Here is a 117,247-nt window from a genome sequence, read left to right on the forward strand (position 1 = left end):
CCGAGTAGGAAATTAGCTCATCCCACCTTCGAGGCTGGTTTTCCAGTTCAGGTTGTAACGAGTGGTTGTATCCCGAGTGCCCCATGAACAGATGCTAATTGCTGCAGAGGTTCAGGGGTAATGAGAGATTTCTAGCTTTGGGGACAGACAAAGCCCATGGAAGCTGTGCCTGCATGAGGGAGCTTCTTGAGGCAGGGCAGGGGACAGGGCCACCGGAGAAACCCCAGTGCGGTACGGACATGCCCAGCAGAGATTTAATTCACAGCAAGCAGAGATTTAATTAGCACCTTGTGATATGGCATACCCACACCACCAGAGGGAGAGCTGTCCAGCATTTCTCCTCTGGAGCTGTGCTAATTAAAGATCTTCATCACATAACATCGTTGTACAGCATATACCATGCATGATGCTCCAGTCAGGCTCTCAGCTCACCAGCGTGCATTGCCCAAGAGCCATGCCAAGACTGTGCCTGGATGGCCTGTAATTATTTGAAATATAGAGGTAAATCTCTATTTCTAGCTGAATGGTGCATGATTCTCGGTGCAAATCCCCTCTGTGCTGCTGAAATGGCACAGCGATCCTGCTCCTTGAACCCACAGGGGAGGGAAGGTGTTTAAATTGGGTCTCACTGGCTCTGCAGGCAGCCGGCACTGAGGAGCTGCGACCATTCAGTTTCCCTGTCATTGAACAGGCAGCTGCTCTACACAGCCATCTCACAACAGGCAAGAAAGCTCTGGGGTGCAGGCAGGAGAGAGGCAACACAGGGGTCAGGCAGCAAGGACCAGCAGGGGTGATTTTTGCAGGCAGGGAGCACAAATAACCACCCAACATCCATGAAGAGGAAGGCGTTTGGGGGGTGTGGGGAAAGCAGGAGCACATGGAGGACAAACCACGGGCAGCTCACAGCTGTAGAAGCACTTTAAAATTACACACACACACAAATTCCCGTAAAATTCTGGGATTTTGCAGAGTTGCCTCAATCTTTTAAACTGCAGGCAAGGAGTGTTTTTAAGACCAGGTGTATGGATGCATCTGTGAGGAGTGGTCCAGCTGTGGCTGCTCCTGCCAGGAAGGCAGGGATTGAATTAGATCAGTATTCTTCACCCATTTTAAAATTGGCACACTGAGAAGAGCCAAGCCTCATGCATAAGAGCAAATTCACTCCCCCTTCACACTCTCCCCATTGTCTCCCACAGCTCAGGCATCTGGAGGCAGCTGGGTAAAGACCCCCTTCCTCCCTCTCCCCCAGCTCCCTCCTGATCAGCATCATCCTTCCCTCTGGTCACCATGGGCCTGTGAAGCGAAGAGTTAATTTCCTCAGATCTGAGGAAATGGGAAGGGTCAACAGTATTTAAATCAATCATTTATTAAACAAAGTCACACATATTTAGTTCTTGGTCAGGTAAACCCCACCCTCAAACACTGTATGACAGAGAGCACTGAGGATGGTTGAAAATTCAGTTCAGCCGCACATTTCCTTGCTAAAGGAGAATGTCTCCCTGGTATCCCCAAATACTGTCCCTGTTCTGTTTAAACCACTCACATTTTAACCACACTTCCATCATCTCCTGCCTTCCCAGATTTCTTGTACTTCAAACCACCACAACATTTACAAGACACTATTAATAAAGAAAGAAAAGTTACCTTTTGTCATCCCCTCCTTCACAATTCATTACAGCCTTCCTGCCGTCTCAAATTCGAGCATTATTCCCTTCTTGCTGAAGGCCAGGGCATGGCTTTGCCTCTGGCAACACATTGATGCTTTCAGCTCCCACCTTCCCAGCCTGCTCCCACAATAAACCAGTTTCAGGTTCAATCTTCCCCTCTTTCACCAGCAGTCGGCTTCGTCCTCCAAAGCTGCCCCCTCCTTTTCCCCTTCCCTGCTTTGCGTACAAACGCACCCATAAAACACACCTTGCTGCTTAACTTACCAATACACATTATTCAGGACACAGAGCAGGAAAATTTAGGTGGCAACAATACAGAGAAATTAAATGTGTAACCATGAGGGGGACCCAACGCTAGAGTGTGCTGTGCATAGGAAATAACCTCGCACTGCAGATGATGGGGTTGATAACGCAGCGGGATCTCTATCTCTAGACACTGTCAGAAATGCTGAGCTGGATGAGTCATTTTTTGGCTCCTGGAAAAGCATGAAGCTTCCTCAGAAATGGTTGATGAAGGCGGAGAGCTAAGCAGCAAACACTGAGTTCTGAAGAAAGCAAAAAACGGGTCAAGGACAAGGAAATTTAGAAAGCAGGAGAAAAACAGCAAGGAGAGAATAGCATCAGATGTTCCTCTGTATGGCTTAGTGGAGTGTCAGAAAAGAAGAGCTTCACAAGGACAGGATATAAAGCAAACCCGCTTCATTCTCATCCTGGATTTGTTTATTTGAAGCATCACAGTAATTAGGTTGTGCATTTCACCTGCAAGCCCAGCTGGGCTGGAAAGGCAGCAGATAAATGCTCAGGACAAAGCAATACCAAACCGTCCCCCCAGCTGTCGGTGACTTCAAGACACCACTAAGAGAAGCAAGGGAGGCACAGACCTTCAGGGACTCTGTCCAAAACCCCAGGCAAGTCAGCACCCAGGCCAGAATCACAGCTCAAGGTATTTCTGCCTTTTGACTCAGCATCTGATGGACAGGCTTGGCTTAGAGAAGGAAATAAGATGCATTTTAAATAAAATCTCTGTGCTTTTTTAAAAAAAAAGTTATTTTTTAATTTTGACAATAAGAATAAAATCTATAAACATCAACATACAGAAGTCAAAAAAACCACACCCCAATAAATCACCTAGTTAATTTACTAGAGGGGAAAAATACAGTATCTACAAGACTCAAACATCCCGTAAGTTTATACAAAAGCCAGACAGTAATAAATTGCATTAAAAATATATCAAGCATTACCTGATTGATTTGGTGTTGGCACCTGCCCCGTTATTAAAAGGCACAAAACACTGAGCAATGAAAGTGTTCAGCATCACATCCATTATTGTCAGTAAATTGATAGAGATTAGCATAAAAAAATTATTAAACACATTTAATATTCACCATGTAGATCAGTAAGAAATCTTTTTTGGAAGGAGTAAGAAAATAAAGTTGGAAAGGACAAACATTTAAATACGGCATCCCAAGACTCAAAGGCTCTTCCTAGAAATCTACCTTCAAATCTTCCCAGGATAGCTGTCATAGCTGCGTATCACTCAGTAATCATTCAAAAAAAGATTTAATTAGCCACAAGCCCACCTTCCAGCAGCATCGCGACACCGCAGCAGCATCGTCGGCAGCGCAGAGCCCTTCTGGTACGTCTCTGGTTGCAGACACACCGAGAGCGATGAGGCTAGGGCGGTATCGGCCCACTGCCCACCCGCCGCCAGCCTGCTGGCTGATTCATTGCACCCGCAGTCTGTAATAGCTGCAAAAGCCAGCACAAGCCAGAGCAGGTGGATTTGATTTTTTAAAAAAACTATATTCGAGGTTTCCAAAGTCACCCCGGGTAACACATGCAGCAGCCGGCTCCAGCAAACTCGGGGGCACATCTCTCCTGCGCGTCTTCAAACAGTCTTTCACTCAGCTTGTGCTCTGTGATGATATCTTCCACCCGAGTGATGTAAAGCAAGGATAGCAACACTCCCAGGAACTGCGAAAGGAAGGAGCATCTCTGGTCAGAGATCAGATGCTGCTTACCCACCGCTTCTCGCGGCTGTTGTTACAAATCACGCATACGTACATCAGATATATGGGCACCGATGCGGTACAGAGAATCTCACATCGTTATTCTTTGCATATAGGGGTATAAACGGATCATTTTTGTGAAGAGCTAATGTAGCTAATTACCAGCCCTGTGCCTTGAGCATTAGAAAGTCTTAGTGGACGCAGCTGGGGGAGGAGAGGACTCCAAAAAAAACCCAAGTGAACCAAATTAACCAGCCAAACCCTGCAAAATATCACTGAAATGCTACTAAATTACTGGAAGGCCACCTCAGCTTATCAGTTACCTTAAATTTAAGTAAAGAATTATAACTAAATACAGCCAAATGGGATATTGCATGCCACCGCAACAAATCAGATACTCCCTTTAATGGGTAATGCACTGGCCCCTTCTTACCTGGGGTAGCAATATGCCGAGCAGCACGCCGGCCATGATGCTGTAGTTGTCCAAAAACCAAATAAGCACTGCATTTGTGCACCCACGGACATATATAACATGCTGAACACTCAAGCGCTGCAAAATAACAGAGCAGACATTGAAAGAGGCAGCTGAACTGGCGTACGATACAGTAACGCATGATAATTTCAATTTCAGGGAGGCAAATCTGCTCCTCCTTCGCATCTCTTTAAACCCACTGAGTTCGACACAGATCTCATCACTAATTCTTCTGCCCGTTTTTTCGTTGTTCCACCCCTGAAGAAGTTATTTCATTTTATTTTTTTCAAATCTTGGCTCGCAACTACTTTTCTAAATGAAACACATCCGATTCTCATTTTAGACCACTTGGAAAGTAGAGAAGTCTCTCCTTCGCTTTTATCTCTGCTTCCAGGTTGAAAGTACAGCAGTAGAAAAACATAAATTGCAGACCAAGTGCTTTGCAATAGACTCTAAAAAGGGCAGGAACAAGAGGATTTCGGATTCAGTCCTGCAAGCTGCACTGCACCGTGACCCCAACCCATAATATAGAAAGCACTTGAGGCTGCAAAGAGTCCTAAGCAGATGAATGGGGTAAAGTTAAGCATATGCTTAAGTGCTTTGGGCATTAGAGCCAGGCTGGAGCGTTTAGGTGATTAAGCCATAAACCAATGAATCTAAATGAAGACAGGTCATATGTAAAGATAACTGGTAATCCCCAAAACTAACAACTGAAGCTGGCATTGTGTGCCAAGTGCCACAAATGAGCTGGGGAAAGGGTTTTTTTCAGACCAACCCCCCCTCACCAGCACTCCAAAGCTAGGAGTGGAGAACTCACAGCAGATCCAATTACTGATTTCCCTTCTTAATCACTCTGCAATTAGTGCCTTGAGCTGGCAGTCTCTACTCTGGAGTCACTGGGGCTGTTCCCGAGGGGGAAGACTGAAGGAGGAGGAGGCCCCATCCCACTCCTGGAGGGAGGAGCGGGCTGACAACACGACTTGGGAAGTCCCACTCCTCTTCCAGGAACAACCATTACAGGCTTAAAAATAAAACACCCGCTACTGGGATATAAAATACTTAGAAACAGCTAAGTTGGCTTTACTGAAACCAATTTTATTCAGTAAAAAGCTTTGGGTTTTAAGTATTCAAAGCTTTCCCAAACTCAAATACTACTGAAAAGTAGGAAAGCAGTTGTCTTCACATTAATTGTGCAGTTAGTGTAAGGGGAATGAGCTTTGGGAAGACGAGCTTCATGCACATCAAACAAGGAATCATGGAAGATACCACAATCAAACAAGATTAGGGTTTTTTTTTTAATATTTGAACGCTTTTCCAGATAAAATAATTTTAATTGCCGACATAACTGTTTGGTAGATTGAAGTATGCAGACGACAATTTGATAGCTGACCAAAAAAATGCAGAGAAGTACCACCCTTTGCCATGACAGGGTGGACACTGGTTACATTACCTCTTTGTCAATGGTTTTGTATCCACACATAGTGTTGATAATGTCTGTCTGAAAATAAAACAACAAATATAAATGGTAGCAGAAAACAAAAATCACAAAAAAAATTATTTTTACTCTTTTGGTGTTCACCCAGCTCATATAAAAGCAACAAGATGGTTACTTACCGGTCCAACACCAATTTCTTCCAGCAGCCCCAGGGTCAGATTTAGATAGAGCTCTACATGATTTTAGAGAAATCAGTATTGCCAGTGTGTCACAACACAAGACGTTTGAACCGTATCTGTCCAGCAAAACCAGTGTGGCATCAGCAACCAAAGATTGCCAGGACAGAGCTGTAAGGCCACAGCTGCTTCCACGGAACAAATGGCTGGTTTTAATTTTAAGGCCGTAATAACTTAACACATCTTACTAAGAAAACCAGGGGTTAACATGGGCATCATGGCATCACGATGACAAATTTAAGCTCAGAAATATCTAAACCCCAAATAATGTCCAATACTATGAACACTTACGAACATTTTACAAGACCAAATTTATTATAATGTATTTTTACGTATCATATATATTAATATAACATTCATATATTTAAAAAAAAAGACTGAGCATTTGCATTCACCACAGATTAACAACACATTTTCTGTAGCCATTCAGTACTTCGCTTGCATCCTGAAGTTCTACCTGGCCTGGCAAAGCTAACATGAAAATACTGTCCTTCACTTACAAATCAACCAACGTAAAACCCACCAGCATCAAAGGAAGGTATGTACTAAGCCAAAGACATGGAAGAAAATGAGAATAGACAAATGAGGGAGATAAGGCAGAGCAAGCTCTACTGTACTGATATGCCCTCCCTCAAAATTAAGGCAAGATGTAGACACGAGATTTCTAAATGCCAGTGGCCTCTGAGTGGTGACTGGGGTTCCCGGGTCACCTCCCAGGCAGGAAGAGGGATGTTTGCAAGAGGCAGAAGGAAGATGGATGTTACAAAATGACAGAAACACCAGCCAGGGTCAAGATTTTTTTAAGATCCCAAAAAGCCAGGCTCTCACCTTGAACCTGCAACTGTCTGACAGACAAGGTTCAGCGCGTTCCCCCCCCCCCAAAAGCACTCTATTTCACAGGTCTGTTGCAAACAGGTGAGCAGTACCCATCTGTTATCACAGGTAATAAATACTCTTGGAGGTCAAGGTTTGCAATAATAGGTAGGCATCAGCATCTTGCTGTGTCTGCTGTGAGTGGTTTCCCATTTACAAAATGCTTAAGCCTAACAGACAAACACATGGACCTCCGCAAGACTTGTGACAGCAATAACACAGCATATGCTAACAGGACATCACAGCACGAGAAAAGGTAGGCAACAGATAAATGCATTGGAAACAGAGGTTTATAGGCATTTGGGGCCTAATTTTTATCTGCTATACTAGTGTAAGTCTTTAATAAATACTTTACTTGAAAACAGTCTCTTCAGAGCCCCCCCAGTATACGCCTGGCTCATCTTAGCACGGGGCTTTCTAAGAGGATCAGAATCCAACCTCTGACATTAACAGGAGTTTTCCATGACTACGAAGTGAATGAGTAATCACAAACCATATCTGTATTTTTCCAGGACAGAAACCAGCCTGTATTTAGAAGCATTTGTCAAACACAGAAGATTTACGCATCTTCTGGTTGGTTTTTTGTTGTTGTTTTGGTTTTTTTCCCCTCAAGGCAGCTGGCCATACAGCCGCAGGGTTAGTGTCATCCTGCCCAATATGTGTCCGTGCCGCTTGGACTTCACGCAGCACATCGATGGCATCCCAGGGTGGCAAAGCCCTAACGTACCGCAGCATCTTGCTGAACAGCCTACCCTTAAATAAGAAGCTAGCTTGGTGTTTTGGGGCTTCTCCCCACCTTTCAATTCGTTTCACTGAGCTTAACACTTCACAGGCTACCTTTAGGCTGCGAGTAGCCTCATCCCCACCTCCCCAGCTGCCAATGAAGCATATTAAGAATATATTCCCCCATCTTCCTCAGAGAAGTTCTTATTCTAGTGCTTCCCTGCCTGGCAGGTCGCATTTGACATCCTCAACGTGTTTGATTATTTGTGCCATGGCTGAAAAAACACCTAGCATTTTTAGTCACTGGTTAACACGGCGCTTCACCTTCACAGTACTGCTGCATTCCCACACACATGGACTAACCTTTAAAAGCAAGACTTTAACAGAGAAATGAGAATTACAGAAAAACAAGCAGTATTTTGAATAACCCATAAAAAGCCAGATTGCTCTTTACTAGTCAGCTCGATTTTCCTTTGCCATCAGCCGAGGGCAAAATCCTGAGCTCCTCTGCTCCGTGCTGCTGTGGATCAGCACATATTCTTTTCATATACACAACTTTCTTATTCTCAAACACCTAAGACTTAAAACATAACTGTTTAGCTTTGATTTCTGAGAATAAATCAAAGCTCAGTGCAGCTTTAAACAGACTCCTTGTCATACATGAAAAATGTGTAAGCATACATAAACACTTCTATATTATACACATTTCTCAGCAACACCTATCAGGATCACTAACAATTACTGCATTTTTTAAACATAATTACTGCATTTTTTCCTTTTTTTTTTTTCTTTTTTAAATTAAACACCCATCCTTAAGGCAGACCTTGAAAGGGTAGCACGTAACAGACACTGGTAGGCTATCATGGGCTCTACTCCGTCCGCTCTTACACATACTCAATTTCTCTGTCTCGTGTTCAGACCAAAGATCAAAACCCACAAAACCAGCATGGGCAAGCCCTGGCTTAAAGTTGATGAATAGTTCTTTATCAAAACCAGCATTACATCCATCCCTAAAATGAAGGGTGATGAATTAAAACTGCTAAAATGTATATAAAATACAAGGTCCGTTTATATGGAACTTAATGCCTGCTCCTAGTACTGCCAACACCAGTTAATACCAGTTCATCATAGACTTGAGACCAGCTGGTCCAGACTCCAGCTGACAGGGTGTCCCTTCCAGGGAGGATTTTACACAGTGGCAAGGCGGGCAGTTTTCAAGGACGGGTCAGGGTACAGCAGGAACTCCATTCTAGACCCGCACCCACAAGGAGGCACTGACCCTCAGGTCATTTGCCCGCACTTCTGGCTTTCTTTGGATGACGGGGTTGTTCTGTTTGGTTTTTAATTCATGCAGCAGCTGGTGCACGTCACTCCAACCCCCACCCACAGAAGCAATTGGGGCCCAGGCTTCCTGGCAAAGCTGGAGCAGCAAACCCTGGGGAAAACACCAGCACGACTTAATCTCTGGCAGCCCTGGTCCAGGCATGCCATAACGTTAGGGGAGTTCCCAAGATCCCCCCTGCTTTTCTAGGAGTGTGCAGCAGGGCAGGAACGCAGACCGGAGCCAATACATCTCAGCCATTACTTTCCTCTTTTCAAGCTGTCAAGACCCACGCATCCATAGCTGTCATTTTCAGGAGGGACCCATTTTCCTTCGCTTCTTCCCCCAGACTTTAAAGTAAGGCACCGTTTTTAGCAAACGCTGTCGAGCCGGCAGAGAGCAGCGATGCCGCAAAGCCGGGACTTGACCTTACCTTATTTGTGACACAGCAAGTGTAGGGCACCCCGCAGGCTAGCGGTCCCGGCGCCGCACAGTTGTGGTACACGTTTTGTGACCAGTCCTTATAATCTTCCCCACCGCAGCACTTAAACTGGAAAAAATGACACAAAAGGCAAAAGAAAGAAAATTCATATCTTAACAGAAACTCTTCTAATGACCAGAAAACAAAGGAATAATGCAGCAGTTAAGAGCACCAAGCTATCCAGCGATCCTGCCATTTCATCAGCAAGGCATATAGGAATGTATATGATAGATACAACTGAAAAGAATTAAAGATATAGGTAGTGTTCTTCTGTCACACATCATGCTATTGCCTGAGGTGCCAGAGAAAAGGATGTCCTGCTCAGCTCCATCTCCCAGCTGTTCTGAGTTGAAAAACTATCTTTTCAGGTCTGGACATCATTAAGCAGTGTTTTTACATTCACTCCATCTTGAGCTCTAATGTACCGCTTCAATTATTTAAGGATTTTGACTACGTTTCTAAGTGAGTCTAAAAGACAAAAGTGTTGCTACAAGACATTAAAAAAATCTCACCAAAACATTTTCGATGTAATTTAGTAGAACTGAGATTTGGCAAACACGTACTGTAATACAAATATTCGCTTTATATTTTAAACAAATGGAAAAGGAACAGTTTATTTAATCACTAAAATGTATATTCACCCTACATATACATAATTTTGGGCAGTGCATGGAAACTTTAAAGCATTATGAAGTCTAATGACAAAATTTCCTCAGGATGGTTGGCTTTTGACAGACTTTCCATACTAACTCTGTTTTTCAAAGCAGGCTGCCATCTCCATAACGATGTCATAAAATATACATATCACTTCCTAAGTTAACTTTTTCTTTTTTAATCATTATTTGGCATGGTCATTGACATCACATGGGCCCCGACATCACATTTCTGAACATTTTCTGCTTCTTCTACAGTCTCTGAACTGCATGGCAGAACTCTTCAATAATCCAATAAACTTTTCAACACACCAGCCTTAAAAAACCAAAAAGGCTGTGAGTCAACTATATGTGCCATTAAGTAATGCTCAGCTGGGCTCAACACAGTTTCTTAATTTTAATTACAGGTATATACGCTTCCACAGGCATTTCTTTTGAATAACTACCTTGTTAAAGAGCTCGGTATATGCCCTCAAGTGAAAATACAACAGCCTAATTGCCACCTAATTTCTCCTTATCCAGTGCCTTCTGTTAACAAGATGCTTTTGAATGTCTCAGATCAGCCGGCAGAAACGCCTAGCATAAGAACTTGGATGAAATTTAGGCTGAATTTTTCGGAACCCAGCTGTAGGGCTCAAATAAGCCTAAATGTTTGCAGGACCTGGCCTTGAGCACCTGAATCATGCCTACACCAAGGCAAAAGCTGCATTTTGCCCCTGCTCCTTGCAGTGACTGAGGGGGCTTCAAATGCCAGCTGGGATGCTGGAGGAGCCCTGCCCACAGTGACGCTGTAACAGATGACGCCCGAGATCTCATCCCCCTTCTCAGTAAGAACGTGATTATCACATCATTGGAAAAACTAAAGCCCAGGACCTACCACATCTTGGCACTAAATTAGTCCCAGGAAGAAAAAAAGAACAAACCTGCTTTTGAACAGAATCCATGATGTTCTTGAAGTCTAAATCATCATAGTAATTCTCAATTCCTCTCCTTATATTATCATTCAAAAAGTTGATTGTCTAGGAGGCAGAAGTAAAACAAGATTCATGGGTTACACACCCCGAAACTAAATTAAAAGAACAAGTTAAAGTGACAAGTGTAACTGACGAGCACAAGGGGAAAGCCTTTTTTAAGAAAAAACAAATACCAGTTTAAAATCAATCACAGCACAGTCCTGCAGGGACTGGCCATCCGTCCCCTTTCAAGGAAGCAACCTCACTGCTGGGTTTGGACGGAGAAGTGCTAACAGTGCGACACCTCTCCAGCGAGGTGCTGCTGCTCTGAGACTCTCCAAGCGTCTCCCAGAGACGGTCCCGTTGTGCCCCAGGCTGAGAATGGGAAGGCAGGATCCCTCCCACTGGGCACTAGGAATCCCCACATCTTTTGGGTGATAGAATGGCAGGTTTGGGTCTTGGCACCGTGGTCTGCACCACTCCCTGGGCGACAAGAGCTGACTGTCTCCCTGCTCACCATCTTCCATCAACTTTATTTTCCATTAATTTTATTTTCACCATTTATTGTCCAAGGAATCCACAATTGCCAGATAATGAGCTTTATTCCACCTTAAGCAGAAAAAAGTAGAAAAAAAAATCTCGTATTGGCATGTTTTACAGTCATGATTCTGAGAAATACGGCAGTGGAGTGGTGGCAGGCATCAAACAGTATCTCCTCAGCTTGGCATATTAGAAATCAAATCAACAAAACACTTTTAAAGTTCAGAAGATGAAGGGGAAAAAAAATATTTATTTTCAACATCCAGCACCATCATAGCATAGCAAAAATTGAGATTAAACATAGCCAGAATGTAACCACTTTCCTTTCAGCCCAGCTGCTAAAATGATCAAATCCTTGCAGGTCAGAAAGCAACCTGAAATACATGCACTCGTTTTCTCAGTATTACAAACTGTGACACTTAAAAAGAAAACAGAACAAAAACTATTATCACGGCAATGATTAGAAATAAGAAGGAATTTTGCAGAACTATCCTAACTGGCCAAGAGCAGCTGCAAATACCAAGACTACCCTTGCGCTGCCTGTATCGCCCCACTTGACAGATTTGAGAAGGAAACAGAGAAAGAAATAGGAAAAAATCAATGACATATGCAAACCAATGAGCATTTAAATAAAGGCTATTACCCTAAGCTTTTATTAAGTAATTCCTTCTCCTCCCCACCCTAACTCCAACTTCTCCATTAACCTCGTACAACAAGGAAAGAAACCTGTCCTTGAGCATTGCCGTCCTGCTCAGACACGCAACGCATGTGACAGGAAAACTTCCTACACAAAAACCCCAACAATACATTTTCTTTGTCCGAAAGTCAACAGCAATTCTTCCTAGTCCTCTCAGCAAATACCATCTTTGGCATTTACTTAATTTGCTGCCAACCAAATTCTCTGCACCCCGTGGTGCCCACACTCCTACACAGGGCAGGCTGATCTGCTCCCTCCGGACGAGCCCGGTGCTCCCACCACAATTCAGAATAAATCCTTGCGTGGGGCCAAGGCCCAGTGCTACAGCACAGCTAATGACAGCTCTCAGAATCAAAGATAACATCCTCTGCTCTCACAAGACAAGCTCACGACTCCAGTCCAGCATGGAGTACAAAGAAAACACTAGCTAGGGAACCATAATACTACTTCAAAATAGAAATGAGTTGATTTTTTTTTTTTTAATAATCTTTAAGGCTTTTTTTTTTTGGTGGAAATTAGATGGGTAGGATTGGAGTGGGGAGGGAAGAGGTCTTATTATTCAGACTCTCCTTTTAACGGCTGTATTTTGCCAGATTAGAAAAAAAATAATCAAAGCATAGAAATCTAGTCCTTGGCATAGTGAAGACATTTATGTTTTAAAACATTTCTAATGAAAAAAATAGTCTGCTGCTCTCAGTTCAGAAAAATTAATGTTTTTATATAATGATAGCATACTTGTAAATGATGGGGTCTCCTACAGAAATCAGTTACCTTGCTTATGGGTGTGGGGAGGGAAGAGCTGCCCTTCAGGTAGGGTAATACATTTTGAGCATTAAAAAATAACAAAGTCTCCGAATGCAGCTGGAAACTTCCCAGATCAGCAGTCTGAGACCCAGATGGCAAATGAGAAGAAAGCACTCTGTAATATATGAAGAGCTGGAAACTTGTTTTGCCTGTCTTGCACATTCTTAGTTACCAGATTTTCTCCAAATTCCTTCATCTGGAATTCATCTCCCGAACGGGTGGCCTATCCCACCCATCCCCAGAGCTGAAAGGCCCTGAGAAGCCTGCACCTGCCTTCAGGCCTCCATCAGTTAGGGCTCAGGTGAGAATTTTAATGCCTTATATTTGCTCCACAGCATAGCTGTAACATCATGGATTGTGAGTAATGTTCTGGATGATGAAAACCTAAATGAAAGCAGCCCACCTGGTTTCTGAAGATCAGGGCCACCACTCCACCCGTCAGCTCAATCAGCAAGCAGATACCAAGAATGTACATGAACTGCGGAAAAACAATTGCGAGTTCTTAAACAGAACAAACCCCAATCGCTCTTTCAGTTAGTGTCCTTAAGCCCGTGGCATTCAATTGCCAACATATTTCGCTTTCTGCATATGAGATGTCATTTTAAAGAAAGATATAAAATTATGGTTTTGTTCTTATAAGACTGTTCATGTCACAAGAAAGCTTTTATCCCTCATTTGAGTCTTTCTGGGTTTTGCCCAATTGGCAAACACATTGTTTTTCTGCTTTGAATGGACTCAAAAGCAACAGATGCATTTATCATGCCAAGATACTTCTCTCCATAACAGCATCCCAGAGAAGCATATTAATGGACTGCTACAAACCACACAGAACTTTATGTTTTTACGCTTCCTACAAAAACGGTACTTACCTGTTAGCTTTCATTTCTTGGGTAAAGCGGTGCTTTAAGATAATCCAAGTCACCTACTACATCACCAGTGTTAAATCGAAGTAAAATTCTGGTCTTTGTACCTTTGAGTGTGTTGCTTCAGAAGCGGGAACTGAGCAGTACCGCATTACCGAGCCAGCTGAGCACAGAGGCTGCACCACGGGCACTAACAGGGCTAACTATGCTCAGTGGTAAGAAAAACTATACCTGCTACCTCTCTATTTATTTATTCATGTGTGTATACATATATACGTGCTCACTCGCTCACGACCGCAGCACATGCATCTGTGACTACTTAAAGTGCATGCAAAATCTGAATAACATGAAGAAACCCCTAGCAACACCGTGACATAGCTGTGACATGCCAATACTTGAAATGTTTTTCCAACCCAAAGGATTGTTTGGGTATAAAAGATGCCTGTTACACGAATTTAGGTCCTCACCATTATGAAGCACTTTGTCAGGAAAGAAGTTTTCGGTTCTCTCATCTGAAAATAGTCACTAAAGTTCTGCCCTGAAAGCTGGTTTAATATCTATGCTCTCAATACCCAGTATCAGTGTCAGCACTCCCCGGACAGATATCTTTTCTCCTGCTAAATCTGGAATCCGCCTGAGAAGCAGACATTAGGGACTTTCTTCATTTAAATACTCTACCAGGTTTGCTACCACAACAGGAACAGAAAACGTCCTTGGCATCAGGCAAGGACACGCCACCACGCTCAAAGCGAAAGAAGCCACCACCACCTAAGGGCAGACCCTCAGTAAAATTCCAGCCTAATCTCAAAATCCACAGTTACCCTTGCTTTGGCCTACACAACATACCACTTCTTTACAACGAACCGATGTGAGGGTGAAAATTACATTTTCGCGCTTTACTTTTCATTAGTGGATGTGCAACTTCCATCTGCAACCACAGCATTACACAGGAGTCTCCCTAAAATTTCCCCTTTTCAAAGGCACTGGAGAGAAAACCCGTGCCCCTCTCGTTTCCCCCTCAGGGCCCCTCTCTCGAAGCCCCGCGGCGCTCACGCGGCCTGCGCGCAGCAGGCACCTCTCCGTGTCCCCCCGCACTCCACGCCCCAGCCAGAGGCAGGCAGCCGCCGCCGGCCCGAGGGACGTCACTCTGACCTGGGGTTTCTTTCTCTAGCAGCTTCCTCCAGGTTGAAACAAGAAGCGTCTGGAGAACCGTCAGAAACCGCGGCTCTTCTCTGCGCTGAGTGACGACGGGGGAAGCGGCAGCCAGACCTTGCCTTGACCTTCGGCCAAGGGGCAGCAGTTTCCTCCTCTCCAGAGCAGTTCCCCTAAGCAGGGCGAGGGCCTACGGTATGGCCTGACCGGAGCGAGAGCGGGCACTGCCGTGCCAGGCTAGCGTCAAATGGTACGTCAACAGCTGAGTTTGCACAAGATCCACACCAGCTGATAATAATTCACATTCCTCATTGTTTTCCGTAAAGCCCTTAACTACTGGAAAGCTGGTTTTCTCAGCGCTGGGCTCTGACCCTCGCGCGTCCTGCCACGGGCAGGAGAAAACACTGCCGCTCCCTGACGGAGGGACATGCACAGGCCACAGTTAGGGGACCACTGCCATAAAGCAGGTTTAGATTTAATTAAAATAAAAAAAAAAAAGCTACTTTATTAAAACATTTTTCAGTGCAGACATAGAAAGAGTTACGGGTTTGAATTCAGGTGACGCTGAAAAGCAAAAGCAATGAGCTCTATGAATTAAGAATAAAAAACCCCAACACTTACTGCTTGAAGAAGGCATAAATTGTCTCTTAAAGAAGCCAGTACACCCACAAAAGATACAAGGAACATTATAATGCCCAAAAGTATTAAAATAATTGCTGGGGCTAGAAAGGCACTTTCTAGAGTTTTGTACTTCTGTCTTTCAACTTCGGCATAAATCCCAACCGCGAGGACAAGGGCTCCGATCACCTGAAACAGGAGAAGAGAAGAGCACAGACGTTACTCTTTTTCCCAGTAAACACAGAGATGACATTTTGTGAGTACACACGAACCTGCGACTACTCACTTCAGAATTAATTATTAACAACGAAACACTCAAATCACAAGTATGGATAAACAAACCGCCTCAAAGACTAAAGCAGAAAAATGCTGAGTTCAAAAAGGCTGAGATTTGTTCATCCCAAAAATATATTCAATAATGTTTTAACATTCTGGAAGTTAAACAAATTGAAACATCTGTCACTGGTTGAAATGTAATTTATTACTCATCTGAGATCATATATACTGCATACACTAGCAAATGCCTTGGCATTAATAGTCCTCCTCTGCACATCTCTCCATCCTTCCCGCTGTGCGTGTGTACATATATATGCCTCTAACACATCAATTTCTAAACCAGTCTGCAACCAGCAGCTTATATGTCCCTTCCTATCAGCTCCTGCTGTATTTAGGCTCAGTAAATATGGCCAGGTGTATCCTATACCTCCAGTCCTCCTGCCATCAGGGGAAATGCACCGGATTTAAAAAACACACCAAACCAAAAACCAAACAGACAAAACCAAAACACCAAAAAAAACCCAACCCCCCCTAAAAAAAAAAACAACAAAACAAACCAAAACCCCCTGCAAGTTTGAAATTACACCACTTTCTTGAGCACTACCAGATAAAGCTGGCAAGTGGAGCAAGTAGTAGCGCATTTCATTTAACAAGGTAAAGACACTTCAATCACAACAACTACAGCTAAGTCAAAATCATTTAATATTAAAGCCATGGCGTGCTGCAAGTCGCTTAAAAATAGCCCTCAACACTTAATCATGAAAATTGCGTTGGAAAAACTTTACTGACAACTCCACCAGCGCGGCAATCCCTCAGGGACGAGCCCAGATTCAAATCAATCATTTTGGCAATCCGGCAAACAGCATTTCCCTCTCCTGACCCGATATTTCAGCAGCAACCCCGAGTCTGCTCCCTGCACACCAACAGCAAGGAGGGCACGCTCCTTAAATATAAGCAGCTTTTTGATCTCACACGGTATACCCCAGACAAAGGTGTAGCAAAACACACGACATACGTAGTTGGAAGATCATAAACCCAACAGTTGAAATATTTTAATTGTGGGATATCTTAAAATAAATACCAACTTGCTGGAAATTCTTGATTTTCCACAGGTAAGAATAAAAACCCAAAGGATGTTATGCGAGGAATACCACCAAGTTGCGATTTAAAAAAGAAAAATCTCTGAAGGTTCATCCTTAAAAACAAACACACCGAAGCTATTTAAAAAACAACTTCAAATTTTACATCACCAAATTCAGCATAACTCTCCCTCTGACAAATTCAGAAATTGTACTGATTATAGAAGGCAGAAGAGAAAATATGGTGGACAAATAACAGGTACGCAAATTTACCATTTATATGCTTCTACAGTAAAACTGTAATTAGGGTTTTTTACTCCTAAATGGTCGATTTGTAGCGTTAGCTTTATTCTTAAAAAAATTTCAGTAAGAAAGTACTTTTCAAGCAGAAGACAACATAAATCAGTTTGACATTTTTAAACACAGATGTAACAATCAAGAGAAGAGTCTCAGAAGCATACAAACCATTACGGAACATAAAATTGGTGACGGCACAGGTACATGTGACGCAGGAGTTCTAATCTTTTTTAATAAAAGTAATAATAAAAAAAAAACCACCACACTAAAAACCTGATATCTTTGGGTCCAGATTGTGTTTACGCTGCTCGGAAAGCAGCAGATAATACAACTTAAAGACAGACTATCCTGCAAACACTCAAGCAGTGTTAACAAGCTCAACATTTGCCTGGTAGGTATTTTGTTTACTAAAAAAATAATAAATAAATAAAAAAATCATGAAAACAGGGAAAAAAGCTTGATGGGGATTATCTGAATTTCAGAAGCCTGTTGTTTCGAGGCTAGAACATTTACTGACATGTCTCTTAGCCATAGTTTTCTCATCAAAACATTCCGTTTCAGTTAGTCCTTAGTTTTAAGGATTCAAAGGTGCCTGTAAGTAGAAATACAAGACACATTCCCACTTTACCAGCTTAAGATTTGGAGACGTATGTAGAGATACTTATATATGTTTGTATCTTCATCCCCTTCCACCTGCATTTTGCTCACGCACCCTCCAAGACCACTTCTAGCATTTTCAGCGTACAAAAAGCTTCAGTCCTGCCTTTTGTTTTTCAAAAGCAGCTTGGCCCAAAAAACACAACCCCAAAACTGCCTCCCCCACAAATTCCCACCCATTCCAGCTTTTACCGCCCCAAGGGCCAGGGTGGCCGATATCTCACCCCAGACAAATTACAGGAATAAAGCTATCTCACGATAAACGGGGAGCTTCTCACCACTCCTCTGCTCTCTTCTAGGCGCGCACCAAGCCACCTGCTCCGGAAGGCTTCAGGATACCAGCATTAAAATTATGACACTGCCCAAGAAGAGGACAGCAAAATACCCCTGTGATAACACTCCCGGGAGCCATCCTACGTTAACAGCTCTGCACACCGTGGATGCAGAGGGCACGTGCCGCAGGGAGGCGGGAAGGCTTCACGCTGCATTTAGCAGTACCGCGGCGACGCCAGGGGAAACGCATTTGCTGAAAAATACAAAAAACTCAGATCGACCTATCGTATAGTAGACACACACATGCATTCCAATATTTATAGAGATTTTTGAAGCATTAAAAAAAACACTTTTACGGGGGGAAAAGCCAACTTAAGTACGCAATTAAAATCCTCCTTCCTTACAGGTAGTTTTTATGCTTTTATTATCTTCGATTTTTAGAGCATTTAATAAAAATAATTAAAATAGCAGCTATTATTTAGGCCAAGCAGATGTGCTAACTTAACAATCATCCCACCCACGTCTCTTCTCCAGGACTGTGCTCTCCCTTCCTGTGACAAGGGGCAGAAATAAACTTTTACGTAGGTATCCTGCAAACACACGCGCTGTTTACATCCTGCATCCTTCACAACAGCTCCCGACTTGGCAATTCACGCTGTGTCTGCAGGAAAAACCTACTGGCCATGATTTGCATTAAATGAGGATCCACCATCAAATAGCAGGGACTTTCTCTGGGTCTTTTGCATGCACAAAAGTTGCTTTCCCAAAAGAACGGGAAAGCATTTATTTCTAAGTAGTGGTTTTAACCCTGTATTTACAATACTTATTCTGAAATACAGTGCCCACTCAACAGCAGCACCTTCTGTTTAAAATGCTGGATGTTGTTTCAGCCAGGCAAGAAAAATCACATTACAGCCTCATCCACCAGCAAAGCAGTTGCCTGAACAAGTTACAGTGATGACTAGTTTTTTTAAAAAGCCCCAGGCGACATGGGAAGACACAGCAGCAGCAGGGCCTGTAGCAAACGTCCCCTCCAGTACTCCCGGAGACGCTTTCATTTCCTTTCTGCTAAGGCTGATATTTTGTTCCTGGTGGTTTTAAGCAATCCTGGGGCCTCGAATCCGGGTGTTCATCACTCGCAAATGTACTGGAGAAACAGGAACAGCAGGGAGGAAACCGTATGGCCTCAGCATCCCAATATGTCAAAGCCCCAAAAAACAGCAAAAGAACACAAATCACCCAAAATTTCAGCAAGCCAACGCTCCACAGCCAAACTTTACACCCATTTACACCAACCAAAAGAAAAAAAAAAGTCAGTAAGACTCACACAGCTGAAAAAATAACCAGCCCGATGATATTTACAGCTAGTAAGATCCGCTTCGCTAAGCCGAAATAAAAGAAAATTTCAAGCGAGAAACCCACGCGCCCTACCTCACACAACTCAGTGCACGCTCGGCCCGAACGCCGGGAGCACGCTGCCCAGCGCCAGCCTTCCCGAGAACAAGCGCTGCCAGCCCCCATCCTTCCCCTTCCCGCAGCCCCCACCACGCCTGCCGCCCCCTCTCCCTCCCAGAGCAAACCATCTCCCCGGCAGAGCTGACAAATGGAAGCTCTTGGTTATAAACAAGGGCAGAGTGTTGAAAATCCAGAGCAAGCAACTACAAAGAGTGAATAAAATCCTCCAGCAGCTTGAAAGAGGCTTTGTCCTCCACGGACACGCAGAGAAACGTTTCAGAAGGACCCTTTTTCTGCTACCGGATTAATTTTTACATCCCACCAGCGACAGCCCTTGTTGCCAATGGAAAACACGGAGCAGACGGCGTGCAGGGTCCTTCACAAAGGACACGGTGCAAAAAAAGGGTTCGAAAAATAACACAGAAAAACCTCCTTTTCCCAAAAATCGCATCTGCTGAGTAACTGCTGTGGGGTAACGCAGGCGACTTCGGGAGTCTAAACCCAAGGGTTTTCCGTGGTTGGTTTGTTTGCTAAGAAAAGACAAAAGATATCCAGGATCCCAAAAAGCCTGAATTACACCCGAACAATGTCCGTTTCAATATTTGTTCGTCCTTAAATCATAGCTTTAATCAAACACCTACTATCAGGCCCAGTGGATCTAAACCTTTTCTCCCACACAACACGCCAAAAGCTTCGTGTTCCCACCTCGTAAATACTGCATCGACTAGGACAGAAACGCAGAGCAGCAAAACAAGAGCGTAAGCAGTGTTTAAACTGAACGAGCCAGACAGAAACCCCGCCTAAGCATCTCGTACATCAGCGCGGCCTGGAACCAGCGCAGCCAGACAGCATCGCCCCGGTATCCCAGAGCCTGAAAAACCACCTTTTGAAATTTTCGGTCCCTACAATGAGCCCTGACAGCTCCTTCCAGCCCAGAGGGTGACAGTTTGGGGTGAATTTGCCACATTTGAGAAGTCAGTGGTAATAGTCTGGACCCATCAACTGGGACTTGATCCCTTTTAGAGACAGCACGTGGGTTTTATCTGACACCTGGCTGAGGACAGAAACACGCCTTTGGTTTACAGCGTCACGGTATTGCCCAGCCCAGGCTCGGAAAGGGAATTATCAGATGCACCGATGACTGAGTTTGTAGGGCAAAGGCTTCACTTACCCAGCCCCCCCGAGGGGAAAAAGCGGTATTTTAATCCATGCATAAATGATTTTATCTGCCAAACTTCCAACCCCTGCAGGTCCCCATCCACCAAAACCAGTTTGCCACTCGCTAGGGAAGGCCAGGGAGCTACACCCACAGCCACAGGTGCGCCAGCCGCCGCCTCGGCATCGCAAGCGTTCATTATTGCAAAACCCCTCTTCCCCGGGAGGCCGCGGCCCCCCGCACCCCCCGCCCGGGACCCCCCGCACCCCCCGCCCGGGACCCCCGGCCCCGCACCCCCCAGCCCACGCGCGGGCAGCCCCCGCCCTCACCCAGAAGGTGGTGGAGTAGATGATGAGGCTGAGCTTGAGGCAGAGGTAGGAGAGCCGCCCGCAGTACCGCACTCGCTCCGCGTCCCCCGCCGCCATCCTCCCGCCCCGCAGCACCTGCCGCCGCCCGGCCGGCCCCCCCCGCCCTGCCCGGCCCTGCCTCCCCTCCCCTCCCCTCCCCTCCCCTCCCCGGGGGAGGGAGCGGCCGCCCCACCGGGCGGGACCGGGGGCGGGACCGGCCCCGGCCCCGGGGCGGGGGGAGAGGTGCACGAGTGGGTGCCCGGGGGTGCCACACGGGGGGGGAACCACAACACGGGGGGGGGGGGGAAGCTCTGAAACGCTCCCAGCTCCGGCTTCTTCCTTCTTTTTTTTTTGTTGTTTTTAAGTGTTGTGGTTTTTTTGATCAATTTCCTTTGCACATGCCTGGCTGCGGGGGGATAGCTCGTTCAGGAGTAACCCCACAGCTGGAAACGTCAGGAAAAAATAATATATCGCTGCTCAAACCGGCATCGAACGCTGCTGCCGGAGCCCGGAGCGACGCACGCATCCGCAGACCTCTGCCACGGGCGTTTAAGACAGCGTGGACCAAAAAAACCAAACACCAATGCGAAGCTGCTGCTTGGGTGCTGACTGCTTTGGCTGAGCGTACGCAAACATCGCAAAGCAGAATCCCTACGCTTCACAGCAGCATAATTAAGCAATACCAGAGGATTTAGGTTTCACCGTAACCAGGCAATTGCACGTGCAAAGAGGGTCCCGTCCTGCCAATAACAGTGCTCAAGTGCAACGGTGAGCCGGCTTATTGCACAGCCAGCACTTTCTGCCTACGCTGACATTTATGCACCTCCTGCTGCCGTGACAGTGGGTCAGTGTTGGGCCCTACGCAGCAATCATGAACTGCAAGCAGCATTCATGCCTGCGAGATGAAATAAGCCCTTTCAAGCTCGCAGTTCTGCACTCGTGTCCCACAAAGGACTATTTTCCTCTGGGGGAAAAAAAAAGTCTCATTCAAAGTGGCAGACAACTGTCACAGAGTGGTTGTTGCATCCTGGCCCGGAGCAGGGACAGACAGCATTGAAAATCAGCATCTGGTATCAGAGAAGATGAGGTGCAGCAGCATTTATTCTGAAGTTATCTAGCAAAGAGCCCATGGAAAACCTCCGAGCTGTGTATGTAAAACTGTGTAAGTGGTTGGTCGCACATCATTTTGGTAGGTATGTATGATAAACCAGTGGTTGCTACCAAAACCTCTTCTAAAAAGCCTAAAAAATATTCCTGGATAATTCCATTATAAAATGTGCCATTGCTTTTGCATGCAGTGCTAAACTCTGCTTCTGGCAAACAAATAATCCAGCCTGGGTCCCTGCCAGCGACATCGCCTCTTACATTTCTGACAACAATACATAATCCTAGAGCATTCATCTTCTAAAATACCAACCACTTCAGTTTTCAGACAAATTTGCACATACCCCTGACACTTACCAGGCTGGAAACCGCATCGCGTATCATGTCGGCGCTGAGAATTCGAGCCTACCGCAAATTCTTTGTGTCTCACGGGCGTCGTTCGCATCCAAACACATTCCTGTCACTTACGCGTTTTCCTTGTTTGTACATTTAATTAAATCGGTAGTTTGGGTTTGACTTCCCTAATGCCTTACCTCATTGTTCATGCTCTGATTTCTGCAAATAAAGTTTCAGGGCACACCAGCTGGATGAGGAAGCCGATTAAAAGGAGCGTCCATCTTCCTGTTGTTTTCACTCTGAACTGCGCCAATACGTCAAAACAGGTTTCTGTTACAAAACCTTATGAAAATAATTGAATAATGCTTTTCCTTGTCTGAAGCCCAGGCTTTGTCTAGACAATGAAATGGCAAGATTTCTGGACCCAATTAGCATAGTTTAGCAACAAATGGTGGTTTAAAGTAAGATGTTATGAACTGCCTGCGGTGCTGAGGGTCCTTCTGGGTTGTGCTCTCTCCAGCTCAGCCCAGTGCAGCACAGAGCTGCAGTTTTCCGACCGAGAGCTTGGCACCTCTGGCAGCATCGAGGCAGATCGTGCGTTACAGCATCTGCTCCCAAGGCCATTTGATGGCTCAACTAGTGGCAGTTTTGTTCACGTTAAGGATCAGTAACTGCCTCATTTCCTCCCTCACCTTCAGGGCTACCAGGGTTGTTACAAGTGTGTACAGGGCATGGTAGATCCTGTGAATGGTCTTCAAAAGCCATAATCTGCAGAGGGTTTGACCTGCAGATCTGCAGAAAAAGGAGGTGAACCCGCAGCTAGCCCTGTACCGGGGAGTGTCAGAAAGGCCCTAAGCTTTTCAGAGCTACCAGAAGCATTTCTGCTACTTTCTTCCAGCCCAAGCCTGGTAAAGCTGCAGTCCAGCTGCACTTTTCCCCACCCAAGGTGGATGGATGCTCGTGGTCCTCATCTCCTGCTCTCAAAGCTGTTCCCTGGACAAAGGTCCTTCCTCCCAGAGCCAAGTTCAACATGCAATATGATTAAAGCAGTAGCCCATATTACCTTGGATTATTTTCCAAAAGACAAAATGCACCTTTATTCACACTTTCAGACCCACATCTTTTGTTTGCATCTCTCACCCTTTGCTCAGACCTGGGATCAGTGACTCAGCACGGCAACGTTGGGCCTCAAACAATCCTGCCTGTAATTAAAAAAAAACCAGCAAAACCAGCAAAACCCAAAACCCCTGCTCTCAGATAGACCCTTTGCCTGGTATAACTCCAAAATCATTGAAAAGGTGGGTTTTGCCTCTAGTTCCAGGCATGTGTGGCTTTCCTGAGGAATTTGGAGCCTACCTTTGGAAAAAATTGCTCCAGTTGGTAAGTCAAAAGGCCAATAGCACGTGCTATGTCGCTGGCTGGGCTCCAGGACGATAACCTTGGCAATGCACAACCAGCAAACGAATAAAAGGTGTGGGTGCGTACAAACAAAAGCAAGTCCCTGCTGACTTGTATGATGAAATGTTGACCAAAGGGTGGCTGCTCTCCGATTATCACCCGAGTAACAGATCAAGAGACCGGGGCAGATGGTTCAGAAGGCAGCAATGGTGCTTCCTAGGAAACACGGGCACCGTAACCATCTTCAAATTCAGTCAGCCAAGAAAGGTTTTGGGTTCACATTGAAACATCAAAAAGTACAATCCCTCTTCTAAGCATTTGCTTATGTTCTTGCTTTCTGTTACAAAGACTAATAAAAACCACTTAGCTCTGCTGTCGGCTAAATATATGGAGGGTTTTGCTCATATTCTACTTGGAATTTGAAGAGATTTGAGCAAGCCGAAGGACAAAAATCTGAAGAACACTATGAGCTGTTGAATTCATATTGCAAATCATGAAAAGCCCTCCTGGATGGCATACAGAAAGTGGAAGGTTCATTCATAAGCTGTTTAATGAGGTGCCAGTGGAAGGCTTTCTAGAAGAACCCGGAACAGCTTTGCAATGCACATGAGGAGATATGTTCAAGGGCATTTTTGCAGTTTCTGGGTAAGGCAGTGAGTGGGATTACCTGCAGGTAAGTCCAATGTGAGAAGGAGATATTACATGTGGCACTACAAGTATTAAATTCTACAAAACAATACTTGGATAATACCATCTCAGAGATGATCTGCGGTGGTTATGTGATGGGTTAACTGAAGGCTGCTTCTAGAAATAAATGAAGCAAGGGAAAATCCCAGGCTGAGCTGGTGGAAAGGATCCTGAACCAATAAATACTGCTCTGTTACAGGGGAGCCTGGCACAGCTGCAGCTCCAGCAACCACGGGGGCTGGAAGACCACTGCCGCATGCACAGGGAGAGTTTTTCCTGTGTGTTACTCGTCAGGAGCCTCCTGATCCTGAAAACAGGTTTTAATACCTGAAACACTTCTAGCTCCCAGCAGAGCAGGCATGAGCCAGTGCCAAGTATTCTTTGAAATCTCAGCCTCAATGTGTTGCTTATGTTTATGTCACTTACTGCAAAGCTGAGAGTGAGCGAGAGCGTTGTGCCCTGAGCAGAGACGGGAGTCAGAGGTTCCCCTTTCCTATGAGGACCAGATACTCCTTCTTGCTTGCACGAGGACGATAATTTTCTGCAGCACATCCGGGAAAAAGGGATGCAGCAGTTTGGGGGGGGGAATGCCCCTCCTTCAGCCCCTCAGCATCATGGAGCACGGAGGCTGGGAACTGAGGCTCCTCTGGATGTTTCTATGCTAGAGAGCAGCTGGAGAAGGATTTCTGGAGTTCTGGAAGAGCCCCCGGGTGCCAGCTTGCCACTGAAGCCTTATTAGAAGTCCCAGTTCAGGTCCGACCTTCACAAACGCCTCTCCTGGCATTATTTGCTGGCGACCCTTGAAGCACCAACAGGACGTGTTGCTGTAATTTAAATAAATTAAATCATACCAAATCTACTAAACGTGGCGGGTCGAGTTGTATTATATAGGGCAGCCACCATTAAGTAAAATGTATTTAAAATGCAGATAAGCCTCCGAATAGTTGCAGAGGGCAAAACCACCTTGCTAAAATTGCGGTGCTAATATTTTGCTTCTTTCCTGCTATGGAGAGATTGCATGAAGCCGGGGATGGTAAACTTGGCAAAGTAGCTGCCCTTGCATTTAAGCCTGTAAACCCCGATAGAGCATCATTTCAGAGATTATTTCAAAACAGAAGGGTGGGGGGAGTTTCAAGTACCACTTTGCCATGTTTCATTTGATGTCAGCTTGGTTGTTTCATTTTTGCCGGCAAGAGACTCCACCTCCTTTCAAAGTCCTTAAACCCTGTAGAGAATTTATCCCAGTACTGCTCCTGCCTCGCACTTAACAGTTACACAGGCAAAGAAAACCAAATGTCCTCAGTCGTGCTGCAGAGGATTCAGACACCTGGTGCCTTGGAAGACCACTACCCTGAAAAAGAAGTATTTCTGCTTGGATTGAAGTGTTTTCTGGCTTGATACTTCTATTTATATTTTCTTGGCCCTAAAAATAATCTAAAGGAAGACACTGCCTGTCACCGGCCTGGAAAACACCTTCCTTCCCTGCCACCCCCTCCACCTTTTTTTTTTAATTCCTTTTTATTTCTTTTTTAGAGGAAGAAGAAACTCAAGGGGGAGAGTTGGTCTTTAGTTTTTGCTCTTCAAGCATAGGTTAAAACGCCAGGCTAAGAGGAGGCCCTCGGTATTGCTCATCTTCTGGAACTGTATTGCATTGCTTGGAAAACAGGACGAGAGGATATGAGACATCTCATCCTGATGTCTTTTTAACAGCACTTAGTCATATGCATGGGAATTCATAACACCAGCGTCTACTGCAAGAAAATGAGCAGATGCCAGAAGATTTTACTTTACACTTAGACGAAGAAAAAACCATGAGCACATTTTCCATTGTAAATGCTCGCAACGTTTCGCTGGCTGACTCCCTCGAGGCCAGCGGCAACTGGACGGCTGTCACCCAGTTTACCCAGCCGGGATGGCAGATTGCTTTGTGGGCTATCACCTATTCCTTCGTCGTTATCACATCCATCGTTGGCAATGTCACCATCATCTGGATTATTCTAGCGCACAGGAGGATGAGGACTGCTACCAATTACTTTATCGTTAATTTGGCCCTTTCGGATTTGCTGATGTCTGCTTTCAATACCACCTTCAATTTTATTTATGCCAGTCACAACGTCTGGTATTTTGGCAAGGAATTCTGCAGGTTTCAGAACTGGTTCCCCATCACGGCAATGTTTGTGAGCATTTACTCCATGACAGCCGTGGCTGCAGAGAGGTAAGAGGCGAAGGGAGAAGATAAGGTCCAAAAAATGCACTGTAAGTTATAAAAAGTTATTGTAATACTTTGTGCAGTTGACCTCCACCTACCCTGTCAGGTGCCTTACCAGCAAAGTGGGAGGAGTGCCAGAGAAATAGACTATGGGGTTAGATGATAGTTATGCAGTGAAAGGAAGGCTCTTCTGTCTTACCCCTGGCCTGAAACACACCCGAACGTGTAACAGGTGGAAGTGGCTGATATTTTACTGTTCCCATGCTACTTATCGTAAATGGTTTCCCAGTTATCCTGCAAACTCTTTTTTTTTAAACCACGAGAAGGACCTCACATTTGGACAGAGCTGGAGTGATACGAATATGCTGCCGGATGCTGAAAGTATTCGCATCCACAATCCGCCTGCGAGTCCAGCAAACCACCAGAAATAATGGGAATTGGATCAGAAATGGCAGTCTGCTCCAATAGTTCACAAGAATTACTTATTCCAAGAGGGAGGAAAGTAATTACAGTGATTTTATTTGACTTCTGAGGTAATTTGGTCTTTTCATAATACTCCCTTACATCTGCCAAGTCTCTTTTTACTCAAGCTTAAATTTGTGGAGCCTGTATGTGTTTACAGCTCATTGTTAAGTAGCATGACACTGCTTTTCTTTTTACTAGAAAGCGGCCAAAAGTCCATGGGAATTTCCTCTCTTAAGAGCAATGGCATGTAAAAGAAGTAGAGGAGGTTAAGCTCCTTTCTAGGCTCTCTACCCTCCTTCCCATCATCCCTCTGTTTCTTCCACTCTCTGCCTGGTGCTGGGAACATCGGTATCTTTATATCTTTTCCACCCTATATCCCTGCCATGACCCACAGAGGAGGACTTTCCCCAGGCAGCCGGACCCAGCATCCAGAAATACCTGGCGGTCCTTTATCAAGCCCTCTTGCTGACTTTGCAGTTTCCTTCAGGTTTCCTCCGTTCCTTATCAAGCGCGTGTATCCACGGAGGGCCCTTCCAGCTCCCTTGGGAGCCGGGCCAGCATCCCTCTGGAGCCATCTGAAAAGCATTGCCCCGTGAGTCATCAGGGTCACTTTTGTAACTCCCAGCAGCTCTGTTCACCCCAGCACACCCAGCCTCAGGAAGCAATCGACAGACAAATCAAACCAGATAAACTAGCAGGAGAAAGGAGGCTTGGCCCTGTGTGCATGTAAGGCCCACTGAAACCCACACCGGAGCTGGGGATATGGCCCGGGTCGACAGGCAGCTGCCACAGTACAGGGCTGTTGCCCCTGCAGTCGCTGGAAGCATTGCTAAAGAGCACGGGGATGAGCAATGTGTTTGTCAGCCTGCAGTTGTCCAGATGAAAGCAAATCCCTATTTAGAAGCAATGGCAGCTCAGTTTTAGACTCAAATACTATTTTGCTGTTCCTGGCTTTAAATCAAGGGTTGTTTGTAACTACTGTAACTCCTATTTTATACATGTGGTCTGCCAAAGAATATTATTTAAAAAAAAACAAACCACCAAAACCAAAACATTTCAGCCTGTTCTCACGTCTCCCTCCTCTTGTTCCTTGGGGACTTTTGGTGAAAGTACCTATACAGCCAATATCTATTTAGTCACATGGCGCGGATCAGAAAGAGAACTTGGCATCTTGCTGCAAACCATATTTAGCTATTCTTTGCTTAGCCTTAAAATAGATCCCGACACTGTCTCCTGGAAACTCATGGCTTCCAATTATTGTTATGAGAAGTGTCCGCTTGGGCTCCCTTGTTTAACTTTGATAAAACAATGTAATTTGAAGCGGTTTATTGTAAGGAAGGAGCCTAAGAAGTGACAGTTCTCTAAAACATCTCCGTCTGATGCGGAAAAGGCCCTGGTGGTGTTGCTCACCGTTGGGTTTGGGACTACTCTGTTCCCCGTTTCAAGCCGCACTGTGTACCGGGGCAGCTGTTCCCACTGCACATTTCCCGCAGCGCTCCAGGCAGAAATGTAGTATATCAGATCGAGTTTCACGCTCCAGTTAGCAAAGCCTCCTAGGCCGCCTTCAGAAAGCGTGCAAGGGTATCTGAAGCTCAGCTTGTTTCTCCTACGCAGTACGAGGACCAGAGGAAGGGTGGTGGGAGCGCGGTCCCGGCGTGCCGGGAGATGGGAGGGAGCGGGGCACGGAGAGAGGGCACAGGGAGCACGAGCAGCATCGGGGCAAAGGCAGACCTGCCACACAGCAAGAGCAGCCAGGCGATCGCAGCAGATTTGGTAAATCTCCCAACTTGCAGGAGCTTGCCTGGAAGCGTGGCTTGCCTTGGGGTGCACCCCCGGCTGAGTGGGGCAGCCTCCACCCAGCAGCCCTGTAACACCTTGAGTATCTGCAGCACAGGCTGCCGTGCCAGGCTGCTTCGGCAGCGCGGAGGGTGGCATCATTTATATCCAGGACTCGCCATTTACTAAAAGCCACGGGTCATAAATTGGGCACTTCTGTGGACAAATATTCTCCAGAATTATTCTCCAAATATTATTCCACAAATATTCTCCAGAATCTCCTTGATTCCTCCCTGACCAGATTCGAGCGTTGTATAATACTGTTTACAATGAGCTAAAGAAAAGCAATGTGACATGAAAACTTTATAGCTAAATAAGGATCTTCTGCCATGCAGCGCTGGCTTACTCACTGTGCTGTCTGTCCGTGGAGCTGCCCTCTGTCCTGCAGCAGCAGCCGGGCAGGGCTCCCTCCCAACAGCCTGGCCAAGAGGCAGCACAGAATTTGTCAGATTTTCACTATGAAAACCAGAAGGCAATGGCCATTTTCCACTCTATTTTGCCTTTGTAACAACCATGAAAGAGAATACAGAAAGCATGACAAGAAATGCATAATTGATTATGTACTCATTACGATACCATGCATTTCTACACAGGGAACTTAAAACCAGCGAGCACGCAGGCTTGCAAGTAATCTAATAGTCAGATGTGCCATGAGGGCTCTGAGCAGGTGTGGGACGAAAGGGTCAGCCTTCCCCTTCCGCTGCAAGCACGAGTGCCCGAGCATTTACAGGCAGAGGTGGATGGCATATGAGCTTTCCACAGCTAAATATCAGTGGGGAAAAACTCAGGGTAAAGGATACTCTAGACTCCAATCTGCTGTTGTGATAATATGGGATGTCAGAGGAGACTGACATAATTAGGGAGAAACAGAGTGTTTGGAGGTGTTTTTTTGGTAGAGGAAAGAGAAAGGGCATGGAATTAAACGGTGCATAACTCCAAACTAACAGGAACAGATCACAGCACAAAATTTCAGACCAAACAGATCAAAAGCATCTGAAAAATTAATTGAAAAAAAAAAGAGGGGAAAAAAGCAAAAATCAAAGGAATGGTAATACTTGTGAAGACCATATGCAGAAGGCATAGGTGATTGCTTCCTCCTCACACCAGAAGCATCCATCCACGTGGCTTTAATATATTCTGCCCTAAGACTTACAGTCATTCTCTTCAGAAAGGATTTAGCTCCTTCTAATTATTTATAGCCTGGAACCTACTAAAATGTCTCTATAAATATAGCCCACTATACTGTCCTAGTGAGTTTTTATACTTCCTATATTTTTGTATAGGTCACCGATACAATGTAAAAGCATTACCTATTTTTCTTGCAGGTACATGGCAATAATTCATCCCTTCAAGCCCAGGCTCTCTGCTGGAAACACCGGGGTCATCATAGGGATAATCTGGCTGGTGGCATTTGGGCTTGCCTTCCCGCAGTGCTTCTACGCCAAGATCATGATGGACAACGGAACAACAAAATGCATCGTTGTCTGGCCTGATGATGTTGGCTCCAAGCACCAGCTCACGTAAGAGAAATGAGAAAACTCTTCAATTAATGCAAAAGTTAACTAGGAAATCAATTTCATCTCCAAACTGTTGGCTACGGGCAGTGCTAGGAGAGAGGGAGGGGGGAACCAGGCAGCAGGGTAATACAGGTCTGGGGCCACCCATCTAAGCTCAGTTTAAGCCAACTGTGGAAAAAGCTGCCAGGTGATCATGGCTCAGGGTAGAGAAGAGTGATGCGCTACCCTCCCCTGCTTTGAAAAGTGGCTATAGGAATTAGAAACCCTAGATACAGGGCTCGGTGGATTTAAGAGAAACCAGCATAAAAAGTCTCTAAACAAGCAATAAATCCTGGTTCCAAAGATTTTGGATTTTCTCCCTCCATCAGGCAGGAAGAAACTGGGTATCTTTAATGCTGAGAAGCCACATAATTAGCTAAAAATTATGGCGTTCTTTGTGGGGGGAAAAAAAAAAAGAGAGGAGCATGTTTCAAACATCCTAAGGTTTTATTGACTGACATATCTCGGCACACATCTGCGCTGCCAAAAGCTCCTAACCCTCACAGCAATTTCCTCCTGCTTTAAAGCAAGATTGTTCAGACAGATGAAACAAGCCATACCCCGTATTTAGGGGATCTGCTGTGATTAATCATTATTCAAAGCACATCATACACAGAACAGTTTGAGAAATTTATCAAGCAAAACATATTTATACGAAGTAGTGATGGAAGAACTGCAGAAAAAGAACAAATTGATGAACGAAATGGAAACAATTTTTCAAACCAAAACCAAGTGCTAAACTCCCCATATCCATTCTTCTCCGTGAACACTTTTGCCCAGCTACGTGCACCAGGGACGTTTTTCCTTTCTCAGTGTTCTCTGGCAGACAGCTGGATGCCTGTTGCAGTTACTTATTACCAAACTAACCGGTTTTCACACTAATATGTGCCAAGTTCCAGGAGCTTCATGTAACTTCGTCTGAGCTGCAGCATATTCAGCCATTGGCAGTCAGTCGTCCCCAGTCTCCAGAGTCACAGAAGAGCAAGAGTAAAATCAGGCTCACATCATGTTGGGTGCCGTTCCTGCCGGGCCTCCTTGGCTGGTACCCCATGGCGCATGCTGGGGAACACAGTATGCCAGCCTTCGGTTGACTGAGAAGCAGGGGTAGCAGATAATCACTTATATCTAAGTCACTGATGACTATTTCATTCAGATGAAAAGCGCGAGGTTTATTTTTCCCACATCCATTCTTTGGGAAGGATTGAAACAAGAGTTTCCCGGCATGTCAACAAAATCTCTGTGTGCTGGAAAGGTTGGTCCTGAACAGATCAAATAACGGGCAGGTTCTTTCTGGAATCACCCGCTGAAGAGCAGCAGCTCCCACACACTATAAATCACTTCATTCACCAGCTCGCTCTCTCCCTGAACAGCCTCAGGTTTGCAGGTTTCGGTGCTATCCTAGAAAGGAAGTTGGAAGCAGCGCGCCCCAGAAACCATCTTGGGTGATGGACCTGTTGGGACAAATGCCTGCAATACAGGCCCGGGAGAAAAAGCCACGTGCAGCCATTCACGTGCTAGTCCAAAAATTGAGGAAAAGAAATACTAAGAAACTCAAAGAAAAACTAAAGAAATCGAGAAGTGGGTTCCTCTGTTGACTGAGGGTCCTCCAAATCCTTCTTAGTCGATTAAAACCAGCTTTCAAGATTTCTAGACTTCAGAGCAAGGGAAAATCTTTTTCTGCAGGAAAAATGTTTATAATTCTGATAGAAACAAGTCCAAAAAACCCCCCAAAAATGCATTATTGTGACTGCCAGTCCCTGAGAAATCTTGGATATGAAGGGACTAAATTTGTAGAAGTTTAAGGAAAATAAAGAACCTTTACCACAGATGATTTTGGTTTTTTTCTGCTGACAGGCTACCTTTGCAGCAAAGTAGCAAGACTTCAAGACTAAAAGTTTCTTTTTGCCACACGCTCAAGCTTAGGCTCCCATCCTCCTCTTCTCCCGGGATGGGAACCTAAAAGGGCTTTGCGTTTCCGCTGCTCTCCACACATGGTATTAGACCTTCAAAAGAGGTACTGCTCTGAGGAGACCTGGGAAGGGTGGAGAACAGGCAGCAATAAGCTTTCTATACGCAGCCACCCCAAGTAGCAAACACCACTGAGAGCCCCAACACCGACTTCAACAGCGCTCCGCAAAGCGGCTGACCCCGCTCGCTCACGCGGCAAGGAACTCCAGAGCGTCGTCATGCTAAGAAAGACCACTTGCACCCAGCCTTTTGTGGTCATTGCCAGCAGCGTGTGCCAGAGCCCTCCTGCCTAATCCTAGTTTTCACACTGTTTACGTTAAATTGACAGCTGCGCTAACTGAGTGAGCAAGTTGTTTCCTCCCCATAAATGGTGGTTGCTTAAAATAATCAAACCCCAACATGCGGGAACCAGCAGAAGCTTGTGGGGTAACATAGAAAGCTAGAAAGGGCTGAGCTAAAACACAGCCGAAGGGGATTCCGGTGCTTTCAGCTGGAGCAGTAACCACGTAGCCTCTTGCGATATATGATTGTGCGTGCACTCACGAATCAAAACAGCCAGCAACACAACTACAGCAATGACTGCCGCTCACTTTCTGCGAGGCAATATTCCTCCCTCGCCCTCTGCAGCATCTTCCCTGCCAAGCCTGCGCGCCCTGTTAGCAGCCAGCGACACTCTGAAGTCCCTGATGCGGGCTTTTTTCACTGCTGCTGAATTAAGCTGTTGACACTATTGTATTCACCAAGTTACTCTGCAGTTTTTGAACTATTCCTTTTCCATTTCTGTGATTTAAAGGGTCATATTTTTAGGGCCACAAGTCTTAGACGTCTCTCTCTCCTGACTGCAGTGGGATAGCAAAGCTCAGGGCGGGTGGCCATGGACTGTAACCCTCTGATAAAAGATAAATTATATTACTCCATCTCAAAAGGGCAGCAAAACCAGTCCGAGGACTAATCATCACAACACAAGCAAGATGAACTTTTGCTGTTTACAGAAGTCCCTGTAATGATGTTTGTAGGCAAAACTTCTGCTTCTTGATGCTTTGGGGTTGAACTTAATGGGAGCCAGACATACAGACAATTTCTGAAAGAGCCCTTCAAGAGACATACTGACTATGAAAATATGCCTGTTCTTGTTTTTCAGGTATCACATTGCAGTGATCGTGTTGATTTATTTACTGCCTTTAATGGTGATGTTTGTCGCATACAGCATTATAGGAATTACTCTGTGGAGCAGTGGGGTTCCAGGCAACCACCTTAACAGAGTCCGCTACGAACACCAATTTAATGCCAAAAAAAAGGTCAGAAGTGAAACGTAAAAATAATTACCCTCAGCGCACTAGCCCTGCTGGCTCCAGTTCCAAAATGGAGCTTGCATTTGATACAAAACCTTGTGGGATTGGGCATGAAAGGTTGACAATATATTTTGGGCCAGGGGTAAAGGGCATCACCCAACAAGTATGAAAAAATGGTGATCTACAGACACCAGCCAGCCTCCAAGGAAGAAAGGCTCATGTCAGTAGGCAGTGGGCCACTTCCCAGCAGTCCCTAGAGAGCAAAGCCCAGTGTCAGTGAATCTGCACATCACAGGATAAACCAGGCCCCGGAGTAACACGCTGGTTTTGTTTTTCTAGTTTGTGAAGACCATGGTGGTAGTTGTGATAATTTTTGCTGTCTGCTGGCTGCCCTATCACATATACTTCATCCTGGGAAGTTTCAAGGAAGACATCTACCAGCAGAAATACATTCAGCAGGTTTATCTCGCAATCTTTCTCCTTGCCATGAGTTCAACGATGTACAACCCCATCATATACTGCTGTCTTAACCAAAGGTGGGTAGCGTGCCCGTGTGTGCGCAGAGAAAACAGAAATCTCAATCTGAAAAAGCATAAATCTCTGGAGGTGAGAACAACTGATTTTCAACTGCAGTCCATAGTCTGTGTAGACAAGTTAATTTATGCTCCACTAATAACGTCAGATTAGCCCCACTTGCGGTGAGATTTTAACTCAACCCTTAAGATTTTCTGCCTCCGAATAAAGTCAAGCAGCAGGTGTATGACCAGCGCAGGCACATCTGCACCGGTTTCCACATGCAGACTACCTTATTTCCAAGGAAGGAGGGAGGACCCTGTAATCCTTGCATTGCATCTGCTGACCCTAATGCCGGACTGGCTTAACCACCCACTCCTCCTGTGCTACCACCCCCCGGCGCAGCCCTGAGCCCCCCACAGGCGCAGGGCTCATCCCCGTGGGGAGCAGGAGCGGCCCACAGGTGACCTGCCAAGACTCCCATGCAGGCACACTGCCACGAGCAAGCAGCTAGGAGAGCACAACCCCTTCGTGCCAAAAGATGTCTCTCTTGCTCTGTGCTGAGAACGGGCTGCTCTCGGGACGCTGGTGTGGCAGGACGGGGGCTTTGGGGACTGCTCTGGCCGCCCTGCGGGTCTCCACGCCAATTCCTGCCTGCACGTCCCACCCTCCCTAACCCACATCTCTCTTCACGCCAGCTGCACGTACAGTGAGCTGTAAGGGTAAGAAATAGTTATCGGCACACCTCCTCCAGCACCTCCATGCTGTTTCACTGGGAATCCACCAGCAAAATGCCTAACTCCAGAGTGATGCTAGGAGGCTCGCTCCTTCCGAGCATTTCAAACAGCATCCTGCCCCTAAGCTCGCAAAAGAAGGCAGTCGTGCAGCCCATTCAGCCAATCTGCATTTAACATAAAACACCCAAAGACATCCTCCTCCTCTCTCAGAAAGCAGACAGCTTCCTCATTTAATTATTTATGGTTTTTTGAAAAAGTTTCCAGTGGGTAAACACATGTATTTTCCTCAGATGCTCTGCTTCTCATGAATACTGCTATTGGCATGGTCAGCACCCTCTACCGAGCACATTAAACAACCTGCTTTTTGACTGATTTTTACATACTTACTTAAAATATAAGGAAATCTGATCATAAACTCCTACTGCTCTTCTCTCTATGGTTTTATACATTTAGCTCTTCACCTCGCTCCTTTGATTTCAGTTGAAACTTTTTGTTTCCATGGTCATTCAGAGGTAGAATGAAGTCATCCAGCACTTGTTCTTTCTCTGTGTAGTCAAAAAGATCATTTCACCATTTAATTTATTTTCTTACATTTACAGGTTTCGTTCTGGCTTCAAACTGGCCTTCCGGTGGTGTCCGTGTATAAAAGCAACTGAGAAAGACAAACTTAAACTTATGCAACCATCTCTTTACCAGACAACCCGCAGGAAGTCAAGAACAAGTTTCAACACAGAAAGCCAACTGAATGAGAAAGAGAAGACATCGTTTACCCTCACCCAGCTAATGCTTTGATTTTCTCCTCCCGGTTCTGGCTCTATCCTAATACACCATTTTGAGGCAGCAGGTTTGAGAAGCCTGAGGGTGGTCTTTTTTTCTGGAGCAACTGTTTCCTATGGGACTTTTTCAGATGCCATCACAGTGAAAGCAGCCTGCTGATAATACTTATATCCATGAAGGTCCAACTATGACCCAGCTATGGATGCAAGTTCAGCCCTCCCTTACACCAACAACTGCAGTACAGAACAGAGATTTTGCCCATGAGGTCAGCAAAGCAGTGAATCAGACCTGAGGCAGTGCCAATTAGTAGAATATCACTTATTCTCTTCCAGATAGCGTTCTCCTACTTTGTGTTCCACCGAGACGCTTAAACCTGTAAAAGTGGCGATAGAGCAGAAAGGCCCAGTTTGGAGGGACCCCATGGTGTGGGCAGCTAAATCCCATGGCTCGGCAGACCCAAGGTGGACAAGACTGTGGAGAAAAGCTTGTTTATGACAGAGGCAAATTCTAGCACATCAAGACTGAAAAGCCTGCCCTGAAAATCTTCTGAATTCTGGGATTTTCATGCCTGCAACTTCACCAACACCATCTCTCAGCAGTTAAAAGTAAGAAACAGTTCCTCCAGATGTCATCATTGCATGGATTTCTATAAATCTGTACCAAACTACAATGTTATTTTACTATTAAACTGCGCCCAAGTGATTCCTCTAACTTCACATAGTTAATAGAGCCATAGCTTTGCACACAAAAAGCTCCTACAACGTCGAAAAGATCCAGTTATTGAAATAATCCTCTTTGCTCTGTGAAAGCAAAACTATACAGTGTTGCCAGCATTGGTTTCTGCAGTAAATTCAGAAAAAAGATTTGTGGCTTCAACTGAAAGAGTACTCAGGGTTATGATTTTCCCAAGGCCGTTTCAATACAGGGACCAGCAGATACATCTTCCTTCTCCACTCCTCCACCCCCCTGGCTGCTCTGGGGAACAATCATGTTACACAGAGCCCCAACAAACTTGTCTCGCCAGTGGGACAACAGAGCACGGGGCTGTATGCCCTTCTGAAGTAGTTCATTATTTTAAATCATTCCAGCAGGTAGTTTCTAGTCTCGATGTTATCTGTGCAGCCCCCTTAACTGACCAGCCTGCTGTTCCCAAGACTGCACCGCTGGGGTGTGTGCAGGGCAGAAGGAGAGCAGTAAGACACATCTGCAGACAGCCACCACCACATCTTTCTTCTGAAGGGATTCAAAATAACTTGGGAGGAACGTTCTGCAAGCCACATGTCTCTGGGATCAGACTAGAGGTTGCAAAGATTCTTGTTCCGAGGAACTGAAGGACACCTACACACAGCGGTCACTGTTTCATATACATAAGTCGTACCTCTCCCATGTCCAGCCAATGTGACCGCAAGGCCTTTCAACACTTTAAACCCTGCAGCTTTCTAATGCAGATCTTCTAAGACCAAACAGGCCTATCTTGAACATCCCATCTTCCCCTCCACCTTCCATCACGCCTTAGAAGCCAGCCAGAGCCTATTCCAGATGCCCAAGCGTCACACACATGCTGGCACTGTCTCCCCTGTGCAGCCCCTGACAGGCACCGATGTTTTCTGACAGCTCACGGCATCCTTCTGTTGGTTGGGTGCAGAAAGCAGAGGATGATTTCTTCAGGTTGCAAGTGAAACTCCCTGTGCCCTGAAGGACTCACACTGCAGATCCTGAGATGTTTCTCCACTAGAAACAGCGACGGTTAAGAAAGCAGGGACGCTCTGAGCCCTCATTAGACACTGGAAGAAAAGGCACGCCAAGGCAGACTACATTATTTCCTCTGATATATGAAGTAACAGGAACACCATGCTCCATGGTAAATACATGCAATTCTTCATATAAATATAGACATGATTAGACACCACGCAGCAGTAAAACACCTCCAGGTCTGCCTCCTCTGCACAGTTAGTCATGCTCTAAGCAGCAATGGAGTCCCTGCAGTCAGTAAAGAAAAACATTTGAAGAATCTCACTTTTATTGCAAAGGAACGAACAAAAAGCGCAGAACGGAGTTCAGAAGTTCAGAAACACTTTATTTTGTCTTCTGCTATTTTCTTAAGAAAACAACAAAACAAAGTCTGCTTGTTTTAAAACCCATTCAAAAGGCTTCTGAGAGAACCCCCAGAGGAATAAGGAGCAGATGACATTACAACAGTGGTATGCAAATGGTCTTTTCCCCAGGAAATATAAGATTTTTGTGTTCATATTGCAGTAATTACAGCTTAACAATTAAGAGGACTGTGATTTATTCACCAAGCCTAAAAGCTTTAAGTAAGACATCTCAGTCATTGCTTGGATAACATTGGAGACATTTCTTTGGACAGTTATAGCTTGTGATTCACTTGGAACATGTTTGTAGGGGTAAGGAGAAGTCTGGAAATGGAAATCCCACCAGGTCTCCCTTTGGAAAAGTACTGCCATGTCTTATTGAGTACATCACCCTCGGTCCACAGTAGGAAAAGTTGCGCGGTTAGAAACACAAACTCACTCCCTATTTGTTATGAGCTGGAGTCAATAAACAAAACAACTTATACCAGCATCTCCAAAGCTCACAGTCACCCTGAGACCAAGCTTAACTTCCACTTCTCATTCATCCTCCCTCCTGCACTGAGCTGAGCCTAGTCCTCAGATGCTGAAGAGCTCGGAGCCCAGGTCCCCAGGCATGGCTCACACCACCCCTACGGCGCTGCCGACAGCGGGCATAGGTTTTGCAAACCTTCGAGCAATTAAAATGCAATGTGTCCCCTGTGCCCAAAAACTTTCTCACCTTCTTCTGTCTCCTATTTGGGGTCATAGCTGCACATCAAGGGTGTCAGAGACAATTCAAGCTGTAACATAAGATGGGTAATTGGAGAAGCACAACTTTAGTGGATGCAAAAGGGGCTTACATATACACCTCTGACACAGGATGCGCAGACCAGCAGCGTACGAGCGCCTGACACTGTGATTCTGCAAATGTTAACCCTATGCACACAGGGAGGTTACGGACCGTGACGTGCATCAGACTTCTGCGGGGACACAGAGACTGTAATGTACCCATCACTGTGCATCTGGCAAAGCCTAATATAATCACACTGGCTTTGATGCAGTGGGCTGAGGTTTTCCTGCACTGCAGATCCCCCTGCATGAGACAGGGCATGAGATGCACCTGGGCAAACTACATATGCCCTAGGACTTGGGTGTTGTCAGCTCTGTGCCTCTGCTGAACTACATTAGGGAACATGAGGCATGGGGACCTGGGTGAAATCCACCCTGTTTGAACCTGACCCCGAATGCCCGGGAATAAAAACACACACACAAAACGCAGGCACCACTGGGATTAGGTTGCAGCCCTCCCTACACAATAGCTCTTCCCAAAGCACTAAGCCACCAGCCAACAGCACCTCTTCCAGAAAGAACCACTAAACACCAGTTAACGCACATCAAAAAGTTTAATATTTTCACAAGTATCACGTAACACTAGTATTGGAGCTACTAGTGTGCAAAGTAAAAAGACTCTCTACCTTTGCAAAACCAGTTAGGCATGCAATTTTTCAGGTAGACACACTTAAAGCTGCAATGACTGTTTGTGACTCACATGTTACTTTACAACATTCACTCACAGTGCACCATAATGCATATTGAAATGTTATCGATACGTAGGGCAATCCAAATCTTAGGGGAGTGGAACGAGGACAAAGAGGAGTAGCCTGCAAATTTCCATCTACTTTTTGCAGGAAAAGGCAGCAGGGAAAACCATGCAGACATCTCAAATCATTTTTGGTAGATGAGCAGGAATTAAGAACTACTGTGTGGTCTCCCTCTTTGCAAGAAAGTGGTGTGACTTGCAAATGTTATTCAACATTTGTCTTCCTAACTGATTCTCAATTTAAGTAATGCAACTGGTATGCAAATATAATAATGGCATTAACTCAGCAGAGGACAGGATACACCGAGCGTATGTGACACTTGTTGCTTTAGTCCTTGGAATAAGCTGGGTCCAATTTTGGCTTTGTGTTTTGTTTAGTTTATGCACCCGGGTCCTCAAAGGCAAGATCTAAATCAAACCCTCATATTCCTTTCTAATCACTAATTATAGCTGAGTGATTGTGTTCTGAGTGGCTGCTTAACAGTATTAAAGATTAAAGCTTTGTGTGGAAGCAAATACCCATTTAAGGCAAAAGATGGAAGTATACACATCTGAGTGATGCTGTCTAGCTGCAGAGTCGGTAGAAGGGCAGCTGCAGTGCCTGGATCTAGGCTAACAAGAAGAAATAGAAAATATTTTTAATAAGAACTCTTAAACAGAAGAATACAGCACAGCCTGCCTAAGGACTGTAAACCTACCGATTTCCCAGGTCTAGAGGTTTGGATTACCCCAATCACCAACCACTTTGTTTTACTCTTTAGGGATTTCTTGCCAAAACACGACAGATTTTGCCCAGTAACACAACACTATTCACAGAAGCAATGGGAAATACCAGTGGAACCAGATCTGTGGGACAAGGGCGTTTACTTTTACCATGACAAAATAGGCATCAAGGAAGCAAGTAAGTCGCATTGTCAAGTCCCACTATAGAGTTACGTGCGTGCACGGTGCTGACACACCATAATGGTTTCACAATCGCTTTATACGAAACAACAGCAGGTAGATACGCAGGAGGGAACTGTTGCTTCCCCTTCACTAAAAGCATCAACACCCAGGTCTGGTGGTCAGTGTGCTGGCAGTGCGCTTAACAGGGTTGCTGCAAAGAACACGTCTGGTACGAGGAAATGGTAGCTCTCAACGCACATCACTCGGGGCAATTTCGTCTCAGACAACAACTGATTTTTGACAGCTGCAGAAATTATAGACTGATTCTTCAATGACCTACAGATGGGGAAGGTACCAACAAGGTGAATAAGAAACATGCAGATCGGGGTCCAGAAACAGGGGGTATTATTAACAGCACACATTCTATCTTGTATCCTATTTTTTATGTCATTAGTTGTTTTTTTTTTTCCCCGATAAAGCAGTGAGTTCTGGGTTTTTACCAGTTCTGACTATGCAGTCGCTGCTTTATGAGAAAGTGCTCACAAGACAGAATCGGGGCCGGGATTGTGGAGTTCAGTTCTGCTCAGCGTCGCGAAGCCTGCATCCCACCGCTGTGATGAGCGCTGCCCCTTTCCCGCTGCCGTCCTCTGACAGCAGGAAGGTCACATCGCAGTTGGGTGCCAGGTCTTTGACTGTTTGGTGCATGATCCTTGAAAAGCTGCAGAAGGAAACAACGGCAGTGGGTGAGGGAGGTCCCGCAGCATCTGCAGAGCGTTGCGCGCGCGCGCTGCCGCAGGCCTTTGCGGTGCTCCCCCTTTCACCGGGGAAGGAACTAAAATGCTGGAAGCTAGCGTGGATTTGAAGACTGGGAGCAGAGGGAGTTAAAGGAAAAAAGCACCTGTAGCCCACCCCCGCGTCTTTGCCTGCATGGTGTTAACCCCCACAGCAAAGGGGAGAGAGACCATGTACAGTCATCTCCTTCCCACCCATCTCCCTCCATGCACGCCAGAGATGGACGAGCAGTAGTCCTCCCCTCCTCCTGCCACCAGCTCTTTGAGAGTCCTGCGCCCTTGCCAGCAGCCCATCTCCTCTGCACACTGAACAGAAACATCCTGCAAAGAGGCACCAGCATTTCAGCACTGCTCTGTCATTGCCTTTGCGCAGCCAAGAGATCCTTTCCTTGCTGTGCGGCTTCCAACTTGTTCGGCAAGCTGCGTCCCCTTCAGTTTGTCACCGCCCCAAGAATCCTTCACACTTCCTTCTTGATCGTCTCGTTGCCCTTTAGAAAGCCCTGACCACCCCTGATTAAGGCTTCTTTTCCCTGGCTCTTATCCTAGCAAGTAAGAGATACCAGCTTGGTGCATCAAAAGAAAGGACGTACAAGCACCGCTACAGATCGCAGGCAAGCAAATGCTACGGAGGTGAATACTCACTGTGGATGCAGTTTGTACAGAGTCCCATCCACACCAACCGTTATCTCCAGGTGCTCTAATCCTCTGTTCTCCCTAATTTTATCTACAACGGCAGCCATTCCAGCACCGCACAACTGAGCTGCTCGCCTCGACACCGCTCCACACACAGTCTTGACAATGATACTGTCATCGCAGGTGCTGTTGAGCCCCAGCTGCTGGAGGATGGCTCGCACCTGCAGCAAGGCTAACCTGTCGCTGCAGAAGCAGAAGAGCACAGTGTTAAATTACAGGTTTCCTCAGCCAAACCACTGGCACAAACCCCACTGCATTGATGGCTGCACCCATGCACCCACACCAGGCAGCAGCCTTTCCTGCCAGGGCAAGAGACCTCAGGGAATGCAAACTCCTTCACTCCAGCACCACGCTGCAGTGCAGGAGAGGAGCGCAGGGGGGCAAGGGAGGCTTCGAGTCCGGCTCTGCATTGCCTCCCCTGCTCTTTTCTTACCAAAGGGCATTTCAGGAAAATATTTTTAATTACAAACTTGGGGTTTTCCCCCCCACCCCATAAAGACTCAACAGTCTTTGAAAGTACTTTAAAATACAGAGTCTGAGCAATAAAGACAAAAATATCCAGTAAAGAAGTGCTCATACAGCTAGTGTTCATTCAGTTCAGCAATTATAGCCAGACACACACAAGGGGCACAGGAAAATGTCTTGATTTCCAAGCAAGCAAATAAAGCGATACAGTAAAGGAATCCTTGACAGCCCTTCCTATGATTTAGCAGTGAGCATTGCTAGAAATTCAGATGATATTGTGGAGTCCTTCTGCACATGCACAGGCTGAAACCAAAATAATCTCTGGAGAACCAAGCAATGCTCTCCAGAGCTGCCCCTCCCCTCCACCAGTGTCACCAGATGAGTGTTACCACACTATTTCACCCTAAACAGCCTCCTGTGCAGTGCTCTTACCTCTCAATCTGAGAAAGGAACTTGGTTTCAAAGATATGTCTGGTCTTCAGTGTCTCTGAAATCTGGCCTCTGAACAGGAACCCCCGTTTGGTGAAGTCAATCAAAATATTGCGGACTATTTCCCCCAGGTACATCCCACTGATCATTTTCTCATACCTGCAATGAAAGACAGTGGCACAGCTCATATTTGCCAAGGCAGCATTGCAGCTGTGTTGTCAGCCAGGTTTCCTGCCCGCGCACACTGGAGACGTGAAATACGCAACCTGATTTATACAGAATGGCCATTTACTAGAAAAACTGGGCACGGAAAAGCATGAAGACTCAGCGGGAAGCCTTGTGAGCTCATCTATGGAATGCTTCATCGGTTCCTCACTACCATGTTCCCCCAGCCAGGCTGTTGTTAGTGGCGGCTGGTGTTTCTCCCAGATGAAAGAAATCAAAACCTGTTGCCAGAGAGCAGAACGGTGCCCAGATAAAAGCCAAATTTGCCGTGCATCCCCCAGTGACAGCCCTGAGTGGACCCCAGGGAAAACTTGTCTCCACTGCACAACATTGGGGACCCCTCTTGAAGCACAGCTGAGACCTTCAACAGAAAAAGCTCAATGGCTCCATGCAGCAAAATTACAGGAAAACTTCAACACATGTATAGTCACTGCGAGTGCATTTTTAAGGGAGCCCTGTGCTGCAAAACCCTGTGAAAGATAACAGATGTGAAGAAGGTATGTCCGGCATATTCATAGGATCACTGACCTGTAAACTAACAAGCTGGGGGTCCAGGGTTGGTTTATGCTTTTCAGTTAATTCCAGCACCTGGTTTGCAGTACGGGATCAGTAGTCCAAAAACCCCAGGGAGGAACCAAGCTCTCTGGAACCCTTCTTGCTCCACGCTCTGCACACAGGCCAGACAGAGGGAATATCTTCCACCTGCAGACCCCTTCCCTGCACACAACAAGGAGCGCTCCAAGAGCAGTGCTCGGCCCTGGTACGGGGCAGCCCTGTGCTGAGGAGGGCAGGAGTCTGCTTTGCACTCGCTTCCTCATTCACTCATCATTCTGGTTTGAATGGAGCATTTAGGGGTCCATGAGCTGTGCCCTTACCAATGAGAACTGAACACTTTTCCATTTATTGAAAAGTGCATTCAGCGATGCATCCTTTATTTCACCTCCTGAAGCTCTAAAGCAGGGTTTCTGCCCTGGATGAAGTGGAGCCCAGCACGCCATCCTGCTGGAAGCAGGCCATCCAGTCCATTTAGTACTGTGAGCTCTCTCAGGCTTGTACCCAGCAAATGTACTCCCCTCTTGGCTGCCTAATTCTCTCTGGAATAAATTATTCTCCCTGGCGGTCTCCACTACTGCCTTTGACTGCTTACTCCATGCCAGCTCTGCCGCTGCATCAGGCACACTCAGCACCTGCCTCTCTGGGTCTGTTTGAGCCCTAACTTCCAAAGAGCTTCCCAAAGGACCTGCCAACTTATCTGCATCCCCCAGGTTTTCAGGCAGATTTACTCCAATCACAGAAGGTTTTTCAAAGCTCCTGACACCAAAGCATTGCTGCAGAAAATGATCAAAAATTGTAGTCTGGGCATGCAGCAGTCTCAGCCCAGCTTTATCGGTGCTGGGTACACCTCCTTGTTATCCCTTCCTTGAACGGGGCAGGGAAGCACTTGCCCAGAGAAGAACTGGATCTCCAAAATGGGATCCAACCTCTGAGGCCAAGAAAGGCTGGTCCTCTAACATGAGACAGAGCCCTCTACAAAGTTCAGCTAAAAGAGCTTAAACTGAGACCAAGAGCAAAAGAATGACAAGCCATCCTAACCCCCTCAGTACAAGAGGGGATAAAAAAAAAAGGTCTCTCAGTAATTCCAAGACTCTTCAAATTCTCACCAAAAACTCTGCTGCAGTCCCATGGCAGCAAATAAGCTGCAAAAAAGCAGCAACCAGGAAAAGCACAGAAGAAGGAGATCCCACAGGATAGCAGGGCTGCAGTCATTTTTGACTCTTAACCTCTTCCTTCTCCAACTGGGAGAAATACAATTCTATCTTAAAAGCATTTAAGGCAGCCTGGCTTATACTTAGCACACCATTTATCCCGCAGTACCTTTGCTTTCCTGCATTTAGTGAATAGTCATCAACTGCTTTGTCATATATTGTCCTGATATCGTCCAGGCATCCGTTATCCCCGAACGCTCCCCACTCTGTGTTCACGCACATCCGTCCTTGCTCGCCATCCACCATCTCTATGTTTCTCATCTCTTCCATGTAACAGGCATTGCTGCCAGTTCCTGAAAGAAGAAAATACTGAAATTAATCTTTCTTTGGAAGAAAGCAACACAAGAATAAGCTCAACAGCCCTGACAAAACCTTCAGGGGGGGATCCTGAATGTGCTTTTTCTGAATGATGAAGACAAATCATCATTTGAAACACCACAAAAGACCCCCACTCTTCAGAAATCCTGAACTGAGGAAGAATATTACTGCTGTGGTGCTCAGGGTGGCTCAGAGAAGAGGCTCACCCAGGCCAGCCAGGCGCAGGGTCCCATACTACAGGGAGGAGCAGCAGCGCGGCACTTTTGGCACACCAACCCTCGTGTGCTTCTGAACCCAAAACTACAGCAATCGACTAGCTGCATTTTGAGGTTAGAAACTGCCTTCCACAAAGCCCATGGACCCAAAAATTTGCCAAACTGAAAGCCTCAGGCAAAGAAAAGCCATGGGGTTCTACCAGCTAATTGGAGGATATTTTTTAGTTCTTGCTTCTTTTTTTTTTTCTGATTCAAATTGCTTAAACAGTTTCTCCAGCAGGAAGGTTACTTCCGTGTTGAAATGATGCCAGATCTGATTCTGCTTAAAGGAAATCCTAAGGAGCACGGCAATTGCTAAGTGCTCCATGTACACACAGGCCTTAGGGAGCAAAGCTTTATTAGCAAAGAGAGGCAGCTTTTGCTGCTACCTGGAGCAAGTTTTCTTGAAGTCACCTACCAAACTCTCATTTAACCATGCCTCACAGATTCTGCACCAATTATACCAGCAAGACTGTTTTCCTTTGCAATTTTTTTAGGCTACTCTATCAATGAAGTCTGAGCAAAAATAGATCCTCCCACAGTACTCCCCTGCTGCAGGAGAGCTGAGCCACAGCACAGGGTTTGGGGGAGAGAGTCTGGGCTTGCAGACTGCGACCCAGGTTTGCAGGACCAAACCAGACCAAACCCAGCTGTGGGCCATCAGTTCTGGCCAACTTCCCAATGCCAAGTCTCACCATCCAGAACGAGCTAAGTAAGGGGTGCCTGAATATGTGAATACCTATTAAATCCAGGCTGTTAGACTGACAGGCTTTTAGACGATCTCCTGTTGCCAGCAGATGAAAAGCAGAGACCTGGGTCTCATCCGTGGCAGTTTCCAAAGTATTTAGCAGTGGAGACGCAAGGCATCGGCTCTCCTGGGCAGGAGAGGTGGCACCGGGCAGAGACAGGGCACCAGCGTGCCATGAACTCACCCTTGCAAGAATATTCTTCCCTGCCAAGCAACAGCAGGAAAGTTCACCCACCTCCCTGCCCTGGGGAGAGCAGGGCGACTGCCGACTCATGCAGGCTCCTCAGCAAGCACCATCAGGCTGGCCAAGGCAATTCAGGCAGGGCAGAAGGAGCTGTCAGAGCCCCAGGGCTTTTGCTCTCATTATCCCAGATGTACCCAGGCCACCTCTGACCCCCTGCTCTGCACACAAACACGCTGGCTGAAGAGCATATCTGGCAGAGTTGCAGCAGACGGTCCTCAGAAGATGTTCTCAGCACCCCAAGGACATGCTGCCCTTCCTTGCAGAGAACTCTGTCCCAGAAAACACACCACTGGGGCTGCGCAGACACAGCTTCCTACCCACACCGCGCCGTGCTGACTCACCCTGGACATTTTCCAACTGTCTGGAGGAGAAATCGGTGGTGTTTTATTTTCCTATAAGCCACCTTGCAACTGAAAGCATTCTCGAAGCTTGCAGGTGCTTCAAACCCTTCTCTCCCACTGAAAATCCATTTCTCTGGAGAGCTTTGGGAATTCACACTGCCTCGTGCCACAGGCACCCCAAGCATGGTATTTGCAAAGGCATCGGCAGTCGCCTGTGGAATTACTTCAGCTGTCTCACTGCTGGGAAGGGAGTTGTCAGTTGCTGCACTTTGTCTATCAGAGGTTTCCATCACATGCCATTCAGGAACTGTGGCTGTGTGTTACAAGTTTATTCTGAGAGACCACATGCTCAAGGGATGCTGCGGGCTACGTGAACACCCTGGCAGTGAAACTCTTAAGGGCTAAACTAACAGATACTCCAGGAGCTGGTGAGGCTGCCTGAGCCCACGTTTGCTCACTTCCCAGGCAGCGCAGTGCCTTCCCAGTTAAAACAGGCAGGATTTGCTCGGCATTACGGCCTGTGCTTATCTCAACTGATCATGCACAGAACTAAGCTGGCTGTTGAATTCTGCACTTAATTCCTTCACGCAGCTTGCTTCTGAAGGGATAGCTGTTAATCTCAAAATCTTTCACTCCTGGACACCCTAGCTGTATTTTCAGTTAAACACAGGGATGTCTCCACAAGAATACAGACGGATGTGTCAACGTGCTATTTAAGAAAAAGGTGCCAAATAAAGAGCAGCTCTAACACGTACCCACAATGAGTCCGATTTCACAGTTTGGGTCTTCATAGGCACAAGTCATCATTGTGCCCACTGTATCATTCACCACGGCCACCACATCCAAGTCAAACTCCTTTAGAAGACAGAAATAAAACAGTGAGAACTCTGGGTTTAGGGCAACCCCTCACACCAAAGGGGACAGGAAAAGGGTACACCATTGGGAACTCTCAAAGCACACTGAAAACAACTGAAAGTACCGGCCTGAATTTGCACATGGAGAAATAGGAACTTGATCTACGAGCGGGTAGCTAAGGCTCCCTGCCTACAATGGACTATGTCTTCAGAAGAAAGTATATTCCTGGCTGTTCTCTTTGGCTTGTATATACTTAAGAACAGATCTTCTGTACAGCCACGTGGCAGAGGGCTATCACCATTCTCTATTAAAGCAGAGTGGTAGCAAATCCAGTAGCAAAGGTTTCTAAGATCCTCTTTTCACTTGCTGATAAAACTCTGCTAAAATTAATGCTCTCCTCAGGCTACATTTCTTCCCTTCCCAGAAAAATTCAGCTAAGCTGCTTGAGGCTTTTTCAAGAACAAGGGTTGGGAGAAGGAAAAACTTGTCATTTAGGGTGCACTGAGGTGGATTCCTGCAATCACTACATTGAAAACTCCTGCCTTCTCCATGCTCTGATGCAGTGAAAATTGCCACAGGGTTTGAAAGAAGCCTTGAAAGTTCTGCCAAATTTAGCAAGTTAGAAGTCTCTGGAGAAAAAAAAAAAAAGCAATGAAACAAAATCCCCAGTGTGACTCATTTTGAGTAGCAATTTCAGTTTGGTGGCGGAACTCTCCCACTTCCACCGCACACCCTCCTACGTGGTCATCAGGCTACATGCTAGCATCAGACCCAGCACAGACACACAGCGTCGGGGGCTGCTGGATCTGGATCTGTTGCAAGGCAAACACCTTCTGTGCAGGCCAGGAGGCATGGCCCGTTTCCTCAGGGCACACAAACCCTACAAGAAGGAACCAGCTTGACCCATGAGGTCTGTCAAGTCTGGAGGGGAGGGAGAAGTAGGAGGAGAAAAAGAAAACAAAACCAAATGAAAATTCACCTCTCTTCTTTTAATTCCTTCTCTAAGCAAATACACCACATCTTCTCCCTCACAGTCTGTAGCTTTGAAACCTTTTGTCCAATTGAGAAGGATACCCTAAAAAGAAAGAAAATGGGTTATCAAGTTTCCTGGTGCACTACAGACTGCCCCCAAAATTCTACAATCCGCTAAGGGACGATCACGGAGCATTTCTATCTGATATCTTCCCTGCATTTGCTCACCTCCCAAGCCCGTAAAAGCACAAAATCACAGCGCTTCACACAGGTGGTCACAGGTTATCACACACCTCAGCTCCAACCCCACGGTCCAAGCAAACGGCCATGAATATTTATGGCCAGTCATTACACGGACTCATAGAAGCCCTCAGCTCAAGGAGAAGGTTCTCCAGTATTCACCAGCATGGGTGCTATATTTTGATGAACAACCTGTCTTCTCGCTTAGACACCCTCAAAGTCTCCTTGGCTTGACCAAGCCAAGTCATCAGCAAGATGACTGCATTTTAGAGCTGGACATTTGAATGCTGCTCTTAACATCACTATTTCGTCCTTCCTTATATATGAATATTCATCTTATTTTAACTAAGACTCAAATGTTATTCTGTACATTTGACATTTCAAATCCTTTAGTGTGAGGTTATACAGAAGAGTCTCTATGAAAAGGAATAACCCTTTACCTATGTGGAATTTGCATCTAAAACTCCTAATCATGCTTGGTCTCCAAAATTCCAAAGCAATGCAACAAACTCAAAAAAAATACATGTGACAGAAGCAACAAACAAAACAAAAAAAATGACAGAAAATACGTCTTTCTTCAAAAAAAGTGGTACATAGACAGGAAACTATTAACGGCTGCACAGGTGGAGTTGGTGAAGAAGTTAAACATGCAAGCAAAGAGGAAAAGGGTACATTTGGCAGGGACACGCTGCAGGCTACGCTGCCAGGGTGACAAAGTCACCGCACATGCAGGTGACTATGCACCTGCACCCTCATAGGGTGACATATGTCACCGCAGGGTGACAGAGCCGAGCAGGCCAGGGCTCCACCCAGGGGGACCAGATCAGCTGAGGAACAGGAGCTGGCAGCAGGGATGGACTTTTGCTTACTGCTCACCATACCTGGGAAGCATCACAGTTGAGCGGTTTTATACAATTGGAAAAAACACGATACCTTAAAAAAGGGATATCAGCACCACGGAAAATTTAAATGCTCTTATCTGTCACAGCCACGGGATGAGCAGCATTTGCATTACTACCTTTGAAGGAACTATTTATAGGAGCAGCTGTACTGGTCAGGGTCAGAGCATGAACCTTCCCCTTGTACAACCTCCCTGTAAGTGTCATGTAGATGATACGAAGGCAGAGAAATCAGGCCTAGCGTAAGCACAAAAGCAGATTCAAAAGATACTAAGGAACTTACAGCATCCAGACTGGTCTGCTTGCAAGGGAAGGAAAACGTGAACCCAAGAGGAAGACGTGCGCCTTTTATCCCCATATAATCCAGGAAGTCAGAAATGCAGGCGACGATGTGATCAAACAGCTTTAAAAAGAAAAGTCATCCATTTGAAGTTGTAAATGTTACGTACTCTTAAGAAGGTATTTAAAAAGTATAAGTGCTGCAAAAGATAAACGCAAATACTCACCTCTTCTCCTGTTCCCTGCATCACCTCTATAGGAATGGCATAGATTTTGTTGTGCATCTCAACTGTTCTCCTTTTACCACTGCGGATTTTCACCAGCAAAACTCTAAAGTTTGTCCCTCCGAGGTCAAGTGCCAGAAAGTCTCCATTCTCTGTAAAAAAAATATGTGTTTGTATTTAAAGAACCATAAGCAAAATCTTAGAAAGTGCTTTCCCCAGAAAAGCACTTTGATATAAATTCTCTTAGAAACTCTCAGTTGGGAAGATCTTCATGAAAGGAGGATTTTAGATGCTGCTCTGATTATTCCAGCCCTTTTTTTGTGTTTTTGTTACCCTGAAATGCAAAGAACTGGCCAGGTTGTGTGGACAGGGTTCAGGTTATGAGCCCCACTGTGGTTTTCTCCCCCCGGGCTCTAGCTTATTTGCACCCTGGGGCAATGACATGGGGCCGGTCTGCCAGCAACAAGCACAGGGGCAGTGCAGGCTGCCCTGCCCAGGGCTGGGATTTCCTCCTTTGCACAGCTCAGGAGGCTCCTCTTTCATTGCACCAGAACCAAACCCAAACCCCATCACTCTGAGCCCATTTTGGGTGCCCCACAGCTGAGCCAGTGCCCTCGCTCCAGTGAGGGCATGCCTCTACCTGTTCCATCGGGTGTGCTGCGGACAAAGGTGGGCAGCATTTTCACTTTGGCAGTCTCATGAGTCTTCTTCTTCAGCCCTGCTTCCATCTCTGCCCTCATCCTCTTCTTCACCTGCAGCAGCTGCTCGTGGGTGAGCTTGAACTCAGCCAGCGTCTCGTCAATGAGCCGGTGCTGTTCCGACAGCCGGTACGCCACCGCCGTCACCATCGCTGCTCCCTTCCCACTGCCGCTCTCCGACAGCAGGAACCGCACTTCCGAGTCAGGCACCAAGCGCCGGGTGGTTTTGTGCAAGCGCCGGGCATACCTGCGGCAAGAAGAGGCTGCAAGCCTGCTGTCTGTGCTGCCTCTCCACAGTCCCCAAAATCTATGCTGCTACACAGACTGACTGCAGGAGGAGTGAGGAGCTTCACCGTGCCCGAGCTAGCTACAGTCTCCCAAGTAGGAAAACTGCCGGGGGAAATGTAGCTCTTCCCTATGGCCTCTTTTCTGCTGAATACCGAAGAAAAGCCAGCAAAAAGCAGAATGAAGCATCAGAGTCTCACACCCTGAACGCGACCCTGGATGGGAGAAACCTCTAGTCTCCAATGCTGCTCTGATCTCCTCTCCTGGGCTCGGCAGCTGTCCTGAACTCAGTGGTATGGGGAAACAGTTCAGAAACAAAAATTGCCCGTGTATGTACCTTAACGTACCCTAGACTTGCCCACCTAGAAAAGCTATTCCAAGAATTCTATTTTGAAATTTTTTTGCTTGCCAAAATTTTATGGTTTCCTTTAACTAAGGAAAATCTTTTTTTCAACAAAATAATGGGAAACTGAAAAGGAAATGTTAAACATTTTTACCCTTTCCAAAGTTTCCCCATAAACAACACTCAGCCCTCCCAGCCAGCTCCAATGCCCAGCTATGCCCTTGTAGGCTGTGCTTCTGCTCCCCTTCAGTACCCACAGCTAAATCCTACAGACCGGAACCTGGCTTGTCATCACCAGTTATTATTTACTAAATAAAAGCCTTTTACCACAGTGTGCATAAACCATACCCGCACACTGCCTATTTCTTCCACTTCTTTTTTTCTGAACTTGGAAACTCTTACGCAGGTGCGCCTCTCCCCGTGCACACAGGCCAGCAGCCGCTCCCAAACATCCGCAGCGCTGGGTCTTGGGCACTTGGATTATTTTTGACACTAAGACTCACACCAAACCCTGTTAACAGGACCAGGCATACCCACAGCAACAGAGCTCAACTTCCCTTCTGATTTTTACATAAATCTAAACAGCTGTTTGATTGAAAATGTAACCTTCAAGATGGGGAAAAACAAGACTGAGCCAGTCTTTAAAAGGCCACAGAAATATAAGCACCATTTTCCACCGTTTCCAAGTATACCTTCAGCAGAAAAGACTGAAAAAATAGAGTTCAGCAGTAATTTTCAAAACAACTGAGTTTAAATTGAAAATGGAGATCAAGGTGCATCAATGCAGGTCTCCTCAAAGCCCAATCCATGGGCACGAATATTTTGTACAAAGAAACTCTCTTTCCAAGAGGTCTATTGAGATCCCTTAAGGCATGTAACTCAGACCACCATAGTTTTCACTAATATTGCAGTATCCAATTTTAGTTCTTTTCTTCGTGGTTTTGCTGGTTTTTTTTAAAATCTCACCCTACTTTTTCAGTTAAGGACATCTTTCCACTAAGCTCCCCATCACAGACCAAACCCCCACGTCCACGTTTCAGGTGCCTCATCTCACACCCAAACTGCATGTCAGGGTTACATGCTCAACCCTTTGCAAACCAGAGGCCATGGCAAGTGAAGAGCGTTAACGGCAGGAGCAGAGGGACTCACTGCGGATGCATCTTGTAGAGGGAGCCATCGACCCCCACGGTGGTCCGGAGACGGCCAACCCCTTTGTTATCCCGCAGCTGGTTGAGGATGGCACCCAGCGTGGAGGCTACCAGGTTGGCCGAGCGGAAGGACACGATGGTGCAGACATGCTGGACGGCGATGCAGTCCTCGTGGGATGGCTCCACCCCCAGGCGGGTTAAAATTTCTTTGGCTTTGTTCAAACCTTCTTTGCTCCTACAAAGAGAGAGCAGTAAAGGGTACTCCTTAGTGGGGGAGCTATAAAATGCAGGACAGAGGTGTATCCAACCATGGGCATCCCTGCCTTGAGAAAGGGGTTAGAAAGAAAACGTCTTAGAGGGCTGGACTGGGAAGCTCCACGAGGCTTGAAATAAAATGCTCTAAATATGCATTCATTCATGGATAGAAGCAGCTTTCAGTTAAAGTCTGGTGCAAACATGGCACCAACAAAACATGCAATTCCAGGTACTATAGCAGCCAGCCTATGAGCAGGATTATTCCCGTGTGTATCCAAGAGCCTACCCTCCTTCAAGTTCATTTCCCACAAGGCAACGGGCACACTGGGTCACTGGAAACCTGTCAAACAACAATCTCTCCAACACAGACCACGTTTTTGTTGTGCCATATGGTCAGACCAAGTCTCATGCCGAGCAAGCCTCCTGTACTTTGAAAGCAAAAGCACAAAGCATGGGAGTGGCACCAGCCCCATCCTGCGGAGCCGAGGTGTCCCCCAGGAGCACAGCACGTAGCTCAGGCTGCAGTTAGTCCAACAACACCGGACCCGAAGCAGAGCAGCAACCCTATGACAGCTCCTTCAGTGCACCCCCAAGGAAGTCAGCAAATTCCAAGCACTTTTACAGACCTGGAGAAATTAAATGCTTTTTCATCACATTGATGCTTTAGACTTTAAACAGCTTCTCCTCTCTGAAGCAGGAAGCACCAGCCCCACAATTCAGCACAGGCCTGAGCGAACACTTAATCCCACGCTTGCTTGTTCATATGTCTCAATAAATTAAGCCCAGTGTGAAAAACAAAACCCTGAGCGAAGGTTGCCTAAGTGATTTCATCCTAATGGGTCTCCTTTTAGACTTTTACAACCTCACTGAATTTCTGCCTCTTGCACTGCATTTTCCCACATTAACGTCCAGCCTGAGAGCAAAGTTTCTGGCAAAACTTACCCACATCCAACTTGGTCATTTCCCAGGCAAAAACACAAAGGGTCTATCTTGTCATTACTAACTGCACTTCATGCATCTTTTTAAGGACTCTGGCATCTTGCTAGTGTCAGCTAGAAATCTGAAGCTGCACAGGGATGTGGCCCCTACTTATAACCAAAGGGCTTTTCAGGGAGTGAGGTGGGATTTCAGGGCAAGTTTTGCTCTTAAGAACTGAATTGCTCAATAACGGCATTTTTCTCACTGTTGTTCAACATTACATTGGTCCATTACATGGACCTCTGTGGTTAAGACGAATGAACACGCACATTCAATGGAAAGCTGTTCAGATAAGACGGCCTGCAGGGACAGGAGTAGGACGGGGCAGGGGGCCACGGGCACTGCAGAAGTTACTGGCTGTTCACTTGGCATTGCCCTTGCAATCAACAGTACCTCTATACATGTGCACCAAAATCAGCAGCACTTCGGAAAGAAAAGACAAGCCAGTGACTACAGTACAAACTATCCAAGTGATGTGAATTTTAAAAACACAGAGGAAGAGCCAGTAAGCACTGACCAAAGGGGTGCTGACACCGTAAGAAACCAACTGGCGCATAGCTCAGAGGTCGCCACACAGCACCCAGCGCTGCCTACGAGACTGAATGCTCTGCCTTGTCACGCTTGTTTTCTTTCTGCCCAGCGATCCCGTGGATACAGCAAGGAACCACACAAGTATTTGCTAGGAGGCACTAAGCCAATTCACTCCCGTGTTTAGCTGCAGGGTAGCAACTTCTGAGTTTTTGCAAGCAGGGTAAGAGGTAGCACAGTGCATAGCCTGTAGCTGCACGGACTGGTAGGCTTTCATAGTTCCTTCCGACGCAGAAAAAGGGAGAAATCTTGGGGAGGAGGGCACAGACTGTCTGCTGGGGGTCCTCACATGCCAGCTCTGCACCTGCGCTGGAGGACGGTAGCCACCCCCGGTGCAGCACATCTCCCCACAAAGCAAAAAGAGATGCTGGAAAATTAACATTCAGAGTCACCATGAAACCCAGGGGGTGGAAAGGGATAGGTACTCACTTTTCTATGGCTGAAACGTGCTTTGTCTCAAACTTCCCTTTAGTGAGAAGCTCAGGGGTGATTCTCCCCTCAAAGAGCAGCCCCTCCTTAGCCATCTTCACCAGGATGAGCCTTACCAGCTCTCCCATGTACAGCCCGCTGACCATCTTCTCAAACCTGCAGGAGAGGACAGCAGCAGTCACCTACCTGCCCACGGGCAACACTGGGAGGCAGAGCCCAGCTGTGCCTCCACACAGCCCGGCCCAGCCTGCGGTTTGCCTCACCACAGGCAAAGTCGAGCTTATGTGAACTGCTGAATTCATAGCACAAGTGGAAAATAGAGCACAGAGGGGAAAAAAGCAGCAAAGCTCACAAATAACTGCCTCACTCACAGCTGTTTCCCAGGATTAAGGGATCCACGGTCAATCTCTCGATCAAACTCAGTCCTGATGTCTTCTAGCGAGCCATCATCTCCAAAGGCCCCCCACTCTGTGTTAATGCACATCCTGCCCTCGTCCCCTTCCACCAGGTCAATGTGTCGCATCTCTTCCATGTAACAGGCATTGGTGCCAGTGCCTTTAGGGAAAGGACATCAGAAGGTGCTAACCAAACAGGCCAGGCAAAGGGAGAGAAGCCACATGCATGCTGCAGCAGCAATGTGCGTTACCAATGATCAAGCCAACTTCGCAACGCTGGTCATCAAAACCACAGGTCATCATAGTCCCGACGGTGTCATTCACAACAGCCATGATATCTGCATCATAGTCCTGATGGAGGAACAAAACGTTACTTGGACCATATGGTTTCTCTGAAAAAACACTGCTTGTGTTCATCACCAGTTTGCTTGTGTCAACTAATTCCACAAGGAACAGGAGACAAATAATTTGTCGGAATATCACAGTTCATCTTTTTAAATATCACCTGTTCCGTCTGCCAGTTCCCTATCCCCTGTACCCAAGAAGATAACGAGAGCAGACTAATGCACCAGACAAACAATACAACAGCAGTAGCATAATCCTAGAGAGCAAAGGGCTGCTCTCTCATAAGCACCCGTAGGTGCTTCTTTCCTAAGGAAAGGGCTATACATGAGGGAGGGAGGAACTCTGCAGTTACACATCATGGAGTAATTTGATGCAGTTGCTTGAGGATACAATCTAGAAAATATTCCCAAGTTATGTATTTCTCACAGAATTCACTTTAAACATCTAGGAGTTTTATTTCAAGTGAAGATTTTAATACAAAAACTATAAGCAAATAATGCAATTAAATAAGCTACCCAAACAACACACACTCATTCATTTCCAGCTTCTTCAGTGTGTTATTCTACTTGATACCAAGTCGGATGATAGTAACTGACTATAGCAATGTTGTCTGGCAACAGTAAAACTCAGGTTTGCATGAGAGTCCACAACTGCCCAAATAGAGCAAATACTGCCCAGTTTCTGATCAATTTGGATGCCGAGTAATCAACATATCACCTGGCTACAAGCATTACGCAAACCCAAATTCATCCCATCTCACACTCAGTGTGCCTTTTTATTTGTTTAAATGAGCAACCTGGTCATCTTCACCCTCTATAAAACCAACAGTAAGAAACTGCAGGGAGCAACATAGCTCACGGAGCCTGAAATCCCCCTTCCCTCCTACTGTGCTCCTCTCCTGCTCCCAGGCAAGGCAGTTGCACAACTCAGTGGAGCCCAGACCACAAGACACAGTTTCTCAGGAGCGGGACATGTTGGTATCGCTGACAGGCTGCGGCACTGACACACAGCACTTTCTCAGTGCTAAAATGGCCGAAGGTTGCCAGCGACAAACCACAACAAAATACCTCAGTTTTGTGACATGAGGAAAATCACAGCTTCCACACAGCAACTCTGACACTGCTCCGTTTTCACAGCGAACGGCAAAACCGCACAGCTTCAGGCAAGAGAGCAGAGCTGCACCACCACTCAGATCACACGCTCCAGTCAGTGACATACAGTGTGGTCCCTGACAAAGAAACGCCAGTTTGCTGCGATACAGAGTTAAAAAAAGAATGAAGTAAAATTTACCCCACGTTTCTTGATGGCCCTGTTAAGCAGCTTCACAACATCGGCTCCCTCCACTCCGCTCGCTTTGAAGCGCTTCGTCCAGGTTATCAGAATACCCTGATAAAACAAGAGAGCAATATTCAACAGGGCACCACCGTAAGACCCAAATTCATTTTTCTTTCCTTAAAAACAAGATTTTATACTTCAAATGCATCTTCAGGTCTCTTTTCTTATATGACCTAACAACCCAACCTGAGACAATTAGCAGTCTTTACTTCTGATGACAGTAAGCTGAAAGATGGGAAATTGTTTTCCCCTCCCTTGCTAGAAAATGGCTTGTTTGCATTTTGCATTTTCAGCCCACTCTTCTCCCTGTTACTCCTCGACAGTTTTTCTTGGAAAACCATTTAATCCTTTTGGGCCACGGAAATTGACTGCTTTCAGAAAAAGCTGACTGCGCGGGACTGACGAAAGAGGAGGGATGTGGTGTTTTTATGTCCAGGACTCGGCTGCAGCGGGGATCAGACTGCTGCACATTTGCTGCCTGGAGTCCCAGCTGTCCGGGCTTGTTTCACTGTGGGATCATGTTTATGGGCTGAGGCAAATGGAAATGCAGCGATGTATGTCCCCGACTTACAGCATGCATCGAACGGAAATCTGGTATTGAATTCCTTGTCTGTGAACTGTCATAAAGAGCCTGCAAATCCCCCAAGGTGATGACTACATTTCATTTTTTTCTATTTAGATAATACCGAGGTGATTCAGAGCATTCAGTATATAAGTAAACAATAATAAAAGAAAGAAAAGAGCGTTGACAGTAGTCAACAGGAAAGACAACTCTAATCAGCTCAGCTTTTTATACCCACCACAATAGTCGCATCAGGCGTCCAAGAAGCTAAAAACCAGAGAAGCTGAAGCTTACAGGCACAAGCAGCCATTGCCCAGGTGTACATTTGCCCATATCTCAGCTTAAAAATCAACCACGTCTTGTGCACGTTTGCCCCCTCAGCTGGGATAGCGAGAGGGGACAGAGGGGTCAGGGCAGCTCTTTCCAGACTAGGGGTATTCTCCTACCACTAAACAACAAACTCCGTTTGCTTAAGTTTTGCCACCGTGCTGCCCTCATTAGCGCCATTTAGAAACCCAAAGCTCTGTGCTGCTGCGCAAGGAAACCACGGACAAAGCCCGCTCTCCAGGCACAGCTTTAATGTGCAAAAGGGTCCCTTGTTCCACGTAACCTTTATCTTTCAGGAAACTGGTCAAACCACGCTGGCAAAGAGCAGTTTCTCTCAGCGTGACTGGCCACTGACTGTGCTGGAAGGGTTTTTTGCTTCACCAGCAAGGCCTGGGCACCAGGGAGGAGCCCTTGGATTGCAGCAGGGTTGAGCGGGACCCAACCATGCGCTGCCACCTTGTCACCCTCAGAGAAACCAGGGACCACCTTGCCTTCTGCTCACCGAGCACAAGAAACCAGCACCCAGATAAGCACAGCACAGAAGTAGCAATCCAGGAACAAAACTGGCCCACGGACTCTGGAAAACCATATTTTTCAAATGCCCAAAATATCACAAAAACTCTCAGACAGAGAGGGATTTTTTGTTTTGGTTTGGTTTTTTGTTCAAGAGACACCCTCCCTTGTCTCTTACTATCCTCCTCCACTCTGCCACTGCTCATCTCCGAGTCTCTACAGGTGTCCCCAACCCATCCCACGTGCTACTTGCCTGCCCCTGCCCCACACAAGCATAATTTCAGCTTGCTTGAGCAAACCAGCCCACAAACAAGAGCCCTTCGTCATGCAGCTAAACAAATTTCTCAAGGGCAATTCAACTTCACAACCACATCCCCAGGGTGACTCTGCTGTGGTCAGTAGCCTGAGCCTCACCATGCACCACAGTCAGATTGGAGAGCTGCACTAAAATCAACTCATCTCTTCTGAACTGATGCAGGAAAAGGCAGCTCTCTGTTCCTAACTACATTCAGATCCTGAGTTAGTAAGCACCCTCGGTTTCAGCTCTCAGCATCGCTCAAGAAGTATGAAATGTAATAAAAATCGTGCCTCACCTGGCCTTCCTCAGCACCAACATCTGGGCAGCTGTTGCACCAGGCTAACCTACAGACCTGCAAGCTAGAAAAGCAGGTCGTGCTTTAACAGCGAAAGATCTTAGCGTTTTGTGCGGATTTCACTTCCCTGTATTAATTTGCTACACCGTTGCCATAGCAATGCTGTACCAGGAGGCTGCTGAGTCATTTGTGATACGATGAGCAGGAGGAGGAAAATATCATCGCATCCTTGTCATGGGAGTATCATCAGACACTTCATACAATGGTTGTTTCCAGCCCTTTTTAAAGCACGTAGCTTCCAGGTGGCCTGCCCGATCGCCCTTGGTGCTGAGCACCCAGGCGGTGGCGTGGCTCGGCACCGCTGCTCAGGAGGGAGACCCTGATCCACATCAGCGTGTGCTTTTGTGAAGTTCAGCAAAATCTGGGTCGTTCCAGTTACACCCCACGGAGAGGTGAAGAAGGCTGCACAGGAGGCAGGAAAAACCACCGCCATGTTTACATGGGAAACCATAATACTGAGGAGCTCAGGCAGAGGCAGTACAAAACATCAGATGCCTCTTCGTCATCTGCTAACCAGCAATTTCAGACAAAAACATAAACACAAACATGAAGTCTGACAGTGAAATATAACACTTATTTATCCCAAAAGTAAGACCTGTCTGGGACACTGCTTTCATAGCACTGTTTTAATAACACAGTAGCTCTTCTGCATATTAAGAAAATTGTGAAATCTTCTTACCTCATCTAGCTTGGATTGTCGACATGGGAAAGAAAATGTAAACCCGACGGGCAATTTCTTGTCTTTGATTTGTTGTTTCTCCATAAAGTCTCCCAGGCATTCAGCAACATGATCAAAAAGCTATAAGAAAACAAAAAGTACAAAACCACCACAATTAGAGATACACTTTAAGGGAGAAAATATTTCAAACTGCATATGAAAATTGTACTGGGTGAGGGGAAAGGGGAAAATATCTGCTCCAAATTTTTCAAGATATATAAACGACATAGCTACGAAAATACTCTCAGGCAGTGTATATTAACACCTTAATAATTAATAAATTATGAAATACATTGTCCTTTGAAGCATCTAATTCTGCATGGCATCTTCTACACCCATATAAAAATACATTTCCTGAAAGAAGTGGCATGTGGCTCTCAAGCCTGCCATAACCCTTCTACTCAACATTTGTTGAGAACCAAAATGTTCTTTTAACCTTTCAGTAACAGGAAGGAGCACCACAAAAGAACATTTGGGATCCAGTCCCACAGGAGGTTGAGCACTTTTACGGTGGTGCTGAGAAGATATCACCTGCTTCACTCACGCATTGCTGAGACCAGAGAACCCAGCACTTTGCAGGAGCCGCTCAAAAGGACGTAATCTCTCAAATCTGTTCCTGAAGCACACACCAAACAAACAAAAAGGAAACCCAGGAGATTCGTCGAAATATTTTACATGCTCTGAGAAACAACTCAAAATGGGAACATTTTCTAAACTGTTGAACTACGCAGGCAGCCTGCACCAGGCTCACGGGTACCAGTTCCCACGCAGACGCCTCGAGGGCCCCTCAATGGCACCCTGCGACAATAGCACTATGTGTCCCCACCAGCCAGGCCAGGAGCCAGGCGTGCCAGGGAGCGTGTGGGCATGAAGGCAACGGATGTCTCTCACACTGAGGTATTTGGAAAGCCCCTCAGGTAGATCGCGACACTCAAAGCTGAAATCATGCCCTAACAATTGAAGCAACAATAATACACCTTTATATCTACTAGTACCAAAAAGCCAGATGTGCCTTGAACTGACCCATACCGCAAATGGGTGTCAAACTATTGACAAGCCGCCACCTGCCTCAGAAGATAACTGTGCTTCGCTTTTTAATTCCCTGGGAAAAAAAAAAAAAACAGATCCAACCCTATCTCCAGCATTGGCAGGACGAGGCCAGGGAAACTGCCCAGTAGATTGGGGATAATTGGGAGGGAGTACAAAAAGATATCTGTTGGTTGCAATTAACCTGCAAAGCTTTATTAAGAACAATTATTATAGAGTCCTGGACAGCACTACGGACAGGCTGCAGCAACTACAAAAAACAAAGATGAATATTTTGCCATTCGAAGCAGGTCGAGAAGTGGTATGTATAATGTTACAATTTAACAGAGCACCTTAAACCCATTCCTCAAATTAGGTCAGATTTGAGTAAGCAGAAGTACAGTAGTTTCCCAGGGAAAATGTTGCCATTCATTGTCCTGGGCAAATCAAGGACATTTCACTGAGTGCACGCAGTGAAACGGCATGGGAAAGCAATGAATGCCGCTGCACTTCTGTAAGACTATTTTCAGCTGTCCAGATGAAGGAGAGAAGAAAAGGAGATATGAAAAGAACTACAGTTAAGTAATAAAATATGACAACTTCTCCAGGAGGAATACAGAAATAACAGGAACATATGTTTTTATTATGCTTTCCATCTGAAAGTATCTTGCTAAATACTCAATCCTACTAAACTTTTAGCTGCTCCAGGATTACAAATGATAACCAGGGTTCAACCTCAAACCCCTCAGGAATTCACAGAGCAGGAAGCAGAAATATTGACTGTGGATGTTGCTACCAAAGTCCCTCTCATGCAATGAACCACGACTGCATAGAGAAGAGATGAGCCCTGCTTTTTAAGTCCAACTGCAACAGATCCCTGGTCACTCTGGAAAGTCTGTGCACCTGCCGGTGTTTGCCCGTGCGGTCCTGGCACGACAGTGCGAAGCTTGCCTCGGTGTGCTAGCGCACACCCTTGCTGCGAGCCATGCACCACTGAGTCATTAGGGCTCTGGGCTGGCAGCAGGGCGCGTGAGCATCACCCATGCCACAGCCTGCACAGGCAAATGCGGTTAACTATTAGCCACATTCTTGACACTACAGTAGCAGTGTCTAGTCAGTAATGCATGGCTTGGCCGTGCTACTGTTGTAAATAAAGCACAGAGGGAAGGCACTGCTCAAAAGGAGGAAAGAAAGAGCGGCATTTATTAATTTTGCTACCATTGATGGTCATAAGATTTTTCCTAAGGAGACTCAACGAAGCATCTGTATATGTGCCTGTGCCCATATTAGCATCCAAACCTTACAAATGCCAGATAACCCTGACAGGACAGTAGAGGCAACATTACAAAGTTCCTGTGGATTTCATTAAAATAGGGCAGGTGGATTGAGGAAAAATCCAAATTCCTGTCCACCCACAGATACGCGGTAGGGATCAGTGTGAGCCCAATATTTTATCAAATGTCAGAGAGACAGGCAGAGTGAACACCACAGCCAAGAGGAAAGGACCAGTCGGATTTTACACCTTTATAGACCTGAAGCGATACAACCACGAGATGCTGAGCAATATGATATCAGGCTTCATTACATGGCCATGAAGTTGCCTGCTCAGGTTGGGCTCCAAGAAGTCTCCACAAGGATGCAGTTGGCTGGCAGCCAGCAGTCTTTGCAAGCAACTGAAGATCTGAGCTCAAGCTCAAGTCCCTGAATGAGGAAGATCTAAGGAGCGAAGAAACCACAGCTTCAGATCAGGAGAACTGCCACAAATCCATAACCTACCTCCAGTGTTGGCAGAACATACAAAGCAACACAAAAATCAAGCCTCAGGCACGCTCCCATTCTCTGAGTTGGCATGGAAGACAGGCTTCTTACGAATTTTAGACCTGCTATTACACTGCTGAAGTCAACGAGAGTTTTGCCCTTGACTTTGACATGGAACTCTCTCCGACTGGCAAAGCTGTCAGCCCGTGCCTGACAGACGGGCAAAAATAGAAGTTTGAATGCAATGAAGTAGAAAATACCAAAACAAACCGTGCTAGTGAGGCATGAAGCCATAAATCGCAATCCTTTCAATAAGCTGATTATGTATTAGGCTTTAAGAGCATAACTCACTGAAGTTAATGACACAGCTTGCTGAAAAACATACTAGTAGCCTACCCCACGCAGGCTGTCCAGTCCAAGTATTCCACTAATCCGGCTCAGACATTTCAGAGAACCTCAGCCATACACATCAGTCACGAGCACCAAATCATCACCTGCCTGTGCACCTCCCGGCCATCCACCATGCTTGTCTGGGAAGCCTCACGGCAAGGTTTTAGTCGTGGCTGGATATTGTCATGGGACAACTTTGAACCCAAATGCAATTCTGATGACGCTTCCAGTTCTCCTCTTCTTTTCCTGGTACTTAAATTCCAGGAGCAGCTGTCCCCCCAGGGTCAGTGGAAGCCTTGCTCACCTCTCTTTCAGTTTAAAAGCCACGACAAAGCCTATCAGTCTGAGCTCCGTGCTGCTGGTTCCGACAGCCAAATAGCCTTCAGATATTTAAAAATTAAAACGCAAACATGACAAAGTCCTGGGAAGGATGCAGACCTGATGTCTCCTTACCACTCTTATCACCTTAAGACAGCCTGCCTTGCCTCCCTGGGACAGGCTTGTCAGTCTCCTGCTTCCAACACCCCTCGATGGACAGGCAACCCCATGCTCCAAACCTGCCTCCGGGCAGCCCACCCCACTTCCCTGCCTCCACCAGCAACAGGTACCTCAGCCCAGCTCCCCACCAAAACCATTCGGTGGGGAAAGTCGCTGCATGACCTTTTGGCCAGGTAACAAAGCAATAATGTTAGAAAAAGCCTTTACAAGAAAGGTATTTTATTGCTGTAGTTCAGATATCACAGCAATGCCTATATCAGTGCTACTTACAAGCCATGATTGCCACCTTACACTCACTATTGCATAAGGATGCAGCAGCGGTCATTAGATACATATGTCAAGGGTATTAAGGTGACTACAGAAAATATATTAAGGGTAGAAATGCTGCTTGTGTAATTTTTTTCCTCTTTTGTTCATTCTTCTGAAACAAGCTGTAAGTTTCCCGCAGGCCGCATACTCCTAAATAGCTCCTCATTTCAGTAAAAAGTGTAAAAAGCTTGCTGTTTCCAACAATGAAAATTACCTGTTTTGTCTTACACTGACATGGAGACAGATTTGTCAGTAAAATATTCATTGTAATTCACCTCCTGACCATAAAAAGAAGACAAATCCTTCCCAAGAACCCAAACTGAAATCCAAGTAAATGGATCCAAACATTTTCTACCTTTGGAACATGGGAGACTAAAAAAACCCCTATCATTTATTCAGCAAAATTAAGTTGAAGCTGTGCCAAAACATTCCATCAGCTTCCTGTAATTTTTCTAATGTACTTGTACATTTCATGAATGCTGAGTTGCTCAGACTGCCAGGACAGATACGTGGCTGTCATGGGTATTTCTGTCCCTCACCGAACATTACAATTGCAGGGCTGGTCATGCTCGTTGCTTGCAAAGACTAAGTTGTTTTCCTGCTGTCCATTCCTACCTGTGGAAAGTAACTTTACTATAAAAGTCGGAATTTTTATTTCTAGGCCATTTTTTCCCCTAACCCAAGCAAAAGTCTCCCACGCGATGACAGCAGATTTGCAGCACCCATGCGTGCTCTATTACACTAATTACTGCTTATTCATTCTCAGTATCAACAAAGAGCTGTAGCCAAGTCTGTGCATGTTGTAGATACAACCGTTAAGATGCTACGGTCATTCTTGTGGTGTTTTTTCTAAAACAACAGAGTGAAGCAGCTACTCTCTAGAGAGACATCCTAAAGAGGCACTTACCCGTGTTCCGCTGCCGTGCATGATATCTTCAGGCGTATTATAAATTTCGCTTTCCATCTGTACTGTCTGCTTTTTTTCATGCGATACCTTCACCCGCAGAATTCGGAAATAAGAACCACCAAGATCCAGTGCAATGAAATCTCCTTTCTCTATGTGGAAAAGAAGACACAAGTGATTAAAATTTGTACACAACACAAATCTGGAAAAAAATCAAGCTCTTAAGTATAATGCATAGGGAAATGTCCGGTTCCTATGGCAGGAAGTTCTAGCTGCAGGGCATCCACGTGAAACATCAACCTGATTCCCTACAACTTAACATGAAGTTGGTGCAATGGCAATGCCAACCACCATTGATCCACAGGCAACTGCAATGAGGGTTATCCAAAAAGAATGGACTAACAGTGGACAGTCGGTATCCAGATCTCACAACGAAGCTGGCAGAGCAAAGATCTCAGGAGAAAGCCACGAAGACTGAAAACAGAGACAGTAAAATGAAGCCATGCTAGACCACCGATGAGCAGTCTTGCTGTAACCGAACCTGTGTCATTCTGGCAAATAACAGTGAATGGTGGCTGGACTGTGCGCTACTCTGAAATCAACAAATTACACACAGATGTAGTTAAATAAGGAACAACTTATTTCACACCTGGAAGCTGAGATTTACTGCAAAGTACAGCCAGATAACAGAAGTCAGAGAAATGACGGTCTGAAAAAAAATCACAGTGCGGCCCTGCACTGCTGCAGAATTAACCACAAGTTGTGGTCCTTTGCACAGAGCTCCTAAATCACTCCCCAGAAGCCAGGGAAAGAGTTAAAATACCTCCATCTCCCTCCGTTCTGGAGCGGGATTTGGATTTCAAAGCTCTGAAGCCAAATCCACTACTCCCCCACCTCCACAGACTTCAGGGTGTAATTCAAGCAACAGAGATGCGTGGTCTGGCTATCTGAGGAATGACACTTTCTGCACCTCCTGGAGAGCAAGGCAAATATATTTGACTGAGCCGCTTGTGCTATCTCTCCTTATCAAAGAGAGAGCAAACAAAGACAGCCATTGTTAAAGTCTGCGAAAAGATAGTATTTAGGGAAGCAGTGCGTACAACTTATCACACAGGAAAGCATGTCTAGGCTGCACTTCCTCATCGAGGCTCCCTGCAAACCTGCGCATGGCACCCCTGGGCTCGCCAAAGCTGCTCAGGAGGTGGTGAGCAGAGGTACACAGCGCTTTCTTGTCCTGGTTTTCTCATCGATTTGTACCTCTCTGCAGTGCCAGAAGCTTCCCACGCCACAGGCAGGAGGAGCTGCCTCCTCCACATCCTGCACCACCAATGGGTATTGCCAGTCCCATCCTGCAGCGTTCTTTGGCCTCTTTTCGTTCTTCCAACTTTAAACTATTACTTTGGGGAGGTCATTCCCAACATCACCGCTTTTCCATTTCTACCTAAATTCAGTGCAGAAAGACCTCTAGCAGTTGGGAAGACCGGTACCTTTTGATGTGTCACCTCAAACTTCGACTCAACTCTCCAAGCCTTCTGACCCCATGCTGGCACCAAAATATCAATTATGCAATTTATCCATGAGGATTTCCAGACCCAGACTTCCCTCTGAGATTACCCTGCCCAATCTGAGATCAAAACTCCTGAACTCTGGCTCAGCGAGCTGTTCCTCCTCATCGCCCCAAGCACCTCCAGGAGCCCCCTCCGACTCAGCAAAGCTGATAAGCTGGATGAGGTGTCCTTCGGGGCAGGACCTCTAGCAGGAACAGGCTAAGAGAGGCAAAGGCACTGCAAAAGCCCTTAGTTTTCCAAGTGTTGCAAGTTTTCCAAGGCTGCACTGTAATACAGCAAACAAAACACTGTCATGCGAGAAGCCGAAAAGGACAATAAGCTCCATAAGAAAAACATAGCAAAACGACAGTGGGAGCCCACAACTCCTAACAACCCTCCTACTTTTACTGCATTGCAACGCAACTTTTCCTTCTTGCTGCTTAAGACATGGGCAAACTCAGAGTTTGCTGAAATACAGATCTTGCAGCGCTTGCGTGCCTGTTTCTGAATAGCATGGCTTTAACCTTTGCTTTGCTCCAGTATGAATGTCATTTACACCACGAACATATCCAAACTGTTGATGCAGTTCCCTTTACTGGGTTCAGCATAACAAATTCCATAACTCATAACCCCCTTCAACAAGACAGGAAGCAAAACATTTACCACAAGTGTCCCATTAAGCCAAATACCTGAATAAGCTTTATCGTATGAGTATCATTTGTCAAATGCAAGCCATTACCTCCAATAAATAACGGAAAAATCAACACTGGACCAGATGGCCCTTTTCCAAGCCTAAACGCACCTTGGTACGTAACTCAAACAAATACTGCACTTCAGAAACATCTTCCTTGGCAGTAAATTAACAGATTAGCATGTTTGATTTCCAGTACCATCATGCCCATTGCAAGGTAAAATTCATTAAGAATTATCCTTTTCAGTTAAAAACAAAGAACGAACTCTGAACTAGAATGTAAAGTTTTCTGTATGCAAAGTAGCAGTTTTCCTTCAGTGTACTTCAGGAATTAAACCCAAATAGCAGCATTTAACCTATGCTTTGTAACGCCACAGTGCAATCGGTTTGATTGTAAATTAATTTACAAAGATCCTTTGAAAGCATTTTGAATTAGCTTAAGGTACCGTTCTCAGCGCTCTGGAAAAAACAAACCTTATGGCTTTTGTAAATTAAGCAACTCTGAATGAAGTGAAAACCCCTGCTAACACGAACGTCTCCAGCGTCCCCAAATTTATTACTTAAAAGCTCCTTGTTAATAAAGTACACAAGCACAGATCTGAAACTGAACAACAGTATTTTTCTGAATAGTCAGCTCTCATAATAATAATAATCATAATCAGACTCAAAGGAAAGAGCTTACAAGGCAGTAATTAGAGACGGGCCAGAGAAAAGGGCAGGCTTTCAGCCTCTGGCTTTTACGGAGGGACAGCTGAAGGCAGAAATTGCCATCGGCCGGGAGCCGAACCCACACTTTGGGCACAGCAACACGGACACATCCGCAAGGGCCCCCCCAGGGCCCTTTGGAGGAAGAGGCAAGGGGGCTCCGCGACTGCCCTGGCTGCACCTGTGCAACAGCTGAGCCAGATGTGGTACGCACATGCAGGTGAGTCAGGGAAAGAAATGCCATGACACCCACCCACAGCAAATATTGCTCACGCCTGGGGTCAGAACATGCCTTTTCTAGGCAAATAATGGAATGGTTTTGCCTGCGTTTCTAACAGCTATCCAAAGAGACACTCGCAACATGCATATACAGATTATTATCGTGTTATACAGAAGTTGTCTGGGGCAAAGCACTGCCTTGCTCTAATCCATGCTGCAAATACACTGCCCACAGCGTGCCTGTCCCAGCAAGTCCAGCAGGAGCCAAACGGGCACAAGATCAAGAACTGAGCACGACGTGCACAACACACATGGTTGCTTTTTTAAGTAGGTGTATAATACATGATCTGAAATTAATGCCTTGACATACAGACACGCATATGCTCGGATCAGGGCTAGCCACTGCTCTGGCTCATTCTCAGTCCCAGCAAACTCACACGTCCCCTGGCCGGGCGCAGATCCCCTTTTCCCTGTGCCATATTGCATCTCAGTGTCTCCCCACTTTGTGACACAGAACAATTTGCAAAATTATTTGATTCGCTGCAAGCAGCTCCGGTTTGCTAACCGGCAGTGCCTGACGGAGCAGCGTACTGGGGACAGGTCTGTCCTCAGCTGAACTCAAACACACACGAAGGAAAATACGGGGATTTCGGAGTCGGTAAAAATGCCGGGATTCCACACAAAGCTCTTAAGTCACCTCACCTGCAAACCCTTAGAGCAACCTCTGCCTGTGACCCAGCTGCGCGTGGCAGCTTCTGGCTTACTCAACAGGCTGCCAATTTCAACGCAGCATTTCAACGTAACAGCCAGCAGTGCTAAATGAAGGGAAACCCAGGATTCAAGTTTGTTCTCCCTTTGGCTTTCTAGAGAGAGAATCATGTTTCAACTAAAAAGCTTGAGGTGGCAGAAAGCAACAGCAAAGCAGAACCATCAAAGATTTCCACCTGCCAGACAGCGCCATGGCTTCATGTTCTTTCACCCAATAAATCTTTGATTTTAACTCAAAAGAAGCCTCAAAACAGGTAACTGTGTTACGCAGTTCTTGCAGCTGTGCAATCACTGCACACAGGGACATAAACTGTAGCAGGCACCAAACTACAGTTAACGAACTCATGCCATGTGAGAATGAAATCCAGTATTACCACTAAATTATAAACACTATTATATACTGCTCATAAAGAGATTTATATACTCTAAATAGAGTATTTTTTTTCTATAAACACTAAAATAAATAATAGGGGCAGTCTTGGTCTCAACTACTAACACATCTTCTTGGTTTCTGATAGCTCTTTGTGTCACTTTTATCAGGTACAGTGAGCACAGAAAAACCAAGTCCTACATCTGAATGGAAAGAGCTCAGTATGCCAGAGCAGCAGCTTTCAAGCTGCACTTGAAACACTGCAGCTGCCTTGATTTCTGCGAGTTTGCCCTAAGAGAGTCTGCAAGAGGTAGCTACAAAAAGCAAAACGAATGCCAGGAAACTCAAATTCAGTATATAAGGGTTCACACTTCCACTGGGGAACAAATGAGGACAAGAGATGTTGAGTCAAACAGCAAATGACTAAAAGCCACTGTATCTGTTGAGACTCTAGATCACATGAGTGTGAACTGTATAAATCAAAAGTCTTCCCATGTGAATTACTGAGTGTTGGCAGGCAAATCTCAGCATAAATGTATTGACTGTTGGGGGACTGAGTGCTAGGAAGGGCTCTTCCATTGGCATCAAAGCAGGTTTGACCCAGGAATCACAAAATCCTCCAGCATCTGTGGGAACAGACCTGCACACAGAGGGGAGGCTGTCTTCAAAATGTTATCTGGGCTTGCCAGAAAGCAAATTGTTCTTGTTCTTGCTAGTGCATTGGTGTATTTCTAACAGGCTTCCCATGAAGCACACCATGTTTTTAATACGGAAAACAACTACTCAGCTCCTTACCTGAACCGTCAGGAATGGACCTCACAAATGTAGGAAGCATCTTCACCGTAGCCGTTGGGTTAAAATCTCTGGAGAGGCCGTTCTTCATCTCTCTCCTGAAGCGAGCCATGATGTCTATCAGCGTTTCATCAGAGAGCCGCATGGCGTAAAGGTATTTATCGATCTGAGGAAAAAGACAAACACCACCATGGAGTGAAAGACCTCCCTGAGGTGCCCGAGCAGGGCTATACCTCTCTTTAATTGCAAGAATAGCATATAGCCACAGCTTGGCCCTGGGGCTCTGGCCAAGCTGACAATGCAGCCACACACTTCATGCCTTGTCTTTTGACTCTTCTAAATCAAGGAAAATGTGCAAGTGCTAGGACCTACATGAGGTGAAGCCCACCCTATCCTACTGCCTTCCCAAGGCAAGACCCAGTCCTACATCACTCTGCCTTTTTTCCACACAAAACAGTTCATCCACAGCCTTGTCCCACTATCTCCAGCCCTTGCCCCACTTCTCAGCTCTCCTGACTGTCAGTGAGCTGAAGAGCTGAAGGAAAAAAAATCCCTGTTTTGGCACCTTGTCCCAGATGGGGTGAGATGGGTGTCGCGGCAATCCACAAAGGTGCCTTGTATTTAAAGCATTTCATTGTGAAAGACTTGCCACAGAGGTTTCGGGGCTATGTCCCAGGCTGAGAAATTATTTCTGTGTAGCAGACCATTTTCCCTATCCCACTCCAAAGCCATCACGGCCAGAGGGTCAGGAGAGGCAGGACTTGGCTGTGGGCAGGTAGCATCTTCCTTGTCAAGATAAAACATCAAATTAGAAGTTGATGACTTCACCCTTGTGGTTTCCCAAGGCAGGAACATCCTTCACCTCCCTGGAAAAAGGAGGCGGTTCCAGTTTTCTGATAATATTGCATTCCATAATATTACACCCATCTTCAGCATCAGGAAGAATGAGAGATGCTTTGATGCCGCAAAAATACAACTTGGCCTTGGGGGGTTCTTGCTAAGTGCACATCCCACCCCTTTTACCTTAGCTGCCAGTCTATTCTTGCCTTGTTTCATTATCTGCCTTGGAAATTTGGTTCTGTAAACAGCTCAGACTGAAGCCACACCTTTGGGATCACTTTTGCCTCCAGCTTGGCAGAACCAAGAAAATAAAACCCTGCCCATGTTTTCTGTCCTCAGCAAAACTGGAAAAGCCACCTCATTTTAAACCCTGGGGCCGCCTCTGCGCCGAGGCCACCTGTGTCTCCATTGCTCCTCTGGAATTCTGGAGAGCAGCTCATCTCTCAGCTGGCATCATGTCCTAACAGGACCATTGCCACAATAAAACACCCCACATGAAATGTATGTACGCAGGCGCTCCATGTGCCGAGGACTTTGAAACAGGAAGCAACGAATAATGCCATTCGAGAAGGAAATGCAGACAATCAAAATGTAATTAAACCCTAAACTGACCGTAAAACCAGCGTCAATTTAATTGCTTCTGCAGAAAGTAAGTCTGTCCGCAAGTAGTCAAGGTCTGCACCAAAGACAGCGTATCTCCCAGAGCCAGACACCCTCCCACCGTGACCAAGCATTTACAGAGCAGAGGGAGGAAGGCATGGACGGACGGTGCTGCTGGGCACAGCTACCCAGCCCGATCCTGAACCGCAGGGCTGGGGCGGGGGCCAGGCAAGCCTGAACTGCGAACCACAGCCAGAGGCTGCACAAGCTGCGAAGCGTTCGGTGCCACCGCTGACAGAGGAAGAGCAAAACAGTCAAAGAGATGCTATGGTGAAGTTACAGTGCAACGAAATGATGCCACACATTTGCTCCATGAACCAGTGAAGTGACGGTGTACAGCTAAACAGCGCAAGAGCTGAGCCCAGGTTCTCCATTGGAGAGGACTAATGTGAGACCCCAGGGCAGCATTCCCATATCCCAGCTGAGTTCCTGTGCCGCCCCAAGGGGCTGACAGCCCTGCTGCAGCAACAACCACAGCCAGCCGCTGGTGTCATTTCACTCCAAGAAAAAAGACCTAGATGGGATGCACCCTCTCTGCAGCCCCAAACAGCATGGAGACAGACACAGAGGCTGGCATCGGGCTGGGCAGGAAAGTCTCTCCTCCACTGCAAACCCTGCCATAGGTTTTGGGGTTTTTTTAGCAGACCGTCAGGCCATGATGTCAGAGCATGAGGTTACTCCTTTTTAAAGGGGGGGGAGGGGAAAAAACCCTCTTTTAAGGCTGAGCTTTCAGCAGCCCACACTGTCGCTCAGAGACCCAATTCCCCAAATCTCCCGGTGAAAGCTACACTAACACATCATTCACCCAGTCAGACTTCACTGTGCAATTAAAATACCCCTCTACTAAGCCTCACTGCCACATCCTCCTCCCAAAAACACGGCTGAAGAATTCCTCCCCAACACCAAAAACCCTGTTGCGAATGCAGGTTTTGGCGTTTGCACAGTCAGGGCCAGACAAGCCCGTTCCCCCCACCTCTGCCCCTATGCCACCAGCAGCAGCGAGGGAAAATGGGAGGGCAGGGCTCTTTTCCTCCTGTGAAAAACCAATAAGCGCCGTCAGCGCCCTTACATAATGGGGCTGGACCCTCCTGCACGCACGGAGCATCGCCTCGCGTTGCATCGCGGTGCATCGCGTTGCGTCGCATCAAGGCCATCTTCACCGCTGAGACTCACGGGGCAGGGAGGGGGGGAGATGGGGACTAAACCTCAGTTTGAAACAAAATTACTCCTGTGTGTTACAGTTTAAAAAAAAAAAAATTAAAAAAAATAAAAGGAGGGGTTTTCTTTCCCAGGCAGGGAAAGGGTTAGTCATTCTGGCAGCGCAGCTGCAAGGGAAAAAGCGCTGCTCTCCCACGCTGGCAGCACAGGCAGCCCTCCGAGGGAAAAACCTCAGGAAACAGCCATAAATAACTGGTGGGGGGGAGCTGGAGGCTGGATTATAGGATGGAGGTTTAATAACTCCCTGCTCTGCCTGCAATAAAAGCCGATCAGAAAGCAAATCTCAGCCTTATCTGAAAGGAAGCAGTGGAAGGGCCAGCAGGGACGGAGACGGGAGGTGCCGGCAGCACCCAGCAGCACACGCAGCCCCACTGGGGCTCCCATGGCTGTGGCCCCACAGGAGATGGGTGCCAGCTCTTCCCCAGAGATGGTGGAGAACACAAGCAACTTCAGGTAGGCGGTTGTGCGGACAAGGAGCAGAAAAGTCTCCTTTATTTAGCTGCCATCTCAGAGCCACCCTCCCAGGAAGGGCAGCTTCCCAGAGTGCCAATATAGGAGACCTCCAAGAGCTGAATCACCTTTTTTTTTTTTTTTTTTTTTTTTTTTTAATGCTTTTTCCTAAAAAAAAACCACAAAAAACCAGACAGAATCTATGAGCAATTTTTTTAAAGTGGGATTTTGCAATCTGAACCATATGCATACAATTTTTCTTGGTCACACTGGAAAGACACTTTTTGTACTCGGGGAGAAGTTGTTTCTGAAAATCCAGCCATTGCAGCAGCCTCCATGGGAAGCTGTGAATAATTATAAGCGCATAATGGAACAGCACTAAGGGCCCTTCCTTAAATGCATGCCTCATTCCCCAGACGCTTACAACAGTCAAAGGTATCCAAGAACAGAGCACTCCCATAACAATTTCAAAAATTATGAGCACCTATTGTATTGACACAGCCTTTGCATTAAAACCCTTCAGCGTATAAACATTTTTCTGCAGAGCTAATCATACTCCCTACTCCTTTCAGCATCAGGAAGATTCACCAGGAGCCAAGGCATGTTAAAACAAGTAGTTCAGTCATCCTGAAACTGTTTGCGCTCACTTTTGATTTATCAGGTTGGTTCCTAAAAAGCCTTTATAGTAGCAGGTCACTGCTACGGTGCTTTTTTTGATGTCAGTTACTACATTTTACACCTTATTCCATCACGTTAAACGACATTCAAAGGTCACTCTTGGATTGCAAGATTTTCTTCTCCTATCCTCAGGTAATGCGACAAAAAGGCATGGTTCCCCTGACAGAAACCGGGCAACACCTAGAGGCTCCCTTTGCTGGGGCCAGCTATTGCAGGTACAAACCTGCTGGAAACTAAGGTACTCCAAGGCTGTTTTACCAAAGCTCCCTGGCGCACAGGCCAGCGGCACAGTTGCCAGGGATGCTCCGCGTTGCCCGCGCCCCTGAGCATGGAAGTCAGTCTTTCAGCGAAATCAAAGCCTCGGTTCAGGCTGTGCAAAGTCCTCTGTCACAGCAAGGATACCGAGCTCAAGCTCCTGCCCCTGGAGGATCACAAACGTTCAGGGAACATTCAAAACGTTCAAAACCATTCATAATTCATCCAGCTTAGAGTAAAAACACGTGCCTGTTTATACTGTACAGGGGATCGTACAGCACCAGCTTGCTTCTGCGCAGCAGGGTCACGTGCAAGTGCATGTATGCGTGGCTTCATGGGAAAATGCCAGACCACAGGGCTGCCAACGCGTGATGAACCACTCACATCTTCGACACTACACATACACCCTGCCTATTCCTCCCACCCGCCACAACTCGTCTTGAAAAATGTTCCAGAAACCGCCAAGTGGAAAAAAAATTCCTTGGAAACTTAAGGAAGCGTCAAAAACCAGTACAGAAGCAGCACATGTGAGTTCTTCGACCCAGGGTATTCTGAGGGCCTGAAACCACCCGCCCCATCTGTGCCCCTTGGCAGGGATCCCACCATGGAAAGGCAGCGCTTTAGTGCCACGCAGGGATGGGAACCCCAAAAATAGAAGAAACAGGTCGCAAGGGAAGAAGGACGTTCAGCCTCGGAGCAGTGGAGATCCCTCTAACAAATCCATTCCCAAATTCACCTCACCAGTACTTTTAACCCTTTCACACCCCTCCTGTGACCCACAGCAGCATCCTCAAGGTGACCTGCCACCTGTGCCACCAAATGCTGAGCAGATCACTGCCATGGACTAGCAAGGCAGAGCAGCAGCCGCCGTGGCCAGGAGTCGCGTGGGGCAGAGTGGTGAGTGGGAGCAACGCCGTGGTCAGCAGCCCCCAGCCGCGAGCACGTACCAGCAGCAAGTGCTGCTCTTCCGGAAGCAGAGAGGAGAGGGAGGGACCTGAAATGAAGCCATGCAGGCACGTATTCCCATACGCGGCACACTGAGATGGGCACAAACCCCTTTGCCCCGTGGGGTACCAGGGAGCAGAGCCCATCGGCTCCCAGTGGCTGTGGGGCAGCAGAGCAGTGGGGGAGAGCCTCTGACTGCCGCAGAAACCCTCCCTACAGGACACACAATCCAAAAGGATATAAAGAGGAAAAGGTGTCTTAGAACCTCCAAAACCAGTAGCATGCTTTTTTTTTTACTTAGATTTTTTTAATTTTCTTTTTCAGACAGAACCAGATTGAGCCATAAGAATGCTTTACAGCTCTCCCTGGCCAAACGATTTCCCGCGCAGTCACACAACAGCAGCCTCACGGTGCCAAACCAGCCTGCAATAAATAACCCCCGGGAACACCACAGTTTCCCCCGCGCCTGCACACTCCCACGGCGCCTTCCCCACACAGCCCTCCTGCCGCTCCTTGGCCAGCATGCACCCCTGCGCTTATCTTGGGTTTCTAAATATAACTGGCACAGCGAGACACAGGCGGCCTTACCCAGGCATGCATGCCTGGGGCCAGCAGCGGCACTTAGAAATCCTCCAGGAAAAGGAAAATAAGGAGCTTGGGGAAAAGGGAGAGCCAAGTACGTGGGGCCAGAAGATGCAGAGAACTGCAGGCTGTGTGCGGTCTTCAGCTCCTCGCGAGAACTGCTGGGCGGAAAAGGAAAAGACCTAAACCACAGAAAGAGATGTGGAAAATATGGGGTGCTGTCTCAGGTTTTATCCAACAAAGGAGTGGGTGAGCATGTCTAGACTGGGGCAGGATGGGTCGCTCAGGAGCTGCGGTCTCCCCGCGCACAGCCGAAAGCCCAAAGGGAGGAGGTGCTCTCCTCCTGCCGGGACAAGCCCTGAGACCACTACAAATCACCCCGCTAATGTTGGTGCTGAGGCTTCCCCAGAACATTTTAGGGAAGCCTTCGGCAGGTGCTCAGTCACACAGCACCGCCAGAGGAGGTGGCAGAGGGGAAGCCTCCGCTTCCTGATGTCAGCCTGGCTCTGTGACAGGGCTCTGTGATTTTTTTCAATTATCTTCCCAATTTGTGCCCTCACATCCCTAGCCCCAAGCTCTCCGCTCCCTACAGCTCTGCAATATGCTCAGCCGGGACCTAACTGCCATGTTTTTATTTATCCTGTGCTCTGCACCCATGTCCTTGTGGCAGTGCTAAATCCCAGGGCTATACCAACCGTACAGCAGCAGCCTCCTAATGCTAAAGGGAAAGAAGCCCATAGAAATACTTCTTGTTTTTAAGCACCACTGGCAACCACTTCCTGTAAATTCAGAAGAGAAGCTGCAGTGACACATAATTCAAAAAATACCTGCTCTTCGTCACCCCACGCTGCAGTGACAGATGCCCACAGGCACCCTGGGGAAGAGGGGGAAGCCCCCTCTCCGGGGATGCTGGTACCCACGAAAAGCCTGGGAGGATAATCACCATCCCCACCACCCTCATCGCCAACGCCCCAAGACGCGGCCCCAACTCCTGCCCCAGGCCGTCGAGCCGGGTTTCCGTGGCCTGACCAGCAGCGAGCCGGTGTGCATCACCCACGACCGGCGGCCCCCACACCGCTTCCACCACGGATGCTTTGGGGGGCCTTTGAGCAGGGCTTAAAACAGGGTTTATTCCCCTTTCTCCCCCAGCAGCGTCGCTATGGGGACAAAGCAACAAAACCAACGGGGGGGGGGGGGGGGGAAGACTAAAAATAAAAAAAGCGATCTGGCTTGGGGGTGGGGAGGGGGCTTCAATCTACCTTTTTGACCTGATCCTCCTTCAGCTCCGTGAAGTAGTAGGCCAGGAGCTGGGCGGCGATCATCCTGCCGGCTGCAGCGGGCGGCTCCGCGCACGCAGCGATGCGGCGCCCCGGGATGGCCGCGCCGCCGCCGCAGCGCCTCCCCTTCCTCCTCCTCCTCCTCCTCCGGCCCCGGCCCCGCCTGCAGCCCCGCTCCCACGGCCGGCGCGACGGCCCCTCGGAGTTATTTCTGGCGGGCAGAGAAGGGGGGGAGGAGGAGGAAGGCGGCAATGCCTTGCCGTACCCCAAAGGGTCTTTTACAGCAGCCTTGGAGACAGACTGCTGAAGGCTTTCCGCCGCTCCTTGAACTCTGCTGTGGTACGGGAAGAGCAAACTGAAAAAACAAACAAACAAACAAACAGACAAACCTGAACCAAAGACCCTCTTTGCCCAGAAAATGTTGAGAAAATAGCAAAACTGCCTAAACCTCTGCTAACATCTTGCACCCCCTGCCCAGGAGTGATGCCTCCCCCAGAGTGAGGGGGACCCAGCCTGGACCCCCTGGGCTGCAGGCTGGGAGACTGGCAGGGGCGCCCTGAAAGGCAGATAGTTGCTTCAACTTTGTGCTTTTGGGGATCCCACATTCATATTCCATCAGCAAAATCCCCACATCGAATACGCTGGTGGACAGGACCTCCCCTCCCCCGGTGTGCTGCCCATATTTTTGCCACGTTGGGGCACGTTCCCTGGCACCCCAAGGAGGCACCCACCACCGGGAAGCCTCTGAGGACCTCGCATCCACGTAAGCGAAGAGGTGCAATGCCCCTCTGAAAGCCAAAGGCCAAACGCAGATGCCAAGGTGACACACGTCAGCAGCCCACGAGGTTTTTGCCTGCGCCCTGCCCATCCATCCACAGGGACAGGAACACACACCCATGCAAACAGCCGTGATGCTGGAGGCGTGATTTGCATAGAAATTGTCTACCAAACTCCAAGTGATTAAAAACCTGTTTCTTGAGCTTCCGGCTTTCTTTTCAGTGCTATTTTAATTAAATAGTTGCACTGGCCAAAATCACGAGCTGCTTTGGCAGACACATCCTCCTTTAGACTGCCCTAGTCGCGGCAGGCAGGGTGGGCAGGATTTCCTTCTCCACCTCACTGCATTAGCTTTAAGCCCGTTCTCAGTGAGATTTTCAAGTGTTTCACTGATCTGCATGTGTTACTCCTGCTCGTTTGTTTGCAGGCTATGAAGCGAACACGCCTGTGCTGCGGAGCGCAGGCGGGCTGTCTCGCTGCAGGCACAGCGGCATCGCCCTGCGACCAGGCGCAGTTGGAGCTTGCGGGCGGCACAGAAACATGGAGCTGAGCGGCAGCGTCCCGACAGCGTCCGGCAACGCCACCCAATCCCTTACACAGGCTGACTCTCACTCAGATGTAATTTACTGTTCACCCACACCTCCTCCGCTTCTGCCGGTTAGAAACTACCTTTAATTCCCAGCCCAGGCTTGCTCCTGTTTTTGATACATCTGTCATCTGCTAAACCTTGTCTTTCAGCTGAAATTGCTGTCCTCTCTCTCAGGTGTCCGCTTGCTATAAATACAGAAGAACGTAACCGTATACGTCCTCCGATTTTGCTTCACTAGGCGAGACAGACTGAGCTCTTTTTTTGGTTTCCTTTCCCTGAAAAGCCTAGGCTGGCTTAGCAGCCTTTTTTCACACTTGCTCCGGCCTGAACTCCTCTCTGCCAAACACAGCAGCTAAAGTCAGGTAAGTTAATCCAGAGAATGCCAAAACCCCTGCGCTTACATGCATGGTTCTCCAACTGGAAATATGTCACCAAAACCCTTCCCATTAACAAGCACAAACCCTGAGGCTCCCTAACCGACCCCTATGCCATCAGCCACCGCTCCCAGGAGATGGCAGACTTTTCACCCTGTACCAAAAAACATCCCTGCTCCTGCTTCCCCAGCGTGACCACTTGAGTCCTGGCTGCCAGAGAGGTCTTCACCCAACAGCTGCCCTGCAGCAGCCCAGATCAAAGTTTAGAAGCAAAAAGTCACTTTCTGCACATGTGCATTTACATTTGCCTTTTGCTGCTCACACAGCCTGGCACTGCTCAATTCCCACAGGCTCTGGGTTCATGGAGCTGCCTCTACACAAGGTTTACAAGACCTGCTCTCTATCCCCTCCAGCTCAGATACTGAAACACCTGTGCTCACCTCAGTTACCTTGCTGCAGGAATGCTTACTCACCCAGTTAAAACACTTGGACGCAAGCTCAGGTTGTTTTCAACTAACCTTTGACCAAATGAGAGCAATTCAAACCATCTACTCTGGCTCTCAAGGCATTTGAATCATCCAGTTAAGAGTTTGGGAAGTCCAAAACTATTCAAAGTCACTATGAATAAGAATGGTCTTCTCTTTAACAGATGCTTGTCTTAAGACCATGCAAGAGGAGGACAATCTTGTTTTCTTCATCTGCCAAAATTGTGACTTAGAATTGAATTGAAAATGTCACAGATCATTAGGGTGGCTTTTGGCTCCACTGACCATTTGTATTACAGCATATTTCAAAACTCACCAGAATCAACTGCCTCAGACTTCCTTTAAGCTACAAAAAGCAGTTCAAAACATCACTACTCTGAAGCCCTCTTGGTTCTGTGCAATGAAAATAAAAGCCACACACATTACAAGCCCCTGAATAAAGTATATGCTTAAGCAGGAGGTGGTTCATGTGACAAAGAATAAAGTACACACTCAAGCAGGAGGTGGTTCATATGACAAAGTCAAAAGCAATTAAGGGGCAGTTAAACAAGTATTGCAAACAATTTGGCTTGTCTTCAGTTGCTGAGCATGACATTCAGGAAAAAATAAACTCTACAACCTAAAAGCCGTTAGAGAAAAAGTAAGAGTCCACCCAAGGCAAAACAGCTGCAGTGTTTAAACATTTAGTATGTTTAAGCAGCTCCTTCCAAGTATGAGTGCACGACCAGCTTTCATGCTGTAACCAGCACTGGGATGAATGAGCTTTCCTCCTGCCATAGAGCTGGAAGGGCAGCTAAATATCCCTATGGGCACCCAAACCATTTGCAAGCTCTCTTTGCATTGGCCAGGCCAGCAGAGAGCACGCAGGTGGGTTTTCTGGGGGGCCCAGGAGGAGCTGGGCACAGGCTGCCCGGCACGACCAGCCAGCTCTTCATCTCCGCCTCTGCGAAGCTCTCATACCTCCTTACCATCTTGCCCTGCGTTTTCCCTTCTGCTTTACTGGAAAAGATCAGTTCAGCAGCCAATTAATTACCAGCGCCTAATGTACACTGCCAGGCATCCAGCAGGTTATTTTGAAAGCCACCGTCCTTTAAGACAAATTACTGGAGGCTGAACGTGACACCCGATGACTTGCAGCTATTTTGATTGTGCTCTAATCTTATTGTCCAGGTTGAACTGTACTGAAGTGTTTCAACCGACTGAAGTAATTCCGTGCATCGGGTCTCCAGGGTGAGGGGTTTTTTTCTGCTTTGCCTGTTTCTTCATTAAATGTTTACTCCTCCATATAAGTCTGCGTTCAGATTTGACTCCAGTACAATGGAGGGATTTTGTTTTTAATCACGTTCATCACATAGTTTTGATGTACACTGGTGCTAGATGCTTTCTACTTTTCTAAGGAAACAATGAAGTTGTAGTTCGTTGTTCTTTTTTTTAAGTGTCTGGAAAATGATGGATCCACTTTTCCCCACATGGCATCTTCCTTTCACAGTACTTAAAGCAAAGTGAGAGAAAGCACCATCTCCAAGAAACAGTAAGTTCCCAGTTCATGACAGCACCTCTGACTACCAAGGGAATTTTTAAAAGTAGCCTTTGAAGCTCCTGTTGCAGGGTAGGAAACTATGTGTTTGCACAGAAGAAATCGTCATGCTGAACTTGGTGCAGAAGCTACTAAGAAAATCTAAAAGTATCAGAGATATTGATTTGATAAGCAATTCAGCTGAATGAGGTTAAATGCATTATGCAATTTCACCTTGCCAGGAGGCACTGCAAGCAGGCACAACCACATAGCAAGCCTCGATGCTTTATCTCATGTTTCCCCTATTAGGAAACAAGATTAGCTAGGAATGCCTCAAGGGGAGCTGGTTCCATGCACAGGAAAGGCCACGCCACATGCAGACAGAGCAGCATACACTTATAAAGTGGTTTTTATGCTCCTGGTAAAGCACACCAGGAGTATATTTCCAAAAGATGAGCACTTGCCCGGACAGGCTTGGTGCATCTCGCTGAGCTAACCACCACCACCACCACCACCACCACCACAACGAAGGTGCCGCGGGTTTTGCCTGCACCCAAACGCTGGCAGGGCTTGAAGCCAGGGTCTGTGAGAGACTGCCCGGCCCTGCTCCAGCAAGAGTGGTCAGCGGAGGGTGATCATCTCTGGCCCCAGGAAAGCGGGACCTCCTTCTCCACCCTTCTGGTGACAAAGACTGAGGAATGCCAGTGCTAACAACTGGTGAACAGCTAGTTTTTCATTTATAACTTATTTTTATATCTATTTTCTACATGTGATAATATAAAAACTTATTTGTGTATCAAAATTGTAATTTATAATTAAATTCAAATACTTTAATTTAAAAAGCTAACACCATTTTCCATGGCTGGCCATGCATACGGACTGTCAGGTGGCATCACTGCCATACACACACCACTGTCATCGCATGCTGCAGCAGCTGGCAGGGGCACCGCACACACACGCCTTTGCCCAGCCCTGACACTGCCCTCATCAGATCCCCCGGGGAGGGGACAGGGCACAGACCCCGCACGATGTTAGGGATAACGTGAGAAGTCATCCCACATACTTCATCCTCTGCCTCTCAAGAGGGTTGCCGCAATATCCAGCTGTGTTTTAGGCGCAAAGGCTAACAAGGGACTCTGCCCTGTTTTGTTGGAATTGCTCTAGGGAGAGAGTGAGCTACTTTTTAATAAAGTCCCTTTGGAAGGAATTTAACACCATTCACTGAGCTGAGCATTTGAGGGCCAAATGACACTGTGCAGGGCTGTGGCTTTCAAGACCTAAATGCCAGTGACTTCCAAAGACAGGGCATTATTCCTGCGAGCTGCGTACTACACAGCTAAGGATGACAAACAGTCATGCCTAGACCATGGCATGATGAGAGGAGAGTGGGGAAAGAAGCAAATCCAGCAAAGGAGGAGTGTTGTCTACTAGTTCTCAGGGAAACAGAGACTCCGGGGGCAGATGGAGACGCTCCATGTCTCAACTTTCCATGTCTGGGCATCAGACGGCTGTGATTGCTTTTATTTCTTTGAAGTAGTTGCAGTTCTTCAGTATCAGAGGGATGCAGAGAACATGACCCCCACAAAACCAAGAGGAATAAAACAGAAAACAGATAAGCACAAGTCCTAAATACATGGCTTACAATAAAGCCCCACTATTTGGGAGGCCTGGCTGACGATTTATTTTTAAATCTCTTAGTGATGACAAGCTTCATTAAATTGGGGCAAAACCGATTACTCCATCTTTAGTTGATACTTCCAAAAGCTACAGGCTGCACAAGCTACACTGCAAAGCACTTCTCTACCCAAAGCCTCAAATATGTGGGGAAAAGAGGAAAGAGCTCCCAGGAGTCACACTGCCACAAAACTTAACCTCTATCTCCTGCATTGCACAGCAGAGCTACTGTATGCGGCTGAGGAAGTTGCTAAAAATTCTAAGTTCTTTAGTGGTTTCTTGTGCAGTGTTTCAAGAGAAAAAAAAAAAAAAACACAGTGCACACAAGTGGGCACTAAAGGCAGCACAGCTGAAGCGTCATGACTTACAGGGAGGATGAGCAGCACTGCTCGTGTCCAAGCCTCCCCTGGTAGCTGGCAAAGTGGGACAAGGAGAGGTGTTTCCCTACAGTACAGAGAGGAGCCTATTCTCTGGTATTTTATAATGTTTAAAAGCAACTTAAAACCCCAAGTACTGTCTCATGATGGATTTCTTCCCCATAGCGGTGCACCCAACAGCTCCAACACGCAGCAGCTATAGCAAAGGGGCACCTTTCTCCCAGTGCCATCTCCCTTGCGCCGCAGGCATCCCCAAAAGCTGCATGGGGACTAACTGGAAGAGACAGCCCCTTCTGCTGTGGGGCTGATGGATAAACCAGGAAACTGTTTCCCCAAAAGCTTTCATTCCCCAGCAGAGAAAGTGAAGTCACTGTTGTGCTAAAATGCTTTGTGGATGATTACAGGCATCTCCACCCCAGGGAAGAGTCCCCAGCTGTGACAACATGTCTGGCGCAGTGATAGCTCTAGGGATTGCAGGCGTAAGCCCCTGTCCACCCACATTGCCAACAGCCATGCTGCTGTTACTCGTCGATCCCAGCCAAGGAAGTGTGTGGTTAAAGAAACGCCAAGTTAAAAGGAAGCAGCCAACACAGAATACAATGCATTCCTGACCATGCAAGGTGCTGGGTTGTGTAATAATGCAAGTTACAATAATTAAGTCAACAGGTTTTCCAACCCATTGTATTTTCCCAACATAGTCAAGAGTGCTCACATCCCTGGGCACCTTTGCATGCAAGTCCACTCACTTTGCTCTTCCCTCACACACCAGAAATTAAATACAAGTGTAATCTATCCAAATTCATCTCTTTCTTCTTTCCCCTCCTGTCCTAGGTATTCACCACAGCAACTTCTCTCTCCCCAGTGCCAGAATTACAACGCATTTTACATCTCTGCAAAGGAAAGCAATAACCATCCCGGTTTTCTCACTCAGCCTGGGGCCCTGCGTTAGTTTAACATTTTTTCCATTCAGGTGAGAACTGCTGCACCAAGCAACCACTTTTTCTAGTGCATTGGCAGTAAGTCGTCATTGCAGATCATATACATGTGAAGCAGACCATACACACGTACACGCATATATGTTTGTATGCACACAGAAGCATATCAAACTCAGTTTGTAAGGCAATAGATGGGCGGTGGTGTTATGGTAATGAACCTGATGTCAATGAGCTGCCTTTCCTCACCAGGAGGCGAAGCATTTCTTTCATTTCACAAAACACCTCTTGACTCCAGCAAACTGAAATGAGCACAAATGCAGATTTCCGATAATCTACTAAATCCAATGCTAGTAAAAAGTATTAATAGAAATGACACTGAAAAAAAGGCAAAATATAGAGTGAAACCTAGTTTGAAATTTCAGAAGTCAAGGGATAAGTTTAAAGTATTTGCAATTGTTTGATTCAAATCTATCTTGAGAAGAGGCAGTTCAATACCAGTTAAAGGATGTCTGCATAACCAACAATTCACTTAAGTGATAAGGCAATTACAATCTCTTAAATGAAGGAAATTATAGCCTAATTTATTGTACTATAGAGAGACAGCTCTCCTAAATCTGCTTTCAGCTCCTCACAGATCATAGAGTTTGTTCATCAAAGTTTAGCGTGAAAACACCTGATGTGTGGGAAGACTTACAAAAACAAAGCCACTCCTTCATCCCTGCAAACAGCAGTTAACACCAGCGAACAGCTGTCCCAAGAAGGTTTTAATGGCACAGTCCAAATTGATGTCTTTTAACTAGTGTGTCTTTTCTACACAAGCAGTAAAACAGTAACAAAGAGCTTGTACTTTCAGCATAGAGAACGGGACCTGCCCCTCTCTGTTGGCTATCCACTAATAACCAGTTCAAAACAAGGCAATACCTCTCAACCCGGGCCAAGAAGCCAGTTTCCACTAAGTATATGCCTTTCTCCTTGATCCAGCATTTGATGCTAGCAAAAATCAGTTTGCATCATGAGTCCCAAACCCATGGGGGTGCAGGCATTAATTGCAGAGGCTTTAGGTTCCTGCTCCTTTTCCAGCAAGACCCAGTATAAGAGACTCTCCTCCCAGCCCAGCTTAATATCCTCACGATATGGGGCTCTCCCCAATACTAGGTTAATGACCCACCCCAGCCTTTAGCCCAGAAGGGGTGCAAAGCAGGTGCTTACTTGGCACAACGGGGAGCAGCAGTAGCCAGGCACATCCAGGGCGTTCGGCTCCTTCCGCGTGGCCATAGCAGGAGCACCTCTTGCCATGTCACATTGTCATCACAGGGGGCTGTCAACAAGGAAGGAGACAGAGTTGTAGGTTTTTCACATCCCCCCCCTCAACCTCAGGATGCCTTTGAAAACCCCATGCCCTATGGACAGGTGCTCTCTTAAAAACCCATCCAGCGGCTGGGCTAGAGCAGACACAGACCCACCTCAAGAGAGAGGGGAAATTGGGGGCATATGAGCTATGGAGCACAAGTGTGACCCAGAATAATGGTGGAAATAGGGAACGTGCTGGCAAAGAGCTGGCCCTTGCATGGCTCCAAGATACGGTGGTGCCATGGGATTCCCGTCGCACACAGGGAAGGAGGGCTTAGCAAGCAAACGTTGGGCAATAAAACACCCGAGTCCTGCTAACAGTTTATTTTAATCAGAAGAACCCAGCAAGCCTTGAAAATACAAAATATTCATGTTAAAAATCAGTAGAGGAAGATGGTCACAGATGCTGGACTTGCAGCTCAGCATCATCCAGGAGCAACTGCAGATTTTGAGCTGGTCTGTGATAATTTGGTGATACCTTTTTTTAGCCAACACCCAAATCTGTCTCAACAGAGACTGGAGGCAGATACAGATGGCAACTCTGAGCTAAATTTTGGCTTCTGTAATTTTACCAGCTATCACCATGAAAGATGTTAGGGTAGGATCGGAAACCCAATGAGGCCAGCACCAGCCAGGTCCCGGGCATCTACATGGCTTGTTCGAGGTCCTCCTTTCTCCCCACACCAACATTTATTCCCTCAAGCCACTCTGGCTTTCTCAGGTCATCCCAGGTGCCCGTGCCCAGGGGTGGCAGTGGGACTGAGGGGTCTCTGCGAGGAGAGGTGGGAGCTGCCCCGAGCCAGACTCCCCTGCAGCCCGTTGGGAGGCTGTGCTGGGGCAGATATCCGTAGTGGTAGATACTGGTGCACACTGATAACCCTTCTATGCTGGGGAAGGTGTTGTTTTAATTTTGTCTCTGTTTCTCACCATCCAAATCTATTTTAATTAATTTTCCCCAAGTGCAGTCAGTTTTGCCCATGATGGTGATCAGTGAGCCATCTCCCGTCCTTATGTCCACCCATGAGCTGCTGCTTCCGATTTTCTCCCGTCCTGCTGAGAAGACGACTGAGAGTGGGCTGGGTCGGCATCAGGCAGCTGGACACAGCTAACCTGCCACGCCAGGTCAAATACAAGCCTAGATAAGACTCTGGACCCCTATTTTCATTCTCAGATTTTCACACACAAAAGAAGTAGAGGGGGAATAAACAATTTTCAAAAATTCATGTATGTGTCAGAAAGAAAGTTCTTATTTTAATTAAATAGGTTTCTCCATCCCTCTGACCCATTCCTGGTAGTAAACCTGAGAGTCTGGTTTTGCAGCAGAGCTGCAAGAGATGGGTGATGGAGAATCGCTTTTTTAAAAATCTAAAGTTTTTTTTCTTGTTATCTCAGTGCTTTAAATAGGTGATGTAGCTCTATGGGATTCCTGGTCGACAGCTCTGGCTCCAGATTTCAGCAGCGGTCCCCACATAACCCCATCTCCCTTGTCTTGCCCTTTCTTCCCTGAGGAAGACATAATTTTTGGCAAAGCAGAAGTATCCTCACATAGCCCTGATATCTTAGGCCACTACAATTCATCCCCTGCTAGCTCCTTTGACAGCAGCCATGAGCTCACCAGTCCCGTCTGGGACCTGACCCAGCACCGACAGACCCACGGTCTCACCGAGGGCATCTCTGTCTCCCAGCAGGGTTACAGATATTTCTGTTCTGACATTTGATATCAGTACAAAGAAATGTTTTAATCACAACTTTTATCTATAACCATGTTTTGGACAGATAACGGCAGCAACAGTCTGTGGCTCTCAGTCAACATCTGAGACCCAGAAAATACCCTCCGTGGTTTTGTCACCTGCCCTTAATATCAGATGCTACTAATTCAGGTTGTCAGCACGAAGCTGCAGGCATGCAGGTCTGGTGAAGGTGAGGAGACCTCATGCTTTTCAGTGTGAGCCTGGTCAACCCCTTCCTACCCCCTGCAGAGCTGCGTCATTGCACATGGTTTAACAGATGCTCTCCTGGGTGGTGAGACGAGCACCCTCCTTGCAGAGTTTTGTCAGCATCCCAAGTACCCTAAGTGGATTTTTGCCTCTCTCTGCAGCACTGCATATTCAGAACAACAGGGTTCAACTTGGACTGCTTAAACTTTGACCAAAGCTGGGACAATAAATCCAAATTATTTCCAACTGCAAAAGAGGAATTTGCTTAAAAATAAAACTGAATTGTTCACATACCCTTGGCTTTATCTGGAGAGCAGCCTGGACAGTGAGACACAACCACCAGCACAAACAGGATCCCAAATATATTTAAAGAGCAAAAGAGCCTCTCTGCAGTCGGGTGACGATGGTGCTTCATTTGGATCTGCTTTCCAAACACTTACACAGCACCCCATTCCAATCACAACATGCCACTTTGAAATGCCAGTACCACTTAGCTCCTGAGTCTATTAGACCATGAAGCAATAAACCCAGAGAAACAAAAATAACCCAGATACCTACTTTAGCACCCAGTTGAGTTGACAGGTGTTATCCCGAGGGCTCCGTGGCAAAAGCATCCTCAGAAATGCCATACCTTGACCTCTGCACAACAGGTGGCATGAAGCTGATCTCCAAAAACTGTAGCGTCTTCCCAAAAGGTGCAAATATTAGCTACGGCCCTTTGTTTCTTTGCACTCAAGGTTTCTCCCTGTCAGCTTTCTGGCATTTGCCAGCGTGGTGCACGCTTTACTGGGCAGATATTGAGCTGCAAATTCCTTCATACTTCTCTATCCACAGCATTCTGCAGCTAAAGCGCTAGCTGGCCAGCAGATGAAAATGCCACTTACTGCTTATTCCTGCTGCAGTTTGTTGAATTAAAACTTCTTTGTTTGCAAGCTGTAAACAAATTCTTCTTAATCTTTCAATAAAAAATGTTGATTATGCTCTCTAACAATGTAACTTCATTGTGATGAAAGAAGGCATTGCTATTGCTCTAATCGTGATAACGTATCAGCTGTTTTTAGAGTCAATTCTTTTTTGTGCAAAATTTAATGACCATGCAAATATTCAAATTTCAGACTAACAGACTGGGCTTTAGACCTGCAGCGCTGCTCCCTTGCTCTGCAAACACACACTTGAAAGCAACAGAAAAGTCTCTAGAGTTCAGAATGCAAAACACCTTTACAATTCATTCAGCACAGCTGGACTCGGGCCCATGTTAAACACAGCTACTTCATTGGCGAGCCAAGGGAAGAAAAGCAAACCCTCAGCATGCTATCGTAGGCGCTTCTCAGGCCCACGGCTTTCGTTTGGCTTCACTGGGAACCGTGTTTATGCCCAGCTTCCTCGTCCCTCTCTGGTTTCAGTGCATTTCCTGCAGAATCGCTGGCCACAGCAGATGTGCCCTTCAGGCATTTCAACTTTTTTTTTTTTCTCATGCCAGTATTTGTCCCATTTGTTTCCAGAATCAGCTGCAGCTCCCAAATCAGCGCCCGTAACTTTCCGCTTTGAAGTATCCAGGACACGCCTGCTGGGAAATCATCTTCCTTGTTTACCTGCTCAGACCCTCACAGACTTCCCCTGTGCCCTTCCGCCACCCACTTTCTCCTCCTGCAGAGATCTCCCCTCTATGAGGAAGTTGTCCATCACCAGCTAATCTGCTCCATTAACTGCTTATGTTCCAATAACCTCTCTCGGCATCCTAAACGTGCTTTATTTATGCTTTCATGCAGCTGCAGCCAGAGATGGCTGCTGCCCCAGGATCTCAGCTCACCCCATAAGGTGCCTTTACCCCCAGCTAAGGGAGTGCCTGTGCTAAACTCAGCCCCGTGGGTCTCACCCCCTCCTCATCTCCCTGCTCTCCAACTCTCTGCGGCAGCAGAGGACAGCCTTTTTTCGCTCCCAGGAGGGGCCGCAGCCTGCGATGATGCCAGTCCTCCACAATGGCCTCGCAGGCAGCGGTCCCAGTCCCACGGCTAAACAGATGGACCAGCATCACTGTATGTGATTTGGCACTGGCCAAGCCAGCCCTGTAGGAACGGGGACTTCCCAGGTGCACAGAAACCTTTGGCAAGCTGAACATCCAAATAGCAAGCAACAAATTAAGAACAACAAAAAACAGCCCTCCAGAAAAGTAAATTGAATCAACAACACTGGTGGCTTTGAGAACTGAATCCTGCTATTTCTGAAATGCCTGAAGCTGGGAGCTACATCTCCAAGTCCGAAGAAAATGGATGCCGGTAAGGCAGCAACCCCGTCGCCTCCCTCCCCTTTTATCCTGCCCACAGAACAATTAAAAAAATGAACCTGTTAACTCAGTTACATCCTTGAATAGTCCTTGTCATTCACTGCTCTCACTATATGACGCCTTGCATTGCTGTCATCCCTTTTCCCCACTATTATAACTTTAAGGTCATTCTGACGTAAAATAAAAAATTTATGGGGAAGTTTTGACCATTGAGATGCCATACCCTTCACACACCTCTCCTCTTCTCCAAACAGCCTTTATCTTTCCCAACAAAAGGAGAAATCAAAATATAGTGGTAGTGAAACAGTCTTGGTCTCCCCCACCTTTTTTTTTTTTAAATATAGCTTTGGTTTGTTTTTTGTTTGGGTTTAACTTACGCTTTTCTAAATAAAAATAAGAATGTGGGGTTTGAGGGTTTTTTGGGTTTGGGTGTGGGTTGGGTTTTTTGTTTTGTTTTGTTTTTAAAATAACCAGTCAGAAAAGATCAAGGGTGAAAGGACATCCTTTCGCTCCTTCCAGCAAGTTCCTGCTTGCTGGGATTCCCCAGCATTTGGGTCTTCAACTCCAGCACGAGACCTCCAGCCTGGAGCCCTTTGTCCATTCTCCTGGAGCCAATCCCTTGTGCCAATGGCAAGGGTTTTCTGGAGGAACCCGTTTTTACCAGCTTTCTTACCAAACTGTCCTCTCTTCACAGCACACAGCTTTTACTATCTCTAGAGGTGCCTGGGCTGCACGAGGCCCTCGGACATAGAGCGCAGATGAAGCGTAAGGCTGGGTAGGGAAGGAGCTGGAATCTGGAGGATGTTAAGAAGCATGCAACAAGATCAAAATTATTCCGGCGTTCCCCTCTCAGATAAACATGACCCATCATGTTTACAGCACTGTCAGTGTGCACCTGCAATGTGATAGTATCAATGAGAGAGGGGAAAACATCAATTAAACTTTTGGTGTTTCTACATCGTGCTTTACATCAGCTTTAGAGAGTGGATGCAGTGCTGGGACAAAGCGGACATCTGATTTCACTCCCCACCCTCACTGCAATAGGCCATCCATACTCACATGCAGGAATAGGTCTTTTTATTATTATTATTTAAAAAATATATATATACACATATCACTTGACAAGCTACCTGCTTGACAGTCTGAGAAATGCTCTGGATAAGCCCTCAATGACAGTCCAAGGCAGCGGAGGTCCTTTTTAAGGAAACTGTACGTTTACCTACAGCTGGACAACATTCCCTGAGTCCGCCTCTGCTCCCTGCCTCCCTCCCTCTCCACCTACCGCTATGGTGACACTGTGTCTGAGACCCCCAAACAAAAGCCAGCTCATTTCACCAAACGCAAAGAAACAAATCACAACAATACTTTCATTTTGGTATTACCTACATTTCAGCCTCAAACTCCTTTACACTAATCTGTTAATCCTAGATAATATTGACTTCCTAAGAAGGGAGATTATGCTAATCAGGATTTCTGAAGGAGTTACCCAGGATCCTACGTTTACTTTTGAACTTTGTCAGAGTGACAAAGGGAATATGTCACCACTGAGCTGCTACTGCATTTTCTCTGGATTACGAGTCGAGCACCAGCACTGTCCAAATCTATGGCCACCAAAATGTCTCTCTAGCAGGCAAAGCAACGTATTTAGGACCGTCTTTTTTCCTGCAGATGAAAGGGTAACTACAACCATCTACTGGGAGTTTCTGAAAAGCACAAGCCTTGGAAGTATTACTGGGTAGGGGTGCTATCACACCTGTGATTTAAATATTTTCCAACTTTCCAAATCAAATATATGACCTAGATCTGAAAAAGGATGTTCATGTCTTCAAGAAGCATGAAAACAAAACCAGTAAATTCAAGAAGTACTAAATGTATTGACTGGAGGGAAGACCCACAAACCACACAGAAACAAAGCACCACAAAGCTATCCGAAATGCAGTAGAAAAGCACATCCAAGATGTGAAACTGGAAGAATTTCATTTTAAATTAGCTAACAATTTCGTTTAAGGTATTGTCCTACATATTTTTCAGTATATGGTATGCTGTGTTATAGTTAATGGAAGGCCTCTACTTTTATTTTAACCTAGGGCTTTGAAGTGAAGCACCACACACAATGTGCAGAGGAGGGTTTTGGTTCAGCAGCTTAAAATCTATACACAGGAGATTGCAAGTTTGCAACAGTCGTTGAGTTTCCACATGTCGACATAATCAGGAACATGATGCTGCATCATAACCCCGATGGAGAATGTTCTGTTTTAGAGTCAGCCGAAGCATCAGGGTGTTTACAGGATCCCTGGGAAACTAAAGTGAAGTTTCCGGTAAAATCCCACCGTAGCCAATCCCTCCCTTCTCCAGGGCTGCCCGGCGAATCTTTGCTCATTCCCTTTCAGAAAGCAGCGGCCTTACCAGCTTGGATGCCACCTCCCTGCCCAGCAGATGTGTATCAGAGCCATGTAGGAGCTGCCTGGCTTCAGAGCAAGCCTCAGCCTGCGGAAAAGGCAAGAGCATGCGTGTCCTGGGCCTTAGGGACCTGAACAAGAGCCATAGTTCACCGAGCACTTTGTGAGCAGTTTCACGTTCATGTGATCAGATTCCACGACACCCACAGACTACTGGAAAAAAACTCCAGATACAGAAAAAATATTACTGTGTGGGACTAATCTACTGCAGAAGAGAAATAACTGCAGCTGAGTGTAAACTGATTGTGCAAATATTTCATGTTAAAAAAAAAAAAAAAAAAAACCACTAAAAAGAAAACTCAAAGCAGTCCAGGATTTCTAAATTTAAAGCAAGGATCCATGCAAGGCATTTACCTTGTTTTGTTACTGATTCACGTTCCAACTGCACAGAACAGACTTCAGAATAAAAGTGCAAAAGATCCTCTGCACCATACTCACGTGGCCATCCCGGGGCAAGCCCACACCGCCTCACACAGCGACATACTTCATCCACAGGTGCGCTTTTGCAGATTAGCACAATCCACTCCCCCAAGAGGACCCGAAAGCACACAGATTTCAGTACAAGATTTCAGAGTGCTGCGGGGAGAAACAGACGATGCAGAAGAGCTATTCTAGGCTATTTCTAGGCCCCACATAGCCCCAAGCCCTGACATTTTTCTCTTCTATACACAGCCCCTCCGCTTCTAGCCTGTTCATCACGAGGTAAAATATCCATTCCAAATAACTCTGCCCCACTACCTAACAAGCTTTGGTTTCTGCAGCTGTGGATTCTGCAATATAAAGAAAGAGTAAAACATTAAGTGTCTTGACAAAAGGAGGAAAACATTAAACATAATATGAGTTCACAACTTGTTATCTCCCAGTTGTTCAGTATAGCGAGATCAGCACCATGAGGAATTCCTTCAGAAGTGAAAACTATTCCCAAGTACTATTTTTTTCCCCATCCAGTGACTCCGACACAGACACAGACCTGTTGACATATTTCTTTTTAAAACTACGAAACAGAAAAGGTCTGTAGCTTCAGATTTTTAATTTGCCATTGCTAAATTTAAACCCCTCAGCCTTGTTACAGATTATCACATAAACTGAACTGCTTATCCCCCTGCACGATAGTTACTTTTGACCTAACTAGGCTTAAAGCACCTTTCTTGACCCCACTTTCTGCTGCCAGTCTGAAAGGAGGCAAATACCCAAGAAGAGTGGATTAAAGGAGATACAGGAGACCTTGGGAACAGAGAATAGCAGGCCACAGATTTGCTGCTTCTCTGTACCCTATTATTGTTTCAGTTTATTCTGAGATGGGTAACTCAGGTGAGAGATGCTTGGTCACAGAAGGGCACAGGTTATTTTCCGGGTGTTTGCATGCCTTTGGGCATGCTACTGCCAAATAAAATGGTGCTTTATCAGTGTTGAGAAACAGGCAAATTTGGCTGCAGCTTGACAGGCCCTATCCTTGACCCACCTTCATCATAACTGCAGTGCGGCTGAGTACCATTACGGATAGGTTTAAAGAAAGCTCCCACTTGTCTACATGTTCTTCCCACAACTCAGAAGAGGCACTAGACAGAGAAGTGAAGGCTCACAGCACCACAGATTTATTTACAACAGACTACAGACAGGCAGAGCAGCGAGCAACATGAACAGGCAAGGAGATAACTGAGGGAAAACAAAGGGCAGAATTTCAGAAATTCAGGTGACTTTTTTTTTTCTCTCTACACAGCTATTTTGGCAGCCTAAAGATGAACAGATTTGATACTCTCTAGGTAGCCCTGACATAGACATAGCAGACTAGCTGTTTCCACATCCTCTCTTCCCCCAGTATCAAAAGAATCAGTCACAGTCAGAATCCACCCAGCGTCGGTTTAGGTTTATGCGCACTCAAATGCATTAATATATTTTGATACATACGGATATTTTGTGGAATCATATTTTTTCCTTTACATTCATTTACGAAGCATGCCTCCTGTCCTCAGGGAAGTTTTACAATACAACACACTTGCAACCAATGTAGCAGTGGTGGGGGAGCATCGCTGACCAAAGCTTATTAATTTATTTTACTTGCAGATTTATCGTAAAACCTGTGAAGCATTGAACAAACGTGTCCATTAGATGTATGCAATACCAGGATCTCAGTATTCCTTGAGCCAGGCCAAGCCAAAACTAAAACACACAAAAATCCTAAGAAACTGGTGATAAATTCAGTTGCAGTGCAGTAGCTTAATTAAGCCATTGTAAAAAGACACATTTGGGGTTGATTTTTTTTGTTTATTTGTTTGTTTTGTTTTCACTCTCCCATGTGCATTATAGATGCATTGCAGGAAGCACAGAACTGAGTAGATTGTGGTGTGCCAAGACATAATGCCAGTGGGGAGCAGAAACACCTGATCCAAGTTATCAAAGGACAAAAATCCACAATCCTGGTTAGTCAAGAACCAGCTGCTCCCTGAAAACAGGTACCTGTGTACTGGTGTCTGGCAAAGCTATCCTGAATCACCGCTCATCAAACCTCTAGTGCACACGCCTGGCAGTGCTGAAATGACTTGACCTCTCATTTTTACTTCTGTCCAACATTATGCAACCTTTTTGCTACTGCAGTAATGAGGGCAGCTCCCTTCCCACTTCCATCTTCTGAGAGCATGAACGTCACATCACACTTAGGTGCCAGTTCCTTCACTGTTTCCCGCAGGACTCTAGAAAAACTGAAAGGAAAGGGAGAGAAGAACAGAACATTTCAGCAGCTGCTTTCTGGTCCGAGATCTTTGTATTTATTTATTAGCAAGGAATCATAACCTCAGCCAACATCTTCCACTGGTTCTCCACAGCATCCCTTTTTGTTTGTTTTTCTTCCTATTCATGAGACAGACACGTTTCTGTACACAATCAAGATTTTAATTTCTATTTCTCCGCTTTAATTTTGTTCACCATGATGCCAGACAGTCCCCTTGCCTTTAGAGATCCCAACTCAAAAGCTAATGTATCTACTTCTAGGGCTTGCCCACAAAATAATGACCCAACTCCAAAAACTCAACACAGCTTTCCCTCTGGGACACCCAGATATTGCAGAAATACGCCAAAAACATTGGAAAATAAAGATTAGAAGAGTAAGGTCGCTCAACACTCCAGAGAAAAGAGCCTCCCAGTGGTAACTGGACTTGACTTTGCAATTTTTGAACCTTTGGCTAGGCAAGGGAAATGACAGGATGCAGGGAAACATGTTAAATCTTTACACCTTCTCAATTTTTATCACCTCAGCAGAAAGCTGGTACAGCTCGGAACATTTTCACAGTGGAAATGAGCAAAGAGCAAAGGGAAGTGGTACCAAGGTACTCACTGTGGATGGAGCTTGTACAAAGTCCCATCTACTCCAACGGTGATTTTCAAATGCTCCACACCTCGGTTTTCTCTCTTCTTCTCTACAATAGCTGCCAGTCCTGCCCCACAGAGCTGGGCGGCTCTCTTCGAAACAGCTCCACATACCTCTTTCACGATGATGCTGTCTTCACACGTGCTGTCCAGGCCGAGCTGTTGCAGAATTCGTCGGACTTGGAGGAGGGCGAGCCGGTCGCTGCACAAAGGAAAGTACATGCAGCAGCAAGGCATTAGGGGAAGCTTCAGCAGGCATACAAATGGACGTCTTACAGCCGAGAGTCTGCCATGATTCAAATTAATGGGAGCACTTCTCCCACTCTAACACTCTCCAATTGTTTTTAAGGCAGATTCCAGTCTGAATTCAGATTGAAAACTTGCTCCTGGCATGCCCTTTGCTACGTTACACTGCATTTCCAGAAGGTGCAAACAGCAGTTATTCACCCGGCTCCCAAAGTCATGAGGGAGCTGGACCAGATCAGCCACCTGGCTGTGTTATTTTTAATCTCGAGGCTGAGACACTACCTTGCTAGATTTTCAACAGCAGAAAGGGTTTCAAATAGCCTGGAAGGCCATTACAATCATGCACAGATATGCAGGTAAGGACATATTCATGGGGTACTCATATACCACTGACTTTTTTTTTTTTAATAACTAATATTTTTAGTCCTACAAGAAACACTCCAAGGATAATCATGCTTGACAGTTAAGGCATCCAAGATAACACAGCTGGGTCAACAGGAAATGATAATCCATGTAATTACAGAATAATTCTGGAACTCCGCCAGTTCCTCGGTTTTGGCTTTTATTCTGGGGCTGGGGGAGCAGGGCGGGGGCAGGTGTGCAAAGAAGAAAACTATAATTGACTTCTTGAAGGAAAGGGTTCCACACACTTGCAGAAGGTTATTTTCTAGAGGTCCCAGAAGTCCTGAACAATTTAAACCATGTAAATCTAATAACTTTACCTCTCAATCTGAGACAGGAATTTTGTTTCAAATATGCCTCTTTTCGTGAGTGATTCTGAAATCTGTCCTCTGAACAGCAGTCCTTGTTTGGTTAAGTCGATCAAAATTTGCCTTACTATTTCACCTAGGTACATTCCACTGGTCATTTTTTCATACCTGTTATGTTATAGAAGAAAAAAATGTGCTTTTAAAGAGATGGCATGTTAGCTCTGTTTAACATGAGTGGTATATACATGCCCTATCAACTCTCGAAAAAGCAGTAAAAGCAGTAAAAGCCTGCAGAGCAATAGCCATTGAACTCCATCTTTTAACTATCAAAAATCTGTTGCAGTGACTTCAAGTGCAAACATTAATTACAACATATTTACCTATGTTAAAAGATAACAGAACTAGAAAAAAACTTGCAATATTAAACAGAATATAATGTTAAAGCCAGAGTCCACACAGAAGCAAAACATTTCCCTGTCCCGGCCATGCAATCACCAGGGAGTCATATACAATCAATGCTGTCTTTATCAAACAAAGAACGGTCAAGTTCAGTCATCCTCTTGCACGAATTGTACTTTACCTTGGAAAAAATCATCCAAGAGGAAGAATACAGCAAGGCCTACATTTTGCAGGGAAGTCTTAAGAGCTGCACTGTTTGGTAACTGCCCTAAGGTGAAAGCAGTGCTGTGGTAATAGAAACAATGTACATCGTTGGCTTTTGCCTGGATATGTGCATTACTTACCATGCAACAAATGAAATTTAATATTATAATGCGCTTTCTGATTATTCATTCATTAAGCACATTTTAAAAAGCAGCCAGTGTGTCTTCAAGAGTGACTTAATCAGGCTCTTAGCATCGGGCCCATCACATTTACCTCTGTTTCCCTGGATTTAGTGAGCCTTCATCTACTTCTTTATCATACTTTGTTCTGATGTTGTCAATGCAGCCATTGTCACCAAATCCTCCCCATTCTGTATTAATGCACATTTTTCCTTCATTCCCTTCCACTATTTCTATGTTTTTCATGTCTTCCATGTAGCACACATTGCTGCCTGTTCCTAGGAGGAAAGAAATGACAAGGCTTCAGCCAGAACAGTGAAGTAGCAGATGAAATGCAGAGAAGATAATTGCAGCGATCATCTTAAAAGCTCTCCTCTCCATATCCCAAATTCCAAAGATCTCACCATATCTCACAGAAGCAAGTGCTAGCCAGTAATGCTCAGAGTGCTGTAATTTATCACAACAGAATGTTACCAAGTAAAATGGGTCCTGCGCAGAAAATTCCCAGCTTAGAGGAACGAAGACTCTGTTTCAGGTCAGAAATGGCTTTGGCAGCTGTTGGCAAGCACTGATCGGTCATTGCTGCCAGCCTGGCTGTAATGCACCACAAATCATCTTGCACGACAGCACGCTCCCAAAAGCAAACCCTGCCTAGCAGCCACTCAGGCAGCTACCAAGTCTGAAATTATTTGGTGAACAGGACCTCATCACTTACAACATGGGTTATGTTAACTAATATAAGGACCAGTCCTCCAAACAAAATGAGATAACTGGTGCACTTAGCCATCCAGAACTGTCTATTTTCCACTGGGGCTTCAGATCTTACATGCTTAGATGTATTCCTGGTTGAAAACTTGGAGGGATCTACTGGAGGAATCATCTAGAAAGCCCAAAAAGAATTCATTCACATTTTTAGAAATACTTTCTAGTTCCAAGGCCTATGATGTGGCTACACAGTAAATATCAATACTTGCCAAAATGAGGATTCATGCTATATCTACTATGCCCATATTCTTTTACCAGGCACCCACTTGTTAGGCACCACCAGAGATATGATCAAAAGTCCAACAGTTTCAGGATCCTATCTGCTACAGGTACTATTACATTCTCTTTTAAATACCATACAAATCTGCCAGGAAATCCAAGTGACTAGTAATATCATATATTAACCTAGAACCTGCATATATGCTTTCTTCTTACGGTGGTCACTTCAATATCACCGTACCTGCGATAAGGCCAATCTCACAGTTCGGATCCTCATATCCACACGTCATCATTGTCCCAACGGTGTCATTCACCACTGCTACAATGTCCAGGTCAAACTCCTAAAACACAAGTCACAGTCAGTAGTGGGGTCCCAGAGGAAGATGGAACGTATATTAAATACACCAAAGAGAACAGAAAAGAATAGCTCACATTTCTTCTTCTGATGGCCTCTCTCAGCATATCAACAACATCTTCCCCCTCACAGTCTGTTGCCTTGAAACCTTTTGTCCACCCCACAAGCGTTCCCTGAAACAGAAGAAGAAGAAAATCATAAGTGAAGACAGAGAGAATACTAGAAGTTCCAAGCACCAGTCTTTTCTTCTCTCCACCCCCTCTCCCTCTAGTCTTTTTAAATAATGTATTCCCCCGGACAGGTTACTGTGAGTGTCTAGTGCAGAGCGTGTGTGCACGTATCTTTGTTACTCAGCTGCTGATGGTAGTGACTCCAGATTTACTCAGCTATTTACCAAGAGGCTGCCAGCTCAGTGCCTTCTAACACTCTTCTCATTTGGGAAACGGTCCCATCTCACCTTCTTCTATGCACACAGCCATTGCATTATGTGGGCAGGAAAGAATGTAAAAACTGTTTTTGCTGTAAATAATTACATATTAATTAATATCTACTGTTAATTTTTGGCTTGTTTACTGAAGGACGCTTGGTATCATCCTACTACTACAGGCAACACTGATTTGTTTCTTTTTGGACAGCAACCTGGCCTAAAGGAAGTAGTTTTCCAGGTTATGTGAATTAGCATTCCACTTGGTAACTGGCTCTGGACTGCCTGTCCAAATAAGAAAAAAAAGAGGCCAACTGGGAAAAAAACCTGCTCTTAAAAATACCTCAAGTTCTAGCAACAGTAACAGATCAAACACACAGGGCGACATACTACGGGACCCTGACACAGGTGTGTCTCACTCAGTTTACCACCACTGATGTGGAATTTGTTTCCTCATCATCTGTTGAGACCTAAAAAATATGCTCTAGGTTTGGAAGGCATATTGAGCGGTCTCCCCTCAAGTAGCCAAGTCAGCCAACTCCTATTGCTATACTCTCAACTGTGATCTTAAAATTGAAACAGAGTAGACTAGCTTCTAGACTTAAAAGCTATTGTGAAACCCACCAGGACATGAAAACATTCAATAAAATATCAGTCTCTCATACCCCCAGTATCCTACATATTGGACTAGAATTAAGCAGCACAACCTCCCCTACCCCTCTTTGGAAATGCGTCAGAATAATTGAGAATTATTTCTTCCTGAATTTGATTTTTTAATTCTTTTTTTTTTCTCACATCAGATCTGGAAAGATGAAGATATGGTATCTGTCAATAAGCCATATGTGTCAAATTAAGAAATCTGAGAGGTCCAATCCTTCCAAGCTGAGCAAGGAAGCTCAGTTCTGCCCACTGACAACTCAACAAAAAGAAACTAATGTAGTGCAGGCATTATACAGTCAGAGTTGTGCAGCACAGTTAGGAAAATAGCATGGCATTGTAGCTGAGCAAGTAGGAGGCATCTGTTCTCTCTTGCCATTGAAGAATTAAGGCAGCATAAAAGATTCCTGGGCTGGAATTAAAAATATCTAGTCATTTCACTGTTGTAAGGGCTTAATCATTATAGAATAAAAGGAAGTAACATCCATCTCTTATCAGATACAAGAGGTGAAAGTTCTACCTCCCATATGCACATAGGACAGTAACTTTCTAATGAAACACTTTTTGTTTGCAGTCTCCAAACTAACAAGTCACCCTCACCCAAAATGATGTCATTTACCAAGCAGATGCACAGCTGCCACTTGACCCACTCTGTGTTGCAGCTCTTACCTTGTCAATGCTGGCTTGCCTGCATGGGAAGGAGAAGGTGAAGCCCAGAGGCAGTCGAGCACCTTTGATCCCCATATACTCCAGAAAGTCTGCTATACACTGGACAATATGGTCAAAGAGCTGGAAGGACAGAAAAAGCACATAAACCTCACAGTAATCCCATGCAATGGGCCTTGGCTGGATCAGTTAAACATTCATTAGAGATTACCTCTTCCCCTGTCCCTTGCATGATCTCCAAAGGAATGGCAAAGATTTTGTTATACATTTGCACTGATCTTCTTCTCCCACTTCTGATTTTGACCAGCAGAACCCTGAAATTTGTTCCACCAAGATCAAGGGCAAGGAACTTCCCTTTCTCTGTAAAAGAAGAAAGGTATTTCATTTTGGTGCTTCTCGTAGCATGTCTGCCAGTCAAAACGGCATACTCTGCTACACATCCCAAAAAACTTCATCTGTGCCAATGACAGCACACTGCTCCCTGTGGCATTTATTCCATCAGTCTGATAGCACGGGGCTGAAGGGCCAGCCAGGTAACATCACAGGAAGCACCAGTTTGCCAACATAAATCACACTGGCATTTGCCACAAAAATTGGCGTATTCCGCCCGGAAAACAGACAAGCAACTTTCCTGCACCACATCCAGGTGATCACAAAATTAATTCACCTGTTCCATCCGGTGTCCCACAGACGTACGTGGGTAACATCTTCACTGTGGCACTGGCTTGCGTTTCTCGCTTTAGCCCATATTCCAGCTCAGTCCTCATTTTTTTCTTAACTTCTCTGAGGGCGTCCAGGGACAGCAGAAATGGTGCAAGAATGGCATCAATTTGCTTGCGCTGAGCAGCCAGCCTGTATGCCACCGCCGTGACCACGGCAGCCCCCTTCCCACTGCCACTCACAGAGAGGAGAAACCGAACATCACAGTTTGGGACCAGCCTTCTCACCACCTTGTGCAGACGCTTGGCATACCTACAGGAACAGAGAGTTTCTTTAGACTCCCCACAGGCGTTTCGTGCATGGTTTACTTCCTATACACTTACAATACATGCACACATCCAATAGCACAAGTGCTGAAGCACAGCCAGAGGAGCACAAGGTCAGAAACTGGTCTAGGAAATGGGTACAATGCTCCTGATTTCTGGCTATCCTGGAGAACCTGTACATTTAGAGGAATATGAAGATACCTCTAAACAAGTGTCAGTGCCAAGAGAGAGGGACACTGGAGGAAAAACAGTCAACAGTGGAGAGTCACAATCACAAACAGAGGGTGAGAGTCGCCATCTGGAATCAGACTTCTAGTCTGGGAAAGCACAGGTTCAAAAATGGAAAAAAAAAACAACAAAACAACAAACAAACAAACAAACAAACAAGCCCAACCCACAATGAACTGCAAGTGCCCAGGAGGCCCAAGACTCACTTGAGGAATCAGTTGCTCCTTCCCAGACACCATTATCCCACATGACATGTTGTTCCCACCCCAATTCAAGATCTAAAGCTCCTGAGACCACTTTGCACTAACTAATCCAGTCTGATCCTCCGCACTCCACCAAATCTCATCCCAACCCTGAAGCAAAACCAGCAGTTATCTGAAAAGCCACACGTATATGCAGATGGAGACTCTTTGCAACATCATTATGTGGCCAGCAATCATCAAATCCTCTTTAGTTACTTACTGGGGGTGGGTTTTATAGAGCCCCCCATCAATCCCAACAGTGGTTCGCATCCTCAACAGTTTTTTATTCTCTCTCAGTCGGGTCAGTATGGCTGCTAAGGCAGCAGCACAGAGGTTGGCCGAGCGGAAGGAGACGATGGTGCAGACATGCTGAACAGCGATGCAGTCCTCTTCAGAGGGAAACAGGTTCAGCTCTGTAAGGATCTCTTTTGTGTTGCTCAGACCTTCCTTATATCTACCCCAACACAAAAGAATACATAGTCTAATGCAAGGATATTAAGGCAGAACACAAATCAATATCTGCATGTTGTTTCAAAAAGCAATGGGAGAAGACCAGGGCACAACCTATCAGGCAGCGTCATAATTGGTTCCCATAACCCAGTCACGTCTTTCCCGCACTACTCCCAAAAGTACCCAGGGGAGAGACAGACTTTTAAGAGGCTGCTTCCTGGGGTTCAGTTTTTGGTGAGACATACCCATTAGCTGGCCAAGAAGAGAACAGGATAAAATATTCAGTCCACAGAAGGAGAGCACAGGAATAGAGGCACAGCTTCACTAATACAAGAAAGAAAATTATTCCTGGAGCAACAATGTGAACCAGGATTCCTCTTTAAAACACCAGAATCTGTCAGTTTTCCCATGTAGTTATCCATTAGGTGATCCAGAGTCTGTATTACATCTCCACAACTCCAGTATTCTCACATCACAGAAGCTGAAAACTATAACAGTCATCCCATGTGCTCAGCCCTTCAAAGAGGTTATCTAAACAACCTGCACCTGTGTGGGTTACCAATACCTTTGCTGCTGTGGTACTTTGCTAAAGCTTAATTTTCCACCAATTCCTACTTACAGAAGGATCAACTTTTCTCCTGGGCAAAAGCAAAATCGGGTTGAACAGTTCAGGATTGTTCCCAGTACTCACAGATTACGTGTTAATTATCATTGCTGTGCTTGTGAAAGACTAACAGCCACTTTCACATAGCATATTGCAGGTTCTTACTTTTCCATTGCAGACACGTGTTTCATTTCAATCTTGCCCTTAGTAAGCAGGGCTGTTGACACTTTCCCACCAAAGAGCAGACCTTCCTTTGTCATTTTTAGGAGAATGAGTCTTACAAGTTCCCCCAAATACAGGCTGCTGATCATCTTCTCAAACCTGGAATGGGGCACAGGAAGGATTACAGCCATGAGAAGTTCAAGCATCTCACGTTCTTATGCAGGTTGATCATATTTAAGCACATACAAAAGGTGTTCGGGAGCTAAGTTGCAGATGGGATGCCATCCTGAGGTCCTGGGACCCAACAACAGCCCCTCAGAATAACTGAGCGGTTAAAGAGAACATTCAAAAGACTTGCGAGCAGCTCAGACAGTAGAAGCAGTTTTGATGAACCAGGCTTTAAATATGCCCTTTGTTCACCTTCCTCCTTCTTTACCCCTCCACAGCATCACAACAGAGCAACCACCTATTTTTAATGACACATTAGCAACTGCAGCAGCAACCCCTTGGCCTGAGACGCAGGGAGGTGTGGAAGGTACCCACCCTTCCCAGAAAGGAAAGGTCCATATAGGACAGGACCAGGATTAAGTCAACTCAGGTCACTCAACCTGATTTCTGTTCCAAAGGAGCTCCCAGCGTATGCTGGAAATTCACTCAGAGAACTCAGACTGCTGAGGGAAATCAGCCAGGGAATCACTTACAATTGTTTTCCAGGATTGAGAGATCCCAGATCAAGCTCCCGATCAAACTCTGTGCGGAGGTCATCCAAAGCACCATCATCTCCAAAGGCGCCCCACTCTGTGTTAATGCACATCCTCCCTTCATCACCTTCCACCAGATCAATGTGCCTCATTTCCTCCATGTAGCATGCGTTGGTGCCAGTCCCTGTGCATGTTGGAGCCAGTGTGGATAAATTACCTGTTTGCCTCAGGTCTGCTTTTTGTTGGTTTTAAGTTCACATGTTTGGATAAGTCAATATATTGTCTTTGGAAGAAAATATAAATACATAACCCTGTGGTACAGGATGCTAATATCAAGCCAACTGCACTTCTTAAATAATAATTTCACAGTGAGTGAAAAATACTGGAAATTAATCTAAGGCTTGACTTGTTTTTCTTTTTCAAATATACTTCTATGTGCCTTAAAAAAGCCACCATGGTGCAAGAGGTGGAGACGCTGTGGAAAGCATAGCCGATCCTAACTACCAGACGTGAGAGGAATTCAGCTTTCTCTGGACAGACAATTTTCAATACAGTCAGCAGAAAAGTTTAGTATGCTGGTCACACAACCGAACCCAGACAAAATGGGGACTGTGGTATTTGATGGCAATGTGATCAGCATAAAAACAGCTGCTTTACAGAAGGCAGCCAGGCTTGAAAATCTGACCATTGTTTTTTCTATTTTCTTCCTGCTCTTTCCTGTACTGGGACACTCCCTTCTACTCCAGATCTGTTAGGATTAACAAATGAGGGGGGAAAAAAAACCTACTTAGTGAACAGAAAAAATTACCAATTATGAGTCCAACTTCACAGCGCTGGTCATCATATCCGCAAGTCATCATGGTTCCCACAGTGTCGTTAACCAGTGCCAAAACATCAACATCTATGTCCTAATAGCATAAAGATGGGTGATTAACAGGAAAAAAAGCTTAGAAAGCCTCCTGTGTGTTAAAGCAACAGCATGCAGACATACTCCCCAGGTCGTACTTTGAAGGCCTGGTTCAGGAAAGGCCTTCAGTTGAAAGACACACCACTTCCTTTTATAGTGCTATCCCCACAACCCTGTAAAGTAACAAACATCTCTGAATTCTCAAGTGCTTGGCCAGCCAGGATCTTTGCTTGCAGGACTTGTTTTTCCCCAATCCAACCTTGTTTGCCAGAAAAGCAACATCTTAGTGGTTTGACAATACAATTATTACATATGTATTTAAAATACAGTACAATTTACACACCTGTGTATCTGTCCTTATGGACTGCATGCTAGCATAATGTCTTACCCCTTGAGCAGATCCCACCAAATAGGACAGAAAATACACATACATAAAGGCAGCTATTCAACACAAGGCTATGCACCAATATCACACTCAAGTAAAAAGCATTTCCATCAAAGCTGTGCAGTTTTCCTTTCACACTGAGGTAACTTGATAAAGTAAAAATGAAAGTTACCAAAGGATTCTTGTACTCAGATGCCAACACTAACAGGGGGGTTGACTTCACCCAGGAAGTCTCAGATCCTTTGTTCCTCCTAACTACAGCAAGACTGATGCAGAAAAAGAGGTGAATCAAAGTCAAGGCTGGATTTTAACCATGTGAGAAAACAGAAGAATTTCCTTTTACTACAAAGATGTCAAGGTGTGGAAAGATGCTTTGTGTTTCTTAGATGATGTTACCAATAGCACCGAACATGAAAAACAAGGCTTTCCAAAATATTAACACATAATGATATTCAAAGGTATACACTAGTTCAAGGGCAGATTTAACCAGTCTTACTGGTGACCTTAATAATTACCATCAATCACTCCATCCCACAGACTGAAACAGGCTGACAAGCCCTGGTAGAGTTAGGTGTGCCAATCAGACAATAGGTTCCCCTCCCAACCTTTGTCCCACAAACCAAGCTACAAAACACGGCGTGTATGCACATCTTTACAAATAGGTTCACAACAGACTCCCTTTAGTTCAGACGGACAGTGGAGCCACACTGGTCTGCCTCCACCATCAGCCCAGTTTATCAGCACGCAGTTGCCATCACTGTTTGACCTGGGGCAGCCTGATTTGCAGCTGCATGTCCCCTTCCACAGCTTCAGTTCTGAGGGAGAGCCCTGTATACTAGATATACAGCTATGTTGGACATTTGTTACTGGTTGTCCCTGAAGGATGTCTGACAATTCCCAAAACAACCCACACACCAACAGCTGATTTCCCAAGAGAACAATCTGGGGCCACTTTGGTTCACCTCCTGCAGGTACAAAACTTGCCTTATGCTTCTGGAGGGCCTTGCGCAGAGAGCTGACCACATCTGTGTCCTGAACTCCTCGAACTTTGAAGTGTTTTGTCCAGGCAAGAAGAACCCCCTGCAAAGTAACAGTCCAGTGACCCAAAAGCTCCAACTTTAGCATAGAAACCTCCCACAAAGACAGCCAGTCTGTGGAGAAGCCCACTATGTCTCTCCACACATTAAAATGTGGGCCAAAATAAGTCACAGCAGAACATCTCACCTGTACTGGCAGGGGTGCCTGTCAGTACAAACACAACTAAACACGTACAGTTATAGAGTCCCAATCCCGCAAATGCATCTCCTTGTGCTTTGTTTAAAGCATGTGTGGCTTTCCTGATGCTCATCACAAAGTAATAGCATTAAGCAAAAAGCATTTGCAGGACTGGAACCCAAAGCACAGATGCCTAGAAATAAAAAAGAGGCTAGAATAAGAGGCCACAGAATAATTGCAACTAGCCCTTCATTTCCTCATGTGGCCTTTCAAACAGCTCTGCTACAAGTCTTTCCTATTTAGAATCAATTGTAAAAAAGAAATTGAATGAGTAATTAAAAAAGAAACATGCTTCAGGACACAAAAGCATGTGGTTTACACTCTAACATGTAGGGCATGTGGTTACTATGGAATCTCATACTAATTAAGTAAAAGAATAGCTTTAGCTTAAAGATCACGTTGCCCTGAGATGGGAAATGAGTGTTTGAACAGTAGCCTAGTTAAATGCTAACGGTTATCCATGCCTTCTTCAGAGAGCTATGTAAAAATGACCCCACAGAAAGGCCACAGGGTAACACTCCCATGCAATAGCTTCTCTGGGTTTTGCAAGGAGCTAGACTTGCTAATAATGTTTCTTTTCGCATCTTACCTCTTCCAATTTGGTCTGTTTGCATGGAAAAGAAAATGTAAATCCAAGAGGTAACTTCCTATGCTTCAGGTTTTTGGTCTCCATGAAGTCTAACAGGCAGTCAGCAACATAATCAAAGAGCTGCATGGAAAGGAGAGGACAGAGTCAGGCTGTGTCTGGCGGGCATGCGCTCAAGCACAGCACCACCACAGAAGACCCTGCATGCCCTACCTCAGCTCCGTTCCCCTGTATGATCTCCTTGGGTGTGGGGTAAAACTTGCTCTCCAGCTGGCTGCTCTGCTTCCCGTCATCAAACACCTTCACCCGGTGGGCACGAAACTGGGAGCCACCCAGGTCAACAGCAAGGAAGTCACCCTTCTCTGCAACACAAGTGGGCAACCATCACCAGTGATGGCCGAGAACCATGGCCCGGCTGCCACGCTGAAGGCCACAGCCCAGGGCCCCTGCCTCACTGCAGCCACAGCCTCTCCTGCCCCGTCATGGCAGGTCCTTATCCTATGGGCCTGGGAACATTGCCAGGAAGGCTGAGAGCTGGCAAACCTAAAGCAAGGGCATCATGTCCCTCCTGTTAGCCTGCTACGTGGCAACTAATTTCATTTTTATCTAGCAGCCTGGTTTTGCCCACCCTGCTCCTTCCACAGTAGCATGTTTTCAAACTGCAGAGGGATAAGCTTTTCCACAAGAGAGGTCCAAAGCAACTGCAAAGCCAACCAGAGCACACAGGGTCTGCAAAACCTGCTGGACACCTGAAATGTGGAGAAATGGAGTTCGAAACCATTACCTACATCCAGCAAAGGATGAAGGACTTGCAGTCCCATGTTAAGACTTGGCCCTACTGCAGAAGCCAACTTCCAAGTGGGGCAAGGCTAATTTGCCACTCAAAGTCAACCAACACAAGCATTTCCAAATGCCTTTAGGTGTTTCTGTAAAAGTACCATCCTGTTTCTCAGTCGGCAGCTCTCTTAGCTCAAACACATCTAGCAGGAGACCTCAGATGGAAGGACAGTTTGGCGTCAGTGCTACAATAATCTATTCACCTCATGCACAGGAGAAGGCCATACTCCAAAGGAAAATGCAGTAGCATGTGCATAGCCTTGCATGATCTTTGTGCCACAATCCAAACATCTGACTAAATTTTATCAAATCTGGCCTGAAAGGGAAGGAAGCAAGAAATTCTACCTGTAATACCATGGTCAGATATCACAAAGGTGAGGAGGCAAATTGGGTTATACTCAGTAAACTGTGACATTAGTCAGACCATTAATCCCTAAATTATTAAAAACTGATGATGCTCCACATGGGTCATTTCAGGTAGCAACACTGAGGGCACTGAAAAATCTGAAAGTTTGTTGCTATTGCAAATGGGAAAATCCAGCCATGTCTGAGGTGTTTAAACCTTCTGGAAGCTTTTGTATGGAAAAAAAATAACGAAGAAAGATTTTGCAAGAGAGCAAAAAGTGACAAATCAATGTGATTCTTAAAATAGGCAGTGTATCAATAAGACATAGCTCAGCTTGACTCTGCAGCATGTCCTTGACATAGCGGAAAGGTCACGCAGGCCAACAGAGCATTGTCCAAAGTTGGCCTTGAGGAACATGAAGTCTTGCAACAGTGATAACACTACATGCAATTTTCCAAGACTCCTGACCTCAAGTGGTCCCTGCAATTTCAGGACAGGGTCAGTGTCATGTAAGACCTCAGAACCAGTGACAGTCACAGAGCTAGGAAGGGTTAAGCTAATATTTCTTTTTTCTTTGGTGAAGGTAGCAGCAAAAGGAAGAGTGCCCAGTTCCAGCCAGGCAGTTTTCCAGTGGTTTGTATATAATTTCTCTCAGATGTCCCTCATTTCAAAGGACTGGCTTCCAAACATTCCCTTTATACCATTAAAGCCATTATTTCTCATTTAATTGTGGGAAAGTTACCTTCAGAAGGAATGAAGGAATGAAGTCCTGTGGAAATGAGGTACAAAGCAAACATTTAAGTTTTCTGTATGAACAGCTGTTAAACACAGAGTCCTGACCTAGGCCAGACACAGAGTCCAGCACAAATTCAGAGACTTGGTTAAACCCGGGAAAAACATCATTTTCTGTCAGCCTGCACTGCTGGCAGCCAGCTGAGGCAGGAGAGTTATTTTGGATGTGCACACTTCCCCAAGACAGGCTTTTAGATCCTACCTCACTTCACATCCTCCCAGAGGACACCACTGCACTTTCTCCCTCTCTAAGTCTTGAGGGCAACCAGAAGCAAGGATCCAGCTGCAGCAGCAGAGCAGGCTGTTTCCTGGCAGACCTCATCCAGAAGCAGATTTTCCCAATGCAGAAGGCAAGGAAGGGCAAGAGAAGACCATTTTTTGGGACCATAAGAGAAGGCAGTGCAGAGTTTGCTGTCAAAAGCCAAGAAGGGGTCACAGCTCTGAGAACGCAACATTGCTGACACTCTGCAATTTGGGGGGTTTCACTGCAGCATCCTGCTTTCCCTGTAGCTCCGTGGACACCAGAGCCACAGCACTGCCCACATCCCCACACCTGCAGCACACTGCACTGCAGGGTCTGAGCTGTAGAGGCTGCCCTTGCCATGCCCAGCCACAGCTCATGCAGGGAGGCCTGCACTAGGTACAGCCACGTTTGCAGATGAAAGAGGCTGTTTTCTGAGCACTTACTAGGTCCTTTCCTCAAACAAGCAGCACTAGGTCAAAATCCACCTGGTGCAGGGAAAAAACTCTCTGCCAGCACTCCCCCAAGCTGTTGTCTCCTCAATACACACCTGCTTTCTCAACATGAGATAGGCAGTAACCCGAAGCCACTGGCTGCCCTGTGTCTTTGCTGTGCTGTCCTCAAGTACTGGCAGCAACCCATCATCTTCCTAAACCAGCACTGCTGTGATGGAGCAGGGGCAACTCACCTGAGCCGTCGGGAAGTGAGCGCACAAACGATGGCAGCATTTTTACTGTTGCCGTGGGGTTCGTGTCTCTCCCCAGGCCCTTCACCATCTCGGCCTGGAAGCGAGCCATCACGTCCAGCAAGACATCGTCGGAGAGACGCATGTGATACAGGTACCTGTCAACCTGGAAAGATGAAAGATGTTACTCGGGAGGCATGAAGGCTCCTCAAGGCTCAACAGCTGCCTGGGATGAGCACTGCCTTCACACTACACTCCTGTGTATACTGTGGAGGCTTCCTTTATCTCTGCAAGCAGAGAAAATGTAGGAACTTCCTAGCCACTTGCACTAGTTTCTAAGCATGAAGGGTGCAGTTTGGCATGAAGGATCTGAAAATCCTGAACTCCAGTTCCAGCAGCACCCCTGCATTACGCTGGACAGGAATGACTATGCTCATTCCCACGCACTTGATGGACATGAGGCTAAACAGATCTTAAGGAGACAAAATAATTCCTTTCACATAGGTAACAAACTGACAGTGAGCACATCACCTACGCAAACCCCACCCCTCTGATTCTACAAGTTCATTTCATTTTTGAACCCAGCACCTAAATTGTTTAAACAGAGAACGCATGCTGTAGAAAAATGGGCCTCTTCTGCAATTTGGACTGGCCACCTATATTAATGAGGCACAAACTAATTACCTATTCACAGTCCCATTTGAAACTGATGGTCAGCAATGAGCCACCTGAAAGAGCCAGGACCCTGAAAGTAACTCCAGCACTTACCTAACAGCAAAACACAGACACACAGAGGAGAAAGTCTTAAACTACAAGATGCAATTGGCAAGCAGCAGCAGCTGCCTTTGGATACAGCTGTGCCTTGAAAAGGCCATTATTTAGGTTTTTCTTTGTAGCCCTTGTTTGCACAAGCACTTGATTTCCTCCAAGGCTTTTTGAGGCCCCATCACTGTGTAGGATCCACCATCTCAGCCCAAGCACCAGCACTGCTTTTTTGGGGATACCCAAAAAAAAAAAAAAGAAAAGAAAACACAATGACTGGAGACATAGAGCACTCATGCATTCTCACACAGAGCCAAGTAACCTGTGACAGAAGTCCCTGTGGAAAAAAACCTAAACAGTAATAAAAACTACCAAGTCTATTTGCAGAGAACACGCACTAGCTCCCTGCTCCCCAAAGAAATTGCATTCCTCACCTTGTTTACTTACAACCATAGGAGGAGAGTGTCCTCTCCAAGGAACTAGATAAGGCAGAGCCCAGGAAAGCCTGCTGACTCTCTAGCCCGATTTACAGCCAGAGCAAGGGCCTGCTCATATACCATTTGCTTGTAAACGCAGCAATGGCCAGGCCATGCAACACCAAGTTCTGTCTCAATGCCTCCCCACCACCACATGAGGACAGTTCTTGTTTCCAAGTGTCTTGCCTCAGTTATGGAAACAGCGCCGCTTTCATGGCAGGGAGGCTCTTGTTCTCGCCACCAGAGAGCAAATAAGCCTGGTGACAGAGAGATGGGAAGGCATTCTTTCTTTCTACTTAGGGGAAACCACCTCTGCTCCATACACCCTACCCTGCGCATCCTAGAAGACATCTCTAATGAGCACATTTTCCTGCCTCCAGGTAGGGCTAGTCTGCACCTAGCAGAAAGATTTAACTTTTTAAATGGCTTTGCCAGAATCCCACTGTCCCCTCCTCCCCACTGTCCTCACTTCAGGGAAGTCCTCCTTCAACTACACTCCGGATATTGCTCTGAAAAGCCCACTCCACCCAAGCACTGCTCCACAGGGTCCCTCCCTATCTTAGTAAAAAGCAGGAAGAAATAGTGCTGTGTAGATGAGATCTTAGATCAGATCTTTACACAAGGAAAGGGCATTGGGGCCCCCTTCCGACTGTATTAAGCCCTGGGGATAAAAGGCCTATGACTGAGAGACAGTTAAAGACATCTGACTGTTGAGACACCAGGACCTTTCTTGGAATGCTTCTCTTCAAGGCAGAACAAGTGGAAGAATCCCCCCTAAGAACAAGCCACTCCATATTTAAGCAAGGGACAAACCAGTGTTTCTTGCTTTACTGGTGCAGGCATGTCTACCCACTACAACCTTGGATTTACCACACTGCCACACATCGGCAAACAGCCCCACCTCCAGCTGGCTGGAAAACAAGAGGACAGAGCCTGGCAGCAATAGCCACAAGAAAGCACTCAGTGGAGATGCCAGGAGAACAGAGGACCCGCAGGGGACATGTCTAGAAACCAGAGGACCTCTGACCCAAGAAGCTTACAGGTCCCACATGGTCTTATGATGGAGAGCCAAAAAACCATCGCAGCATGGCCATGAAGGTAGATTAGGGAAGAGCAACCATTAGGCAATTCACTCCCAGTTCTGATGGCTTCAGATCTGTGCCATTTTGAGCTTTTCCAATTGTAATTAAAGGTCACATCTGTAAACATCAGAGTGATCAACCATGTTTGGACAACAAGAAAGGAGACACAGGCACTTCTCCCACACCAACATCAGCTGGAACTGCCTCTTGAGTCCCAGAAGACCTGGCCCAAAGACCCTGGGAGTTTTCCCTACCCCTGCTGCAATGTGAGTGAGTCTGATTCCTACTCAGCTTTAGAAATCCCATCCTTCACACTACACTTGTAAGGCAATTCGGCAAGAGGTTCCCTTCTGCCCTCTGTACTACACCACACCACGCTAGATGAAGTTTAAGCACCACTTTTCCTTACTGAAGATCATTTACTCCATCACTAGAAGAGAACTTAAAACTGTTCAGGGAAAAGCACTAACCAGACCTTTTTCACACTCATCAGATGGTTTAGGGTCCAAATACTTATTACCCCATTTGGCTGTATCGCTTTAGTAGATAACGCCATTATCTAGTCTGCATTACATACTGCAGACCCCACAGTATCTGAGTAACGCAGTTCTCAAAATAGGAATCAGCTAACGCTGCATCTTACCTTTTTTATTTGATCCTCTTTTAGCTTTGTGAAATGGAAAGCTAGCAAGTGGACAGCAAACATTTTCTTGAAGCAGATGGATGAGTTAGTACTGACAGAGCTGCTGTTACTAACTCCAATGCGACAGGTCTTTATTCACGAAGCTGGAGCTAGAGAAACTTCAGCTGAGGCATTTCCCCCAGGGGTGAGATAGTGGAGTTCCTGGGAAATTGAGTCCAGAAATAAATCCGTCCAGCGTGATCAGTTCAATGACTAAACTTCTGTCTCTTTGTATCACCCCCTCCCATCAACCCAAAGTCCCTCCCTCCCCAGCTACACACTTCATTGTGCCAGAGCAGGCACCTGGAGAGCTGCCAAGCTGAAGGGGAAAAAAATCGATTTTGTGACTGCTCCACTTGGGAATTGTTACCACTTCGCAGTGTAGTTGCTACGCAGCCTGTCCTGCTTCGCCCCGCTTCGTTCCCAGGGTGCTGACAAGCTCCCACCGGCACAGCGTGCAACAAAGTGCTGCAGGGAATCTGGAAAGTTAGAGAGGATTTTAGGAGGTTTCTTCCATCTGCTCAGCACTCCCACTTGCGAGACAATCTCTTCTGCATGAATTAACTCAGCTCTAGTTCCACACAGTGCACTCTTATCTGCAGCTTATTTCCAATTAAGCTTCAGCCGTGTAAAGGAGCGAAGAGACGCGCAGACCCCTGCCCCCAGCTGAAATACCTCTTGCACAATTTCCAGCAGAGAGGTTTTGTGCAGATTATGCTCCCTCCACCCCTCCCTGAAGACCAAGTTTCAAACCAACATAGATCCTGGGTATTGCAAAACCTGGGGAGGGAACAGATCTACCTGGCAGCTAACAGTGCTGATATCAGACTGCCTCACTTGATAAATGCCTTTAACTGGCAGCACAGAGTGCCTACAGCAAGAGCAGCTTCCTTAAATCCTCAGAGCTGAATTTCACACAGCCTTTGACTATTACTCTCGAAAGTTCATTCTGAACACACAAGTGTTTCCAGGATTTTGTCATCGTATCAGGTGATACGGACTATAGAAACATTATCCAAAGGAAGCTGAGTGAAATGCTTGGCACAAAGGAGAGAAATAAAAAAGGAAAAGAAAAACATTCTCTTGGGGTAATTAGAGGCTCACTCTCAAACTACACCTACACTCACAGTGTGTTTCCCCCCAGTTACTGTCCAGTATTTCAGCTGGAACTGACCACACTTACTGCACTGGCAGACAATTGTTCTGCAAAATTTTGGGTGGCGAGATTGCAAATAAAAATTATTTTGATAAATTAGAAAAACCGCCTTAGGGCATGGGGAGAAGAGGGAGATGGAAGGGGGGTGTGCCAAGTAATGGGAGGAAACACACAGAACTACTGAGCAGAAGTAGAAAATCGTCAACACTGATCCTGAGTGAGGCAGAAGCAGCCAGATGGCACAAAAGGATCTCACGTTATATCAATTCATAGCCTAAAATGGACCTAACAATCTCATTCCATTGTCAAAAAAGTACAACTGATCATCATGCTGGGCTGTACGAACAGGAGTATAATCCACTGATACAGAACAACACAACTCTACACTCAGCACCAGGCACAGGAGGGACTCTGCCCAGTCCTGGCAGCTACAGCACATCAAGAAGGCACAGATCAGAAGGAGATAGCTCTGCCGAACATCAGGAACAGTCACAGGTTACGTTTTTTTCAGCCTCTGATGACGAGGAAAGGCTAGAGGAGCTGAGGGAAGGGAAGGGAACTCCCTCTGCAGAGACAAAATACACAGAACCTTTGCTAGGAAAGGCTGAGGTCTTCCTGGCTTTTTTTTTCCCCCCCTCCTGCCTTGCATCAGGGATGAGCTCCGGACACTGGGAGATCCTGCCAGCTCTATTTATTTTCCACTATTCTAGAACAAGAGTAAAGCAGACAGAGTGGCTGAACAGTCCATAAATACGGCTTGTTCTAAAATTAGGCCTTTGATCATCAAGACAAAGGAAGAAAAGGAAGAAGAAAAAAAGCCACGCTACCAGCCAGAAAGCACGGTTCACTTCTCCTGTATTCATCTTTTAATAACTGCTGGCCCGCTAAGTCAGACACTGACTCCCAGAGGGACTCATTGTTTACCCATGCCATCCGAGTCACAACCCCTCTGGCCAGCAAAATTGAAAACATCACCTTTCAAGCTCCATCCCACTTTGATCCACAGCTCATTGTGTCTGTAATACAGTAGATTTATTTTTCATTCTCTCTTTTCTTTCTTTCTCTAACAGATGACACTGGAAAAGGGTCTCAAAGATCTAAACGTGACTAAACTGGCAGCAAGCTCTTAAATACTTGACATGTCAGAATCACTGCGTAACTTTTTCGCCCATCCCTGGCACATCCTAGCTTCAGGCAGGCCGTTGTGCAAGAAGAGACAAGACATTATCTCATTTCCACACGGACAGCAGTTCAATACACTAAGGGCCCAATACCCAAACATGTTACAGTCATTTTGCATGTGTTCTGGACAGCAGAGGGGAAACAATCCAGGACCAAGCGAACAGATCAGCTCCAACTGGATGCAGTTTGGAGGCTTGAGGCAATGCTGGAGCTGCACCCAATAAAAGTTTGTCACAAACCCTCCCTTCCCCCTTTGCAAGGGCCAACAAGACTTCAAAGTTATAATACCCTTCTCTCTACTCTCTCCTCTTCCATTTCTCCCTTCAAACCCTGTCTCAAGCCACAATGGAGAATCCTGAAGAGGCTGGTGCTCACATAGCCCACCCGCCTCCCACAGCCTTGCAGTCAAAGGCCTTCAGAGAAAAGGTGCTCACAGCTACAGTGAGGAAATTCAGAAAAACGTCCAAGTACATCAGCTAAACGTGCACCAGCTACCTCCAGGAAGAGGAACCATATTAATAAGCATTTATTGCTGGAGAAACATACCTATCTTTGGTGAAGTATCGAGACAGTGGCAACACCAGCTACTGAGTTTGTCACCCAGGTTAACGAGGAGACAGCAGCCAAGAGTACAAGTGAGTCATCAGGAGAAATCCTTCTTTGTTATAGCCTATGCTTCCAAGACCAACCCTTAGAACACGTTTCCCCTCCCAGTAGCAGCATTGTTCCCCGTTATGTTACCACAAGTTCATCAAAACTCAGAACAGAAAGTGGTCCCTGCATTCATCCTGCATACACCCCTCCTAGGGCAACACCAGACTGCAAAATAAGGCAGAACACCTAAGGAGACTGACTGGAAATTCCATTCCAAGGATAGACGCTATTTAGAAGGGATGGAGACAGCACAGAGACAAAAGAGCACATTGGCTTAAGAGAAAGCAAGCTTTTACCAAGTAGTGCTGTTACAATCAGCATTTCACATTTGAAGCACAACAAACACAAAAAAATTAAATTGTGAAATCAGTAAACTTCCAAACATCTGTAACCTGAATGCCTGAAATTCATCTGGAAATCTGAACACCCAAAATAAAGAGTTTTGCAAATGTGATTCCCAGATCAAGTGAACAATGTTGTTGATGTTGTTTAAAAAGTTTCAGCACAGCCCCGTGAAGAAGAGCAAGAGGCCAATCAATCCTCCCCCAGAGGCTCACTTGCACAGGGCACGTTAAAAATGCACAGCTGGCATAGCTTTGCACCACACCAGTCCGGACTGTACCACACGGGACCAATTTGGCAGCCATTCTAATGGAAGTCAATGACAGCCACACCATTAGCTGAGAAGAAAAGAAAACTTTCATAAAAAGTCAGCCTGGAAACGCCTGAATAAACTCCAGAGCTCTTAAAACAGTTACTATGGAGTCACTATGGAAACAAGCAATGAATTAAGCCAAGTGCTAATCTCAGCAAAATACAAAAAAGAATGCTTATAGTCATTTAGCTTCCTTATTGCAAGGCTTGCTGCTCAAACACAAGGCTGGCTTATACCCTGAAGTCCCCGCCATTCTTTCCTTGCTCAAAAATATACACTAGTACGCAGCTTAGCACACAATTAAAGGATAAATTTATCAAAACAGACTAGAAGCAAATTACAGTAGCAAAGTGGGTCTCCTGCAACCCAACCCCACACACACTGGGGCAGAGAAACCAGAGGAGTCGTCCTTGTGCAAGTGTGGTTTTAAAGAGTGGTTTGCAGATTCAGCATGGAATTTGCAGTCCAAGAGGTAAGTGGGCAAACACGGGCTGTCATAACCCATCTGCAGGCCTCCACAACTAAAACGTCCCTTCGAGCCTGTCAAGTGCAAAGGACACAAGGAGGCAACTGATACCACTCAATCACAGTACCCACATCACGCATCTGTTTGAACAGCATCAAACGGAATAAATTTACAAGGGTTAATTGCAAGGTGATATTCTGTGCAAGTCACGCTGCTGTTAAGCAGAGGCTGTCAGGACTCTGGGAAAGCAAAGCAGAATTGCTCATCCACAAACCAGAAAATTCACGACATTCACGCAGCCATTGCCACACATACAGAGCTGCTTGGTTTTTCTTGGGGGAAGAAAGAAAGATGGGGCTTTGCAGGGGAAGGACCTAAAACTTTCCCTCCCCACCAGCCTGCTACTGAAATCAGCAGGAGCTCACGTGGACTAGAAGTATTTACTCACTGCTTGCTTTTTAGTAAATAATGGCAAAAGGATACATTCAATACAATGAAAACAGCTGTTAAAAAGATTATTCAAACTGCTGCAGACTTTTTTTCTGAAGAGCTGCTTACAGGATCGATACTAGGAGGAAGCAAAGGGGATTCCGAGCAAACTTCAACCTGCAGAAATAGGTGGTTGATCGTTTTAGAAAAATCAGGTGTTCAATACAGTGTAATTCAATCTGGCTCTTACAAGTATCCCAACATTAACACAAGCAGGATCTGCAGAGCTGTATATAGCCAACCTCAGAAATGGGGTTGCTGCAGCGTTATTCTCCTCAGGCAGCCCCATCAACATGTCCTAGCGCTGAAACCCATTTCTGTGAATACACACCAGTTTCAGCATGATTCTTTCCACTCTCCAGTGTTCCTACTGGGAGCCTTAAAGCTGCTCACACTAAAAACAAATGACAGAGCATCTGTGTGTGAATGAAAGGGGCATAGCCTAGTGGTGCACTGCCTTAAACATTATTCAGGGACACTGCATCAGGAGAAAAAGTCCTCCTCCTGAGAACTTAGTTCCAACGAATTAAATCTTCCTTCAGCTGGCATGCACCTAACTTTTCCAGTTTAGGATAGCTGTGATAAAACAGGTACATGGAAATA

General features: G+C 46.1%; 4 protein-coding genes across 10 annotated transcripts; 1 reads left to right on the forward strand and 3 right to left on the reverse strand.

Moving 5' to 3' along the window:
* Positions 1-2,693: 2,693 nt before the first annotated feature.
* Positions 2,694-21,145, reverse strand: TSPAN15 (tetraspanin 15). Its single transcript, XM_064464658.1, has 8 exons — positions 21,020-21,145; positions 15,501-15,686; positions 13,268-13,342; positions 10,794-10,889; positions 9,170-9,286; positions 5,599-5,646; positions 4,110-4,226; positions 2,694-3,641 (listed from the first exon to the last, which is right to left on the reverse strand). The coding sequence occupies exons 1-8, from the start codon at positions 21,113-21,115 to the stop codon at positions 3,489-3,491; spliced, it is 888 nt and encodes a 295-aa protein (XP_064320728.1). The 5' UTR covers positions 21,116-21,145; the 3' UTR covers positions 2,694-3,488.
* A 5,228-nt stretch (positions 21,146-26,373) lies between these two features.
* Positions 26,374-36,735, forward strand: TACR2 (tachykinin receptor 2). The gene is made up of 5 exons (XM_009501547.2): positions 26,374-26,777; positions 30,398-30,592; positions 33,738-33,894; positions 34,228-34,424; positions 35,738-36,735. Exons 1-5 carry the CDS (start codon positions 26,374-26,376, stop codon positions 35,928-35,930), a joined length of 1,146 nt encoding a protein of 381 aa, XP_009499842.2. The 3' UTR covers positions 35,931-36,735.
* Positions 36,736-39,371: 2,636 nt separating this feature from the next.
* On the reverse strand, positions 39,372-84,624 carry LOC104042146 (hexokinase-1). 2 transcript variants are annotated; one of them, XM_064464659.1, is made up of 18 exons: positions 84,606-84,624; positions 69,768-69,930; positions 64,676-64,824; positions 59,749-59,868; positions 56,970-57,065; positions 55,586-55,685; positions 55,311-55,494; positions 54,940-55,095; positions 52,691-52,924; positions 50,856-51,160; positions 50,219-50,367; positions 49,996-50,115; positions 48,581-48,676; positions 47,502-47,601; positions 44,951-45,134; positions 42,854-43,009; positions 41,906-42,139; positions 39,372-41,190 (listed from the first exon to the last, which is right to left on the reverse strand). In XM_064464659.1, exons 2-18 carry the CDS (start codon positions 69,907-69,909, stop codon positions 41,046-41,048), a joined length of 2,670 nt encoding a protein of 889 aa, XP_064320729.1. In that variant the 5' UTR covers positions 69,910-69,930; positions 84,606-84,624; the 3' UTR covers positions 39,372-41,045. The 2 variants fall into 2 exon arrangements, with proteins under 2 accessions (XP_064320729.1, XP_064320730.1); XM_064464660.1 differs by lacking the exon at positions 84,606-84,624 and adding an exon at positions 76,652-76,805.
* An 8,374-nt stretch (positions 84,625-92,998) lies between these two features.
* LOC104049902 (hexokinase HKDC1) lies at positions 92,999-112,674 on the reverse strand. 6 transcript variants are annotated; one of them, XM_064464661.1, is made up of 19 exons: positions 112,324-112,674; positions 112,004-112,204; positions 109,044-109,206; positions 106,353-106,501; positions 106,143-106,262; positions 105,263-105,358; positions 103,795-103,894; positions 102,987-103,170; positions 102,289-102,444; positions 101,290-101,523; positions 100,281-100,585; positions 99,825-99,973; positions 99,617-99,736; positions 97,944-98,039; positions 97,753-97,852; positions 96,622-96,805; positions 95,758-95,913; positions 94,758-94,991; positions 92,999-94,125 (listed from the first exon to the last, which is right to left on the reverse strand). In XM_064464661.1, the coding sequence occupies exons 2-19, from the start codon at positions 112,064-112,066 to the stop codon at positions 93,981-93,983; spliced, it is 2,754 nt and encodes a 917-aa protein (XP_064320731.1). In that variant the 5' UTR covers positions 112,067-112,204; positions 112,324-112,674; the 3' UTR covers positions 92,999-93,980. The 6 variants fall into 6 exon arrangements, with proteins under 6 accessions (XP_064320731.1, XP_064320734.1, XP_009508970.2 ...); XM_064464664.1 differs by lacking the exon at positions 112,324-112,674 and adding an exon at positions 109,809-110,029 and having other exon boundaries at positions 112,004-112,282; XM_009510675.2 differs by lacking the exon at positions 112,324-112,674 and having other exon boundaries at positions 112,004-112,282.
* Positions 112,675-117,247: the final 4,573 nt, after the last annotated feature.

The sequence above is a fragment of the Phalacrocorax carbo genome, chromosome 13 (assembly GCF_963921805.1).
Source record: "Phalacrocorax carbo chromosome 13, bPhaCar2.1, whole genome shotgun sequence".
NCBI classification, from domain to species: Eukaryota; Metazoa; Chordata; class Aves; order Suliformes; family Phalacrocoracidae; genus Phalacrocorax; species Phalacrocorax carbo.

Coding starts and splice junctions, on each gene's coding strand:
- TSPAN15 (XM_064464658.1), bottom strand. CDS start 21,115: ATGGCGGCGGGGGACGCGGAGCGAGTGCGGTACTGCGGGCGGCTCTCC. Junction 13,343..15,500: donor ATTTATGCCTTCTTCAAGCA/GTAAGTGTTGGG, acceptor GTTTTTCCGCAG/TTCATGTACATTCTTGGTAT. Junction 9,287..10,793: donor TGGATTCTGTTCAAAAGCAG/GTTTGTTCTTTT, acceptor CATTTTTTCCAG/TTTAAGTGCTGCGGTGGGGA.
- TACR2 (XM_009501547.2), top strand. CDS start 26,374: ATGAGCACATTTTCCATTGTAAATGCTCGCAACGTTTCGCTGGCTGAC. Junction 33,895..34,227: donor AATTTAATGCCAAAAAAAAG/GTCAGAAGTGAA, acceptor TTGTTTTTCTAG/TTTGTGAAGACCATGGTGGT. Junction 34,425..35,737: donor TACTGCTGTCTTAACCAAAG/GTGGGTAGCGTG, acceptor TTACATTTACAG/GTTTCGTTCTGGCTTCAAAC.
- LOC104042146 (XM_064464660.1), bottom strand. CDS start 76,714: ATGATCGCCGCCCAGCTCCTGGCCTACTACTTCACGGAGCTGAAGGAG. Junction 50,116..50,218: donor TGCAGGGAACAGGAGAAGAG/GTGAGTATTTGC, acceptor TTCTTTTTAAAG/CTGTTTGATCACATCGTCGC. Junction 45,135..47,501: donor TGAAATCGGACTCATTGTGG/GTACGTGTTAGA, acceptor TTCTTCTTTCAG/GAACTGGCAGCAATGCCTGT.
- LOC104049902 (XM_064464661.1), bottom strand. CDS start 112,066: ATGTTTGCTGTCCACTTGCTAGCTTTCCATTTCACAAAGCTAAAAGAG. Junction 105,359..106,142: donor AACAGACCAAATTGGAAGAG/GTAAGATGCGAA, acceptor GTTACTTTGCAG/GGGGTTCTTCTTGCCTGGAC. Junction 99,737..99,824: donor TGCAAGGGACAGGGGAAGAG/GTAATCTCTAAT, acceptor CTGTCCTTCCAG/CTCTTTGACCATATTGTCCA.